The sequence below is a fragment of the Vidua macroura genome, chromosome 14 (assembly GCF_024509145.1).
Source record: "Vidua macroura isolate BioBank_ID:100142 chromosome 14, ASM2450914v1, whole genome shotgun sequence".
In the NCBI taxonomy this organism is placed as follows: Eukaryota; Metazoa; Chordata; class Aves; order Passeriformes; family Viduidae; genus Vidua; species Vidua macroura.
Window position 1 is genome coordinate 1,754,807 of NC_071584.1, and position 102,121 is coordinate 1,856,927.

Sequence of the window (102,121 nt, forward strand, 5' to 3'; positions counted from 1 at the left end):
AGTGGTGATGATTAATTACTAATGATAATTAACCTACAGCAACAGTGGCACTCAGAAACTAGAGCAAAGGCACACATCCCATCATGTGCAGCTCTGAATGAAAACAGAGCCTCTGCCCCAAGGGATTTCTTTTTAAAAATGCCTAGAAATGGTGAGTGACATAACTGGAGCTTTTCCTCTTCGGAGCGCTCCCCAGGGCGGGTGCAGAGCCCTGTGCAGGTACCACCACTCTCCCTGCCCATGCTGCTGCCTGTGGCTTGTGGAGGGGCTCTGCTGCTTCAGCAGGCACCTCCGAAGGCGTTCTTGGGTTTCCTGTGCTCCAAGCCTGCCCAAACCCAGGTGCTCCATCCCCAGTCCCATCTGGAGTCCATCCCATCGCCCTGCAGAAGTAATACCGACACTGCCCAGAGTGCTGCCACTTAGCCCAACAGAGAAGCAGGGCCATGGAGCTTGAAATCAGCCCCCTTTGGGTCCCTAAAGTGATGCTAAGGGCCCTCAAGCTAGAGGAGAGAAAAAAAAAAAGCATCTGCCACATTCTTGATTTCATCTCGCAAGCTGTGAGATCCCACCCCTCTCACTGCCTACCCCTGCTGACAGCCGTGCTTCCTACAGAGCAAATGGGCTTGGAACTCCGTGATCAAAGTCATTTGCATTGACTCCCATGGCCTGGTTTCCCTGCCTGGATTCCTGTCCCTGGAGCTGCTGTGCCCCTGTGAAGCAGGAGCTCTGGTTTGTTGCCTCTTTGGGGCTTTGCTGTGTTTCCTCCCCAGGGGAAGGAGCCCGCTCTTGGTGCTGGTGCCAGCGTTCACCTGCAGGGTCAGCAGCACGAGCACTCCGAGCTTTGCTTTGTCCCAGGCTCCTGGCAGACGTGGATGTTTCCCCACACAATTTCCCAGGTTTCTCCTCTCTGCTCTCTCCCAGGTGACACTGGCAGCTCACCCATCCCCGTGTCCCACCAGACAGGACTCACTCCAGCAGCCCCTGCTCGTGCCCCCGTGGAATGTCTCAGACAAAGAGCTCAGCCCCCAGTGGGTGGCAGCTGGTGTCCCCAGCCCAGTCACTCCCCACAGGGCTGCCTCTGCTCTCTGTCCTGCTCACAAAAGGGCTGGAGCAGCATCTTGCACTCTGGGAGGAAAGGAGGTCTCCATGGCAGCTAGCACGACAGGAAGACTGTGCAAGAAACTTGATTTTTTTTTTTTTTCCCCCTTACAGAAAATGCTTCTATTTTTGACAAAAGGCCTTTTTGAGGTACGAAACCTCTTATGAAACTTCTCCCACATCAGTGCTTTGCATAAACTATTTTGCTGTAGTTGTGTTATTCATTGCACACATTTTACACCAGCATGAACCAGTTTTTCTCCACAGAGTGGAAAGGAGAGCCTGGCTTTGGGGCAGGGCACCCTGGAAGCCACATCCTCTGCAGGTCTCCTCATCCAAGCCATGCCCATCACAAACAGCATTTCTGCCCGCTGTGACTCCTCCAAAGAAGGCAGACGGAGGAGAAAAGGGTCTCACAGCATGAACAACAACTTCAGCCACGTGTTAACGAGTGGAACAGAGTGTTAATGGGCCAGGAACATCCCACAGGGGCACAGAGTCACAGCCCCTGCCAAGGTGAGTGGCACTGACAGGGTCCCAAAGAGCCCGTGGCCTCATAAGGATTTACAGGGGGAGCAGTCCGTTCACTGCACTGGACTCTCAAATAGTTATTTTATTTTCCTCTGAGCTGAGATGTCAGGGCTGATAGCAGACAGTTTGTTTCACAGCAAATGTACAGTGATAGGTCAGGGGAACAAGTGAAAATGCCACCTTTGAGGGGGATCAGATCATTAAAATGTCACAGTAGTGTCTTGGGAAGCCAACTGGAGATTCCAGCTACAGTTTCTTGTTCCCTCTGCTAGGAAAAATAAATAACACCTGCCAAGCGAGACCAGGCCTTGGTTTTACAGAGATTACTGTTTTTTGAGTCACCATTGTTTCACACCAGTCTGCCAGCGAGAAAGTAATGATCTCGTTTTACATTGACACCAAAGTCTGATTTTGAGGAGGTAAAAGCTTTTCTCCAAACCTGGCCTACAGAATAAACAGAGTGCTCTGGGAACAGTAGCACAGAAGGGAAACCTATGGACCACTCAGCCTCCCAGCACATCTAATAAACATTAAATTAATGACAGTGACTTGACTCTGTGGGTTTTTCTGTTCTCCCCTTCCATGCTGCTATTTCTTGCCATCCAGGTGCCCTAGAGATTTTCAGCCTCTCATCCCATCGTGAGCAGCAGCATTTTCCATTCAGAAATATCGTGGTCTAGGGCTGTTTGCAGCTCTGAACTGTCTTGATTGGAGCCTGCGGGGGATTTCTCAGTGCTCAGCTCCCCAGCCGTGTAATGGAAGGAATAATCCTCATCTCCAGCATGTGCCCTTAGCACCAAGGAACTCTGCACTGCTCTCGTCAGCCATTGTCCTCCTCAGAAATTTCCTTCCCAAGAAAATAAGGCAGGAGGGCTGCACAGGAACAGCACGTTTTGGAAGAGGCCACGGCAGGTAAAGCCAGGTTCTTGCTGTGCCTCTTCTCCCATCTTCCCAGAGGAGATGCTAAGGGAAGGGGCAGGTGCCTGGACACTTCCTCCCTTTCCAGAACCCTCCGTGGTTCAGTCAGCTCTCACGATTTACTCTTGTCCTCTGGCTATTTGCTTTCCAGGCTCTCACTCCCCCCTCTCCCTTGGCAGGGCTGGGATTTGCTTCCCACGGCAGCTCAGGATGGAGAAGTGGAGCCAAAAAAGCCTTTGCTGTCAGGTTCCCTTATCTGGGCAGCCAGTGACAGGACAGCTGATGGCAGCAGCCACCACCACTGCTGGCTTTCTGCAGCTCTCTCCTTCCTCTCCTGAGGACCTGCTGCCTCACCAGCCAAACCTCCCCAAAACCCAGAGCCCTGGAAGGAGAGACCCCTCAGCTCTCCCCTGCACTGTGCCTCGCTGCCTGATTGTTCTAATAGTTTTTCAAACCCTTAATTTATCTTCTGCCACCACTCAGCTCTTTGTCCCACGGGAATAAAGCAGGGCAAGGACAGCGAGAGGAGCGGGCATCGAGGGGCAGGTGACAGCCTCCCCTGCCCGTGCACACACGGAAAATCAAAGCTACGTGGGCTTTTGTTTGTCAACACCAATCTGGTCCAGGCAAGATAATAACCACAAATGCACAGGGCTGGGGTGCACAGGATGAGGAGGGAGCAGCTATTGTGGCTGCCTGAATGGTTTGACTGCTAGCAGAGCAGAGCCTTTTGTCCACTGATTTTTCTTCCTCGCACATTTACTTTACTGGCCATCTTTTGTGTTTTTCCCTCAACATCAAATTACTGTGTTTGGAGGATATTTCCAGAACTTCAGGCAAGGCCAGGAAGGTGCAATTCCAAGCGAGGGCTTTGCTGATCCGAACCCCCACTACTAAAGGGGACGTGAACCCTGCACTGGGCCCTGACTGCGTTGGTTCAATTCTCCCTGGCAAATTTTTAGCTCTTTGCCTGATACTTTTGACGAGCCATTTTCAGCGCGTCAGGCACAAATTAACCATAGGGTTCATCTGCCTCCAAAGTGATCTCTGTGCCACAGAGTGAGCCAGGCAAGCCCCAGCCAGACCTTTGCTGTCTTGGATCGGATGATGGGATGATTTTTTAATCAGCAGAATCGCAGATGGCAAATAAATGAAAAGCTTCCAAAAAAACCCTGAATTAATATTTATTTATGCTAAAAATCACCGTCCCTTTTGTTTACAGCATATTCATGCATCAGGAGGGTTGTGATTGTTTTGATTTTCCCTGACCAGCTCTAGCCTTGAGCACAGGAAATAAGCCAGGAAGATTTGGAGTCACGCCACACGAGCAGGTTCAAGGCAGGGAGACACCTGAGAACCAGAATATCTTCACAACTGGGGCTTTGATCGTCTAATCCTCCCGGTGCTCACATGCAGGGGAGAGAGGGATTGTTTAACTTTGAAACTCCAAAATGGCCTTGGTGTCCATAAAGGTTTTAGAGAGAGCTTGCAACACAGCAGGAGCCAGGGATTAAGCTCTAAATCCATGTTTTGTCCCTGAAAAGCTGTGCTGATCACTAATAAAATGAACTCTGCTCTCAAGAAATATTTATGTACATCTTCAGAACCCCCTGCACGGGAGCTGGGCATGACTGGCAGGCAGCAGTTGGGAGCAGGACAATGGAAGTCCTTCAGCTTGAGCTGGGAGAGCCCCAGCTGAGCAGAGCAAGGGCAAAGAGAGTGGGGAAAAGCCTCATCACAACTGTGACAGCACCAGCAGCAGCCCCAGCAGAGCTGGGGAGGGGGCTCAGGGCAGAGGGACAGCACCTCCAGGCACTGCCACTGCCCCGTGGAGCTCTCATCTGCCCCCCACTTACAGACACCTCGCTCTGTCCTGTGGCAATTCCCTTCCAGCAGGCTCCTACAAAGCACAGAGCTGCCCAAACCCAGCTCCGATCTCCTGTAGCTCTTTCAGGAGGTGAGGAAGCCCTCGAGTGCAGCAGGCTGTGGCTCTGCAGCCTGTCAGACCCAGCGAGGGGTGAGCTCTCAGAGCTGGGGCTGCACCCAGCTCCTGCCATGGGGATTTTGGCTGGGAGGCCTCTGTGCAGAGCCCTTGGCTCCCTCAGCCCCCATGACCGAGATATTTAAGTTGGGATAACTCCTGGTCTAGTAGAAGGTGTCCCTGCCCACAGGGATTGAAATTAGATCATCTTTCAGGTTCCTTCCAACCAAAACCATTCTGTGATTCTTTAAAATAGTGCATAAAATCCAAGTGTGTTACTGTGTGAGGCAGGCACTGGATGGACACAGACCAAGGGTTTAACTTCTCTTCTAATGAAAGCATGCAAGGAGACATCAAATGGAAGGGAAAACCAGAGCCCACAAACCTAAATAAAGTGGGGGTTTTATACCACAATTAAAACAAGAAACTCCTTTCTGTGGTCACAGATGAGTTCAAGACCAAATCATAGAACAGCCCATCAAGAGTTATAATAATCAGAGATTTCCAGTCCAAAGGGACCAACAATGATCCTTTAGTCCAACTCCATGATCACTTCAAGGCTGGCCAAAAGTGAAAATACTTATGAAGGGCATTGTCCAAACAGCTCTCAAACACCGACAGGCTTGAGGCATCCACCAGCTCTCCAGGAAGGCTGCTCCAGTGTTTGACCACTCCCTCTGGAAAGAAATGCTTCCTCATGTCCACTCTGAGCCTCCCTTAGAACAGCTTGGAGGCACTTCACCACATCACAGCACTGGGTCCCAGGGAGAGGAGCTCAGCTCCTCCCTGCCTGCCTCCCCTCCTCAGGAAGATGCAGAGAGCACTGGGGGCCCCCTCAGCCTCCCTAACAGAAGGGGAACAAAATTAAACACCAGGATGTGGCTCCCACAGGCAGGTCCCTGCACCACAGATCACTGGGGGCTGGGAGAGAGCTCTGGTGAGGATCTGTGAGATGCATGAGAGTGACAGAGAGCCCAGGATCTGCAGCATCTGCTGTTTGAGTGCTGTCAGAAATCAGACACTCTCTAGATAAGGCTTTGGGCTCTCCCAGTTTAGTGCCTGCAGACTGGGAGCCCAGCAAACACTTGCACTGGCATTGGGTTAATTTTAGGAATACCTGCCTTTTCTCCTTTGAATAGGAGGACAATATGTTTTCAGCAAATGACAGATTTCCTTTAAATAAAGGCAACTTCTAGGCCCCCAAAGTGGTGCAAAAAATCAGTTCAAATTCCCCGAATAGCTTCTGCCACCAAAAGAAGCAATAACTGCTCTGAAGGTTTGAGAAAATCACATGGAGAAGGGTTGGAGCCATTCAAACCCCCTCCTTTCCTGCTTTTTCCAAAATGTTCCTATTTCAGGCACTTCCTCTGCACACCAGGGACAGGCTCCTCATGAGCCCAAGAAGCCCAGCCCCAGTTTGCTGCTCTGCCCTGGCCTTACAGCCCCCAGAGCTCCCTCCCCATCACCACACTCCATCCTGCTGGGGGAATTCCCAGGAAGGGCTTTGAGCATCCCTGGGCTGGAGCAGGGTCCTGAACCAGCCCAGAACAGTCCCAGCCCCGCAGGAGCAGCAATCCTCTCCCAGATACCCCTGTGCTTGAGCCACGTCCTAAACATTCCCCACCTGGAGCCTCTGCCTCCCACAGCAGCTGTGGGGCTCAACAAGCTGTGCCAGGGCTGGGATTTCTGCAGACCCACCTGGCTTTCATAAAGTCACAGAATCACAGGATGGTTTGGGCTGGAGGGGACCTCAGAGACCATCTAGTTCCATCAGGACTGCCTTCCACCACACCAGGTTGCTCCAAGCCCTGTCCAAAAGGACTTTGAACACTTAATTTCCTCTCATTATCCCCCTCCCTTCCCAAACCACCAGTTGCAGCTGAGCTTAAACAGTTTGTCTTGCCACCTGCCTTGAAGAAAATGACATTTTCTATGCAATGGTTTAAGTGCCAGGGGATTGTTTGAGCTTTGGAGAGAAGTTCCCCCAGGTGGCCAACCTGCTCCAAGCAAAGGAAGAGACTTGAGGGGAATATATAAATTATGGAAGGGGAGACACTGAAAGGGGAAGGACGAGGAAGAGACACTTGAGGGGAATATATAAATTATGCTGAAGAGGGTTTGGATAAAGGCTGTAACCCAGATCCTGGTAACAGCAATGCACCAGCTTCTCCTCTCACACCATAATTGTGAACTCACAGACCTTGGATGTCTCCTTGGAGAACATTTTGGGGGCTACAGAACCAAAGGCTCCAACACCAGAGCACTGGCTGGATCCTGATGCCAAATGCTGAGCGTTGCCTTCCGTGGGATGCCTTTGGGTGCAGGCTGACTTTCACTTGGAGAGGAAATCAGCTCTGTACAGCTTTGGCTGATTTTACACAGCCTCTCCAAACTGGGAACCTTTCTTCAGAAGCCCAGGGCTTCCTAGCTGGAAATACCCCCCTACAAGCCCAGCTCAGACTAACTTGTATCCAGAGGGGATCATCATTCCCCTTTGATTTCCAGAGAAGCCACAAGCACTCATAATCCCAGCTCCAAACAAGCATGTTGATACCCAGCTCTGAATGAATATCTCGGCTTCCAGAGTGTTTTGACTAATATAGTACACATTGACCCAAATTTTGGGAACAAAGAGGCTCATTGATTCAGACTAGGTAGAACACAGCACGCTTGTGGGGGATGCATTTGAAACTGATTAGAAATTGCTCCCATCAGAGCAGCTTCTGTCCCTCTTCATTACCTCCCCCAGCACAAAAGCTGCCTTGCTGGACCAGCCCTGAGAGCCACTGGACACTGTCACCTCACAGGGAAAGGATCACTTCTCTCCAGGGCTGGGTTTGGGGAACAAAGCAGCATTAGCACATTCTGCTTGTGTTTAACTCCCATTATTTTGTAGGGTGCTTCATGAAACCTTAATTTTTTCCTAAAAGTATTTTTCTGCAACTAATTTCCCCTCCATTTTCTTCAGGCAATAAATGAATTTTGTTTACAAAGTACTTCAACAAGGCTGGAAATTTCATTTATGGAAAATGGTCCAAGGCATTTGAAACCATGCTGAAATATGGCAATTTCAAGCACTTACCTGTCCCTTCCTGCAAGCCTCCAAATCAAAAGTTACCATGACGACGAAGCCCACTCTCAGTCCAGCAGAATGAATTGGTTTTACATGACGTCATTATTAGCCAGGACCCGAAAAAATTACGCAAATGAGGTGCCCAGGCAGCAGGACTGTGAAAAGCCCAAACAAGCAGCACAACAATTACTCTCTAAACTTAGCAAGCGAAGGAAAATGTCACCCAAGTCCCCAGCAATAATTCTGTAAAAGCCACCAAACGTGCTGACCTCCTCTCTGGGTCCCTTGAAGGAAATCTGCCCTGTTACAACTGCACTTGATTTCCACCCTGAATTTTCCACCCAGTTGCCTGCTCATCCCAGCAGACAGGCACGGGTGTTCCCAGTGGGATGCTGACCCCCAGGAAGTTGGTTTGCACTACACAGCCTGCATGGCAAACCCAAAGGGGAGAGGAGTGGCTGCTGTGGGTGAAATGCAACTTCTGGCCACCCTGAGCTCCCCATGGCCAGCACGATGTGCCCTGGAGCATCCTTACCTGTCTTGGTTTGGAGAGCCAGGTGTCTGCTAAGGAAGGCAGGAGCCGCCCCTGAAATGGAAAAAATGTAAATCCCCTTCCTCCGAATTGTTATAAATTTGAAATTAAGGGGGGTTCTCAGACAAAAATATGGGAGCAGGAATAACAGTTCTTTATTAGGGAAGAAAATAAAAAGATAAAATAAACAATGCAGTGAACCAAAACAACACTGACAGAGTCAGAATACAGCCTGACACCCTGTTAGTCAGGGGGTTGGCCACAGTCCAATGGGAATTGTGGCTGCAGCCCTCCTGGAGTGTCAGGTGTGCTTCTGTTGGAGCAGTGATCCTGTAGGAAAGGGTGTAATCTTCCTTTGAAGACCCAGTGGAAGAGGCAGCTGTTCCTCTGGGAAATCCAGTGCAGGAAAAGCCGTGCTGGTGTTCCAGAAACTCAAGATTATACCCAGGTAGGAATGCTTGGCTCCTCCCTCTGGGCAGAGCATCTCGCAGTGGGATGTTCCAGTTCTTATCAGTCCTGCAGTGACATTCAATAGCCCATTATCAGCAGATGTCTCCCCTGAGAGAGGATGGGCTGTGGAAGAGATAAGGAAAACTGCCCACTTACCAGAAGACAGCTGCCATTCAGATGGCAAATGGAAACATCTTGCCTTTCAGTCTGGGACATTACCCAGGCAGGGAACTCTGCACATCTCTGCTCCTTACCTGGGATATCTGTGGTGACAGACCCCCACCTCAGGGCTTTTTCACCTCTAAATCAATCTCTTCATCTCTGGGACAGGGAAAGTTGCTTAGAGATGCTTCCCTTTGTATCACTGCCATCCCTGGAAGTGTCCAAGGCCAGGCTGGATGGAGCTCTGAGCACCCTGCACCAGTGGAAGGTGTTCCTGCCCGTGGTGGGGGGATGGAATGGGATCCTTAAGGTCCCTTCCAACCCAGAGCATTCTGTGATTCTGCGATAACCACAGTGAGGTGAACACAACCCTCTCCCCACAAGGGGGATGTGGCTGAGGCTCCCCAGTCCCAGCTGATTGAGTGTTCACACTTGACAAGGACTGTATTCTGGCAGCAGCTGCTCCCAGAGGAGGGAGGGGGAGTCACTCAGCAATGAGTGGTTATAGATGGTTATTCAAGCATAATAAATCCTCCTTATCAATCCTGTCTCACCACCCCTCCTGATTTATGCTGGGTGTAATAAAGCAGTAAGAAGGTGAAGGCTAGTTTTACAGCCAAACAGGGGATTACAATCAGCCATAGATACTGAAAAATTCACTGTAGCACAGAGAAATCATAAGAGGAGCCTACGCAGCTTCCTTTGGATGCTGGGAGATGGGCTGGTGAGTTGTGGTCATTTCCAGCACAGGTCTGGGCTGATGTATGGCTGGGCTGGGGTCAGACCATAGACTGACTGCTTCTTAGGCAAGTGCACAGCCTGCATATGCTGAGAAAATTGTGTGTTGGCTTCAGAGGATTTTCTATATTATACTGATTTCTGTATCTTTTTAAAATCCCGATCACTGCCTGTTTTTTGGGTTTTGTTTTTGGATTTGTTTTTTTTTTTCCTGGATAAACTCAGCAATACTATTTTGTCTCCTATTCTTCACAAAATCCCAAGAAGCACCTTTCTCCTTTCAAGCAAGTTGCCACTCTGCTGGGAGCTGGGAGCCTTTTCCTTCTGATTGCCTCACGAACAGACTTTCCCTGGGCCATTTCTCAGCTCCAAGCCTGGAGTTTACAGCACCACATCCCAAGGAGAGTTTATAGACCGGAAAGCCTGGCTTCTTTTCCCCAGCTGTGCTATCTGTGTAATAAACAAAATACTGCTTTTTCCTACCAGCCTGTCGTCCCTGACGTCCTTGGACTATCCCTGCTGCAGTCCTGCTTCTCTCAAACCACTGCTGCCACTGCCTCCACTGCTATTTACGGGGCATCCCAAAGCGCTTTCATGAAGCACCTAATGCTCAGCCAGCTCCTGCCCTCTCCCCTTTGGCAGAAAATCCCCCAGGGGCTGTTTTTCAGAGAGATTTTCTCTCTGCCTGCCAGATGTGCTGGTGATGGGGGTGGCACAGCCCTGTTGGCTCAGGGTCCCTGCTGTTCCCAGGCTGGCTGAGTCCCCTGTCCCACCTGAGTGTCCTGTGGCTGTGCCAGCCAAATCCCCGCTGCAGGAGCCCTCTGTAGCCCTGGGGTGAGGTGCAGGGGAGGCCTGAACCCCACCTGGACCCTTCCCCTGCAGCAGGGCTCACAGCAGCACACGGGGTAAACACCAGCTTTGCTGGAAATGCTGCAGAGCTGTCCAAGGAGGAGACCTGAGGAACTTCCCACTCCTTTTCCCTGGGCTCAGAGCAGGGCTGGAGCAGCTCCTGCTTCCCCTGAAGCCCTGCCCACGGGGGCACTCCCTGTGGCTGTGGGTGAAGGGTTTTGCCGTGGCTGACACCCACCCCCCCAGTGCAGGCTCATCGGGTGCCCTGCACACCCTGCTGTGGCTTTGGGGGGGACGAGGGGACATCTCCCTGCCCGTGAAGGACACGGAGGCTCTGCCGAGGGAGCTGTTGGATCAAGCCCCTTTCTGACCCAGAGATGGGGCAGCTGAGAGGAGTTTTAAAAACTTTTATTCTATTTTTAGTCTCATGAGAAGGGTGAGACAATACAGATGTTATAATTGACACCATCACAATCAGAAGCCAACTATTTCCTAATTACAATGCACTGTGTTTCTTGGCCTATCAGCTTTAGCCACACCATGCTGTAAATGCCTTAAAGCCAATCATTTAAAATGAACCCTCGTGGGTCCCACTACAATGCATCTTTCACAGTTCTATTTCTCCAAAGTATCCAGTCTTATTTGCAAGGCCACCTTTAGAAACTTGTTTCTAGCTCCATTTCTCTCCCAGCAATGTCTGTCCTAGTCCATGGCATTTGTAAATCAGCATTTTGCATAGGGATGCACACTGTGTGAGCCTTCTGTCAGGCTTTGAGAATTCCCTACAGAATCCATTTCCCACAGGGGCTGAGCACACCCGTGCTGGGAAGCAGCCCCTGGCCGCACTGGCTGCTGCTCTCACTTCACCCACCCGAGGGTGAAAGGGGACGTGGTGGGGCACAGGAAAGCCACGGGAGCTGTTCCCACCTGCAGCCGTGTGAGGATGTCCCGAGGGGGACAGAATGGATCCCGGGAATACACAATCCTTCCCTGTGCACAAAGTCTGCAGCCGTGTTTTCCTGCTGTTTGCCTGGCTGCTGATGGATGCGTCGGGTCAGCAGGAACTGAGCAATAAAGAAGTGTTTGCTCACAGGGCAGCCAGCACAGCCACGGCGATGCCTGAAAGCACCTCGAAATAGAACAACGTGCTTTAGAGATTTTATTAATACAGGAGGTAATATAAATTATGGTCTTTATTGGAGGCTTCCAAGGGCAGATATGGAAAATATCCACAAAATGCCCACCCCAACCCCCACGGGGTGAATACAGTTTTATAAGTTTAGCAAATTAGCATATTTGACAAAAATCACCAATTAGAGATATACGAGGTGAGGTAATTTCCCCCTCTCAAAATCCTCCCCTCTCAGATGAAAACTAAACTTTATTTATAAAAGTATATCTCAAAGAGCTGTTTTGCAGCCTTGGAATGTGGTTTGTCTTTTTGCCTGTCAGGGTAGCATAAAGGTAGGGAAAACCAGCTACGAATAACAGGCTACAGATATATGTGTAAGGAATAGAGAGAATAATCAAAAGAAAAAACAGCAAAAGTCGTTCAGCATCAATAGTTCTGGGAAGAGCCCTGCAGATGGGAGTCCTGCAGTGTTGGACCCACCTGTGTTAGAGGGGGAAGGAAGCAGAGAAGAGAGCTCCTTCTGCAGGAGGAGCCCAGCCTTGGTGCTGGGATTTTTGATCATACCACCTCAAATGATGCCTTTATGGGGCTACCTAAAAACAGAGGCCAGGCAAAATTAAGAGAACAAAAAGCAGTTCTATTTATTGAAGGGCCTTCAGGTCCATTTCAGGCAGACAAAGCCCCCCCAAGGGCTACACCCTAAAATGGACTCATGGGGTTTCATACTTTTCAAACTTACACTTTTATCAGTTTGGTCCGTTTGCAATTGGGGTTTATCTTCCAATTACAGCTTCAGGTAATGAAGTCATTTACCCCCAGTTTGCTGCCCCCAACTCACTTTTGTTTGCATTTCTCAGGGCCTGAGGCAGTGAGGTGTCCTTGATTGCCAGGTCTGGAGAGGAATTGCTGTGTCTGCCCCAAATGGGAAAGCAGCAGCTCACACTGTACATGGAGTTTGGAGTTACACACTAAAGAACTGCAGGGTTACAAATAGATGAAAATATAAAAGCCAAAATCCTAAGGCATCATGAATGTGTGAGGGCTGGCTTTGGGGACCTTGCCCCACCTCACAAGGGCCTGGTTTGAAGAAGTTTCTGAAACAGCAGCGCTTTGAAGGCAGAAGGGAGCCACTGTGCCTCAGAGGGGATCCTTTCCTTTGCTGTGGGGCTGTGGGGCTGTGGGGCTGAGCCATCCCCACTGGCCTGTTTGGGGGAGGGATTAGCTGCTCCCCAGCTGCTGGCAGGCACCTCAGGAGCCACACGTGAGCAGCTCTGCCCTCCCCTCACCCCGAGCACTTCTGTGTTATGAGCACCTAATAATAAAAGCCAGCTATGGCATTCCTGAGACACCTGTCAGCCTGAGCACTAAGTGCTGGGGTAATAAATACTTGTTCAGCTCTGCCTCTTCTCTGCCAATTCTCCCGGCTCTGTCTGTTTTCATTACTATTTCTTTTCTGTGGACACTGCAATTACATTCTGTTCCTCTTCAGGGTCCTTGTTCTAGGTTCAAATAGAGAAGTGATAATGCAAGGAAGCATTTCACATCGCTGTTTATTTTTGTCTTCTGAGTCAGGAAGATCTTTTCAGGCTGGGACCAGCCCTGTGCAGTCTTGATTAGGGAAGGACTCAGGCAGGGGGGCTGGCAGAGTGGTGGGGAAAGGGGGGAAAACTTCAGGTTCGAGTTTTTATGGTTTCAGACAGTGGTGGGCTGCTCTTGCCGAGGCCACAAGCCCTGCTCCTCCCTCAGGAAGACATAAGTATGCAGGCTGTGCTGCTCAGGCCCATGATAACACTCCATCTGCCACAGCAGCTGCGAGCCCCAGCTCTCCCAAGCCTCCTCTGCCATCCGAGTCTCGGAGGAAGAGGGAGGATTCAGCTGAATGCAGCAAATTCAAATGCATAACTTTTTTGTTTTTGTTTTTGTCCAAGGTTGCAATATGTTTGGAGATATTGTCCCGCCAGCAAGTCCCGGGTGCAGCATACAGATGGTGCTCAGGGAATCCGGGGAAGGCGTTTCCTTCCCTCTCCAGGCCTGCAAAACAACTGATGCTGTCACTGGAGTTATTTTCTTCTCCTGCTACTTCCCAGTGGTAGCTGGGGGGGAGGGAGAAGTCCTCGTTTAATATGTTGGATTTGGGTAAATCAGCAACATTTAGACTAAAAATGCAGAAAAGGGTCCATGGAAACACTGAAAGTTTTAAGCTGAACGCAATAGGATGAAATTACAGCATTTCTTGCAGGTGATTCGCCCTCTGCTTTTGCATTTGGAGAGATTTACTTAATTTCTGCACGGGGAGAAAAATCCTTCTTTCCATTAGTTGCTAAATATAACATCTCATGGCTCCAAAGGGATGCAGTGGAGTGTCCAAATGAAGCCCCCACACCCTGAACTTCTCTTTCAGCAGACCACACACAGAACATGTCACACACTGCCTGGGGGACACGGCGTGTGTAAATCTAATATCCACAGGGGAGCCACAATCAAAACTCCTGCAGGAAAGGTGTCTGATCCATGGTCAATTTGGGTTGAAAGGGACCTGAAAGTCTGCCCAGTGCCACCTCCAGCCATGGCAGGGACACCTTCCACTGTCCCAGGCTGCTCCCAGCCCTGCCCAGCCTGGCCTTGGGCACTGCCAGGGATCCAGGGGCAGCCCCAGCTGCTCTGGGCACCCTGTGCCAGGGTCTTACCACTCACACAGGAAAGAATTCCTCCCAGTATCCCATTTAACCCTGCCCTCTGGCAGTTTAGGTCCTGGCCAAGTCTCTTCTTCTTGTCCCTAGAGAAGCAGAACGTTTGATTCATGTTGTACACAGAGAAATGCCCGAAAGCTCCCTGGAGCAGCAGTGTCTGAGCACGGGTCACCCACTGGGAGGGCAAAGCACCTCACACTCCTCTCCCACCACTCACATCACCACCACCCTGCCCTCCAGTTGGTCCCCAGCCAGTCTGACTTAACAAACATGGTGCTCTCCAGTCCCCTGTCGTTGGAAGGGAAAGCGTTTTAAACGTGACACTATGGGCACCAGGAAATATTCTCAAGCTTTTACTTCCCCCCAGGATATTTTTATGAATGGGTGGCTTGTTTGCTTGTCAGCGGGACAAACTCCTCAAATGGGCAGGTGGTCCAAAGCCCAGAGGATTTGGCTTTGAGAAACAGACCTGGGGAAAATAACCGATGACAAAAATCGGATTTTTTTTTAAAATATGAATTTTTATTTGTTTTGATCGGAGTTCGAGAGAGTGGGTAGAGTGGAACAGCAGAGTGATTTAATTCAGTGAAGAGGTCTAGTCCCACCTTGTGTACTACATCAGGAGGTTAGTAGGTGTCACAAGAGTCCTCCTCCACTCAGCTTGCTGATCTTACTCATGTACTTCTTGTTTCTGACATTTTCTAATCTCTCCTCAGAACTTCACTGTAATTTTTTGAGGCATTTTTCTGTTGCTTTAACTTACTGAAAAAGCTAAAAGCTGAAAAAAATGGCAGGACTAAAAATCCTGCCAATTGGAATGGGCCTTTTTTTTTCTTTTTTTCCAGCAAAGGTTGAAAAATACAATTCAAAAATACAAACAGGCATTGAACATTGCACCAAAAAGCATTTGAAACACAGAAAAAAATCTCAGAAAGAAAGAGAGAGAGAGAGAAAGAGAGAGAAATAGAGAGAATAAAGGTCACAGTTTCCATGAGAAATCCCTTAAGAAAGTGGCTATCAGCTACATAGTAATGAAAAAAAAGTCAACAAAAATTTTTAAAAATGCTTTTTTTTCCCCCCTAGATGTTATTTATTTACAGCTGTAATAACAGGATTGTCATGCATTAAACTGCTGCCAGCTAGATCCTTTCTCATAGTGGAGTAAAGAGAGTCTCACAAGATGGAAAACAAAGCTGAGGACGTGCTGGGACACGGACTGGGCCCGAGGCAGTGACAATGGCCATGCTCTCTGATTTGCTGGGTGTGCTCTTTTGCAGGATGGGCTGCCCTGGCATGGTGCCAGTGCCATTCTGTACCTAAGGGAGCAGCTGGTGCCCTCACCTTCAGGTAGGACATTTGCCTGCAGCTCTCCCCAAGTCAGTTGACAGTGACAATGTGGTTGATGAAGGGATGCTCGAGGCCACCTGACTGGATTGGGGGGGCTGAGAAACTCCCTGGTGACAGCAGGGAGGAACCCTTCCACTCTAATTGCAGCCTGGCAAAGGCAGTGTGGCAGAGACTCAGGTTTCCCAGCTCTGCCCCTACTTTCTGTGCTTGCAAAAATCAAATCATTTGACGTGTGACTTCTGTTACATTTGCTGGGTGCCTTGCAGAAAGACAGGAGGCACCGACAGACTTTTCAGGGGAGACAGAGTGCAGCTCACAGTGCAGCACGAGCCAATGGTCTGATCGAGCTGACAGGGCCTTCAAGCAGCACTGAAGAGAAGAGCCAAGAGCCTTCAAAGACTGTGGGGGCACCCTGGCTTGTGCAGCAAACATGAAACCAGGCTTCCCTCTCTCGGCAGATGGGACTGTGAGGGTTTGGTACAGGAGAGATCTGCCCTGGTGGGGAACGGGACAGGGAGGGACAGGACAGGGCAGGACAGGACAGGGCAGGGCAGGGCAGAACAGGGCAGGAGAGAACAGAACAGAACAGAACAGGACAGGGCAGAACAGGACAGGGCAGAACAGGACAGGACAGGGCAGAACAGGGCAGGGCAGGGCAGGACAGGGCAGAACAGGGCAGGGCAGGGCAGGACAGGGCAGAACAGGGCAGGGCAGGGCAGGACAGGACAGGGCAGAACAGGACAGGGCAGGACAGGGCAGGACAGGACAGGGCAGAACAGGGCAGGGCAGGGCAGGGCAGGGCAGGGCAGGGCAGGACAGGACAGGGCAGGGCAGGGCAGGACAGGGCAGGGCAGGGCAGGACAGGGCAGAACAGGGCAGGAGAGAACAGAACAGGACAGGGCAGAACAGGACAGGACAGGACAGGACAGGGCAGGACAGGACAGGACAGGGCAGGACAGGACAGGACAGGGCAGGACAGGGCAGGGCAGGGCAGGACAGGACAGGACAGAACAGGACAGGACAGGGCAGGGCAGAACAGGGCAGGACAGGGCAGAACAGGGCAGGACAGGGCAGGACAGGGCAGGGCAGAACAGAACAGAACAGAACAGGACAGAATAGCCAGAACCTGTTTTGTCCTAGAGCTTCACGAGCAAAAACCAGCATCACCCACTCGTGGTGAAGGATGACAGGCTCAGTGCTGGGACCAACACAAACCCAAGGCTGTGAAGCAGCACAGATTCCTGTGGTGGGAGGCAGGCACGCACCCAGGACAAGAATTGGTGACATCCTTCATTCTCCTGGCTGGAACCCCTCAAGGTCCTCGCTGCTGACTGCCACAGGCCCTCTCCAGCAGCAGAGGAGGGAACAGAGGAGCTACAAGTGCAATTGCAGGTTCACTGGATGCTTCTTCTGAGTCAGGGGAGAGGCGGGGCTGATGCTGAGGGAGGTGCTGGGTGCCTCTGTGAGGGGCTGCTCACCACGGCCCCCCTGCTCACAGACCACCCCACATCTGTGTGTGGTCCTGCTCGTGCTGAGATCGGGAGAGCAGCAGCAGCTCCCGCTGACACCTCCCACAAGGCTCACACCATCAGGTATCCCTGCATCCCACCTGCACCAGCAGCGAGCAGAGGCCAGCACTCCCCTGAGCTAGGCAGGAGAGGCCAGGGTGCTCCTCTGGCCAGGGACAGCTGCAGTGGATCCCACCAGGTTTTGTGCTCCCCCCTGAAGCAGACTGAGGGTGGAGACCTCACCCTGCACATTCCCTGGTTGTGCAATGGGGTGAAGAGCAATTGCTGTGTAGCACTCAGCTGTTCAAAAAGCATCTCAGGAACATCCCCGTGTCCAGGGCAGGACAAGGGCTGTGTTGGGGCAGCTGGGACACTGAGGACAAGTTTTCCTGAAAGATACTGGGCAGCACTGCCAGCAGGGCCCTTGCTCCATGCAACAAGCCTGCACTGAGCCCCTGGAGTGGGAGGAGAGAAGATTCAGCAAAGAGAATGAGAGGGAAGTAAAATAATTAAAAGTGGCCATTCTGCCTTTCAAAGACAAAGAGGTTTGACATTTAGATGTAAAGAGTTTGTGAGCATAAATATACACACACATGCATGTATATATATATATAAATATATATATATATATATAAATATGTAAAAACCTTTGGCTGATGGAACAATAACAAGGTCAAACAGTAAATATTTATACCTGGAAGCCATCAATCTCATCTGTGCTGTGGCCTCTTGCCAAGACTACTTTCAGAAGTGGTTTAGCTTGCTATGGGGAGGATTAGTGAGTTGCTTGGGTGGTTTTTTCTTCCTACTTTAATATTCATAGAGCATTTGTATTTCCATCAATGTGTCCTTTGCCCTGGCTGAGCCCTCCCCAACCTCAGCAGGAACTGTGGAAATGTTTCTCTGCACTCTGCAAAGGTGTCTGATCGGCTGGGCTGAAGTGTGGCCCCAGGGAGGGATAAAATTTGGGGAGGAGGGCCTAGAGTGGGGGCTGGCCTGACACTGTGTGCTGGGACAGCCCCATCCCAGCTCTCCACCACTCCCAGGACCAAGAACGTGGAAAGGGGGCACCAGCACATCCCTGCCAAACCCTTCCCAAGGAAAACCTGCTGGGAGGGCACCCTCTGTGCTGCAGAGCTCTGCTGGATCCCCTGGCAGAGGCAGCAGCCCCGGGCTTCTGAAGGTCTCAGAGAGGTTCTCAGCAGAGCAGAGGCTCTTCCTAGCAGAGGTGATCTGCAGCAGGAGAAACTCTTTGCTGGGATGGGATGGGATGGGATGGGATCCTCCCCAGGGACTGCTGAAAGGAATCCAAGACACGGACAGAAGAAATCAAGGATGAGAAATGGATGCAGTGGTGTCCCCAGGATGGGCCAGCAGGGACAGGCTGGGGACAATCTTGTGCCTGGGAACAGCAAGCCTGGGGTCTGCTCGCACAGGGATGTCCTGCAGCAAACCAAGCAGGACCCTGCCAGTGCCACTGAGCTGGCAGGGATCAGGACAGGGGCACTGTGCTGGCTGTGGCGCAGCCAGCCGTGCTGAGGCTGAGCTGGGTGCCCAGAGGAGAGCAGGGAAGCTCTGTCTTGAGTGTCACAGCCCTGCTGGGTGATGTTTGAGAAGCTTTCAAGATGTTCTGTGGGGGTAAATTCACCAGACCCTTGGGAGAACAGGTGGCACTGAGGGACCACCTCTCCTGTCACCCCACAGGGATGTTCTCCACGCTGACACCAAAGTGGAGCTCTCAGTGACCACATGCTGCTGTCCCTGCCTGCTGAGGACCCCAGAGGAGCTGTCCCTGCCCTCCCCAGGCTGAGCTCTCTGCTGCCCATGTGCAGTTTCAGAGGAGGGAAGGGGCGAGCTGTCAGTGCCAAAATGTCCCTCTGACATTTCCAGCAGGAATGAAGCTGCAGGCTGGGACTGCACCGTGTGTTTTCCACGTGGTGTGAGCTGCAAAACAAGAGTGCAGACCAGCAGCTCATTTTTAGCACCCTAAAAGATTTCTAACTCCTGCCTGGGAGAGTCTCTTCAAGTCAGCGAAATTTGGGCCTTGCCAGAAGAAAAGAAATTCTGGAGTCTTGAGGTTCACAGTGCCCACTCTCTGCACAACTGTGGGTTAGATTATCAGAGGTCATATACAGATGAATTTCTCTACAGATCAGCCACAAAAATGGAACCTTTATGTGCTATCACAGCAAGCCTAAAACTCCAGTAATTGATGCTGGATTAGCTCTGGCCTGGCAAGCACTTAGAAGAAGCCCCCATCAACAGCCTCGTGTTAACTGGGAGGGAAAAGTCCTAATTTGAGTCACTGACAGTTTTATAAAAAAGAACATTATCTTCTCTGTGATGTCTGCTGGCAGGAGATGTTAAACCACTTATTTATAACTATCTTCCCGAAATGCTTTCCTGCTTGGAAGCCAAACTAGAAATCCTGTTTGGTTTGTTGTCTTTAACCAAAGGATGCCGGTATTTCTGCTTCCAGCTGGCACAGAGACTCAGAGCCCCTGCCAGGCTTTGCTTGGGAATAGACTTGGCTTTCGAGGCGTGCTCACACAGCACAGGAAGGCAGCCTTTACCAGGCACCGTTTTTGGAAGAGCCGGCAGATGGGTGTCACGGGCAAGCCAGATCAGTGGGCAGGGCGCGGGGCAGGGACAGAGGGGAGGGACAGGCAGGAATTCACCCGACATCAGCGACAGGGATTGGATCACTGCAGGGAGGAGGGAGGCAGGGAGGGAGCTCAGGAGCTGCCCCACTGCTGTGTCCAGCACTTCAGGGAGAGCCAGCCCCTCTCCTGGGCATCACCCCACAGCACTGAGCCCTCCTGGCCTGGGCAGGCAGCAAAGGCAGCCCCAGGGTGCTTGGGCTGCTCAGGAGCCCATGGTAAGAGCTGACACCTCACTGAGCCCAGTTTGGGAAGGACGTTGAGAGTCCTGAATGTGTCCAGAGGAGGCAACGAGGCTGGAGAGGGGCTGGGAACACAAACCCTGTGAGGAACCACTGAGGGAGCTGGGGGTGCTCAGCCTGGGGAAAAGGAGACTCAGGGGTGACCTCAGCACTCTCTGCAGCTCCTGAGAGGTGGCTGTGGCAAGGTGAGGTTGGGCTCTTCTCCAGGCAACAACTGACACAACCGGAGGACACAGCCTCAAGCTGCACCAGTGGAAGTTTAGGTTAGATGTTGGAGAGAAATTCTTTGCTGAAAGAGTGATTTGGTGCTGGAATCATCTGCTTGGGGAGGTGGTGGAGCTACAGTCCCTGGACATTTAAAAAAAATCCTGGACGTGGAACTCAGTGCCATGGTTTATTGATGAGGAGTTCTTAGGTCATTGGTTGGACTAGATGATCCTAAAGGTCTTTTCCAACCCAATTAATTCTATGATTCTGTGACAGTTTATGGAGAGCTCTACAAAGCAGGCACTGACAGACAGTGACATGGCTCTTGGGGGTAAAAGGATTTTGGGGAATTCCCAGGCTAGCAGAGGAAACCACCTCTGCAGCAGGGCCAGCTAAGTCATTGGATGCAGCATTTAAACTTGCTGTAATTCCATTTGCAAACACAACACACTCTTTGTGACCATTTTATTGTGTTGGTTCTGCTTGTTGTAGGGTTTCTATTCCATTCACTTAGGCCTAAGTATTATAGTGACATGAATGTTTTATGAGATGCTCTGCATCTAGCTTATTTAAGAAAATGTTTCCAAACCCTCCCCACTGCAGAGCCCAGGGAGCAGAAGGGTGGCAGGAAGGGAACTCACTGCTGGAGGGAGTGTGGGGGATGCCTCGGGGACGAGGGGCTTGGGGACACGTCCAGGCAGGGATGGGGCAGCTGGGGTGTCATAGTGGGGTGGCTGCAGCAGCAGCAGGAGGCCCAACAGGCAGAGCCAGGTGCCAAAGAAGCCAGATGTCCTCCCTGCCCAGCAGAAGGGCTGGGGATGCTGCACCCTCCCCTCTTCTCCTCCACCCTGGTGCTGCAGGCAGAGTGGGAGAGCTCCTGGGTGTTCCCACCCACCAGGGAGCCCCTGGGGATGAAAGGCACTGTCGAAATGACATGGTTTGGGGTGCAGATGCTGTGAGAGAGGATGTGGACAGAGCTGGTTTCCTTAGCAGCAGTCTGTGTGTGTGTGGGGGGGGTGGTTCTGGTTCCTCCTTCCTGATGCTGCCAGCCACGTGGATGTGTCTGTGGGCTCAACACCCTGGGGCTGGGCTAAACATCTCCAAACTCCTCTCCAAACCTCAGCTGTGGGCAGGGGGAGTGACTGCACTGCTGTTGAGCCAGTGAGGTTGGTAGAGGACAGGCAGGACGTGCACCAGTGCCACCCACGCTGCAGGACAAAGTGCCCTGGCCTTCCTCTCTCCATCCTGATGCCCCCAGGGATATTCCAGGTGGGGCAAATCCTGTGCCTTGTGCTCAGCCCTGTTCCGGCACGGGCAGGGGGAAGCTAAGGCTGGCACAGGGGCTCAAAGGAACGCTGAAGGCATCACCCTGGGCATCCTGGGGCCTTGGCTTGGCTGCATGAGCCCAAAACGTGCTGGGGGCAGCTCTGGGGGTCAGAGGGTGGCCTAAGAAAGAGGGGTGCACCCCTCTGTGGCAGCAGGACTGTGCTACCCCAAGGAATCATCAGGCACAGGATGTCCCTCCTTGTTGGAGGACAGTGTGCCCATGGATCCAGGGACAGATGGCTTGGATGTCACCACTTTGTAGTGCTGGGAAAGGGACAAACACCAGTTTGGGTGCACTGTGGTGGTCAGGAAGGGAGAAAAAGCCTCTCTCCGAGGCACCGGAGGGCTTTCCTTGGAAGAGTGTGCAGTGTTAGACTGGGCCTTACCTCAGGTGCTTTGTGGGATGGCACCTGGCTGACGTGGCTCTGTGGGACAGCAGTGGCACCCTGCTCTTCCAAAGAGCCCCTTGTGCTGTTTTCCCGTGGTGCTGAGGATGCACCAGTTCACCAGGGGCAGGGAGAGTCTTGGGGACACCTGTGCCCGGCCTCATCCCCGTGGCAGGTCCCACAGAGAACATCCTGCACTGGAGCAGGGATTTACCATGAGCTGGACTTCCCCAGGCTGGGCTCCTCCCCATCAGCGTGCCTGAGCCAGGAGGAGGGAGCTTCCCTGCCTAAATCCACCTGTGAGCACTGAGACACCAAGGAGGGCTGCTGAGCAGCCAGAGGAAGATGAAGGGGAAGCTGGAAGAAGGGGCTGGGACAGAGAGATCTGCTGAGAAGGATAAGTGGATGGGGCCATAAGAGAAAGTGACAGGCCATCCCCCTGGACTGCAGCTCCGTGGTTTGCAGTCCTGAAGCTCGTGCTGCAGCCTCACAGCTGCCATCTCCTGCAAGGCCTGGAAAAGCTCCTGCCTGGACTTCCTGACTGATGCTGAGGCAAATGATTTCTCTGGTAGGAACCACACTTCCTGCTAACATGGATTGCCCCAAGAGTGGGGGATGCCAGCCAGCCAGGACCTCTCTGGTCTGGAGAGACCAAACCAGCTGGGCTTGGTGAAGACAGAGAGGAGGGAGACCTGCAATACCTGCAAGATGCTGCCACCCCTGCAATGGCTCCGGGGACCACAGCAGTGGTAGGATTGCCCCAGCAGGCACTGGCCCACAAGCTGGCCCGTGCCAGGCTGCTCCCCTGCCCAGGTGCAGGACCCAGCAGGAAGTGCCAGGCACTGAAGAGGAGCCTGGCTGAGTGACTGACACCCCCTGCAGCCAGGTGTCCCAGAGCATCCCCCATGCCAGGGCAGCCCATCACAGAGGAGGAGGAGCCCCACAGCAGCAGCCCACGGGGACAGCGTGAAATGGCAGAGGCATGAAGACCACGGGGACCACAGGAGGTGGCAGAGGAGAGATGGCAGCGCAGGGTGACTTGGTCAGATGGGTGACAGCAGATTTAAGATGTTAGAGGCACAACTTGTTATGATCCCTTATTATTTTTTTTTCTTTAGCTTTCATCATCAAAGTAAACAAACCCAAGGTATAGATGGGATTAAATTAAAATCGCAGTTCTGTTTACATTATAAAAGAGTGACATAATAATAATAATAATAATAATAATAATAATAATAATAATATCAAATGAACAATAATAATTAAACAAAACAAGAAAAGAAGAAAGCCCTGGAGAATTCCTGCTGGGATGATGCTCACTGATGGAAGGTTTGTGTGACCTGTTTTATTGTTTGGGGATCATTCCCTTGATAGCTGACTCCCGGTTCACATAGGTGGCCCAGTAAACCAAGTTGAAAATGGCAAAGAGGACCGGGAAGACGATGCGGGACATCTTGTCTACCTTGCTGACGCTGTTGTAGGTCTTCTTGCTCTCGGGGAGCTTCTCCTCCAGGCGGGGCATCTTGGGGGGCACGCTGGTGGCAGTGGCAGCGGCAGCAGCGCTCTTGGAGATGGTGGGCAGGCCGGGCTCCTTGGAGATGTTCAGGGCGTAGGTGGTGCCAACGATGTTGTAGGTGTTGTTGGTTTTCTTGGCCAGCGCCACCGGCTCCTTTTTCTAGGGGAGGTGGAAGGGGAAAAAAAACAAACAACAAACAAACAGAGCTGAAGGGGCAGAGAATGGCACGGAGAACGTTTTGTGCTCTGAGTTTACCTGCTCGTCCGGGTGAGAAGGTGGAGAAAGGCGTGAGGAGCAGAGGCCAGGAAGGGAGGAATGTACCTTGTGAAAGAAGAATGGCAAAAAGGAATGACACCCCGTGCGGCCATCCTTGGGGAAGAACTGGATTTTCTGCTTGGCTGGCTGCTTCCTGGGTCAGGTGAGAGGAGGACACAGCACACAGGATTACAGCTTGATTTTATTTTTTGGTGGCCAAAAGCCATATTAAGATATGGGCAACAGCATTGCAGCATTGCAATGTATTTCATTGTGTTTCATTGTATTTCAATGCCCTGAGTTCCTCACAGGAACACCTTACGATTTAACACAATGATCAAATTGTTTCTGGAACCCTTTAGAGCACCTCATGATCCACCCAGGTCAGATACAGAACAGATGGAAGGCATTTGCACCAACCAGGATTTGTGGGATGCTCAACACAGCACTACAGGGCAGAGGGAAGCCTTTCCTCCTGCCTTCCTACCCAAGGGATGCTGAAAATCACGGGAGGTGAGGGAATCCCTCCCACAGGGCTCTGGGGGACAGCATTTGTGCTGCAGTGAGGACAAACTGCAGAGAGAATGGCACACAGAGAGAGGCCCCTGTGTGTCAGATGTGATGCACTGGAGGATGAGGGTGAATGCTGGGGACAGACAGCCCAGGTGTTCATGAGGAAGGGTGGGCAGGAAGATGGACCAAAGGGGTCATGACAGGTGTTGCCCCTACTCTGGGGATCTTCCTGCTGCTGCCAGGGGCCCGAGACCAGCTGCACTGGGTTGTATAAAGCAACCCGAGGCTACAAGGAGAAGGCCACTGAATGAAATCTGCGCTCAGGGGCCCCACGGGTGCCCCCTGCTACACCAAGAGCCAGCACCAGACACAGCAGTGCCTCATGGTGGGACTCTGGTCTCTAAACTCAGAACAAGGTCTGCCTTTGGGAGACTTTTTTTTCTGCTCAAAAGCAACTGAAACAAGGTGAGGCTCATCCAGGCGTTTCCCAGGGCTGCTGGGCATGGTCATGGATGTTCCTCTGAGGGAAGCACTTCAGGAGGAGAGAGGGCAGCCAGCAGGACCTGTCCCTGCCCTCACACTGCCCTGGGAACTGGGCAGCACTGGGAGCTGGAAGGGCCAGATCTGCCCAGCCTCTGCTCCGCAGAGACTGTCCCAGGGCTTTGGCTTTCAGTGCTGCACTTCCATTTTAAATGTGTCTACAGTCACCATGGATATTCCTGGTTACCTTAGGAAATGAATTTTCCACAAGGATTTTCAGAGCCACTAAAAGCAGACATCTGTGCAATCTTTAAACCCCTCTCCAATAACACCACAGCCAGGCAGCCTTGTAATAATGTCAGCAATTACAGAAATTAACTTTTTAGGAGGAGGTCTAGATATCTTCAGGCTCCAGACCAGACTAAGCCACCGTTTGGACCATATTCACAGTATTTGATGGTCTTTAACAATTAACTGAGTCTGGTTCTGCAGTCATTAGAGCCATGTTAACACATTCCCTCTGCACAGCAGGTGAACTTTTCTGCTAAAGAACTGACAAAAAGCAAGCGAAGGGCTAAAGATGCTTCACCTATTAAAACACTTAAATATGCTTAAGTAAGATTCCTTATTAACACAGCTACAAGAGGCAATAAAATAATTAAAAATCAGTAATGAAATGAAAAACAGATTGCTGTTCGCAGAAGGTGATTGGCAGTGCACTGTGATTATCTTAGCATTAATCAGCCATGTTATTCATTAGAGGAATAAGATGAATACATGACATTTTCAACCCGGACAGCTTTCCTGCCCCAGAGTTTGGAAAGTGGATCCACATGAAAACAGCTGGAATGGAGTAAAGTCAGGCAAATTGTGGGTGGTGACAGCGACCTGCTGCTCCCAGTAGTGTGATCCAGAGACCCCAAGCATTAATTTGGGCTTCCCTGGACCTCAGATCAGGATGCTCAGGTAGAGCAGACACTTGAGAACCTTCAGCCAGGGCCTTTTCCCAGCTGCCCACGGAGTCCTCACCCTGGTCAGAGCTGGGACCACCCAGAACACCCACGCTGCCTACCCCACGGCACACGTGTGCCCTCCATGTGTCCTGCCCCTGAGGTGTCAGAGAAACGGTTCAGCCTGTTTGCTGGGCTTTATAAACAAGTTTTTCAGGCAAGATTTTGACAATCAAACAAAGCAAAATGTGCTTGTTGCTGACTGCAACTGCAAAGTAGCTCCCAGGCTTCACCCTGCACCTTCATCTGTGAGGAATTCCACATCCTCCTGAAATAGAAGGAAAGAGTGGATAAACAGGAGGAACCCCCACATTTGCTTTGAAAACTTGTCCTATTTAAAACATCTGTTTTGCAAAGCAATTCCTGCACTTACGGCCCCATTGAGGCTCGGGAAGACTGAATTGCTGCACAAGATGTCCTTGTGCTGGTCTCCTGAGGGAAAAGCTGTAGAATCTGGTGTAGAGATAAATCTGTTCCCTCGATAGTGCAGTCTGACAAGTTGTTCAACAACACACACACTGGAAAATAATAGTATTTTTTGTTAAATATTCTTGTCTTCGAGCCTCTCTGCTGAGGAACTAACAACAGAGCACCTCAATTATGGGAACTACTGCTTCTGCCTATGATTTTCTCGAGATTTACTTCTCTGTACCTGCTCCTTGGCAGGAGCAAATTCACACTGGAAGCACTATGCCTCTGACAGGCAAGCCTGAAAGTCACCAGTATCTGCAGAACTTGGGAAATCCAAGTATTTGCCACTTGTCATTCTAGAGAAAAGTCTCTTTAATGACCCCCAAGCAGCTCCAGTCTCTGACATACCTGTATCCCATAACTCAAAGCCCAGCAGCTGCAGTTGCTGTTGCAGCAAAGGTATCATTCCTTCCCCACACCAAGCCAAAATTCCTCCTGCAGCCTGCCAGAGACTTGATCATTCAGATTATAGGGGACTGGTCTCAATGATCTTATGCTCCCTGGATCACCAGACAAAGAGTTTGGATGGTTGGACGGATTAAATGATCAGCCCAACAGACCACAGTGATGAGAGAAAAGAGCGTGAAGTGCTGCTGAAGAATTATTCATGGACTGTACTGAAGGTGCTGAGGACATAAATCACTGGCAGTGTTATCACAGAATCCATTAGGTTGGAAAAGACCTCTGGGATCCTCATGGAAATCATGGAGATTGCAAGTGCAAAGAACAAAGGACACATGGGCTGCAGAGCATGACCAGCAGGGAAAATCCCACCAAAACCATATTGACCATAGTGAGGCAGACAAAAAACAGAAGGGTCTGAACCATCCCAAGCCCTGAAGACTTCAACCTGGTTGAAAATGGTGGCCTGTCAAGGTTGGTTCTAATTCCTCTAGGATTGGAACAAAGACACCACAAATGGAAAGAAACAAAGGAAAAAGGAAAATGATTCCCAAGGGAGCTGCATCAAAGGGCAAAGTTGAGAATTGCTGAAGAGTGAGTTGCACAAAAAGCCAGGCTTTACCCGGACAGTAGAAAAGGCACCTCATGCATGTTTTTCTTAGTAAAAAGTACATTAAAAGCCTGGACCTAACCTCACCGTGCACTGAAGAACTATTGTCTTACGACAAAAATAGAGATCCAGGATTATTGCTCTATCCAAAGCATGTTCTGTTCTTACGTATCTGACAGCAGATGCTCGTACTGGTTTTGTTGCTTCTTGACACCCAGAATTTCAGGGCAACGTCATTCAGGCACGGATACAGAGCTAGATCATGTTTTATGCACAGACATGGCATTGCAGGCAGAAGTGGGTTTAAGTGTCTTCCAAGAATCCAAAGCATCTTCCATCCTGAGGAGCAGACAACGCTTTTTGTGGTAAACTCACTGGTAAATGTCATCCTTGCAGTTGCCCAGCAGCAAAGTCACCGTTGCTTGCTCTCTCTTTGGATCCTCACTGTCACAGCCACTCCAGAAATTCCCTTGAGGTGGCCATGCTTGGGGCTGGGATGGTGGATGGATCTCTCTCTCTGTCCAGACACAGCCCTGCTGTCCTGAAGCAGATCTTTTTTACGAGGTATTTTGAGGATGATGGAGGTCGGGAGCTTTGCTGGCTACTGAACCCACTCATCTTTCAATCTCTTTGGCCTCTCACTCATCTCACACCTCTCTGCAACCTCACACCTTCCTCCTGATGATGTTTTATTTTTAAAAATCACCTTTCCTTTCCTAACAAGTTTTCCTCTCTGGACCCAAATACCTCTCTTCAATTTGATCTGCACCTCTAGGCTGGCTGCAGCCACTTTACCATACAAAATGAAAATAAACTTTTCAATTAGCAACTAGCAATTACTGATGGAAGGCTGGAAAGGCTTGAAAAATCTTTGGGTCCAAGAAACATTATTAAAACCTTATCAGAGTGCAGGCTAAAGGGAATTTTTAGTGACATCTAAGGTGATATCTGCCTGCTTTTCATTGGAGAACTGCAGAGAATGTGCAGAGTAGCTCCCAGCTAGAATCAACTGTGGCTACAGCCAGAACACCGTCATCATTTATGATGCAGAGACCAGCAATTCATCAAGATCAGCCCAGCATTTTAGATTCTACCTGAAAAAAACCCAGGCTTTCCCATCTAAACAAATGGTTTGGCTGAGGGGGAGAAAAAAAAGAATAAACACACTGGGGGTGCCTGTCAGCAACCAGCAGCTTTTCCATGGTATGATTTCGTCCAAGTGGGATGGGAAGCATTGCTGCTGCCTACAGTGATTTTTTTTTTTTTTTTTTTTTTTTGATGTTCATGCAATCAAACCTGGAGTGAGGATCCTTGCCATCACACCAATAAAGAACATTGCTTTTGGCTGGGGAGAAGGATCTCCAGAGACCAGGGCTCAGCCTGGGCTTTCCACTGGCAGTTTTACCCTTGATACAAAAACTTTAAAATGCCAACAGTTATTCTTCTGCTTCTTCTTCCTTTTGTGGTTTCAACCACCTGGCTTGTCAATTGTTTCAAGAAGAGCTAATTAAAGGCTGAAACTGAGCCAGTGAGGCACCTCCATTGTGTAGCAAATTCACTGCTTGGAAACACTCATTGGAATAAAGATGAAAAGCAAATATGTTGACACATCGTATTCCTAACTCCCTGAAAGCCCATCACTCTTCAGGGAGCTCTCTTGAGCTGCAGAGACTGGGAGTGAGTTTGCTTCTTCAGTAAAGATCAGCGATAGCTTGAAAAAGCATCCTCAAATTTGGAGCCCTTCCTGATTCTCCAGGCTGATACCGATTGCAGCAAAGGCATGGAGAGCTCCCCCTCTGAAACATTCCTGGTCCTGCTTTGTTTTCTTGTTTGATTATCATGTGCAGGAACATTCTGTGTGCTCTTACCCTATTGTTTCAGCACTGTTAGTCTTGCGGTGCTGGGTCAGTGAATAAATTGAGGAACACGCTGCTTCTAAGATAAACTGCAGCTTTTGAGCCTTTACTGCTTTTTCCACCCAGTTCACATAATTGCCCAAGGCTGTGTGAATCCTGACTTTGTGCTGATTTGCCCATGCCTGAAAGGGACACCACGGCTTTGAGGACCTGTCCTGACTCTTCACTCATGCCAGTGACTCAGGAAAGGCTTCTCTCATCTCTAGAGGCCAGGTTAGCTTCTCTGTTCATGGTGGAAGTGGAAGGCCATCCCCTGACCCTCTGCTATGAGGGGGATCTTTTCTCCTATGTGTCTGTTGCTCAGACCACAGCTGCAAAAGCAAACAGATAGACAGAGTCCAAGGAAGACAAGAGAGAGGCATCCAACACCCAGTGATGCCTCTGTTCACCTTCTTTGACCTCCACACCAGAGAGATGACTGGCTGCTGTCTTCCCAAAAGTTGCTGCAGTTCTGTCAGGTGTTTAACATACAGCCCCACAACAATTTCCAACAACACATTAAAATGCAAAGGAGAAAAATATAAAGGCTCCAGAACCAAGAACAAGGACAAAGCTGATTTTCAAATTGATTCAATAAATATAAACAAGGAGCAGCATGCTACAGTAAGCGATTTCTCTGCACAGCCAAGATTAAATCAGTTCAGAGGGAGGGGGGCACGAGCAGGGGTAGCAGAGCCTGTCAGGATGAAGCTGCCAGAGAGGCTGATCCCGAGCTGGGGGTGAGGGGGGGGAAACGGGGGTGATGCCAGGCATTAATCTGCTGCCAGTTGGCATTTGGGATTGCTGGCTTCCCACCCACCCTCTGTGCCCAGCTCACAGAGCAGCAGCTGCTGGCAGCTGTGGGCAATGGCACCGGTGTCAGAGCTGGCCAGGGGACACGGCTCAGTGGGTGTCCCGGGGCATGTTTGGTTTTTTTGGCATGCTAGCAACAAGGAATGGGGTTGGAGGGCTGGGTTGGGTTGGGTCATTGGTTTGGGAGGGTTGGGTTGGGGTTTGGGTTTGGGTTGGAAGGAAAAGGAAGGAGACACAAGACCACCAGCGATGCAAACCCAAAGCACCCCTGGCAAACGGGCGTAGAGGGGGCAGAGGGAAGAGCCAGCAGCCATGCCTGGGTGCTCCCCCCCAGCTCAGCACACTGACCAGCCCCAGGCCATTCCTCCCCGCCCCTCAAGAACCGCTGCAGTCAGGACCTGGGCTGGGCACTCAGTGAGTAGCATCCAGCCTCCCGAGTGCTGCGGGGCTGCACGCTACCCACTGCTGTGCCTGGCACGGCTCCCTCGCGCAGCGTTTCTTCCCCACCCCTTCCAGCCTTGGCTGACCTTCATCTCCTGGGCCTCCAGCACCTTCTTGCCATCCCAGGCCCAGCTGCGCTTGGTGAAGTAGTTGACGGTGGCGAACTCGATCAGCGCCGAAAACACAAAGGCATAACAGACGGCTATGAACCAGTCCATGGCCGTCGCGTACGCCACTTTGGGTAAGGAGTTTCTGGCGCTGATGCTTAGTGTGGTCATGGTGAGCACCGTGGTGACACCTGTGGGGGCACAGCAGCACGCAGGCGTGGGGTGAGATCGTGCACTCGTTCCTGTCCCTCTCAAAACTGCTGCCACTCCCTTCACGGGAAAGCAGGAGCCACCTCCTGAGCCACATTCCTGCTGCAGTTAAGGGAGGCTCGCCCAGGACTAGTCCTTGGTGCAACTCGCAGAATAACTGAGCAGGAGGTCAGCTTCATAGAGCCATAAAACCACAGGATGGCCTGGGCTGCAAAGCACCTTAGAGACCATCTGGTTCCACCCCCCGCCACACTTTTCACTGTCCCAGGTTGCTCAAAGTTCCCTCCAGCCTGGCCTCGAACACTTCCAGGGATGGGGCAGCCACAGCTGCTCTGGGCAACAGCTTGTCCAACCCCTGCTCAAACCAGGGCCAACTTCGGGTTGCTCAGGGAATTATTCTGCTTCAGTTTTGAGTACAGTCAATGGCAAACATCTTCACCAGGATGAGATTAACCTTCCCCAAACTCCAGTGACTAGACCTCTGCTCTCCATAGGAGTCCTGGCTCACAGGGAGGCACCTGCACCGCATTCCTCTCCTGTTGGCGGGGTAAGGTGCATGATGCTACACCCAGCTCGTGTAGAATATGTCATGGAGAAGCCTCTAGTTGCTTTTGCAACAAAATAAAAATATTAAAATAACACTGAAAAGAACAGCTAGATGGTTGTGAGCCTCGGGGAGGATCAGAAACTGGCCACTCATCCAACACAGCTCTCAGGGTTTTAGAAATACTGTCTTGTGACCTGGGATCCTGGGTCCTGCTGTCAGTGGCCCAAGCTGCCGGAATAAATGTCACATTGATTTATCTTAAACAAATGATCTGTTGCAAAATGTCTTTTAAAGCTTTTTTCATTAAAGCAAGCAACCATTACCATCCATTTTCCCCAATAATGTGCTTTTCAATTAAAAATGCATTAAAAACATTATAAAAATATTGACTAATTTTCAGTTCCCTTAAGCTATACTCCTGGTAATTTAAGAGTTTCAATTCAATATTGTTGACAATACTTTCTGAGGGGCAGAAAAAAAAAAAGGAATAAACAATTTGAGTTCTCATTATTTTCTTAATAGGAAAGCAAGGCAATTTGGGAGCAAAGACATTTGTCACACAGGTAGGTTTTAATTTTTCAGTCAGCTCTTGCCTGCTCAGTCTGAGCTGCTGCTTGAGGAAACTTATTTCACTGCAATTCTCAGGATAACACAGGAGGGAATTACATATGATACCACATATCCACTCTCTGCTTGGGGACTTTTGTCCAATATCCTCTCTGTTAAATGGAATCTGCTGGGCAGTGTTACTTCCAGGATATACAATCCTGCAGCATCACACCTGCTCTGGGAGCGTGCCTGTGTAGATCCTGAACTAAAGGTCTTGACGGCAAATCACAAAGCAATTCTGTTATTAAATGCTTGTAAAAGCTATTAATATATGTGCAGTGCCAGCCTGGCACTTTGCTTGGGTGAGAGGATCTGAAAGCAGCTGAAGGAAATAATAACACTCTATTCACCATGCAGTTATGCTGCCTCAGCCCAGGAACGTGTTATGTGGAGCTGTGACCAGGGGCACATTACCAATTTCAAAAGCAGGGCTTTAAATGCCTCCCCGTGTACCTGTGCTCTGCTCTGCTCCAAAGCCAGCACAGATAAGCAGACACAGCCAAATGCATATAATTAGATGATCAATACCTTGATTACTGTTAATATTTATGGCTTGGCTTGTAGCAGAGACATGGCCAGGAGTATTTTCGCAGTGATTTGGGGGGAGCAGGCTCACTGGGAAGACACTGAAAGCTATCCTGGGGAGTGGCCAGCAGCTTAGAAATGCTGGTCAGGGCCTGGCACAGAGCTGCTCTGATGCTCAGTGATTGCCCTTCCTGTTTCCCTTTCTGCCCATGCTGAGAGGAAGCCCGGTGCTCCCAGCCTCACCGAAAACCGTGCGGGCAGGGACGGACTCCCTGTTGAGCCAGAAGGAGACCTGGGACAGGATGACAGTCATGATGCAGGGCAGGTAGGTCTGGATCACAAAGTACCCGATCTTCCTCTTGAGGTGGAAGTGCGTGGTCATGACGACGTATTCCCCTGCAGAGAGAGCCGGGAGGGATGCTGGGCCACCGAGCTCCGCAGCCCGGGGCCCGCTGGCCACTGCACACATCCACCCTGCACAGCTCCCACTTGGCAGGGGGATCTGCAGGGCTGCAGCAGGCACACACATGCCAGGTGTGTGCCCCAGCACAGCCCAGGGGGCTTTCACATCACATCACATCCTTTCAAAACACTTCTCTGAGTCTTCTTTAATTCCCTACGAAACGGGTGTGGGGCAAAGGCAAGCCAGTGTCAACAACTGGGCAATAAAATCTTTCACTGGTTTGCCCCAGGCACAAGGGGCCCCTGGGGGTCTCTCCTGACCCTGCTCCCATCCCAGGGAGCCACACTGTGGGTAAGATCCCTTAAGCCTGGGGACACCCTCACAGTGCTTTAATAGGATTGCAGGACACAGGATTTGATTTTCTCTGACAATCCTGAAAATATCCCACCTTCTCTCACTGTAACCATCTCAAAAATCCAGGCAAGTTCGGTTGTTAAAGGCCCCACCTGTGAACTGAAGAGGAAGCTGTCCCTATTTTCCCTTAACATCCTATTCCTCCCCCCAAAAGCTTTGGGTATTTTGTTGGATTACTGTGCCTTTATGTTGTGAGCGTGGCTCTGCTAAATCATTACACACAGGAGCCTTTAGCAGCTTTCTCACCACTCCAGGTTATTCATCTGTACATTTTACTACAACTTAAGTAGAGAGATGGGCCAGATATTATGACATTTAGTTCCCTGGGCTCCCCACATTTCCCCAAGGGAGGTGAAATGAGTTGTTACAGACAGACACTATTAAAATCAAGTGCACCAGAGAGGAAATATCCTCAAATGAGAGAACTACTGGTGCATACAGAGGGAAAAAATAAAAGGGAAAAAAGAAGAATTATGAGAGACACACATGAGGTAACAGAAGCTATCAGTACCTGGATTCAGAGGGGAAGGGAGGAGCAGCAGATGGGAGAGAAAGATGATTAATATTGGTCATTAATCAGAGGAAACATTTGTTTGGGATAATCTTCTATTAGTTATGATAATATTTGTGCAAGCAGATGCAGTGAAAATCACACTGAACAGTAGTTGCCTTCGCCTCCCCTGCCTGCAGTGCTTTCCTGAGGGGTTGGAAAGGAATCCAAGACAAATGAACCCTCGGCACCACAAACCAGCTGGACAATGTGGGGCAAATTTTCCACTCAGCAGATCATTTTTAGATGCTTGAGATCAGTTCTCCTAAAGACTGTGGGCAATAAAACTCTTTCAGTGGAAAGCACTAAAAAACAACCTCTTTATGCCTCTTGGTGGCTGCTGAAGATGTCACCAGCCGTATCCTCCTGGCTTAGGAAGTGCTGGGGTCCTGGACTGCCTCTCTGATTATTCCCAATTGTGGCATTCCAAGCCCATCTGATGCCAGGAGGAGCTGAGCCCATGGTGGTCCCACAAATACCTGTGCTGGATCGAACCATCTCTGTCCCAACCACATGGCCCAGCAGGTCATACTGGTTCAGGCGAGATCCACCCTTGGCTACTTCCACAGATTTATCCTTCCCCAGGGTCCAGGTGTAGATCACCTCTGTCTTTGTGTAGGCATCTGCAGAGGAGGGAGAAGAACGAGGTCTGTGCTTCTGCCTGACCTAAAATACACCAAAATTAGCCTGTAGCCAAATGAATCTTTGCTGTGCATCTCTCAGAGCCACACGGCTGAGCACAGCCAAGCATGGCCAGAGACCAAGGCAGATCAACAACTGTTAAATCAAATGAGCAGGAGCGAGCTGGGGTTTTGGAAGGGAGCTGCAGAGGGGCAGGGCTCTGTCACTGAGAGACAGGCTGTCCCTGTGACACTGTGCTGACTCTGCAAGGGCTGGCTCCAACAGGGACAGCACAGGATGGCATCCAGGAGGGCAGCACAGCACAGCCCTGCCATGCCAGGGACAGGGAAAGTCCTGCTGGCAGCAGCTGGCAGCAAAGGCTGAATGCAAATGGGGCTAAATTTTAGGTTCAAAAGTTAAAAGTCTTTACCCTCACTCAAAGGCAACCCTCTCCAAGACTCTCAGATTTGGAGGTGGTGTCCTCTCACACCTAAATGCTTTTTCCTGTTGCATCAATAAGCAGCCAGGACTCAGTTTCTTCATGCAGGAAAAGCCCCTTCTTTAGTCACATAACTCATTTTTATATAGTCTTTACAGACCTCGTGTTCAGCTCTAATTGGCTAGTAGTTTTCTTGCCACTCAGTTCATTGGTTGATAACTGGCATTTAAGCTTTCCATCAAATCTCTCTATTCTTGGGTTGTTTACACATTTTCTCCACTGTTCTCATGGGACAGATTTATTGGTTATGCAGTGCAAACTTATTTTTCTTACTAGAGTAGGTTGTTGTGTTAACTGCCTTTATTCTTATGATTTTTCCTTATGGGAACTCACAAGCTACTGCTAGCTTAGCCCGACTAGCAGGGCCTAAACCATATTTTCTAAGGCCTTTTTTTTAATAATATCTCTACCTGTCTGCAACATTTTCCCTGTGTTTGTGACCGAGCCCCTGCTCTGTCCCCACTGCCAGCCCCCCTCTCAAGAGTGCTCTTGGCTTTTCCAGTCCTATGGTTATCCAAAACTTGAGTCTCTCCAGACTGCTCGGAGCTATTTCTCCCCATAATGCCCAAAATTTCTGTCCATACCAAGTTTGCACCAGCTTTTTAAGGAAGATCAAAGTTCACTAAGCGAAGCCTTCAGTTCAGTTTTACCCACCACCTTCTCCTGGTGAAGAGCTGAAGGAATTCTTTGGCTGGGGTCAGGTCAGGCAATGTGTCAGGTCTAGTGGAGAGATGTCTCAGCTCCTGCTCTGTGCAAGACTGTGTCCTGAGAAAACCACATTTCTGTGATCTTTCTAAAACAGCCACTGTTATTGCTGCACTGTGGGTTTTGGCAAACCTGTTCCACGTTAAGCAGGGGCTGTGCAAAGCCTTGGGAGGGGTTTTGGTGATCAGCCAAGGTTTCTTAGCAGGCCAGAGTGCTGCCCAAGCTCTTCTGATGCAGGCTGGCACCTCCCACCCCATGTGCAACACTCTGCTCTTCCAACCCCTCCTTCCAGCCCTCCACATGCTTCTGGAGCCCTCCATCCTCCTTCAGAGCTTTGTACAGCTCTGCCACTGCTCTGGCACCTGATGGGCAACACCTCCTGCTCAACAGTGCCAGTCCAGCCACCGCTGCTCTCAGCCTACAAAAGGAACTTGCCCACAGTTTCACGGCCATCCTTCCTGATAATTCAGTTGTCTGGGATAATTCAGTTGTCTATCTGGTTGTCTGGGACAGAAGGGTATCTGATGTCACACAGGCATGGCATGGATGCTTGGAACACGTTAAATGCCAGGCAGCTGCTTTGGTTCAGCTCAATGCCTCGTTTGCAATGCAAAATCCAATCCAAACAGGGACAGCTCGTGGACATTTAGAGGAGCTGGTAAATTCAGCAGCATCTCCTGCTCCCCTGGTCAAGGAGAGCTGCTGTACAACTGTCCTGTGATGGCTTAGGAACAGCTCTCTGCAGTGCACATTTATCCTCCAGGGAGCAGGGGGACAGGCAGAGCCATCCCATCACCGCACTTGGCCCGAGGGATGATGCAGGTGGGCAGCTGAAGCTCTCTGGAACGCCTGATGCCCTTAATTCTCCTGCAAATTCTCTGCCTTGCCCCCTCGGGGGGCTGCTGTGGTGGCCCAGGGACAGAAGGGCACTGCTGAGTCACTTGTGGGGATCAGCAGAAAATGGTCTGTGAGGCACACACAGCCTCGTTGGAGCAGCGTGGGTCTGGCACTGCCATTGTCCTTCTAATTGCACATCTGACCCGCTTTAGGCTTCTTGAAAATGAGCAGCTTCCAGCTGTCAGTGGCTTTTTGGTGAAAACACTGGTTTAATCCCACTCCAACACAGGAGAGGTGAGCTCTAATGCTCTGTGAGTGCTTTAGAAAAAGTCACATTAATGTTAACCAGGGGCAGCTTTCTGAGCTCCTTGTCTCAAAACTCGCATCATTCAGAGGTCAAATCAGTAAAAAAAGAAGCCCAAAGGGTGTTCCAGCAGAAATACACACATTAATCTCTTTTCCTCACCAAGAAACATTATAAGCAATTAGATGTGCAGTAATCTGCCTTCCTGCAAGTCTTGTAATAATCCCAGAGTTTAGGCCTGAGGTATGAGATTTGATATCCCTCCTCACAAGGTCAATTAACATTAATAATTCATCCTTTTCTAAGGCTTGCTGTTTTACTGGCCTTAGTGATGTCTTGTGGCAATGAGTTCTACATTTAATTAGGTGCTGCCTAAGAAATAGCTGTATTTTAGTAGTTCTGAATAATCCACTTTCACGGGTACAGTTTGTCATGAGGCAGAAGAGCAGATGCACATGATAAATATGATTTTCTCTCCTGCCAATCAAACTTTTCAACTTTGTCCTCAGTTAGCTCCCAAATGGCTACAGGAAGGAAGTGTCATTTTGGGAAGGTTGGGGTTTCTCTGGGGGTTACTGGTGTGGGCTCATTCTTTAGCTGGAGGTGGGAAACTCTCTCACCTAACACAAATACAGACTAAAAGTGGTGCTCAGTTTGTTGGACCTGGGAAAGACACCGGGCAGAGCCAGACGAGGATGTTTATTTTCACATCGTGGTGAGCCAGGGTCTTGGGGTTTGGCTGCCACTCACTTTAGGAACAAAACCAAATGAAATTTAACTTGCACATGGGAGAGATACGGGAATTCTATGGGGAGCCCAAGCAGCTGAGCAGCTGCAAGTCTGGGAGTCTGGGAGCAGCTTTCAACTCACCAGCAGCCTGCAAAGCTTCCCTAAACCAGGGCCCTTGGCTGCTGGGACTGACATTCCCAGAGCTTCCAAGCCTTTCACTTGAGAGCAGCCTGCCTGACAGACTGAAGAGGGGCGAGGGCTGGTGAGCTCCACTGGAGCACGGAGCCAGAGGAACCAGGAATCCAGGCCCTCCACAGACTGGCAGGATGGGACACCCGGCAGCAGCCAGCACTGCTGTCCCAAACCTGGCTTCCCAGCATCCCCTTGTGATGAAGGAAAAGCACAACTCAGATTTATAACCACAGAATCATTCATGTTAGAAAAGACCTCTCAGCGACCACTAACCCAGCACTGCCAAGCCAGTGTCCCCAAGTGCCCAAAATATACATTTTTTGAACACTTTGAGGGATGGTGACTCCACCACCTCCCTGAGCTGCTGTTCCAATGCTTGACCACCCTTAGAGCGAAGAAATTTTTCCTAATAACCAATCTAAACATCCCTTGGCACAACTTGAGGTCATTTCCTCTCATGCTGTCACTTGTTACCTGGGAGAAGAGACCAATTCCAAGCTGGCTACTTTCTAAATAATTTACAGCAAGACCATGGGTGTCTAACCCGTCCTGTCAGCCTGAATTGAGCACAGACTCGCTCAGTCATGGATTGCATGTATAAAACACTAGAAAACAAAAATTCATTCAAAACATTATCATCAGCAGAAATGAATATTACCCTTACTAAATCCTGTGTGACACCAGGCACACAAAGGACTGCTCTCCAGCCCTGTACCACCTCCTGGCAGAGGCTGCTGGGGGTACTTACAGCTCCCAAATTTCAGGGGGCAGGCGTGCACGTCCATTGGGAAGTCCTCCAGGTGCATGGGGCACTCGGCGTGGATGGTCAGCCTGCAGGACAGAGCACAGGGGCTGCTCAGGGGCAGGCTGGCCCTTCTGGCACAGCCCCCTGCAGCCAGCAGCACTGGCAAAGGCCTCCAGGTGCCCACCAGCCTGGGCAGAAAGCCCCCAGCTGTGGAGAGGACAGAAGGACACACATCTGGCAGCCTTTTCCACGGTGTAAACTCAACCCTACTCACTGAGCTCATCTTCACCCACTCAGAGCAGTGGGGAAATCTGCCAGAGCCCAGGACTCCTGTGTGCTTATGTGTCGCCCTGGTTATCAAGAGTTTTCTGAAGCCTTCTGAGTTTACATTCTTGTAGAGAACTTTCCCACACAACTTTCTGTAAACAACCTGTTGTTTTGCATTCTTTCATAGAGGCAGAGAAATTTGATGTACAGGTAGTTTGTCCAGTGTCGTTGGAGAGGTGGCACGTTCACCCTCCAATCCACTGGCACCTTTTGAGAACTATGAAAGATTGAAGTCAGAGAAAATAAATGAGTCTCTTCATCGTGACCAAGGCTGTGGTGCATTGTTTTTGCTTGTGTCATCTGGTGACACTTATGGGCTGTGAGCAGAGCTCCTGGGGCCAGGTGACACCTCATGGACCACGCTGGCAGGCAGAGGAGAAAGGCTTCAGGGGCTCCCAGGAACAGACCTGGTGGTCTGGAAGGAGCTGAGGGCTGACATGTTGCCCTGATTTTTAAAAGTGTTAAGTTTTCTTTTATATCTCTTTTGAAAATGTTAAAGTTCTCATAAAACTTCTTCAGCTTTCTGATCATGTTTACATATTTGAGAGTCAGAGTTCCCACACAATTTCATGTATAAATAGAATAGGTTACATATTTCTCTGTGGGTAGAGAAAAATTATTGATTAACCTTTAGACCAGTGTGGTTGGAGAAGTGGTAATTCCATCCTCCAATCCACAGTCACCTTTAAAATTCTAGAAATATCAGATGTTAGAATAAAACTTTCTCTCCTTTAAACTTATCAAACTTCTGTATACTCATTTCCTATCCAATAACAAGTGACAGATGGTTCAAAGTGCAGATCCATGAAGCCACCAGGGCACAACACCCTGTCCATGTGGGACACCTCATCCCACCTCCCTGGCTCCCGCCTCGCTGGCAGCACTGCAGAGGATGCTGCAGGCAGGTGAAGAACTGGAACATCCTGGGGCTGTCTGGGGGCGTGCAGGACAACCTGTGCTTTCCAAATCCCCCAAATCCCCGTAGGATAGCTCGTCAGGAAGCAGCTTTGTGAGGGAGGCACAGCCATAAAAGCAGTGTGCTGCAGAATATGGGGCCAGGCATAAAAATACCCATTATAAAGGGCTCTAAAAAAGGGAGCTCGTGTTCCTTCCTGGAGTACTGCAAAGTGTGCAGCCAGGGAGAGGGAGCCAGGAGAGACAGCTTCCCTGGAGATGTCTAAAACAATCTTCTCTGAAGGAACCATTTGTAGAAAAAAAAAAAAACAAAACAACCCAACAGACTCACTTCTGATGGCTCAGCAAAACAGCAAACAAACCATGGCAGGAGCAACATGTGGATGCAAAGGGCAACTGCACAGACTGAAGGTGACTTGTGCAAAATTCAGGTCGAGAAGCTTCTATTGAGATATTTTCCTTTGGCTAGAAAAATGTTCAGCTAAGTTATTCTTCACAGAAAGTACTGAGGCTTAGTCAAACGCAAAATAAACCCTGAAAAAATAAAGGCTTTAGGGTTTGTTTGCTAAAAGCAAAGAATATTTTTTTAAAGGAAATAAAATAAAAATAAAGGTTATTTCTTTTCGGCAGACAAACCTTAAATGCTTCTATTAAAAAAAAAAAAAAAAAAAAAAAAAAAAGAGGACTTTTTATAAAATTTGACATAATAAAATTCAGTGGACAAAACCAAACCCTCACAAATTGCTGTAAAAACCCCCGTGGAGGAAAGGAAGCAGAACGGCTGTGAGGTGGCAGGGGTGGCACAGCTGCAGTGACAGTGGCACGTGGCAGCTGGTGCTGTGAGAGGGGACACCCACACACAGGGCCCACGGCAGCAAACCCTGCCCAGCCGCTGCACTGGAGCCTCCCCATCGCCTGTGACTTCTGCTGTGCCAGGTGAGGAAAGGAGCCCTGGCATTTCAGACCCACACCCAGCCTCACCTGCAGCGCCCGGAGGGCTCAGGGGAGCTGGCACCCCACGAGAGAGAGCAGAGGAGTCGCATCAAGAAGCAGAGCAGGAGAGCTGCCGTAACTCTGGCGGGGCACAGCTGGTGGCCCAAACTCTCTGGAGGCCCTGCAGCACTCAGAGCAGGACATCAAGGCTCAGTTCTGCAGGTCTTTGGGAACATCTGGCACTTCCAGAGACCAAGGGCCGGGCCTGCAGTGAGGCATGGCCATGGAGACCCCGTGTCCCTGACAAAGAGGGGATGGGGGGATGCTGGCTGTCCTGCTGCTTCACAGCTGGCTCCAGCCTGGCTTTCCCAGCCTAAGCAAGAACCACTGTGTGCCCAAAGCAACTTGCTGGAGACAAATCACTGCCTCTGACTCGGTGATCTGTGCTTCATCACTGCACTGAATGCACCAGTTTTACATGAAAGAGAAGGAGACCTGACCTTTAGACTTCAGTCAGGGCTCACTGAGGACTGACGGTGATTTTCACAAGGCTACAAGCACAGCGTTGTAATTATTTTCTCCAGGACACTCAAAGGCCACCATGAACAAATTGCTCATTTGCTCTGATGCCTCTCTTTTCCACTATGGATTTCAAGAAGCAGGTATAAAAACCTGGCAGCTTGGTGTGGACTTGACTGCCCTGCTCTTCCTGTTCTGTTGCTTTTGTGATGTTCTCTTCAGCCAGCTCAAAATCCACTTGGGGAGCTCTTGGCTGGCAAGCTTGTCAAGCATATTCTCACAGATCTTAGTCTTCAATCCTTTCTGTGTCTTTTCCAACTGCAATGGACTTTTTGCTTCTCATTTTGTCACTGTCACTTGTGTCAGGGAAATGTTGAGACATTTCCCCTGTCTCCCTCAGCAGCCCACACCAGAATTTTCCTTTTTACCTTCCTGTTTTTTTTTTTCATCTGCTTCACTCATTGCTTTATTATTTCCAGAGGCTCTTAACTGGCAGTTCCCAAAGTTGGCTTTTCCAAAGGACCTCATCTCTGACCAGTGCCCTCCTTCTGATGCATCCTGAACCCACCCAAAAAAACCCCAGGAAAGTCTTCTCCTTCCACTGTACTGCCTGCAGGCGTTGGCTGTGATCATCAGCCACTCTGAACAAGGCTGAATGACCCCAAGGACTGCAGATTGGGGGTCTGGTGGGTTTGTGCCATTTAGAGCAGCCAGGAAGAGCCTCAGAGGGGACCAGGACAGCAGCAGAGACCGGCCTTGGCCAAACCCTCCTGCCCTCTCCAGGCCATGGCCAACAAGAGCAAGTGCTGTCAAGGGAGGAGACAATTCTAGATGGATCTGGATGACTCCCTCGATGTGTGGGAATGCAGCAGTTGCATTTTAAATCTAAAGGCTGTTTTATTAGCTGAGCCAGCAAGCAATAAAACAAGAAATCCATCAACAAACCACTGGAAAAGCAACCTGATCTGCCACTTCTCCCCCTACAACTGAAGGAGATTTTAAGTTTCCCGAAATTAAATAGAAAAAAAAGAAAAAGTCGCATCGTTCCAGCGAGATGAGTCTGGTTCAGCAGCTTCAGGTCAGCAGGTTCACAGGTAACACATGAAATGTCAAACTGTCAGAGCACCAGGAATGTCTCTCCCTTCCCAGACAATTACCACAGCCTCTGCAGCACTTGGATGAAAGGGTTTATTGCAGAAATTCTCATCTCTGCCCCTTACCCTGTGCAAGGGAGCTGATGGCCAGAGAGCCACTGCGTTTTGCTTCATTGCTCTGATGGGCTATTCACATCCAGGAGCCCTGAGAAGCCCTTAGAAAGCCTGAAGAACATAAAAAAAAAATAGCCAAGCTGCCAGAAATCACTTCAGCCAGCAGTCGTAGCCTTTGGCTCATCAGTCCCAGGCACCTGCAGTAACTTATGCAGCACTGTCTTGAAGCCAAACCCCAAACCCCTGGTGTTTTCTCTTCACTTTGCTGGCACTATGGCACCGAAAGTGGAACACCCAGGACAGAACCCGTGCTTTTTTCCTCTTTTAAAGTCACGGGAAGTGCTTTGAACTGCGCCAACACAATGGCAAGAAGCGTGAATCAGGCTAAACATACCTCTGCCAGGGCTGACGGGATAACAAACCTCTTCAGCTGGTTCTCATGGTTACCAGGAGCTTAGCAAAGCCTTTGATGTGTCATTAGAGCCCCTGTCGTTACCTGCGTGCAGCTGCAGGATGAGCCAGGATCTCAGCCCAGTTTCTGGGACGCAAATGTAATAATCCCTCGGTGTGTGAGTGCTACAAAAACATGACAGCCCCCTGCACGGCAGGGCTGGCTTTGTTTATGCCAGGGATACTGCTGGAGTTTTGTCCTGATTTCTTCTCCAGGAGGTTCATTAATAACCACAGTCAGGCCGAGCAGTGTTTATGGTTTGGGCTGTGGGAGAATCTAGGTTAGGTTTAATTGAGGGGCTTGAGCTTGAAAGCCAAATTGCTTCTAGGATCCTTGTGCTGGATCTGGAAGCACTGATTTCACTTTCCATCCTCCCCCAGCCCCTGGAGATTTCAGCCCATGATGGCAGAAATGCAGTCAGATAAGGTGTTCTCTGAAGATTTCTCCCTCCTGGGACAGTTTCCTTAAAAAAGTCTGTCTGCACAAAGCCAAGCCTGGAAAACAGATCATTTTTCTCTTTGGATCTGCTCTGGCAGGGAAAAGTTGGAGCAAATCTCATCTTGTTGCCTGCTTGTGTTTTGATCAGCCAGCCAAGCTCTGCTCTGCTTGGATCTGTCTGTGATGTTTTCTGGGATCAGCCCTGGTGTGGGAACAGACAAACAGCTGCCAGCCCATACAGCCAGGAGAGCTGGGCTGGGCTGGGCTGTCCCAGCTGCTGCTCCTGCAGCGAGGCTGCACCTCCATCGTGGGGAGGGTGCTGCAGAGCCTGGGGGCTAAAAAACCCCCAGCCAGTGAAGACACCCCAAAAAGCCTTTGCTGAGGGAGAGACGCTGCAAAGCTCTGTGATTTCCAAAGGCAGCGTGGGAAGCCCAAACCCCAGGGCGTGGCACACCAGGTAGAGGATGTGCTCTGGGATTCCACAGCCCCTGTAGGTCTGCACGTGTCCTGGGCCCAGCTTCCCCTCCTGCTCTGCCTCTGCCTCACCTGAGGGTTCACAGACCCTCCTCCCAAGGACTGCACGTTGTCTTCAGCAGCACAGGCTCTTGAGGCAGAGCCTTTGGGCATGCAGTGACTGTGTCAGCCTGACAGGTAAAGAAAACATCCTCCAAGTGCATAACTTGAGCACATATTGTCTGGGAACCACTCTGACAACAACCACAAAGCCTCAACACGCCATTCTGACAGGCCCTGTTGAGAGCAGAAGAGCTTTTTAAAGCCTTGATTCACAAAGCTGAATGCCATCAGCACAGCATTAAACTTTCACTGTTTTTCTATGCTTCAAGGCTGGGGAGAGCCAGAGCATTATCTGTGTGCCCCACAATCTGAGCCAGAGAGTAAACCCAGAGATGGCTGCCTTGGCTGCTTGTGCCTCTTCCTTATGTAAATCCAAGCACCATTCCCAGGTTGTTGCTGCACTCGGGTCTGACAGCAGAGTTTAGAGACCATAGCTGGGCTTGTGTGAACTACTTGGACCGTGCAGGAGCTCCACAAGAAGAGACTGCAGAGGCAGGGCTACATAATAAAACTGCATCCCTGTGCTCTCTGAGGCAGCTGGAGGAGCAGGGAAGGTGCAGAGGGATCAGTAATCCTGGGGAGTAGAGAAATGCAGCTCAGTGCAGTGGTCACAGAGGTTGTTTTGTGGCCTGTCAGTGGTTGTCGGAGTCAGGACATCCCTCTGGCTGCCCTGGCTGGCTCGAGACCCTGGCAGGGAGCTCAGAGACCTTAGCACCAAGTCAAAAACACCTGTGGCTTCCATTTTAGCCCGTAGGAAAGGTTGCCAACTCTGTATGAGGAATTACAAGCCACAAGAGTTTGAGTAGTGTAATAGCTGAATTGACACAGGATGAAAAAGTAGAATTTTGGGATTTTTAGAATGTGATTCAGGGGTACAAGATGGAGGAATTTGGGCGTATCCTAGCCTTCTTCTCCTTCTTCTTGTCCTCCATGTCTTGGTGTGATGGTGACACTTTTCTATTGGTTTAAGGTAGAGACACACTGTCCAACATAGATGATAGGTATTGGCACAACATTGTAAACAGACTATATGTAACTTTTGGTATAAAATGTAAACACTGCCCCAGAGGGCAGGCAGGTTGCCATGGCCTCCTTACTAGACAGAGCTCAGCAAGGCAGAGAAAGAATGTTACAGATAAGGAAAAATAAACAACCTTGAGAAGTCGATCCTACGCATTTCAGACTCCTTCTTTAGCTGCACAGGCTAAGAAACAAGGAGTTTTACAATCTTAGGGTCATTCCAGCATCGCAGACCCCAAGAAGTGGTCAGGGGTGTGCACTGTGACACTGCACTGATCCATGTTTGCCATGACTGAAGGAAATCTCTGGATGCTCGGCTACAGCTGCTGTGCAGCTCCTGGGAGCTCTGGTCAGTGATAAAGAGGCTCTCTCCAGGAGCTATAAATATTGTCACACAGGTGTCATTTTGCTGGATGCATGTGTCAGACTTGCTGTTCCACCAGAGCAAGTTCATCTATAACTGTAAGCCTTGACTAAGAGAAGTTGGCTTTCCCAGCAGGATAAATAGCAAGAGACGTGCCTCTAATTGCACATCAGCAGAGCTGATCCCTCAAGGATATTGCCTGGTACAAGGGAAAGGAGCAGGATATTCTCAGCAGTCAAACTGCATGGCCAGGTGTTACCCTGATTTTTAAAAGTGTTAAGTTTTCTTTTATAGTTCTTTTGAAAGTGTTAAAGTTCTCATAAAACTTCTTTAGCCTTCTGATCATGTTTACATATTTGAGAGTCAGAGTTCCCCCACGATTTCATGTATAAATAGAATAGTTTACATATTTCTCTGTAGGTAGAGAGAAATGATTGATTGATTTTTAGATCAGTGTGGTTGGAGAGGTGGTAATTCCATCCTCCAATCCACAGTCACCTTTAGAATTCTATAAATACCAGATGCTTGAATAAAACTGGCTCTTTTTCTCTTTTGAACTTCCCAAGCCTCTGTGTACTCATTTTGTGTCCAATAACAACAGCCAGGTATCAATCTAGGCTGAGCCTCCAAGGGATCACCTGGGCAGTGCTGCCAGGCCGCTGGAAATCTGGTGGAAGCCCAAACTCTCTCCCCAGTCAGCAGGGCACCCCTTTGGTATTTGCACTTTGCTGGATGTCAGCTGTGTGAGTTTGGCTTCAAGGTCCTGCTCCTTCCTTTAAGGACGCACATGAACATCCCTGGGCATGGGGGAGGACAGCAAAGGCATCACTTGGACAGAAAGCAAGAGGCTCCCTCCAGCCCTTCCCTGGGAGAGGTTTCAGAGCAGCTAACAGGGGAGGGTGATACCACCATCATCGTTTGACAGGGGAATTGAGGTGGGAGTGCCTTGGGAATGGCAAAGCCAGGTAGGTTTTGGTGGCTGAGCCTGAGGCTTGGTCCTGGCCCTGCAGCCTGTGCCCTTGCATCTTCCTTTCTGACACCCCACTCAAAAGAGACCCTGGTGGTCCTGAGCAGCACCAAGAGGAAGAAAGGGAATCATCAGATGCTCCAGGACAGAGATCCCCTCCTGGATGTGTTTAATTGCAATGCCAGAGGAGTCCTGCTTTGGCCAGCAGGCTGTGCTCATCTGGGCAGCTCTAACCACTCCAGAGCCTCCCCTGGGCAGTAAAGAAAAGACCTCTGTGCACAAGAGCTCCTGGCTCTGTGCAATTCAAAACATGACAAAAAGTCTCATATCCAACCCTCAGCCTCGGAGTGGGCTCCTCACCTCTGCCAAAGCCTTCGGGATGTATTTAAGGGGGACAGGAGCACCTGTAAGAGGAGGTCCTTCATTCCCCAGTTCTTCAGCAGACAGCTAAACTGAAGGATGGTTTGAGTTTATTTTAAAAAATCCCAAGACTCTCTTTTCTTCCAGAAGCTCATTCCCAAGAGTCTCATGATGCTACTGCCATCCTGGCACCTGCCCAGACCTGAATGGAAAAATAAATCCAATACTTTTTTAGTCACACAAAACTTGCTGAGGCTAATGGCTGTTTGCTGAATAAAGAAGTAGTGAAATGATTTAAAAGCTCTGAAATTGAGTCTTTTTTTTTTTTTTTTTTTTTTTTTTGCTGCTTGGTGCCAGCTGCTCCTGTAATACTTCACAGACAATGGTACAAAGTGTGGGGAGTGCGAGTTGTCTACTTGCAGGCCAGGGAGCCAGGAGCAGAACAGAGCCCTTAAGTCAAGTTGGGCTTTTCCCTTCATTTACCCCATCTGCCTTAATGTGAGATCACTGATGTGTGGAGACCTAAACCCCCAGGGCACTGGCAGGATTAGCTCCTATTTGAGAACTGCTGCACAACAGCAAGGCATTGTTTATCAATGTAGGCTGTAAAACTTGCTGACACCGTGTAGATTCACAGCCAGTGAAATTCTGCCTGGTCCTCAAAACCAGAGGTGAAAGTGCAGCATCTCAGCACACAGACTCCACAATGAAGCCTGTTATTGGTTAGGATTGGCTTGGAGACGGAGACAGAGAAAACAATTTTTTGAAACAAAGATTTACACCTTGCCAAAACCAACTCAATACCTTTCGTGTGCATTTATCAGCAGCTTGTTGTTTCATTTACAACCTATGACTTCTGCAACTCTGGCTTCTCCAAATCACAGTTTTTAATTAGCTGTTTGTTGGGTTTTTTTTCTCTAATGATGTGCATCGATCACATGGATTTGGATTTTTTTTTATTCCACGAAGTGGGAAAAAACAACCCCATTGTTGTCACAAGAAAGGTTGGTCTCATTAGATGTGTGAAATGGTTCTGCTCTAACATGCTGAACAAATTTAGATCTGTTCTCAAGCTGCTGGAGAATAACAAATTCTCCCAGCCTAATGTTCCCATACCAACATTGGAAACCTGATTCATATCCCATCACAGGTCAGGAAGAAAATTAGTCCAGGTGGCACATCCACCTCACAAACTATAGATCCCAACACATCTACCTCAGCACATAAAAGCAAAAAATCAATGTGAATGATGAGGGAAAATCTACCTGTAAAAATGTGCCAAGCTGAGGATCAGTGATGGTCCATAGGTAGGAAACAAGGAGAGCATGGAAAGCAGCAGGGTAGGACTCAAGTGTGCTAACAAGAGTGAGTGGAAGTCGGCATAAACCCTGCTGTGAGGCACCCTGGGGACCTGTATGTGCAGAAGGACCTGGGATTCCCTGGGAGGAGAGCCAGACTCACCTCATGGTGTACAGCAGGGTGCCGTTGTCCACCAGGCGCAGCAGCTTGTTGGGGGTTGTCATGTTGTGGGCAACAGATTTCTTCCCGTTGTGGAAGAAAGTGTCAGGAGTCCAGATCTTACTGGCCAGCAGGTTGTTCAGGGGAAGGATTTTCATGGGACCGTCAAACTTCAGCCTTTCATCTCTCCAGGACTGCCGGAAAAAGACATCAATGGTGTATTCCTTTGGGGAGAGAGCAGAGAAAAATAAGTTTTGTTTTGCTCAGCTCAAGAGGTGCTGTCTTCAGTCATAGAGCAAACTGGGTTTTGGCACACCTTGGGTGACACGAAGTGTGGTGCAACAAGCAGAAGGGGTTGAAACATAAACTTTAAGAGATTTAGAGATTCTAGAGGAGATAAGATTTTAGTTAGAGATAAGCCTTACTGGAGTTAATTAAAATAAAGGGATTCTGTAAGTAGGCCTTGATGAAGTTAAGAGTTAGTAGCTAACTAATAATTGATTGCTTGTCAACACAATGTTTAGTTAGCTGGGTTTATAATGAGGAATATAGAAACTGACAAACAGCTTTTAGGAACATAAGACAATTGTGGGCCTCCTCTGTTCTGAAACCAATTGAAGACAGGGAATGGGAGTTCTACCAAGGTTCATTTGTCATATTTGCATTGAAAAGGCAGAAAGGTCAGAATGAGGAAGACTTCATTTACTTCCTCATTTTGGGACCCCTCCCCATGAAAGGGACCACCGACCCATTTCAAGGAACAAACTGCGCATGCTTAATAGCTTTGGGAATGATTAGCATAGGAAGCGAGGAATGGGATGTACTAAATGATGAATGTGTATTTGTATTTTGGGTATTCAATTCTGGTGTGGATAAAAGGACTCTGTAATCATTGGAAAGGCGCAGTGTGTATTTGGGAGCTGTCCCGCACGCTGCCCGGCGCCGCAATGAACATACACTTTCTAACTTTAAACTGTCAGAGAGTTTTTGTCCGTCACAGTTGGATATCGGTGCTAGATCAATATCCATATTTCTTTAATAAATCAGGGTTAACAGCAGTGCAGGATAGATGGGATTCAGCACATTTTGGGTAATGGCTTACCTAGGACGTCAAAATGTGCGTGTCAGTGTTTCTGAGCACTGCAGAGAAGCTGCAGCACAGCCTACAGTGGCCAGAGCTGGGCTAGCCCTGCTGCACCACCACCTCTATCCAGAGGTTTCAGGGGAGAAAGGCCATTATGTGCAGCTACACAGGTATTTTAGAAGGCAAAAATAAAGATCTTGGAGATGGAATCTGGCCAGGATGCTGGTAATTATATCCCTGCCCATTAAAAAAAAAAAAAAAAAAAAAAAATAGAAAAAAAAAAAGAAAGAAAAAAATAGAAAGAAATAAACTTGCATGACATTGTCTTAATGTTATTTTGTTCCCCAGGCCACCTTTAGAAACTCATTGAATCGAAGACTTCTCAAACTTGCATTACAAGATCCTGTGACTTTCTTTTGTCTTCTTTTTATTATTTCCCTTTCCTTTTTGTTTGTTTTTTTTTTTTTTTCCTTCTTTCTGCCAGGGTAGAGACACATTTCCCAGGCCAAATTCCAGCTGGGGCAGTTAAAAGTCGCCTCTTTGAAGCCCTGCAGCCAAGCCAGCTCCTCTCTCAGTGAATGCAGATTCAGAAATCACTTTTAGAGACAGAGGGGTCTTTGGAAATCCAGTCTGTCCCAACTGTTTTTCCTCCCCCTGCTGCTGCAGACTCGTAATCTTTATTTACACATTCCTGGAGGCCGCAGGACCAACCAAACTTATCATTGTGAGTGATTTCTTTCCTGCAGCACTTCTCAGCAGCACTTAAAAACTGCTGTGCATCACTTTCCTATAGGACAGAGAAATTCCTACAGGTTTTGCAGCAGATGGCAGCTGAATGGAGGCATCTCTGTAAATAAATCCATCCCTGCTCCCTGGCCATGGAGACACCCCTGCTCAAATAGGAACCTTCTGGATCTCGGCTGGGGAAGGAAAGAGAAATTCTACATTCTCTGTCTTGTACAAGGTATTTTGTCCCTTCATGGAAGTGATCTCTAATTCATTATTTCTTGGGATAAACCCAAGGAAATGAGCCTGTGTGCAGTCCCGGGAGGTTTGGGAAAAGTCCTTATCAGGAGAAGAGCTCTCTCGTTCCCTGTTTCTATTTAAAAAGTGCCAGACAAAGAAGCAAAACATTTTTAATCACTTCCAAGGCCCTGTTTATCTTCTTTAATGCTTAGGAATCATTCCTGAAGAAAAGAGAAATCATGTTCAGGATCTTCCCCTCTTTTCTATGCTTCTTTCCATAAAAGCATTATTCCCAACTCACCCCTTCCAAGGAGCACCCTCTGTTCTGTGCTATGCTCTTCTCTACAGAAGTGACTGAAAACATCAAGACTGACTATCCTCAGAGTCCATCCACGAAACAAAAAAATCCCCTTCCATTTTTCTTTTCCTTCAAATAATTTCCCTGGGACTGAGGCAAAGTTGCAAGAGCTCCGTCCCGAGGGCTGGGGCGCGCCTCAGGTGCGATCAGGCTCTGCTCTCCAAACCAAGAGAGAGATTGGGAGTCCCTTGGAGCACCTCAGTGAAAAGTTCTCCACGTCCTCCTCCTCCTCCACGCCGGGTAAGCAGCTGCTCTCCTCACTCCCCAGGGCAGCTTTACCTGCCTCTCCTCCATCACCCTAATTCCGTCGTTCCAGGCACCGCGGGAGCGGCTGCGGGAGGGGGAGCACGGCACCGGGCAGGTGCCAGCGGGAAGGAGGGACTTCCCCGCTCCCGAGATGAAAGGAAGCCCCAGAGCAGGCTCTCCCCACGCTTCCCGAGGACATGGGGCTCCTCTCCCTTACTTTTAGCAGCAGAGCTAAAACACATTCGCTATGCATTTGTAAAATACACGGAACGAAAGCGTGCGGAGGGGAAATAATTTATTATTCCTTAACTGTCTTCCTAATTTTAAATTCATTTTGTCAAATCACCTTCCTCTTTTCAATACCTCATATTTTTTTCCTTCACAGTTCATTATACACACTCCCTTAATCAAATATGCTCCACCTTGGAAGTAATTATCAGATACTCCCCAAGGGCTACGATTGCTGAATATATTATGGGTCTCTGCTGTGGTATGAAAGCAGGAGAGAGAGAGGGAGAACTCAGATGAGGTTCATAATCTTGATTACACTGACATCAACTTAACTTCTTACCCTGGAGGGAGTGGTCTTCCCAAAGCAACACGGGTTAGAGTGATGGAGTGAGCAACTCCACGAAATACAGAGATGTTATTCTCCCCCAGCTCCTCTGCTTGCCAGCACAGGATTGCTGTGGGACAGCTGAAGAGATGTTCAGGCCATGCCAGCCCAGAAAATCCAAGCCTTGCAGCTCTGGAGGGGCTGTGAGAGCCCCAGGACAGTGCTCCAGCCTGGCCTAGCCACTGCTCCCTGCCCCAGAACGGGCTCCCTCCATGGCATGGACTGCTCACCACTGGCCTGGGCTATGCCAGCACCAGGGCACCTCAGGGGCTGGACATGCAGGAGGGGCTCAGCCCTGAATGCACAGCTGTCCTCACGTGGCATCCTGGAACTCTTGAGCAAGCACCCACAGCCAGCCCTTCTCGGGGTGCGTGTGGAATACGAGCTGCTGTTGAGAAACCTCACTATTAATTATGCTCCACAGACCTCTTTTAATTAGAAGACAAACTGTTGTGGGAATACAAGCCTAAATTCAGACCTCAGGCCTTTTCATTAATAATTTTCCCTGAACATGTCAAAATAGCACAATCAGTTCATGCTTTTTCTGTTTTCTTTTTTTGCCTCCCTCCAGTTCTGGCACTAAGAATGGTTTGATGGTGAATTACCACCATTGTCTCTGTCACTGCCACCAAACCAGAGCAGATTCTGGCATCCTCCCCTCTTCCCAAGGAGCACCTTCGTTCCTCCAGTTATCAACTGGTTTCCAAAAGCCCTAGCACACCTGGGAAACAACTCCTGTCTGCCCCTGGAACTGAGATACCACCAGCTCTTGTCACTTAGAAAAATCCCACTTTTACCCATATTGTCCTGGGATGATGGGGGGCACACATCCACAGCAGCTGAGGAGAAGCCACCCCTCCCCGTGAGACACCTACCATGTCTGTGTCCGAGACAGGGCCGAAACTCGTCACGTAAATGTCTGTCTTGACTTCAGTTACACTGTCTGGGACAAAAAGAGAAAAAAAAAAAGGGAAAAAAGAGCAATTAGAGAGCTGAATTTCCTTGTGCAGGCAAATGTTTGAGGTTTGTTATATGGTGTTTATTCCTGCTCTGCTGAACCCTCCGCACCGTGCTCTGTGCCCCAAACAACGGCTGATTTTATCACTCGTAATTGGGCACATTCATCTCCAGTGCAGCTCTGCTGCTTCCCACGCTCACACTGAGGACAAATCTGTCCCACACGGCCAGACAATGTGTATTTACAGAATCTGTGTGGCTGCACGATCCACACCCTGCTACAGATCCACATGTTTTCAATCCAGAGGTAAGCCCTGATGCTTTGAAACTTCTTTTTAATCTGAAATCCCTTTGTGTCTCCCAGCCAGATAAACAGCCTAGCAATGTTCCAGCAGTTTTAGGGTTTGTTACAGCCCCAGGCTTATCTGTATGTAAAAAGAATCAATATTCTGATTGCCTTTTACTGCCATCGTGCTTGCTGTTCTCCTAAGTGCCTCGCTCTCACAAAGCTGCTGCTCGCCCACATCACGTGCTGGCCCTGCATCCCGGGCTGAGATTCCCTCATGGATGCTGAGCAGCAGCTTCACTGCCCCTGCAAAGCCACAGGGCCCCACTGCCTGCCCAGCTGCTGAAACCAGGGGCAATTTTAACCATGTGCCTTCAGACAAGCTGGAATGCTGAACACAGCCAGCAGCACGTGCACACAGAGCTCTCCTGCCCGACTTCCTTGGATTTTGGCGTGTTTCCTAATCGACCCCTCTGCTGCCACCCCGCTTTGCAGGGAAATCAAGGCACAGTGATTTCCCAGATTTACAGTCCTATGCTCTGCCCACTGCGTTGTGCTCGAAACATGATGGATGAGCTGCCTTGAGTTCAGCACTCAGTTCCCATAAATCCTCCCCACTTTAGGGATAGATCGTGCTGTTGTTGTGTGGCATTAGCTGGCTCAGAGCTGCTCTGCTCTCCTAATGAAACAGCCAATTTAAAGCTGCAAAGCAGAGTTCATGTTTTATGCACAGGTCCCAATTTTGGCCATCACAGCAGCCTTGCAAGTAGCCTGGATGGCCCATTGTTTAATTTAGTTATGGAAATCCTTCTGTCCCCTGAGAGTTATCTTGCAGTACTATGAAGCTTATGTTTGTGCTTCAAAGTTTTACATCCCAAAATAAGATAATACATTCTGGCAGGGTTTTCTCCTTAATGGCTAAAATATATGTATACATGTCTTTAGTTATTATGGCTGAGAAGCTTTGGATGCAGCCTGTGGCTGATATTATTTTGCTATATAAGTAACCCTTGATCTCGTCTCGATGCGATAAAAAGAAGGTTAAAGAGAAATATGTATGTGGTACACTTTGTGAAACACCCAGAAATCTAAACAAAATGAGCCCCTCTGTGAGGCTGAAACACTCTGGGTATTCTGAGTCTCCCTCCAAACAAGTCCCCAGATGAGGCACACAGCAGAGAACATTCAGTGGTGCGAGGCTCTTTCTGCTACCCCATGCGGCGAGAGAAAGCTCATTATGTCTTGGAGAAAACACAGATCTCTCTCCCTCCCCTCCCCTCGCTGGCATTCATCCTGCAGCCATGGATGGCAGATCAGGAGCTGTGGCCACCCATGGCCAGGGAAGGCAGTCCCGGGGAGGTGCAGGATGAGCTGTGCCCTGCTCAGAGGGATGGGGGTCACAGAAGGGTCTGTGCTTTCCAGTGTGCTCTGCGGGGTCCAAGCACAGGGGGAGGGATTCAGGAAGCCAGGAGGAGACAAAAAGGCAGAACTCGTTTTGGACACCTTTTGATATGATCCTGCAATCCTTAAATGAGCTTTTCTGTCCTCATCATGCTGTAACCTGGCTGACACAGAGCTCCAGAGACCCCTTCCTGACCTTTCAATCTACTGGTAAATCCAGTCAAAGATAATGGCATTAGGAAACTTCAATAATCTATTAATAACTTATTAATATTAATAACTAATTACAACCCATGTCTGAAGAGAACCTCTCATTTCCAGACTGCAGATTTACCCCCTGGCAAGGCCATGCAGCACCCAGAGAAGGGACAAGCTGGGGCTTCACCACTGGCTCAGTGATGTCCCTCAGCTCTGGGAAAAATGAACTTCCTGCACCTCTCATGGCAAAAGCCAGACTGAACCCTCCCTGTTAATATGTGCTCCGAGGGGCAGGATTTGGCTGGGATCCGGAGGGATTTCTGAAATTAAATCATTGCTACGCAGGGAGGGATTTCAGCAGAGCTGGGGAATCCAGAGATAAGTAAAACAGCAGCAGAACAGAGCAAGCTCCAGCCTCAGAGATTCACTTCCCTTGTGATCCCACAGCCCAAGAGCACCTGCACTGCTCCCAGCTCTGTGACTGTGAGACCTCCACCTGCAGAGAAATCAGGAGCTGCCCCAGCAGCCTCCCCTCCTTACCCTCACACTGACCCACCCAGAGCCTGAATGAGATGAAACTGCATCTGCTTTTTCAGCAAGAGAAAGCTGAGAGAAAAGCATCTCCTGCCTCTGCTTAGAGACATGGAAGGGAAATTCTTGTTTTCTGCTCAAGCCATAGATGTGCTCACACTGTAGCTTGGCTGTCTTGAGCAGTTCTCCCCAAAGATTTAACAGTTAAGGACAGTATAGGGGGTAGGCACTTTCCCTGGAACTGCTGCAGAACACAAAATGGCATTTTTCATTTCCTAGCAGCATCCTTGCCTCTAATTCAATTTTTTTACAGGCACAAGTCGAACCTTCAAGGCTGCTGGAGTGGCAGGTGGATGCTGCCAGCCCTGTTTATAACCAGGGAAACAAAAATGCAGGGGCTGGGTTCAGATAGGAAGCTGGAGCAGAGCAAGGACCAGAGCCCAGGTCTGGCTGCCCTAAGGATTGGCACAACAGTGCCCAACAGAGCCCTTGGTGGGCTGCCCAAGCCCCTTCCAGCACCCTGCTGAGCTGCTGCACCAGGAAAGCAAAAAAAAACACCCCGGAGCCAACACGAAACTGGAAGAGCAAGAGATTTCAGTGTTTGAACTGAATTTAGAGATCCAAGTGGCATGCCATGTTCCCAAGACGTTTGTTTGAGGATGATTCCCTTGTCTGGGGGCTTTGCCCATTTATAGGCTCAGCTTATTCCCAAGCCGCAGCACAACCATGTTCCTAGGAACAATTTGGAGCAAGTGTGAGAGCAGAACAAGGTGCTGCCGGTCAGCCAGGGCTGCCCCTTCCCCTTGGGGTACAGAGCCTGCTCCTGCCTTCCTCCCAGCTGTAGAAATGCCCCAGAGCTGGGAAGATCTGCAATGCAAATGGCAAACCAAACAACCCTTCCCACAGTGTTACCATGGCACTTACTACACCTGCCTGCTTTCTGAGAGCTACCCCTCTCCTCCAGGAATCTGCTACCCCACATCTGGCTGCTTGTGTACGCCACAATGCCCCGTCCCAGCCCTGAGGGGAGGGCCAGCTCCAGCCCCCGCAGCCGCACACCGGCAGGGTCTGTCACTTCCCCGGGTGTGCACAAGGTGTAAACCAGCAGCAGCTGTCGCTGAGGCGCTTCGGGCTTCCCGTTTCCCCTGTGCCCCCATCCCAGCCCTCCCCATCTTCCTGCCCCTGGCCCAAGGCGGACACCCCCCTTTCTCCTGCAATTCCCCCGTTTAAGTGCTCGTGACTCCCCGGACCCGGGAGGAGATAGCTATTATTTACAAAATGACGGAGTGCTATTTTTACTTGCTTCTTGGAAGTACGGGGAGCAGCGGCGGAGCTGGAACACAAATTACACCGCCTCGCTGCCTCTCCCCTCCCCGGCTGCAGGGCTACGAGTGATCCTGGGAGGGGGGCACGGGAGGCTGAGCAGTGTTAAACCTCCCCCTGCACTCACCGAGTGCTGTTTATTCAAGAATCACCCCTGATACCCCGGCTCGGCCGGCTGTGTGTCAGCTGCGGGGGTTTGGGGCAGCGCCGAGCGCGGGTTGGCAGGCGGGGGTTCCCGGAGGCTGTGCAGGCAGCCGGGATGCTGTAACTGCAGCCGGGATGCTGTACCCACAGCCGGGATGCTGTGCAGGCAGCCGGGATGCTGTGCCTGCAGCCGGGATGCTGTGCCTGCAGCCGTGCAGCCGGGATGCTGTGCAGGCAGCCGGGATGCTGTGCCTGCAGCCGGGATGCTGTGCCTGCAGCCGTGCAGCCGGGATGCTGTGCCTGCAGCCGGGATGCTGTGCCTGCAGCCGTGCAGCCGGGATGCTGTGCAGGCAGCCGGGATGCTGTGCCTGCAGCCGGGATGCTGTGCCTGCAGCCGTGCAGCCGGGATGCTGTGCAGGCAGCCGGGATGCTGTGCCTGCAGCCGTGCAGCCGGGCGCTGGGGGCTCCCGAGTGATGCGTGCTGCGAAAACCAGGGGCGAAGCCGCAGCGGCTCCGTGCAGGGGATTCCTGGATGCTGCGCTGACGTCAGGGAGGCTGCACAGCCCCGGCGCGGAGGAACGGGATGAGCCGGGGGATGGGGAGCTCCTCCAGGCAGCTCCAGGGCTGTGCGGGGACCTGAGGGAGCTCGGAGGTGACAAACCCGTCTGCACTGGTGTTTCTGTGCACGGTGGTGTAAGAGACGGTCCGAAGTTCCCCTCATTTTTGCCTCACGATCGTCACAATGGCAGAGACTGAGATCCTGAAGACCCTGATTGGAGTGCTGGCCTGGCTGAGGTGGATGCTCACCCAGTGACTGTTTGCAGGTGTGTGCTGTGCTGCCACGCTGCTCTGCTTCTGGCAGGGCCTGGCAAGGAGCGGTTTGCTCCATACCCTTACACCTGCTTCACGATACCCAAACCCATGAATTTCCCCACCTCTCGGCCAAATGAACTTTCTGGGGTAACTCTGGTGATCTCCCACGGGAGATCCCTCACCTGCCTCACGACCACCGTGACGGACGGAGATTGAAGCTCCCTCCCAAGGACTGAGACCCCTATAATCATAGCACAGGGGAGCTGGCCTGACTGAAGCAGGATGTTTGCCAACTGGTGCCTGCAGGTGTGTTCGCTGGACCAAGAAAACAATGGAAAACTATTTCACTGCTGAAATTGACTTGCCCTGCTTCAGAACAGGGACTGTCTGTACCCGTTTTTCAATAGACTAATTTCTCCATTACCTGTTCCCCCCACTCTGCAGAGGACTATAAAAGACCCCTGAGTTAACAAAGATTTTGGTGAACCCCCACGGATGACGGTGACCATCGAGGATTTCACCTCTCTGTTTGGTAGCTATATCCTCCTTCTCCTCTCTCTCTCTCTCTCTCTATCCTTTATTTCCTTTCTGTCCCCTCTATCACATTTGCTGTTGGCACTCAATAAAGGTGCATTTGTTGTGATTAAACTGATGGTCCCCTGCTGTTGGCCTTTTGCACTTTTGGGATCGGTTATCGAACCGTCACGAGTCCCCTTGTCCTGGCAGACTGTGACAGGTGGTGTGGCTGAGAATAGAAGGGTTCAGGATTTTCTGCACCCAGGGGTACAAACCATCGATCCACTCCAAGTCAGCTCCTGGAGGGAGGTGTTTCTGCTCAGGGCTCCAATATCTCATCTCCAGCTGTGGTCACAACCTAAGAAGGGCAGTAACAAGCTGATGGTGCCCCTGAACTCCCTCCTAGACAAACCCATTTATCCTCAGCTCAGGAATGTCTGAGGTCCCCTTATTCAGTGTCCCCTTATTCTGTGTACCCTAAAAACCACACAAAACCCTTGGGGAAGGATTCCCACCAGCCTGTGCTGAGAGCAGTGGCAACATGAAGAGAGGGGATACAGCCTTGCTCTCACACAACCCAAAGTGTCACCAGGGTGACACCCAAAAACACCAGGGTGGTGTTTTCCAGCTAATTCAGCAGCTCTGGGAAGGGAAACACAAGAAGTCAGCTGGTACTACTGACTTCCACCTCATAGCTTCCCCCAACTCCTTGCCATAGTAATTAATGAGCAGCAGAAGGTAATTTTTGCAGGTGCACACAGAAGCTCTTTGTGTGTTTCACTCTTTGCCTTCTCAGCCTCCCACTGCGGGGATTTAATTTTCCTTCCACTTTTAGCCTCTGGAACAAAAGAGGTTTCCATGACCTTTGCTACTAGCTCCATGAGCCCACTGGAGCTGAGCTGAACCACAGCCCTGGGCAGCCCTTACCTTCAGAGGTGTCACTACAGCCCCAGCCAGACACTCCACCCTTGGGTCCTCCTCTCCCTTTGACCCCCATCACACCAGGGCTGCCTTTCCCAGCCCCTACCTGTGGTTTTTCAGGTGGTTTTTAACCTGTGGTGGTGCCTTCTTTTGGGAAGTGGGAGCTGAATGGTGTCTCCTTGCAGGGTGAGAGGCACTGAAGAAGGGAGGGACATCTCTGAGTGGTGTGGCACGTGGCACCTTCTCTATGACCTGGCACTTGGGAATGCCAGGCCAGTGCTGGGAGAGGACAGGGAGGCACAAGCAGAGGGGTAGGTGCCCAAGAGGAGAGGGTGACCCCTCTCCACAACCTCAAGCTGCAGAAATGGAGACATCTACATCACCAAGCACACACCAGGAAGCCCTGATGTGGCCTTCACAGCTGCTCTCCTGCTGTGGGGGCAGTAAGACTCCCCCACGTACATCAGAGTTGCTTTTCTTGCAATTTTTTTTTTTTTTTTCTGAGGGAGCTCAGAAATAGCAGCAGAGAAGGAAATATTTCAGTGAACATGCAGTGCTGTTGATGCCTCCTGGGCTTGTCCAGCCCAGCCATGGGATAAAGCTGACTCCAAGGACATTGACAGAGCTCCTGCCACACAAAAGGCCACAAAGCAGTGTGAGCTATTGCTAATGTCACGACCACAAACACCCCTGCTGTGCCTGGAGTGCTGCCACATCAGGTATCCTGGGAGCAGAGGCTCTGCTGGGGTCAGGAGGGAAAGGCTGGGGAATGGAGAGGGCAAAAAGCCACGAGAATCTCCTGGCATTCCCTGCAGCCTCTGGGAAAGGGAGAGCAGAGCTGGGGAGCAGAGGTGCAGGTCTCACCACAAGCCCTTCTCTCTCCTCAGCTTGATGGACCTCAGACAACACAGACAGAGGTGTCTGTTGAGGTGTCAGGACCAACCTCTTCAAACTCCCAGTCCCAAAGTAAAAATACATATTTTCAGACACTGCTTGGCTGTTACAGCACCCCAGCAACCTTGAATATGAAATTACTTGCTCAGAAGCGAAAGCCAAGTCTCCCATCACAGACATTCACCCCTGTCTGGCAGCTCAGCCCGGGCACCTTTCCCAAAAGTGGACTGCAGCGTGTACATGTTCTTCTTCTGAGAAGCAGCAAGAACATACACAGAATGTCTCGGTCCTGTCAGTGCCAAGTGGCAGCCAGCAGGGCCAGGAGTGTCACCAGGGGGCTGGCAGGTGGCCCAGCCCTTCTGAGGCCAGACAGAGCTAACAGCAACACTTAATTCATCGGACTACCTGGAACACCCACATCTCCAGGAAAGGTCACTTGGGCAGAAGCATCAGACACGGCCGAGAGCCCCCTGGCCCCACAGGTAGTTCTGCCCACCCAGACCTCACCACCCCTGAGGGCACCTGCCTCTCAGAGGGAGCACAGAGATGAGGATGAGCAGGGTCCATGGATGAAGGCTGGTGACCTGGGACAGAATGGTTAAAGATGAGAGGATGCTCCTCTACTGCAGAGTGGGGTCAGCCAAGGACAGAGCACTGGGAAATCTGTACTCTGCAGAATAAACCACATAGTAAGGGAAGAAACAATATAAATGTCTGAAACAAATGTCTTATCTCAGCAAAAGCAGGGGTGAGTAAGAGCCTGCAGGGGATTGCCAACAAGACCTTTGGGTTGGATCTTATCTAGCTCTGCCATGTCACCAACGATTTGTCTCACGCAGTTTTGCCCAGCGATTTGCTTGATTCCAGAGTAACTGGGTCTGTGTAACAGCTCTGACACCCTCAGTTATGCTGCCAGTGACTTCTGCAGGGCTGTGATCAAAAGGACATCACATTTAGATGGGCAACAAGGCTATCTGCTGCTCGCCAGGAAAGCATCAAGACTGTTTCCCCAGGCCTGGGGTGCCCAGGTTTTTTTTCACCCACTGCTGCTGCTGCAATCCCCTGGCACTGCCAGCATTTGCTGTACAGCCAGTTCCCAAGTTGCTGCTCTGTGAGCCATGGTGATTAATTACTACCTTCTCTCTGGTGTGATGGCACATCAGTGTCTACAATTGCGTGTCCTCCAGCCAGACTGGAGAGAAATCATCCGATCTGTAAACACAGCTACGCATGTGGTGTCACTTCCAGCTGTGCTTCTCTCCTTTCTCCCCTCAACCTGGATATTTCAGGGAGAACGAGGAATTCAAAAGAATTCCAGGGGCTGTCTCAAGAGACAGCCAGCAACGAAGCCGCTCACACGTGATGAGAGAGATCAGCATGGTCTGCAATTACATGTGCTCAATTCTTCAGCAGAGATGAAGTGAGATGATGCCTGTCAAAGCCTCAGAAAGACAGCCCGCCCTGGCTCCCTTTCTTAGCAGGGCCCTTTCTCTCTCAGGGAGAGCTGAGGCAGGGAATAGATTTATTCCCTGTCTCACACCACATGCTGCAGATGCAGAGTTCTCACATGGCTGCAACCAATGTCCTCTGCAGGAAGGAGCTGCAGGACCATGAAGTGACCCAGTTACCACCTGAGTGTGGCTTGTCTGGGATTTGTGGCACACTCTCAGGCAAAGATGGATGTCTAATTCCTGGGCACAAACTCCTTGGGTTGCGTAGGGAAGATCAGCTCAGTTTTTTGGAAGAGAAATCCCTCAGGAGCCTGCAAATGTGCTGTACATGTGCCCGTGGCTCTGACCCAGGTCTGAGCTCTCTCCACACCTACACAACTCCATAACCAACAGAGCTGGGATCAAGGCACAACTATTGCTTGAAGCAAGCACTCAGACAAACTTTGCTCCTCAGCACAGTGCTCAGAGGCACAGAGGGCATCTGCTGGTCCCTTTTGGGTGAGTAACTGCACTCCCCCCCCAGCCCTTCCGCGGGGTAACAGCACAGGTAGCCCAGCTTTCTGCTCTGACCTCGCTGCACTGCCCCTTTGTCTCAACACACACTGGCTAAGGGGACTCCAGGCATACCTGGCAGCCCAGGTGTTGCTGTAGAAGGTGCTACAGGGATTTCACACCCTCCCATGCTGCTGAAAGGCATTTTCTCACACTTGTCAAGAGTGTGGGGTGCAGGTTACAGCTCTATCCAGCAGAGCAGCCTAGGAGAGATGCTGCTTTACCAGCAGAGGAGCCAACAAACCCTGCTTCCCTCAGATCAGCTTTTCCTCCCTGTTTTTCTGATGCCTAACACCAGTTGATCCCAATTAGTTACCTCTCTCAGCTTTGGGTCTTTTTCCACTCAGCTTCATAATTCCACAAATCTTGGAGGGACTCCAGATCTCGGAGTTATCCACCTTTTCTGTCAGGCTTTGCTCAGAGCAGCCAGCAGGCTCTAAAGCTTATGGAAGACAAAAGGCAGCAAGATGGGTGTGATAAGCCTTACACCATTAGAAGCCCTGGCTAAAACCCTACCACAAGGCTCCACAGAATGTGATTTAATTTAGCTTGCCCCCCATTTATCCACGTGCACGTATTCTTATCACCACACTGAGATACACATCCAGGGGTTAGACTCAGGATGTGGTGCAAGTTACTGATAAACACCCAGCCCAGCAGGGACAGAAGGAAGAGTCAGAAGCAGCGACTGCTGGAGGGTGTGCAGCCATGAAGGCTTTATACACACCCCTCATTCTCACACATACAGACTACAAACAGAGCCTACAAATTAGCTGTGCTATTTTTTGCCACAGACAGAACTAAGACAGAATGAACAAAGCTACTGTCGTTACTATTTTAAGGGCTCAGGACACCCTCAGATGGCAGGAAGACAGAGGAGGAATATGTATGTATGAGCATGCTTTTAGAGGTTCTGCAGTGCTCCCAGAGCCTGTGGTAATGGAAGGGGGATGCTACAGAAACATGTTTGTTATATATTATAAATACAATGGGAAAATGTGTGAATATAAATTAGCATGCATAATTTAACATCCTCAGTATTAAAGCCTGGCCTTGATGGCTAAGCCAGAGGCACTTGGAAAAGGGAATCCCTGCTGGTCCCAGTGGACAGGGGAAGAGCAGTCAGGCAAGGCCATGGTGCCAGCTGGTACATCCAGCTGTGCCCTGAGGGAAAAAAGCCAGGAGAATTCTGCTGCAGGAGCAGTAACGTGAGGGCAAAAATGCCAGTCTGCTACCTCAGCATTGGGCAAACCCACTCCATGTTACCTGCAAACCACCTGTGCTCTGGTTTGGGCCTGCCTTGATGACCTTATTCAGTTAATTCTCCCCTTCAGGCATCAGTGACAGTGTTCTTGCTGGCCATGTCAAAGGATCTGGGTGAACAGAGCCCTCAGGGAAAGACTGCAGCAGGTTCTGCACCTCAGTGCTGTGGCTGAAGCTGCAAGCACAGGAGAGAAGAGGCACCAAAACAAAGCACTGCTGTATCCCTCCACACATGAGCAACCCAGCTGGGAAAACCACTTATTAGACCAGGCTTATCCATAACCTACATGAACCCTGTGTGCCTCTGAAGCTTCCTCCTCAGGCAGACTGGCAGGTTTTTGCTTACCCCCTTTCCTAAAAACACTGAGCCTTGAGGTAACTCGTTCTCAGCAAGTCTTTCTTTAACAGAAATCACCACCTCCCAACAGGCCACAGTTGCTTTGAGAGGAGTTACAAAACCTTCAGATCAGTACCAGTAACATCCTTGGAGTTTGTAAAGCAATTACCAAGCTCTGCAATTCATCAGGCAGATCCCCGGGAAAAAGATAAGCACGAAGGTGCAATACAAAACTGCTGTTGCCAACCTGATAATCGTTGATAGACGACAGAGAAAACAGCTACGAAGATTGGGAAGCAAGGGAGCAAACAGGGGAATGCAAGAAAAATCAGAGAATCATTAAGGTTGGAAAAGACCTCTAAGATTAAGCCCAACCATCAACCCAGCACCACGACCATGTCCCCAAGTGCCACATCCCCATGTTTTTTGAATACTTCCAGGAAAGGTGATTCTAGCACCTCACTGGGCAGCGTTGTAGCAGGCTTTGACAGCCCTTGAAGTAAAGAATTTTTCCCTAATATCCAACCTGAACCTCCCTTGACTCGAGGCCATTTCCTCTCACCCTGACACTGGTTGCCTGGGAGAAGAGATTGATGCCCACCTGTCTGCCCCCTCCTGCCAGGGAGCTGTGGAGAGCAATAGGATCTCCCCTGAGTGTCCTTTTCTCCAGGCTGAGCGCCCCCCTGCCACTCCTGGTGCTCCAGACTCTTCCCCAGCTCCATTCCCTTCCCTGGACGCGCTCCAGCCCCTCAATCTCCCTCTTGTCATGAGTGAGGGCCCCCAAACCAGTCTCACTCGAACCAGCTCTGCATTAAATGTGTGTCCTTGCAGAGGGAGAAGGAAGAAAAGGGATGTCTCAGCCATGTTCATGAGGTTTGCAGGCTGAGCTCTGGGCTGCAGCCCCGCCGCTGCTGCTCTGCGCCGTGGCTCTGAGCATGCACTGAAGGCAGCTCTGCTGTGCCTCAGTCTCCCCATCTGCCTTCCAGCCCCGGTGCTGCCTGCCCGTGCCTCTGGCTGTGTCTCATTCCAGGCTGCTCTGCAGGCTGAGCATTGCCAGAACACGTGACGGGCTGTAGTGGGCAAAAAATGGAAATGAAAAAAATAGAAGAAGAAAGTGACTCCTGGGGGTTGCTGTACAGCTCAGAGGAAGGGCCCATTTAATTTTCAAGCCTGTCCCCTGAGGCCATCACCAGGTACTGAGACAAGATACAAGAGTACCATAGCAGGGAGCAAAGCTGTAATTTGCACTCTGGTTCCCTTATCCATTAGCTCCTGGCTGGCATTTCCTTCAGCAGAGAACTCAATCAGCTCCTCAGACAGTGTGCCTAAGGTGATGCTTCTGGCATGCTTCACCTCCACTCCCAGGGCACTGCAGACAAATGTTTTCCCTTCTTCATGCACCTCAGCGTGGTCTGTGTGGCAGAGCCCAGCTCTGCACCGAGCTGTCCGTCCCCTGTCACGCACGGGTCACTGGGCTGCACAGCCAGTGCTTATTTATTTCAGCAATGCCAATACAGTGTGCAAATAAACTCATTTAATTCACACTGCCCTGCACTGGTCAATTTAGCATTTCCCCTGGGCTCACCCTGTGCCACATCTGCCACACACCGAGAAAGGCACTGGGAAAGAAAGAAAAATGAAAGAAAGAATCACACTGACTGCCAGGTGCAAATAACTCCTTCTGGCTTTGCTGCCCCAGACTTGCACGGGAAAACAGAGGCTCCAAAGCACAAGATAAACCCCCAAACACTCACGGTGCTCCTCCAGGACATCCCCTCTCACCTGCCTTCCCCCTGGCTGCCAAATGGGGCCAGCAAGCTCCGGCAGCAGTGGGTTCATGCCCACGTGGCAACATGGGCTTATTTGTGCATTCAGGCTGTTGTTTTATCCCCAGGTGAGCAAAACAATTTCAGAGGAAATTCCATTTTGGCTCCAAATCTCCCCCCTCCCCAGCACTGCTCAGACACCAGCATTGCCTGTCCCAAGGACAAGAAGGCTTTTTTATCAGAGTTACTCACAAAAATTCAACAACTGATAGGGAATTGTCAGTCCTGCCCACTACATGAATTATGATATGCTGCATGGTACTCTGATACTCCCATCAGAGACAGGCAGAGGGCAGATGCCTCCAGATGTATGTAATTTTTAATTTCCTTTGCTGGGGAAAATGTTTTCTTGTTTTAGTGATGTATGTTCAAAGCGTTCCAGTTCCCATGGCAACTCTCTGCTTCCACTGGAGATGTCATTTTTCATGCCATCCCTTCAGAATTCGACATCTCCTCACAGAAGTTTTGAAGAAATGTCTCTCTTAAATATATATTTATTAGAGACAGTGCCCGAGAGTGTGTTTTATTGACACGTTTCTTAGGTGACTCAGCCTACAGAGGAGAAAGCTGTCTCCAGAAATATGCTGCCTGCCAATCTGCCTTTCCTCAGCTTCTGTTTTCAACCACAACTCTCCCTCTCTTTTTCTGCCATGCAGTTATTTGCCAGCACCTGCTCCCTTTTATTTTTTTTTAATTCCTTTCTGTTCCCATCACTCTTGTCCATGCCCAGCATCTGCTCCCCCCTTTTTTTTTTTCTCCTTAATTCCTTTCTGTTCCCATCACTCATGTCCATGCCCTGCTCCCCAGCAAAGCAAGCACAGCAGGGCAGTGCCCAACTGTGTCAGAAGTGCTTGTGCCTATTCCCTGCTGCCACATTTGCATGTAGAGAAAACCCCAAAGTACTGCAGAACAGAGACTCCATGAGCCTCTTCGTGCTGGAGGTGCAGCAGCAGGAGCACCTGCAGCTCCCTGCCCCTGGATGCTCTCTGTGCCATCTGGCTGGAGCTCTTTGGGTGCCATGTGCCCCTTGGGAAGGGCTGAGGGCATCGAGGTGCTCACCCTGCTCGCCCGTGCAGGACCCTGGGCATGGGGCTGCCATGCTGGCTGGGGGGAGGATTCGTGCCCCAGGTGTTGTTTATCTGGTGCCCCTTGGGCAGCAGTTTCAGTGGCTCGTGGAATTGTGGTGCCTCTCTGTGCCCCACAGGTGTGGGGCTGAGGGGTGCTGAGATGGAACCACCTCCTGCCCCACCCCAGCCTTCCCTGGCCCACCAAGGCACGCTGCCTGCCCCTAACCATCACCCCAAAAAACCCTGCACCCCTGGCTCTGCAAACCCCTGCAGAGAACAGGAGATGTAACATCCCTCCCACAGCAGCTTCCAGAGGTTTTTCACCACACCCCAGCCGAGTGTTTCCATTCCGGGCTGCAAGGAGCCCCCAGCTCTGTTGCCCTCTGGGACAGGGGAGCCCCCAGGACCTGCAGGGGTGCTCAGGTCCCCTCAGTGAGCAGGATCCCATCCCAGGAGCCCTCACTTGCCCCACGATCAGCGTCTCCCTGCAGAAATGCCAATAAAATGCCTCGGAAAGAGGCGGCAGCAGCGCCACGAGGATCCCGGCGGGACAGCGCGCTGGAGATCCTTAATAGAGCTGTAACGTTACAGCTCCAAATTGCCTTCCTCCAGGAGACAAATCCGAGCGAGGAAATTGGTAGGAGCCGAGCAGATCTGGAGGCTGATGGAGCTAATCCCAGGCATGTTTAAACGCAAAGGCCCAGGGAGCCTCACTCAAAGCCGACGCGAACGCCGGAGCTCGCTGCTGGGCTTAATTCTCAGGTGCAGCCTGCTCCCAGGGGTGGGAAAAGCAGGGAAAAGCAGGGAGAATCAGAACACTGGGAGCAAACATCACATGCCAGCTTCAAGGTCAGGACCTCAGCAAAACCACGCACCAGCCAAAGAGCAGCTCCCGTTCACCCCCTTTTAGCAACCACATGGATGAACGTTGCTGTGGTCCCTTGGAGGAGTTGAGAAACATTTTCTTAGCCCAGCCTCCAGCAGGGACACACAGGCTCAGGGGACACTTCTTGCTGACTCCAGACTTCACATTAATTGTCCCGTCCCACCAGCCATTAATCAAACGTCTTCCACTTGCATTTTTATTGAAAATCAATTTAATAAAGTAGGTGGGAGTCCGCACGCTTCCATAACATCAGATAAATATTCATGGGCGCTTACACTGCTTTAGCTAAATGAGTTTTTTAAATTTAACTGGTGCAATTTCCTTGTTCCTTAATATATGGCTTGGCTTGCCCTTGTTCAGGAGCAGAGATGAGGTGGGACTGGCTCACTCACAGGCGCACCAAGGAAAGCTCCTCTGCTCTGGGGCCAGCACCTTTGGGCAAGGATTATGTCATCACTAATTGGAAATACCAGCGCTGGGGTCAGCGTCACCCAGAGCAACTCCCCAGAGCTGAGGTGGAATTCCAAAGGGCCACTTGGAGTTGAAAACTCATTTTGCACCACTGAGAGCATGGGCCCCATTTTTCCCTCGGCAGGTGTGCCCTTTGATTTCCACTTTTGCCTCCCTGTTTAAGCAGCCATTGTGCTCCAGCAGCTGAAGCTAATGAAAATCCTCGGCAAATGCACCCCCCTGATGGTTACTGAAGGAGGTTAAAAGGCTTCCAGCTACCAAAACACACCACGCACCAGGGAAAGAACAGAAACACACCCACTCAGGATTTGAGAGTCCTTGGAGAAGGGATGAGCACCACGATCAGCATCACTCAGACAATCTCCACCTGCAGCCCTGGGGAGGGCAGGTTAACCCCAAGCAAGGCTCCTTGCTGCAGCCCTCCTTCCCAGAGGCACATGGAAAAAAGAGAAAGCCTGACACATTGATCAAATTTAGGAGACAGGCAGGACTCAGGCAGTCCCTATCAGTGAGAGATTTTACAGCATCTAACAGCTCTTTGTTAACTGGAGCAGTGAGGAGCTGCAGCTCCCAAAAAAGCAGCAATGCAGGGCAATTCAGCCACTGCCAGGATTCTCGTCGTGTTATCCCAGTGATATCCTTCTCTTGAAAGGCAGTGCTTTAGAAATCCAGCGCACCATCACTTCGCCTTTGTTATTCATGCAAACTGACTTGTTTTCATCGTTACAGCCCCGACCTAATTCCCCGTGCACACGCTCCCTACAGCAGCTCAGAGCCCCGGACAGGATTTGCTTTCTCTGTGCTTTGGTGACATGAAGGTTGTGACTGGCCCTGCAGACAGGCACAGAGAGCCTGAGCCCTGGGACAGGGCACGGAGAGCCCTGCCCGAGTCGCATTTCCCGTGCTCCAGCTCTAGGGCGTGCGTGGTGTGAACACAAACGGGATCAAGTGCCACCATCATCGTTTTCCCTTTATCCCCAGCAGCTACAGATGCAGCAGAGGTGGGCAATCCTCACTTTGTGATGTCACCAGAGGCTCGTGGCTCGGTTCCTCCCAAAACGCAGCAGGGCCAGCTCTCCTGCAAACCTCCCAGCGCTGATTTCCCTGCTATTAAGACAGCAGCCCTGCCCTGGAGAGATCAGCCTCGCTGGAGACAAACTGCCTGTCAGCAAACAGCACTAAATACAGGGTATCATACTCCACAGATGGTGGCAGGCTTTTAGTGTTTTCTCTCTTGGATGCAGGTCACACCACTAATGTCATCTCCAAACACCGAAATCCTACATGTGAAAAGGTAAAGCTTAATTGCCTTGAACAGCAACTCTTGTATTGACTCCAACATAAGGCCCATAAATATTAATACAGCTATATTTAGCCCCTTTCAATTATACATACAAAATTGAACATCTTTCTGGGAACAAATCAGTCCAGATAGGGCTTGGATTTTTTTCCTTTTCCCTTTTTAATGCGTTCTGCATCAAAATAATAATAATTCTGATAGAGCAAAAGCTTTAAAAAAAACCCAAAACAACAGAACTGGTGGATGGAGGTAAAGTCTTAAAGATATTTTTCTGGCTCAACCAACTTGCTGGGCAGGTGTTCAGGGGTACTTGCATACTCCTAACCTCAGCCCTGCCCCACCTGGTTCCCATTTATTTGTTGACAGAGTCCTTTTGCTGGAAGGCAGCAAATGGGCCCCAGAGAAGATGTGTCAGACGGGGGAGCTGCCGGGACGGGGATGCTCGAGGGAGGTCCCATCCAAGCATGGCCGTGCCCACACAAAGCCTTCTGCAGTTAAAGACCTTCTCCTTTGTATAAAAATCACATCCACGTTACTGATTTGCAGATTAATTATACATCGCTTCCCTTGCCAAAGTGGACTTAATGGTATTGACATTGCATGACAAAGAGGAGCTATCAGAAAGCTTCTCTCATTACGATGGCTAGATTGATCAGGGAAGAAGAAAGGAGATTTCATGCTTTTGTTTTTTGACCCTTCCTCATGAAAGCAGACAAAGCCCTTTTCTAGGGAAAGGTGTTTTCAAACTCAGGCAAGACCAGGTGCCTCTCTCCAAAGGAAAGAGCTCTCATCTTTCATGAGAGCCTGGAATTCAATTCCCACATGTGCACAGACCCTTCACAGAAAACACACCTTGGGGGGGAAAAAACCCCTACAGAGTTTGCACCTTCGTTTTTTTGCAGGATAGTGGCCACAGCTGGCTAAAGTGACATAAAGTGACATGATGAGATAAGAACTCAGATGAATAATTATGAATGTAGGACAGCAAAAAAAAAACAAAAAAAAACCAAAAAAAACCAAAAAAACCCCAAAAAAAACGCAAAACAAACAAACAAAAAAAAATCCCCCAAAAAACCCCAAAACAAACAAACAAACAAACAAAAGAAACCCTGATCTGGCCTGTATGAACACAGAACTTCCTCAAAAAGAGCTCTGAAGGATGCAGCAAGGCCTGTGCAGAGCCTCTGGCACCGTGCACAGTCAATGGCTGTGCTTTGGGGGGGTTTGTTATGGTCCTCAGACCCTTTCCTCAGCAAAGTTTCTCGTACCATAACTGATCTTTCCAAACCAGAGCTGTCTGAAATGGCTTTTGCGATGCTGAAACAGCATCTTGGCTTTTCAGACACAATTTATTTCGCTCCAGTCATGAGTTGTTCCATCCACTGATTCAGCCTGAACTTTGTCATCAATAGGATTTTCCAGCAGGTTGGGAGAGGGGGGGAAAAAAAAAATCATATGCTTCTTCTGTGCCTGTTATTCTCAACACTTTGGTTCAAATTACATCCTTCCAGAAGGTAAAGAGAACGGGGTGTCCTTTCCTCACAATGCAAATTGCAGATTAAAATCCCTCTCTAGGCTATACTCTATGCCTATAATTGTCAGTACTCCAGAAGAACTCTTTTTTTTTCTTTTTAATAAACATTAGCTGCACATCCTTCAGAGGCACATTTTTAAGGTTCAGTTACAAGTTAGTAGACAAAGAAATATTACAGGAAATTCCTGCCCCACCAGGTGAGAGTTTTGCCACTTACTGCAACAGGGTATTTCCCTCTGACTTTTAACAGTCTTTGTTTAAGGGACCCTGCACAGTTCAGCCTCGCAGTCTTGCAGCCCTCCCCAAAGCCCCACGCATCTTCCACCCTGACAAACACTGCAGTATTTTTATTTAATCAAACAATAACCTTTAAATAAATGGAACGGCATTAAGAAGCTAACAGGTCTGAAGCAGCAGCATTAATCCCCCCTCCACAGGGGGCTCAGATAGATGTGATTTGATTGCTTCTTCCAGATGGATCAGGGCTGAAATTCACCACCAACATGATCAATGACTTTGCCTCATCAGACATAAACAATACCTCTATATTACTACATGAACTGCTGCAAACATTTTGTCCTCTAGCTCAACAAATAAAATAGCTGCTGTTTCCTCAGTATTTGACCAGTTGTTTCACCAGCAGCTTCCCAGAACAAACCAATTAAAGTTGTTTTTAAACTCCATAACACCCAATAAAAAAATCTTATTTCTCAATCCATATCAAAGCCACATTATAAATCCTTTACATGGGGCTGAATAAATGGAAATTCTAATAAAGGAGAAGCTGCCATAGTCCAACAGATCAATAAAGACATCCTCACAAGCAGTTTATAGCCATCTACGACATCATCTACTGATGTTCTTAAACCCATCTAACACATGTTCAACATGCTGAAACATCAGCTATCGCCTTCCAGAGTCATTATAAACAAACACCATCATCCCATCTCTGACACATCCACAGCTCCCCCTCGGGCAGGGAGCAGCTGCCCGACGTTCAACTGCTTCACTGCAGGTGTTTGAGCCAGCACTGGAGCCCTGAGATGTTACTCCAGTACACATTACTGGGGCAAAAAATCCCCTCCAAGTGGCTTTCCTTTCCTGGAAATATTTCTTGCCCCTTGGGGAAAATCTTCTTGCCTACATGTGTGGGTGCAGGGCAGGGTCAGCAGCTCCTCCCTGGAAACCCGCAGGGAAGGCGCCAGCTAAAAAAAGGCACCCACAGGAGCAGGAGAAACACTTCTCCTCCTGACAAATCACAAGCCCACAGCCTAGGGGCAGGGTTGGGTTGCTCTGGAGAGCCCTGGAGCGTGCACACAAGGACAGCTGGTGATGGACTTTGGCCACATGACCCTTTCTGAGGTGGCTGGGCACAGAGCCGGCGTGGTGACCCCCTCACAGCTCTGCAGTGGCAGCTGCCAGATGCCCCCGAAGCACCAGTGCTGAGCCAAAGCCAGGTGTTTCACACCAAAAGCAATCAATCTCCTTTCACAATGGATTCCCCACCCCTCCCTGGTTCTTGTGGCATCCCTGAAGCTTTGATACAGGCTTGTTGCCCTCAGCACATTCATAACTTATTTAAGAGAAGACTTCCACCCTTAGGCACAGCTGTCAGGGCCGTGCTCCTCGCCTGCCTCCTGATGTGTGCAAGGCTTTTCACACACAGCTGTGCACCAGGGGCTTAAACAGCAGCACCACCGGGAATTCTGTGCCAGAGAGGAGAGCACCAGGGCTCTGCAAATCCACAGCAAAGCTGCCTTTGGAGAGCTGCCCCCGAGGGGAAGACGACCTTTCTTTAATTTGCTCACAGACAGATCTTGACTTCAGAAGTTTGACGAGCAGAGCAGGGTCCCCATTGCCCAGAAAGGTAAACAGAAGGAAATGCTGTTCAGGCAATGCCTCAGCTTCAAATTAAAACTCATCAAGGAAGCTCAGACAGAGACAAAAATCTGAGATAAGACATGGTTTTGTTGTTTGTTTTTTTTTTTTTTTTCCTAGGAAAAGATCAAATTCCTCCCTGGAGTAATCAATACAAAGCACGAAGTCGGATCAGAGAGAAGAGATGAGAAGTTGGGAAAAGTGGAACATTAAGACAGAAAAACAGATTAAACACAGGCTTGAAACCCTAGAAATCATAATAAACAACAGAGGACAACTCTGTTTGTCATCTCATGTTTCTCTGTCATCTCATGTTTGTGTTTCACACAAACACTAGGTCTAGATAATGTTTATGAGGCAGTTTTATCACACACAGGTGAAAAACCCATCCACAAGTGAAAAGGACAATTTCAACATTTCATCCAGATTTTAGGAAATAAAAGTTCCATAAACTTCCATCTGGACAATTTAACAATTTTTGCCACTGTTATAGGTTAATTTCACTACAAACAGATTTCTTCTTGGATCCTGCCAGGCAGATAAGGTCTTGCTGTTTCACTTTGGGGAGCACTGTACTTTCAAGAGAAGGCAGTTCTGTAATTTAATTATTCTGACTATTTCAGCCCCTCTGCCTTAATGCTCCCACAGTAACAGACAGGTCCTTACCTGCAGGAGGTCAGGCCAAAATGACAGATACACTGAGGTGTAGCACACCAAGCATCTCCTGGGAATGTCTCAACCTAAAGGGAGCCGCTCTGAACCCAAATCCAAAAGCTGTTGGCCATCAGCACTTGAATTAGTGAAATACAGGTGGCCAGGCAGGGATACAGGTGTTCCTCAGGAGCCATCCTGCCAAACCACCCCATCATGGAAAGGGCAGGAAGAAACATTGCACCGCAGAAAGAGGAAACGAGAGAAACTCCAGCTGAGGTGCACTTTGCTGACAAAATAATCATGGAAATACAACAGCAGGATAAATATTAACAGGTACAGATCAAAACCATTGGCAAGACAGAGCTGACACAGTAAGGACAGAGAAAAGGCACCACAGGCCAGGTGGGCACCCTGATCTGAGTGCTGGTGTGGGCAGCAGGCCCTGACTGCACCAAGTCCTGCTCGAGCCCAGCGTGGGCTGGGAGGTGCTGACACCAAAGAACAGCACAGTGGAGAAGAGGAAGAGGAGCCTGGGTTGCTTTCACCCTCTGGATAGACCCAGTTGGGAGGGTAAAAACTGGGCTTCCCCTCTGCCTGGATGGGACCACGCCAGGGACGAGGAATGGGTGCCACACCCTGTCCCCAGGGAAGAAGGAACCCAAGGGGTGAAGGGCCTTGCTCTGCTCAGGAACTGTGCCTGTGTTTGCTGGTCCTGCTAAACCCCATGGACACTTCAGGAGGCTCCCAAAGCTCAGCTGTCCAGAAGCCCCTGGTGCAGAGCTGGCCTGGCAGGATGCCCAGCAGCCCCTCAGCAGGGCTGGGCTGGTCAGGGACTCCAGAGATGCTGTAGAGGCTTCAGAGGAACAGCACGAGTTCCCTTGTCAGTCATGCTGCATCCAGGAGGGATAACACTCATCGATCCCAGCCTGGCCTAACATGGTACAAATTGCTTTTTAATTGCAATTGGAGAAACTGGCTTATCTAGGATGTTTACAACTCATCTTTTAGAAAACCGAGCAGCCTACTCTCTTCTCCTCTTCCTTGGGGCAAAATCTTTCCCTCCTGGCATGCCCTGGAAAAGCCCAGCAGTTTTCTGGAATTCTTCCCAATCCCTCAATACAGAGAGTTTGCCCAGATGCCCTCTGGGTTTCTCACCCTTACCCCAGTGTACCTCAGGCACACTCCTGGCCCTGTGGAACAGCCAGTCTCTGGCTGAGCTGGAAGAAACCCCTGCCTTGCTTTGCAAACAGCTGTGGAAAGGTCCCACGTGCCTCCTCCTGCAGCACTAATAGCCCTACGTTGCCAAAGCACATTTAAAGTGTTCTCGAGGCTGTAAGGAAGGAAAATGTCCCCTCCTGGCCGTGCCCAGGCATTCCCAGGATGGCTCTGTTTCAGCAGCAGCACAGTGGGCCCGAATGCCATCGATTAGGACTCATCAGAGGAGGTTCAGCTGTCCAGGGAGCACCACTGACCCTCAAACCCCCAACCTCTGCCTTCTCCCTCATGGTCACTGTGCTGGACATCACACTGGCCCTGTAAGGACTGCAAGGACACACGGGCTAGTTTTGTACATCTGTCATTCATGAAGAACCACTTGTGGTCCCTTCATCTGCATCCCACTACTTGAGCATCTCCTTTTTGGGCACAGGAGACATCTCACCCTTGGTCAGCCAGTTCCACCTCCTTCTCCTGGCCACATCTCCTCTCTCCTGCTCTTGTGAGCTCCAGGTGAGCTCCAGGTGCATAAATGAGGCTCTGCAGGGAGCCCCAGCAAGGAGAACCTGAGCGCTCCAGACAGACACTTCCCACCTCAGCCCCTCCAGGCTGGGCAGAGGATCTGTGTGACTTCAGAGCTCCAGACCAGGAGCAGAGGCCCGTGCTGCCCACAGAAGCTCTCTGAGGACATTTGGTGATCCTGCAAGGTTGGCCATGACAGCAGATGTCTCCATTCCCTCGGGGTCCATCGCTGTTTCTCTCCTGACTTAATATCCAATCTGCCCCGTGTTCTCCCAGGGGAAACACAGGTTTTCTGCTGGCAGCTCCTTCTCCTCCTGCCCTGCTCTGAGTCCTGGAAGATCTTCTGTTTATGCAGCAACCCCTTCCCCGATCCCAGACTGTCTTTCTGTGGTCATGAGGCCAAAGAAAAGACTCTGCTCTGTTCCTAAGAAGAATCCAGCCCTGGCTCAGCAGGCAGAGCCAGGGAGAAACCTCCTGCCAGACACTGTGACACAAATGGTCGTGTCCCCAGTGCTGCAGGGTGTTACTGCAGAAGAAGGGGTCTGACAGCCACCTTCCCCTGCCTTTCTTCTTCTGAGTCAGCCCAAACTGCGCTCACAAATCTCCCCCTTGCCTCAGGACAGCACAGGCTCCTGGCTGGACTGGATGTCTCCTTCTGGGGCAGGAGCAGCAGCCAGGCCCGGGGCCAGACCCTCACCTGGAGCGTGGCTCTGCAGCAGCAGGCACTCCTGAGCAGCCTCAGCACGGGCTTGCTTCAGCTCCTGTCTGCAGCATCCTGGCAGGAAGAGGAGCTCTGGCATGGCAGCTATTAGAGTGGGTGGCAGCAGATGGTGAAAGCAGAGGGGATAAGAAAATAAATACAAAGAGGCTATCTTGAGGGGAGAAGTCACCACACTAACACTCTGTTGCTTACACAGTGTCTTCTCCCAAAGTCTAAACAAACACTGCTCGGCTCCTGGCGCACGGGAAGCTGAAGGAGGGGACAGGGCTGAGCACACACAGCACTGCAGAGCCCTGAGAGGTGCTGCAGCCCCAAACCCTGCTCAGCCCTCCATGTCCCAAATGTCTGCAGGGCCATCTCATCCAGAACAGGAAATCCAGCCAGGCAAAGAGCCTGCATGCCCTGCTTCACACAGGTTACACACAATTTAGGGAACTCCATCCTTCCACCAGCCTGGTGTGGACACGAGATCACCACATCTGCCCTTTCCGGGGACTGCAGGGCATGGATGCCTGACATCTTCAGAAAAGCAATGGAAGACATTCCCAAGGGAAATGGGGAGACTACAGGGACTGCCCAGTGCTGTCTTACAGGAAAACCAATGTTCCTTGTCCATGGCCCAGTCCCACTGCAGCACAGCTGCTCATGGGGATCAAGGCCATCCCCTTCCCAGCCCTCACACAGCCTTGGCCAGCAGGAGCCCACCTCTTGCTGACTGCCACCCCAGGCTCTTCCATTAACCCCAAACTCTGGAGCCTGCAGCAGGACCATTTCTGCTTCTCTGGCCACCAGCAGCAGTGGGAGAGGTTTTTCCCTCTAATTCTCCTGCTGAGAGACCTCCAAGGCTTCAGCCTTGGGAAAAACAACCGAAACTGGGGAGAGCCTGGCTCACCAGGCTGCTCCATGCACAGAGGACAACTCACTGCCAGTCAAGAGCCCCCAAAACCTGCAGCCCTCATCAACACCTCCCACCTGGGTCTGCCAGAGTGCCTCAGCAGGGGAACTCAGAGGTGAAAGCAGTCTTTAAACACGCAAGGGCTGGCTCAGGCACAGGCAATTTATTATGTTAAACACGGCATTAAAGGATCTAAAGCAACAGAGCAAAGATGTTCCAAGAAAGGTTTGAACTTCCCCAGCAAGGGGCTCTTGGGACTCCTCTTGTTAATACTTAGCAGGCTTGTCTGCAGCTGAGCCTACAGTGAGCATAAATGCCCCCTCAGTCCCCGTGCAGAACTCGTTTCAGTTAAATCAATACAGCCGTTGGGGAGACTTGAGGAAGCAAAGCTATTAGTGGGACCACAGTTAATTCTGGGGGAAAGAAACAAGCAACAAAAGCAATAAAACTGACTGATTACTTATGCAGACACTGTAACCCTTTCCTGTCTGGGTCCTGCAGCACAGCAGAGGTGAGGATGCTGGCTGGAAAAGCCCTTCCTCCCCGGGTTTGGCATGGTCTCAAAGGGCAGCTGCAGGGCAGAGGGCTGTGGCACAGAGCTGGACACGGGGCTGGGAGGAGGCAGGGCTGCTCTGGGGAAGGAAAGTGACATTCCAGGAGATCCCATCAGCATGCGAGAGCTCGGGAAAGCAGCTCTTGGCAGCAGGACCTTCAGGAAATGGGACAGCACGTGGTGACTCCAGCTCAGGGTGGAAAGCACACCTCTGGTGAGCAGGAGAGCTCAGAGCAGTGCAGGGACATCCCCTCAGCAGCCCCAGGGACACACAGCTGTCAGCACCTGAGAGGGGCCAGCTCTGCCACAGCAGCAGCACACCAGGAAACCACCCTGGCCCAATCTCCCTAATCTCACATCTGTCTCCCCCACACATCTCCCTGTTTCTTCTGCCCCCTGAGATCATGCTGACTGAAGCTGTAGGCATTCGGTGGGAAGGTGACTGCCATGGTTTTTCCTTCTGAAGCACCTCAGACAAGCGTAGGAGCTTGCAGAGAAGCTCTGCAGCAGCAGCAATGTTGGCAGCAGCGTCGAAGGCAGCTCAGGAGGCAGCAGGGCCTGGGTGAGTGCCCGGTGCCCAGAGCAGCACGGGGGGAGAGCTTGCCAGGTGACAGCTGCATAGGAAATAACTGAGAAGATGTGGAGATAGAGGCTCTGTAGCAAAGCAAACTGACTAAAAAGCAACATCAACATGAGCTGAAGGTTCTGCAAACTGGTGCTATAGAGCCACAGAATCGTTCAGCTTGGAAAAGGTCATCAAGTTCCACTGTGCAGCCAGCACCACCACCATGTTCAGCACTAAGCCATGTCCTCAAGTGCCACACCAACACTTTCAGGGATACCATTTCCCAGAGAACCTTTTCCAGTGCTTTACAACCCTTTCTGTGAAAAGTTTTTCCTTACATCTAATCTAAACCTCCCCTGGTGCAACTTAAGGCCATCTCCTCTTGTCCTGTCATTTGTTTCCTTGGAGAACAGAGTGACCCACACCTGGCTCCAACCTTCTTTCAGGGAGCTGGAGAAAGTGAGAACATCTCCCCATTTCTCCAGGCTGAGCTCCCCCAGCTGCTCCTCATCAGAGTTGTGCTCCAGATCTCTTCTCTGGACACACTCCGGCCCCTCAATGAACGTATCAGCATTTCTTTTGAAAGGGAATTGCTTTTCCTGCCTCTAAAATAGCAGGAATGGGTTCACCCACAGCTGCTCCATCTGCAGGCCTGTCCTTGCCCTGTCACAGGCCACCCTGGGGCTCGCAGCTCTCAGCCCACGAGATACCCAACAGCCAAAGAGCCTCAAAACAGGCAAACAGCCTCAAACTGAGCCTGGCACCGAGCAGCCTCCCCTCCTGAGCAGAGCAGCAGAGCTGTTCAAAAGCCACCCGTGCTGCGTGTCCCTGCTAAAGCCACGCAGCTGCAGGCAGCTCCCACTGACCTCCCAGCCCCGGCCGCAGGCGGTTGTCGTAGCCGTCCAGGAGCCTGTCCAGGATGCGAGTGAAAATGGTGATGTTGTCCTTGCTGTCATCCACGACGTCTGAGACGTGCTTCTGAGAGAGCCTGGCACGGGGAGCGAGGGAAAAAAACAGGAGAGAGGTTAGAAGGGAAATCTACAGCGTGCATGCTGCCAGAGCTACAGGGAGGGAGGGGCCTGAAGTGCAGGATGGGACTCGGATTTTGATAAAGTCACCACAGGGCATTTCTGATCAACTCCCCTCTGTCCTCACAGAGCTCCCCACTGTCCCCTCCCCATCGCTCAGAGCCTGCAGCACCACGGTGTCGCCCTGGTTATCAAGAGTTTTGTAAAGCCTTCTGAGTTTACATTCTTGTAGAGAACTTTCCCACACAACTTTCTGTAAACAACCTATTGTTTTGCATTCTTTCATAGAGGCGGAGAAATTTGATGTACAGGTGGTTTGTCCAGTGTCGTTGGAGAGGTGGCACGTTCACCCTCCAATCCACTGGCACCTTTTGAGAACTATAAACGATTGGAATCAGAGGAAATAAATTAGTCTCTTCATTGTGACCAAGGCTGTGGTGCGTCGTTTTTCCTTGTGTCATCTGGTGACACCACGGGGAGTGCTTTAGGAGCCCTATTTTAACAGGAATGCCCCAGTATCCCTTGCCTGCCCCTAAAAACGGGCATTTTCTGAGCAGAGGCTGTGGGAAGCTCAGTTATTGAAGTGCCACTATCTCCTTACAGGCAGCATGGAAGAGGTGACACCAGGTATTTGGCAGATTGAGGCATTTCAAAGATCTCTGCCCCAGGGAAGAGGGAAGACAGAAAAGTAAGGATTCAGTAAACAGGCTTAAAGCCCCATCATTAAAACACTTAGTGAACCATCTCTGCATTCTGCTGAACTTTCCCTGTTTATAAAAACAAATGAGTTTCCACATTCCCATCTCTGCTCAACACAAGAAGCCTACAAGCCCCCAAACAAGATGATTTCTTCAGAACACATTCTGCCCCAGGTGGAATAAAACAAGGAGTAAATTCCTCTAAAAAAGCACATCTCACTGAAGAAAATCTTCAATGCAGTTTTGCAAACACAAGGGGCTCAAGTAATACATTTGCATTTTGTGTCTCCCTTTCAATCAAGAGAAAAGGAGGTTGTGAGTCCTTCTGGAACCACCTGCCTCTAAAAGAGATTTCAGATGACACAGAGCAGCAGTGCTGTGGCTTCAAGCACAGCTTTCCCCAGCAGAAATAGCTGTTAGGACCAAAACAAATGGAAAGGCAGAAGATTAAGTAACGGAAAACAAAAAGAAAAATCTATAGAGATGAAGAGTTTTCAAGGAAGATGGAAGAGGAAATAACAGAGAGACAAATGAGGCAAAAAAAAAAAAAAAAAAAAAAAAAAAAAAAAAAAAAAAAAAAAAGAAAAGATTAAGAGGCATAAACAGGCAACAAGGTGGCTGAGGAAGCCCAGCCAGGCAGGGGAAAAAAGGCTGCTGAAGCAGAGGGCTGCTCAGCAGCAGCCACAGGAGCCCCCTGGGAGCAGGGAAGCTCTGACTGGCAAATTGGCACTAAATGGAGAGGTGAATAACTGGGGAGCACTGGCCAGAGGAAGACCATGAATGCCACATACCAGAGCTGGTGGACATGCAAGTCATGGTTCCAATTACCAAGGGCAGCACCTATGACCATCAGAAATGTAATCCTGGGGGAAGAAAAGCCCCTAAATTGTCATTTTCTAACATTTCTGCCCCTTTCCTTCCCATCCCAGCCTTATGTCCTTTGATGTGTAGCAGCCACTGCTTTCAGCATGCATCATGAAGTAACAGGGGGAAAAAAATAATAAAACCAACAAAAAACTACAGAAAAATGAATATTATTTAAGGACTTCAAAGCTTAATCCTACTGCATCCCATCTGGTCAGACTGGCTACCCCTGACACTGCTGGTGCACCTGTAAATACACTGTCAAGTGTCAGTAAGGTGACAAGTACCAGAGCTGGCTTGGAGCTCTCTATCAAAGTGTTCACCCAACAGAAAACCCAGATTCTGCAAGATAAAAGAAGGGCAAAGAGTATTTCCTAGCAAAAGAGAAAAAATTGAGAGCAGGGCATGGGTACTTTTAGAGTCAGGCTGAATCAATACTATTTGGAATGCTGCAGTTAATTGAAATATTCCCTTTTGGGCAATTCTGACATTAATTTTCATTGGCTTCATTGACCAAACAATCTGGGAAATTTCCTTTCAAGTGCCTGAGGTCTGCTTCTACAGGGGCACATCCCACCTCTCACAGGACCACTTGGCCTCTGTTTTTTAGCAAAGCAGCACCTGGAGGAGTGGTCAAGCCAAGAAGCTGAGCCTCCAGGAACACAAGAAGGATAACACAGTGCTGAAATCCCAGTTCCCATAGGGTGAAGCATGGTTGGGATAACACCTGACCCAGCCCTAATGCAACCTGCCAGACCCAAACCTCAAAACAAGTCTGACACTACAAACTGCATCACCTCCAAGACTTCCAGCTGAATCCAAATGCTGGTTTTGGCTTTTCATCTGGACTTGTACTCCCTGCAGGTAAGAAGAGTTTTGAGAAATTTAACAAATGCCTGCAGTAATTAGTGGGGTTTCAATTGTACCAGCTTTCAATAGATGTCATGGTTAAAAGCAATCTGTCCCAGTGTCTGCTGATGAGTATATAACCATCTATAACTTATGAATAGCTAGCATGCTCATGAAAAGCTCATTCATTAATGTTTTATAAGCTATCTTTAAAAATTACCCATAATATAAAGAGCTAGAGGACGGATTTTTGTGAAGGAACTCCTGGTGGAGGCTCAGCCGTGATGGGAAAAATGAGTTTACAAATTTCAAAGCTGTTTTACTTAGCCTGACATTTGAGGGTTTGACTTCAATGTGAGCAGTGTGGGATTCGCTCGGGAGGTGCTGGGGGAAGAGGGCGTAGGCAGGACGAGGGAAGGTGCAGGCAGGGGAGAGCCAGCAGCACCTCTGCCTGGCACCTGATTTGGGCTAATAATTCCTTTCCCAGGAAAGCTCTGAGCTGCCTCACCTCACCTCAACATAAAGTTAAAGCTGCTCTTTAGCAAGGCATAAAGGAACTGCAAAGAGATGTGCGGGATCAAGGTTTTAAAATAATTAAAATCCTCTAGGCAGGAAGGACAGAGGTTTACAGCAAATTTAATTAGGATAGGCTTGAGGAAAAGTCATTGCCTTGCCACCTGTGCACAGGCTCTCTGGGGAGCTGTGCCACATCAGCACAGGGGTCCCCTCGCACACAATTTGGGAAGCAAATCCTCCTGGGGAGCAGTACTGTGAGCGATCCCTGCGTGGCAGGAGGCGAGGGAGCAGCGGCTCCGGTGAGTGCAGGGTGGGGAGGAAGAGGCAGCAGTGAGGAAGGCAGAGCTGCAGGCACAGGGCATGGGCACACCACGGGGTGAGAGGCCAGGGCTGACCGTGCCCGTGCAGCAGGGCAGGGTCAGCACTCACAGGGCAAGGCAAGCTGCAAAGTCAAATCCAAGCAGACAAAGCAGAACAGGGCGGGAGGGGCAGCACCGACATCTTTTCATGCACGAAGATCCTTGATCCTTTCTGGACTTGTAACTCAGCAGACAGCATTTCAGTGTCCATATCTGGCACTCTAAGGGCTTTTCTAAATGTTTTACAGAAGTCATGTGTTATTTGCCTTTCTCTCCCTCTGTGCAGAGCTCCTCCCTCCCCACATCTCTGTCCTCCTTCCTCGAAGGGCTCCCCGAGCTCACCCAGCAAAGGCTCTGGCGGGATGCAGTCATGGACTAACAGGCTTTCATCTCCTCCAGACAGCTTCCAGAGGCTGGGAAGGGGAGGCTGGCAGCAGCATTCTCCTTGCCAGGACAGCCAGAGCCTGCACACCCAGGCACAGGAGAGCAGCAAGCCCAGCCAGGGTGGCAGAGAACCCTGGTGCTGCAGCAGGTCAGGTGTGCTGCCCGTGGGTCATTACACCATTAACAGCCAAACAGATGAAGCAGATTGATTTTCTGTTCTTTAAAATACTATTAAAATATTAAATGGGGTGGGGGGAATCTCTCTTCCAGGTTAAAACTGAGGCAAAGCAGAGTCTTTGCCCAGAATGAATTGTACAGAGGCCAAATCTGAAAATAGGTTTGGTTGCAAGAAACGCTGACAACTGATCTCAGTGAGAGCACCTCAAATAATGCCAGTGTCAGCCACGTTAGGGACTGAACAGCCCCTGGGTGAAAGGCATGGGGATGGGGACAAGGGGAGGGTCAAACACAGCAGAGACCCTTTAGTGCTTTGCCCTGGACCGCTTCATACACATACTGACCCCGGGATATTTAAGTTCAGTAAGAGGACTGCAGCCTTGGCCAACAGCTCAGCACTCACCACCTTACCCAGCAACAGCAGGGAGAGCCAGAAGCAGGACCAGGACTCCAAGGCTGAGGAGGGAGAAGGGCCCCATTCCCGGGAGCCTCGGCGCCATGGTGTCAGCGTGCAGCCACTGCAAAACAAGCCTCCAAACCTGCCAGGGAGGGACAGAGGGGAATGACAGGAGAGAAAAGAGATTTCAGTTACTAGGGGAAAGCAAACAGTTCCATTTTTCATGTTGAGCAGCCATCAGCATGTCTGGGGTCCTGCATTTGAAATCTCAGCATCCTGGCCTGGAGCACTGCTGGCCCTGGGCAAGCTGCATCACAGCAGAGCCAAGCAGGTACACACACAAAACTCTCACCCCACCCTCACAGCAGACCCTGCAGCTCCCCAGGTGCTTCAGCAGCAAATGCAAAGCTCACTTCCCAAAGTAACCACACTGGCTCTTCCTCCACCTCACCCTGCAGGCTCAGTCACAACCTGCCCCTTGCAGCAGTCCCCAGCTCACCTGGCACCTCTGCTACCTCAGTAACATCCACACAGCAGAACCATTTGTGAAGTCTCAAGACCGATTTTTTTTTTTTTCCCAACATCTTTTTCTAGACAGTTAAACCCTCATTTAATTCTGGTAATGACACTGCCAGAAATTATTATGAAGTTTGACCACCGAGGCCCAAGGTGGTGGGAGCACTCGACGATACGACACTTGGTGTGCTCAGAGTTTTCATTAATGCTCAGTTTTACTTTTATTGTGATGTTATTGCACATTTAACTGCCTTCTCCTTTTATGTATCTCATTATGTTGATGCACCTTGGAGCAGCACTGCCAAGCAGCAGCCTGGATAAATACAGCTTGTCGTGACATCTCCCCCTCGCAACGCTCCCTGTCTGGCACCCAGGGGGTTCAGCCAGCCCCACTCTGAGCCCCCAGAGCCAGCAGTGAAGGCTCCAGTCAATCACAGCAGGCAGAAACCAGGGCAAGATGCTGGTGCCAGCCAAATGTGACCCCTGGATTTCTCCACTCAAGGCTGCAGAGCCTCGGGCAGCTCCCCCCAGCACTGAAGGAGCTGCACAGCCAAACCTCAGCAGCTGGGTGGCAATTCTGGCCCAGGATGAAAGGGGCAGGGGAACTATCTGCAGGGAGCAGGGGTTTCTGCACAGGGATGTGGGAGAGGAGAACTCCCAGCAGAAATCCCGTGCAGAGGGCTCAGCCCAGCAGCATGGAAACACCAGGAGATCACACATGTCCTCAGCGTGCACCTGGCTACCCCTGCCCCTGCAGGAGGAGAGCACAAGGCCAGGCTGGGCCGTGGGTTTTATCACGATTCTGCATTTGCTGGTCTCCCCACAGCAATGGGGCCCTAGAGTCTCCCTGGAGGCTGTGCCTGATCCTTGTTTTCTAGCTCCAGGCAGGCAGAAGGTAAGAGCCAGACACCGCCAGCCCTTACCACCCACCTCAGCTTTTGTTCTGGCAAGATACTCACTAACAGCAGGTACAAGGGGGGAAAAAAACAAACAAACCAACAAACCAACCAACCAACCCAGCATTTGGCCCTAGCTACCTTTACCTTCCTCCCCATCAGTCACATAAAGTCCTTGCAGAAATTAGTGCATTAATTAATTAATTGGTGGATTAATTTAGGCCCAGCGTGCTCAGGCTTTGTGAATCAGGATTGCACCTGAATGCCCCGTAGGGAAGCTCATGCTCACACCCAAGGAGGTGCAGGAGCCTCTGGCATGGACACACCCATGGCCCTGGTGAGAAAAGCTCTGATTTGGGATACCTCCTCTGGCTCTCCCCACTTTCCAGCTCAGAAGGGACACACAGTCTTGGAAATTCAAGTATTTGCTGATGAAGCACAAATTAAGTGGCTGAACATCTGCTCTGTGGGAAATTCCAATGTTTCAGGGAGACTTCGTTCCAAATCACAACAAGGACAGATAAAATGTTGATTTTTCTTACAAGGCAAATCCAGAACTTCTTCAATAAGCAGCTTCTCAACAGATTTCCTTTCAACTTTTCCCTTTCATTTCATTTCAACTTGCATATTATAGAATAGTATTTAATTGATTTTTTTCCCCTAAGGCAATTTCAAATACTAGCCAAAAGCAAAAAAAAAGCAAAAAAAAAAAAAAAAAAAAAAAAAAAAAAAAAAAAAAAAAAAATTGTTGCTATCTATCCTCTCCTCTCCCCAAAACACCACTGAAAATCTTCATTGAAATAAACATTTTCCCATTTTACTGCTGATTTCAAAAAATGCTTTGTTTGGGCAGAATTTGCACAGCCAGCAGACTTTGACCAGGGATCCCCACACAAATGAGGACACTCTGGATTTGCAGCAGGTGCCTCCTGGCTCTGCAGGAACTGCTGTGGCTCCTGTAGAACATTTGGGACCATCTTTATCAGATTTGGTGAAACCATGGGTGGGGCAGATTATGCACCAACAGTGGAAAAGTGAAGCTAAAAAAGAATGAGCACTAGAAAATGGAGGAACAAGGTAATTTGGAGGGTCAGGAACAGTGACAAAACCCAGAACACCTTCCACGTGGGTGTGTCCTGTCTGTGCCAAGAACAACTGCATTTTCACCAAACCTAGATCATAGAGTTTTCCTTCAAGATTATACAGAGATGAAGGTTAATCTCCTACTTTGGATACTTCTGATGAGGAAGATGCTAGCCAAGGACAACAGGGGTGCTCGAATTAAGTCAAATTTGTGCTTAAGTCTCATCTGAAGCATCAGAACCAGCTCTACATACCTGCACTGGGGGCAACATCTGTTTTCACTACTTGCCCAAGCAGACATTTTGCCAGTCACGTCTCAGTTTGTTCACACTGAGAGCATCCCCAAAATGGGGCTTTGCTATGGCTGCACTCAGGGACTCGGGGAGCACAACACAGCATGGAAAACAGCTTGGCACTGTTTCCTACCACTTCCCTTTGGTTCATGCATTGTGTTTTTCTTGGGGAGCTGGACAGAAGAGTCTGCAGGGCGTTTTCCTCATTCTGTGGCTACTTCACACTCGGAGATGGATTGAGAAGCAGAGCCAGTCCTGCTCATCACCCTGCTGCCAAGCAGGAAACGTGCTGGAAAATACGAGGAGGCTTTTGCAGAGGAGATTTCACCATTCAGACAGTCTGGGGGATCACCCAAAGCTCCCCAGAGCCAGATCCTAGTGTGGTTCCCGTGGCACAGCAGCTCTCAGCATCACTTCTCCCCTTTCCTGGGGCTCTTGCAAGCCCAGCCACAGGCACACACAAGAACCAACTGCTGCAAGTGCTTCAGAAGCCCAACAGCTTCTACTGGCCACACAGCCTCCCTAATAAAATCAGTTTGTGAAACAACTCTCAAGGTTTCAACAGCCCAGTAACTGAGCTCCTCAGATTTTAGCACACAAGAGAAACTCTTGGAGAGGGTGCTGATGGCAGAGCAGGCGAAGGGGTCCCTCGGTGCACAGGGAAGGGATGGGAACACCCACGAGAGTGCCTCAGGAAACGCAGCACTGGAGCTCCTCCAGCCGTGCTGGGGCTGTCCTCGTGCTAGGCTATTCAGCTGTCACTTCCCACTCAGGAAAGCTCTGAATCAGCCAACGCCTTGATCTGAATACCTGCAGGGATCCCTGATCCTCGGGAAGGGGAGGGAGGATGCAGGCAACGTGCGTTTAACTGCATGTAACCAAGCGAGGCTTTAGGAATGTTAATTGGCTGTTACCAGCCTCAAAGAAGGGAAAAAAGCCAAATCTCTTACTAGGACTTGCTGAAGGGAAAACTGAACCGTGTCCATGAAGAAAGAAGTGCAGAATGCCAACATTTTCAAGCACAGAAAAGAGTGGTACAACTCTTCAGACCGACCCCTCTTCCATGTAAGTTAAAGAACATCTTCCCCAGAGCTTCTGGCTCTCCTCTGTGTCTGAGCAAGATGGAGTCTGGAGGGATGGTGTGTGTTCAGAGCAGCCCTGCACTTCTTCCTTCCTCCATCTGTCCACGGCTCACTCCTTAATGGCACAGTTAGCAAATGCACTCAGCACTAATTGTGCAGTTGCTGGTAACCTCCACAGCTGAATCCAATGCAGATTTCCTAAGGAGCCCTGCTGACATCCTGCAGCTGGGATCCAGTGATACTTGAAGTTCACAACACATGGAATTTGGCAGGTGTCTTTATAAGCACACACCTAAGGGCTTCACAAACATTCCCACTCCTCTCCAAGACAATCTGTCCAATCTCCAGAGCATCGTAGCACAACAGCACTCCAGGGAAATACAGTCTTCCTGTTGGACGTGCTGTGAACAAGGAATTGGAAAAGCTTCCTTCCTTCCTTTCCTCATGACAGTGACATGCTCCAGCCCCTGCTCCCACTGAAGTGGGTTTGGGAACCAAAAAAAGTGCTGGAAACTTCCAAATCAGCGAGGTACTCTAGTAGCTATGCCAACATTGGGTATCTCCTGACTTGGCACGCTGAGCCTGATCTTCCCAGAAAACCTTTTTCTAGAAACCATTAAATATTCTGAAGTGCCTTCCTAGGAAAGAGTGATTAGCACAGGCTTACTGCTGACAAGGGAGAGACACAGAACTTTGGAGGTGGAAACTGAAAGATAAAATTGCAAAAAACGTGAGAGAACGGCCAGAGAGGGGAATACTGCAAGCACCAGAAAAGAAAAGAAGGCAGAAGAGGCCCATAAGCCCACCTGGGCACGTTTGTGAGAGTCACATGAGTATCTCACCCGAATTACTGCCTCCTGGGAAGATGCACAGCCAGGGGAACCATCTGATTCACTCAGCAATAGTCTCACCATGCAGACAGCATTCAGAAACCAGCCCAAAGGACAAATTTGCCCCAGCACTGCACCCAGAGATGCTGTCCACCTGTGGTGTGATTGGATCAGCATCCCCCCCTGCCATTCATGGACACCAGTGGCATCAGCTGGAGGGGTGCAGAGCACTGACAGCTCCCACTCAGCCCCCAGGACCTGCAGCAGCTGCACATCTTTTGTCAAGTCAGGTATCTCAGGGAGGGCTGTGCAGTGAGGAGCTGATGCTGGGAGCCAGCTGGAAATCAGACTGGGAAGGAGAGGCAGCCTCAGCCCAAAAGCCCAGATCAAAGCACTTCTGTGCAGGAAGAAGAGGGTGATCCAGACCCTGGTGGTGTCAAGCACCATCTGCCCACCTGCACGGCAGCACAGCCAAGCACAGCGCTCTAGGTGACCTCACAACACCTGCATATTTACCCCCAAATTCAGGAGCACTTGCACAGCACAAGAAGCTCATTAAAGCCCTTCCTCATTGCACTGGAGGCTCTCCAAAACAGGTCCCAGGCAGCAGGAGAGGTTCTTCAACACCCCTCAAGGACTGCGGAATCATCCAGCCTGCACGGGCTGGGCTCTGTTCAGCTGTCCCTGACCCTGTGAGAGCACACCAGGCTTCTGGTGACCACTGCTGTGCCTCTCTAATGCTTCTTTGAGCAAAGCTCCAAGCTCTCTCTGCAGAGACAGCAGCCAGCAAGTGCTCAGTGCAGCAGCAATAAACACAGGCGAGGCACACGCTGCCCTGTGTCCCTGCTGGGGAGGGTTTTCTACAGTTCTCAATCACTCCAGCTAAAAAGGAGGGTCCCTTGGAACAAAAACATCTTTTCATTTGAGGGCAGGGGCAGCAATGAGCAGCCACAGTTCATCTGGAAGCCCGGAAACAGCTGAGCAAGGCGCTGTGGTCTTTCACAAGACCCCTGTCTCGCATCCCTTCGCTTCCCAGGTTGTTTGCATCCCTTTGTTCTGAACTGAGCTCGCTGGGACGCCCGTGTGCTGACACCCAGTCCAGCAGCCCAGCCCTGCCAGCTCCCAGCTCTACCTGCAGCAGCCAGCACAGGGCCAGGCTGCCTTTGGGAGCCTGGATCCAGCCCAGTGCTCTGCTTCCATCACCTGAGGTCGCCCGGATTTCTCCAGCTTGCCTCTAGTTCAGCGCTGTCTGGTGCTGTACAGATGCTGCTGAGGGCCAGAAGCTGCTACAGCGTTTTAGAGAAATCAGAGGCCAAGAAACAGGCAGCAGCACCTCCATCCACCTGAATCCAACTTGCTGTTTGCCACCTACGTAGAGAAACAGCCCTGGCTCGCAGCGAGGGACGTGTGGCAGAGGAACCACACAGTCCTCGACTCCTGACCATGGAAATGTTTGTGCTCACCTACCCGAGAGGCACACACTGGCTTGTCCCTGCAAACACACAGGCACTGTAGGAGCCATAAACAACCTTCCCGTGAATCTGCCACACACAGAAGGTACGAGGCACACGTGATGGTTATCAAATGTGTTGTCTGCAGCTCTGCAAGGGACGCCAGCAGAAGAAGACACCCGGAGGCAGACGCACCAGGCAAAGAAATTAAAGGTTTAGATCAACATGTAAATCTTGGGAGCAAGCCTTAAAGTGGATTTCTTCTGTAAGTTGTTCTGCTGGTAACGAAGGAATAAGGTCTGTGCCCAACTCCCAGCCCAGCTTTAATTTTCCAAAATGAGAAGCCGCTTGACAGTTTCTCCTCATCAAAACAAAATTAATCCAAGTATTGCATCTCTCTACTCAAAAACACATCCAGAGGGACTGTAGAGTGATTCACACCCACAACTGCTATGGGAAACCGTTTGCACTCATAGTGTAACAAGCCAACACTGATTCACCCACATAATTACAGGCAGACACTGATTCACAGCTACTGCAACTGCAGACAGACTGACTCACAATCAAAGCAACTGCAGACAGACTCAGGCTCACAATCACAACTGGAAACACAACTGTGCTGACAATATTCACAGTTCTGTGTATCTGCAATTCCATGTACCCACCAACCTCTGCAAAACTGGCCAGCCGTGCAAATGCCACACACCAAGCCCCGCGTTTTTTTGCTGGCGCTTTTGACCTTCGCCCCAGAGCCATCTTGCCCTCGCCGATGGAACAATCCCCACACCTCAGCAGCCTCCCTGCCCTGGCAGCCCCCCAGGAGCCCAGCACGACTGTCAAAGCCCGGCCCCAGGAGCAGACAGAGACACACGATGCACACAGGCACGGGGAGTGTGCATGGTGCAAGGCATCCCTGTACATCCTGTACCTCCCTGTACATCCACTCTGATGCCACACACGGCTGCGCTGACTCCGTGCTTCCAGAACATGAGTGAATGCAAGCCAAGTATAATACATTTAGCCCATGGGCAGAGGAGATGGCAAAAGACTCACCACTGGGCAAAAGCCTGAAAAGCTGGATTATTTACTACACTCTCTGGCTGGGTATGTAATTATGTCAGTGTTCAGCCTGGGTATTGTGCTACTTTTTGTAAACAGTTGGCAGGAATACTCGGACTGAGATGAGGGGCTGGGCTCTGTCTCCAGTGTGGAGAGAAGCAGGCTGAAGAGGACATGGTCTACTTAGACAAAAAAAACTGAGGTGGAAGAACACATTAAGCAGGAAAAGGCAAAGGAGAAGCTGAGAGTGAAGTGGGACAGGTGGCAGTCTACAGACAAAGGGAGAAGAAAGAAGAAAGAACAGAAGGAGAAAAGCTCCATGATGCAGACTTGTGACAGGAAGCTCCAAAGCGAGGAAAAGCAGCAGTCCCCCTGTGCCGAGGGTGTCTCGCAGCAGTGCAGACAATGCATCTGTGCCTCCCCACGCGCCGGGCTCGGCTGCACGCTGAGAGCCAGGAGGAGATTCCAGGGGAAAGGACACAGCAGCCTGTGCCGAGCGTGTGCCGAGGGCCCAGGTGCAGCCGCAATCCCTCCAGCTGCTCGGAGCTCTCTCGGAAAGGAGCAGCAGGGTCAGGCTCCAGCACTCCTGCCTCTGTGCACTGCGGGGCACCCGGGCACCGCGGGCACAGGCTGAAGGGCAGGCTGGCCAAACTCCACCGAAACAGCATCACCTCAAAACCCCTCAAAAGCCTGGGCATCCTCCAGGGCAAGGAAAAAGTTAAGAGGCAGACTAGAGAAAGGAGAAGACTTGCCTGAACCACAAGTAGCATCTTCTAGTTGTGGGCTGGTCCTGCCTCAGCACCTGCTGGTTTTCTTCTTTGCGCTCCCCAGAAGGGCACTAAGGGGATGGAGAGGTGAGGGAGCAAACCTGCTCTGCTGTTGCCATCAGAACAACTCGGGTGAGCAGCCACTGGGAGCTGCTCTTGCCAGCCCACGGCAGCGGGAATCTCACCAGAGGGTCCTGGTTCTCTGTTGCTGTCTGGGGATGCTGCTGCATTTGCAGCCAGTCAGCAGCAGATTCGAGGGAGACACTACAGATGCAATTGGCCAGGGAAATGAACTATTCGTTCAATTGTACTTCTCTTGTCCAGGAGAGAACCATTCTGGCAGAAAGCAGAGTGAGGAACAATGGCTAAGTGTTGCAGTGGGGACCGTCTGCCACTTAATTGCATTAGGCTATTCCTTTTTAATGATCCCTATCTCAGTCCTAGTAACTCTGGGAGAAGGAGAAAAGACCTAGACCTCCTTTCCCCTCTCCCCTCATACCAGCCTCAGAAACTGCAGCCCCCAAAACTCCTTTCTCTCCCCAGCCCAACACAGCATCTGTGCCCATTAGGCCTGGCTGCGGGATTCAGGGGGAAATTTGACTTTGCTTTACTACACCCTTCTCCCCGCTCAGCCCTTCCCCTGCATTCCCCGTCCGGCTCCAGCCAGGGGGGCTCAGGATTGTCCTCCTCCCGGCATTTCTCCCCGCAGCCGCTCTCCCCGGTCTCCAGCCAGCAGTGCCAGCCGGGCGGGCTGGATGCCCGGCGGGGAGCACCGGGGCACGGCTCCGCTCCGGACCGACACGCGCGGGAGTTGCCGCGGGAGCAGGGATGCTCCGAGCCCGCGGCCGCCCGGCCGAGCCCCCCCTTCCCTCGTCGCTCCGCCTATTGTCCGCGACCCCCAGACAATACCGGGGGGCCGGCGCGGTCCCCGGCAGCCCCATCCCATCCCATCCCGTCCCCGGCCCGGCTCCGCGCTGCCCCCCGCGTCCGTCCCCGCCGGGGATGCGCGGGGAGCCCCGGGGGAGCGGGGCCGCGCCCGCCGCCCACCCGCCCGCACTCACCGGCGCTCCGGCTGCCCCGGCGGGGGGCTCGGGGGGCGGCCGGAGCCCGCCGGGCTCCGCAGCGCTGCGCAGGGCTCCGCGCCCCAGCCCGCCGTGCCGCCCGGCCGGGGCTGCCAGTGCCGCCTGCGCGCTGCTCCGGCCGCGGCGAGCGAGGCAGACAGCGAGGGAGGGAGGGAGGGAGGGAGGGGAGCAACATCCCCCCGCCTTCCTCCTCCTCCTCCTCCTCCTCCTTCTCCCCGCGCCCCGGAGGAGGGTTTACCCACCCGCTTTGTGCCGAGCCGCCCGCCCCGCAGCGTAGGCAGCGGGGATGGGTCGCCGTCTCTTGCCCCGGTTTGGGGCCCCCTCCCCGAGCGATGGATGCTGCGGGGTCCTCCGCCCAGCCCCGGCCTCAGAGCACCGCCATCCCTTCGGCGCAGGAGGATGTGCAGAGCAGGGCTGGCTGCTCCCTACCTGTTGAAGGGGGGAGCTCCTCGAGGCGCTGATGCTCCTACGAGGAGGTGGGCAGCACCCCAAGCTGCCTCCACGCTGCCAGGCCTGGTCGAATCCCGGGTCTCCCGCCGGGACAGGGAAGTTTGGCCCACAAATTGGGATCGCCGAGGCTTATATCGCAATAAAACGATAGGCAGAGGAGAGAAAGGCGGGGAAGAGGAGAGGAGGAAGAGAGGTTAAAATGCAGCAAGGAGTAGGCAGCAAAGGCAAGGGCAGAAGCGGTGTGGAAATGCAGGGATCCCAGAGGAAGGGCTGGCCAGAGCCGGCTGGGCTCGGGGAGGTTTTGCAGAGCCACACGGCAGCGAAGCTGGGAAGGCAAAAGCTGACAGTGAGGCACACTCAAAATATATTGTCCCTGCAGAGCTCTCCCTGCTCAGCACGCAGCGCAAGGCTCAGCCGCAGTTGACTCCAAGGTACAGAACCAGCCCTCCACCTCTGAGGCTGTGGGGTGGGTGAACGGAGCATCACTGCAGGCACTGCTGACCACCCCAGAGCTCCTCTGGAAAAGACTCTTGGTTCTGAATACTTAAAATAACACGGAAACATACTTCAGGACAAGGGCCCTCAAGGCATGGGTGATTAAATCCAATTTAACTGTCAGTTCTCTGCACTGAGGTATTAGAAAATGACCCAGTTCTTGCTTCCAGGAGAAGGTTAGGGGCAGTCGTGGTTCTACCTCATCCCCGCAGAACACAGCCATCCTGCCTTTGGTGAGATAGCAGTATTTATCATGACATCCCTGGATAGTAGGAAGAGAACCTCATCTCTCTTTCAAAGCCAAATTTCATCTCCCTGTGGTCTGAGGATGGTCTTTACTAATCCATGTATCCAGAGGTATCTGTAAGCAGCAGGTTAAATGCCCATAGAGTTCTGCTTTCCTCTGCTGGGCAGGGTCCACCGGCAAGACCAGAGGAGCTCACAAGACCAACATCTTGAACAAAAACTGGTCACTGCCCCCACAGTCAAAGCTGCCATGTCTTAGACCAGAGCAAGAAACATCTTTAGTGTTACTGCAACGCTTGGCTCACTTACAGGAACTCTGAACCATCGCAAACCCTAATCAAGATAAGTTTCTCCAGCCCTCAACATCACATCCAGCCCCAGACAATGGAGATTAAATACTCACAGGACAATTTTGCAGTAGCAGCAAGACCTTCAAGTTGTTATTTTCTGTCCTCTGAAAAATATTTTGTCTGAGCAGCAGAGTCCTAAGTTGAGAGATCTCGTGTGGACAGCCAACATTTTAATTGTCCTTAGGCTGTTCACACATGAATGACAGCACCCAGTACATGGTGTAGGGCTGCTGCCATTTAAAAAAAGTCTGTTTCTGCATTGAATTCCTCCTGCCATAATATAAAGCATCACTCAAGAAGACAGCTGTGTGTGCACGCCAGCAGAGGAGCTTTCTGCTGGTCTCCAAAACTAGGACGAATCATAGGATCATAGGAAAACTCGAATTGGAAGAGATTTCAGGACACCAGCAGCTAATCCAGCATCCTGCTCAGGGCATGGTCAGCTAAGGAAGAGCCCTGCGAGCAACACAATTTGGCCATAGTTCTTCACACGGAATTCCTGCTTACATCCACGATTCCTCCAAGCCACGTCTTCAGTTCCTCATTTATATGCTTGTGAACGAAAGACTGTTGGCAAGGGAACAGGGAAGAGCCCAGAGGGAGTCCCAAGGCACAGCCATTCCCTCAGCTAAGAGCCCCAAGGGTCTGGCCCACCATCTTCCCACTGGGAGGTGGTGCTCCACTGGAGAATACACCAGGATGACCACGCTCAGACAGGGGACCTGGCCTACTCAAGGACATTGATGGCCTTGAGGCTGAGAGCAGAAATCGTCCTAATACTTGTTCTTCCTCTTTTCCAAACTGATTCAGCTGCTGGCATGAGCTGCCTTGGATTTGAGAAGAGGCATGAAACAGAATCAGCGAGACAGGCACATCCGGAGACAGAAGTGACTCAGGATTTTAAATGGTTCGTATTGAAGAACATTCCAAGATTTACACATTTAAGTACTGCTAACAACAGTCAGAGGCAATGAAAACCATGCTTCTCTTGAGGCCTCTTCTTCCATGAGCAACAGTCATACACAGTTCCCCAGGAGCAACATCTCTTAATCTGCCCTGAGATGCCTTCACCAAACGCTGCCTCCTGTGCTCAGAAGTCTCTGACACTGCCAGCAGCTTGAACAAGTCTTGGGCGTATGGCCCTTCATTGGAAGAGCTTTTCCAAGAATCTAAAAATCCAGTTGAATCACTCCCCTTGCAGCCACAGCACATGCCAGGCTCTTAAAAAGGTGGGGAAGAGACTAATTGGAGTCAGACAGAAAAGAGAGCACCACATGAACAGTGAGTTGCTGAGAGCAGAGCAAGAGGTGCAGCACCTAAGAAAGGCACACTTCCCAAATCGGGAGGTCTGTGGATGTACATTTTGTAACCCTTTCTGCCCCTCCAGATGTGCTGATCCACACCATAATCAGCTCATGCAAGTTCTTGGCAGAGCAGGCACCTGTGCACCACAGCAAGGTCTGCTTCCAGCTGCCAAACCATTAATCAAAATACCCACCAGTCAAAGCCCTCTTGGCGTAGAGAGGCTGTGCCAGTGATCCCAAAAATCTTCATGCCCCTCATGATTTGCTCACCCCACCTGTTAGCCCTGCAGAGACATCAAGGGAGGCTGTGGAAACCTTCCATTATCCCAGCCAGTGCTGAAAAACAACTGACCCATAAGGGAAGTGAGTGCTCCCACCATCTGGACAGTGCATGATGATGGAATTAAAGACATAAGGGCTATCCAGCAGTAGCACAGGAGGGGTTTGGACAACAGGGGATGCTGTCAGGATGGAAAGAAGAGGTGTTGGCCAGGGAAGCAGGCATTAGGTAGCTTAAGAAGTCCAATTTTAGACAACCTTTTCTCTGGGGGGTATGGGTAGTGTTATCAATAGCTAGTTGTAATTGCTTTGATCTCTGCTCTATTCAGAAGTAAAGGTAACCCTCCATTAAGAGTATCAGTCTCTGTGGATATATTCATCAATTTAAGAGGCATAAAAACATCTTGTGAAACCTGTAAGCAATTATCTTTTAATGCATCTCTCCATCATAAGGCTTTTAATTTCTTTTTTAAACTATCTAACCTCCCTGCCTCTGCCTTTACCTGCTGGAACACCTCCCTGAACTCTGGCACAGTCCAGGAGCTCATGGCTTTGAAGCAAAACCTTTCTTATGGTGATCAAGGTTAAAATGTGGCTGTCACCATATTATTGAAGAGTAATCTCTCCAAATGGAAGTACAGCAGCCTGGGAATACCTTGCTAATAATTAGCAAAGCCTTTCCCTCCCATCAGCCTGCTCAACAAGCCAGAATAAAAGTCTGCTTGCTTTTAGGTCCATGCTGCAATGCCCTTGAACAGAATGGAATTGCAGATTTGAGCCCTTCAACAGCCAAGCAGGAGGGTCCATTCTGCAGGTGGAGGTTGGAGAAAGAGCTTGGGGATGTGCAGCAACCTCCAGCACACACAGCTCTTGGGGGCGAGTCCAGGCCACCCCCATTCTTCCCAGCCTCCACCCAAAGCCAGCATCCGAGGAAGCTGGCTGTTCTCTGCAGGGAAGGGCTGAGCCAGGGCACAGCTGACCTTCCCTGGCACTGAGAGGCAGGAGGGCAGCGTGCTGGGAGGGACAAGTCCCAGCAACACCTCCCACAGGGCCACTGGGAGGCACAGAGCCGCTCCAAGGACGAAAGATCGCCAGCACAGGGAGGGCGCTGCAGTTACAAACGTCCTGCTGGGGTTCAGGCACTCGCCTTGGCATGGAGCAGCTGGCGTGTGGAGAAAACAGGAGCCAGTGCTGGGCACAGCGGAGTCCTTTGTGCCAGTCCTGTGTGAGGGGGTCCCTGCAAGCTGACATCCACTTCGGAGCCCTCTCCTGCTGCCAGGGAAAGCGGCCAGCCTGCACACAGGTGGCCAGAACAAAGATACTCTGCCTTTCCCTGGAAGCTGCTGGTCACTCACCGCCAAGGAGCACCGTGATGATGTCCTGCTTCCCAAAGAGCTGGGAGAGGAGGGCTCTTTTCCTCTACTCTTAAAGCACCCGGGGACAGCTCGACGGCTTTACAGACCAAACTCTTGTCCCACTCTCCTGGGTGTCACCTTCTGTCTCTCCATCCCCACATGGCAGCCGCCCTTTCTCCCCACCCGCCCGCTCTTTGCAACCGGAGCAGCGTCAGAGCCGCTGCTGCGGTGCTTTATTAGCCCATCTCCATGGCAACTCGCCTCCAGCTCCACTCGGAGAGACCCCCGGCTCCTCTGTGCCATAAATCAGCCACCGCCTCCCTCCTCGGTCGGACGCGGGGTCACGGCTCGCCCTGGTGCCACTGTCCCAGCCTCCCAGCTGGGGCTGCTGTTTGCCTTCTGTGGCACCACACTCTCACCCCTCAAGCAAAGTCGAACATCCATCCGAAGAGGCAGCATCCGAAAGCTGGTGGTTTGGAGCCACCCATACGAACCGGCACGGAGCTGGAGCTCTGCTGCCTTTGGGCAGGGAGCAGAGAGCAGGGACAACCCCCACGATAGCCCTGGGCTGAGGGAGAAAGGCACTGCGTCCTTCCCCTTGGGAAGGCAGCTGCTGCCCCTCCATGTCCATGGTGAAGCCCTCAAAGCCTGCCCTGAGGGGACAAAAGCCACCTAAAATGCTGTGCTCTCTCAAGAGCTGCTTGAGCCCAGCACAGCTCAAAGCAGGTGACTACAATCTGCCGGTCCTCACAAGAACTGACTTTTCCCCCACACCTTTTCCTCGTGGGAAGGGGCTACAGGGCATGCTCCTTTCACCCTCTCAAACACACAGCAAAAGCTGTTCTTGCTGCTGTAACTCCCCCTCTAAAGCTCAGAAAACGGAGAGAGCTTTTGCTTTGCATCCCACATGTTATGCAGATTGTCACTTCATCCATAAATTCCACGCACCTGATAATGCTGGGACTAAATCCTGACAAGACAAAGACGAAGGTGGCTCCTGCCACCAGAAGTTCAGGTAACTGAAGAAGCAGCCTGGCAAAGTGAGAGAGAAAAATGGTCATTTTCAGAAGCAGCTGGGGCACTGCAGGGCTGTGCGGGTGGGAAGGTGATGGGCTTAAGGCACAGCCATCCAATGAAGTCACTCACAATCCACAACCAAACATGCACAGTGGAAAAGATATTTTTTCCTCACCTTTCCACATTCCCTGAGAGGAACTGATCAATGTATCTACTGATATATAATCCTGAGAGATGCTTGCAGTGTTTCTACACAAGATCACAATCTTTGTTGCCTTAGATGAGGGTTTACCAATAGCTTAGACATGCCCAAGGAAACCCAGCAATGACCATTAGGATGGCTGTAAATCCTCATTTCACACAGATGGTCAACATGCATACCCAGACAACACCTCACAGAGCTAAAAATCCCTTCCTGCGAGGCACTGCAGAGCTCAAGGGCTGTGTCTAGGCAGATCCTGGTAAAGCAGAGAGCTGGAGTCTCGTTTCTATGACAAAACATGCCATCCAAATCTCCAGAAGCCAGGTCCAACTCCGTGCAGAAGTACCAGAGCTCTTCTAGCAGGGGGAGCAGTCTCGAAATTCAAAAGCTGTGTGCTGGCAGTGGAACAAATTCATAAAAGCTAATGGGCCTGAAAGAGACTGTATTTGTCCTGCAGTCCCTTGGCAAGAGCAAAAATAAACCTGGAGAGAAAGACCTGTTCACATACTCCCTGTTTTCTGTTCTGCAGCTACAACAGCAGCATCAGTTCAAAGATCCCCCTGTGGAGTCATAAGGTTTTCGATGCCTCAGCATTTCTATTTCTAACGTTGCACATGCTTGTCAACTCCAAATATTCTTCAACAATTTAGATACCTAACACCTAAATCAAGTGCTTACGAAGGCTGGCTTTGAGAGTCCCTGTTTGTGCTTGGTTTTTTTTCTGATCCAGGGTCCTTCTGAGTTTTTCTCTGCACTCAAAAAGCTGTGAACTCAATTTTTATTCAGAAGGAATCGAGTGGCAGGGAGCCAAAACCTAGAACTTGAAACAAGGCCAGATATCAGGAGGTTCACACTAAAAATTGCTGGGGTTGACAACGCCAGCTGAAGCGTTTGGAAAATGCCCTCTGTTCATGTTTCATGCAATATGTGATACCAGGTCTTCGTTCCAAATACTCTCCTCAGCTCTCTTTGGCAACTCAGAGGAGACCCTGGTCTCATCACAGCTTGATAAACTGAGCTCAGTTTACATCAGCAGCCTTCTGGCACAGAGATGCTGCTGAGCTTGGGGTGCAAAGGCCTTTAGGATAATAAATCCCCAGGGAGGAGTGAACTCTGGTGCACTCAGAGCACATCTGGACTCGGAGGGTATTTCTGTCAAAACAGCCATCTCAGGCTCCTCTCCATCAAGCAGGAGAGTCACCCGTGCAGTGTGGCTGTGGATAGAGCCTGTCAGCAGCAGAGCAGAAGATTCCCAAAGACCTCAGCTGAACCTGCTCCTTTAACAAGAGCTCTAAATGTCACCACGCTGCCTGTGCCGTGGTCCCTGGAAGGATTCAGGTGTTGTCACGCTTGGTGAAGGGAGCACAGGAAGGCTGAGGCAGTGCCTAACAGTGAGTGGGTTTTATCAGCTCTAATTAGCTGAAGAAAACCAGCAGAGACACAGGTAATAAGAGCCTTTCATGGTATTAAGGTGCTTCAAGGGCCAGGCACCAAGCCCTGGCTGCTGGAGCCACCCTCACGGAAGCTGAGGCTGACCCAGCAGCTCAGTGGTTAATGAAAGGAGGAACTTCTTGGTGCCTGGAGTGGCTACCCAGAGCAGAGGCCAGACAGAGGTAAAAAAATAAAGTGGGTATTTATTAAAGGCCTTTAACAGGTTCACCTTGGGCAGTGCAGGAGCCTGGCAGAGGCTACACCCAAGATGCACGGTGGTCAGGAGATTTTTGGGCAGATATAAGTTTGGTCTATTTGCACATCAGAGGTTCATTTTCCAATTACAGCTTCAGGTAATGAAGTCACATTGCCTCAGTTTGCTTCCCCCCAATTTACTTTTGTTGCTACTTCTCAGGCCTGAGGCTGTGACGGTGGCCTTGGCTCTCAGGATTGTTTTGTCTGACCAAACTGTGAAGAGAGCTTCCCAACACTCTGTGTGGAGTTCAGAGCTTCACACTAATGCAGTACAGGACCTGAAAAACATAAAAGCTAAAGCTTAAGGCATCACTCTCAGAAATGGTTTGTGTGTTAGCCTTGTGCTGGCAGAAAGGCAGGAAAAAGGAGCAGTTGAGAGCCCCAGGACTCTCCTGTTATGCCCACAGCTCCTCATGCTGCTCCATCTGCACAGCTGGGGCTGTGGCTGGGGGGCTGGCTTAGCCATCAGTCCAGCTCCTGGCCTTCCCTAACCTCCCCAAGGGCAGTGGAGACCCCAGCCTCTGGAGCACACTCAGTCACGGGCATTGGACACCCCAGCAGCAGTTTGCTGCCAGAACTGGGCCAGCACCGAGGCAGGCACGAGGCTCTGGTGCCAGGGCGGGCGGCTGGAGCTGCTCCCTGGCACAGAGCTTGGGAGGCTCCAGCTGGGGCTGTGACTACACTTGTCCAGCCGATTGTCAGCCTCTCCCAGGGCCTGCCTGCTTCGGGAGGGGTGTTTGGTGTAACCAGGTCACGGGCAAACAGCCAGGGAGTTGTGCTTTTGGTGACAGGAAGGCTCACAGAAGAGCAGAACAGCTCTGCACGGGAGGAAGCGCCACAGGGCACGGACACAGGCAGATGTTCTGCTGCTCTCAGTGCCTGGCAGCGGGACGTGGAGCCTCTGGAAATGCAGCCTGCCTCAGCCAAGGTGGAAATCACAGACCCAGGGACGCTCAAAGTGAGAAAAGAGGGGCTGTAACTTCCCCCAAACCAGCAATACTCACAAGAGGCCAAGCTGTGTGATCCAGAACAGCCCTACACAGCAGGAAGCCCTGAAGCTGATTGGGCTGTGTGGTTTCCACTCCACATCCCAAAGCCCACCAGAATTCAGTGCTGGGAAACTTAAACCAGCAGCTTTTCCTCTGTCTTCTCCCTCCCACACCAGCTGAGAACAGTTTGAATAAGACAACGTTGGCCAAAAGCTAGCAAAGATTCGGGTGAGCTGTTTCCTTCATGTGAGGTGCTGGGCTGTTCTGGTGACTCCACAGCAGCAGCCAGAATGAGGGGGGGTCCTGGCTCCGAGTGAGCCCCAGTGCTGACAGAATTCATCTGCATTCATTATGCAGAATTCACCTGCCTTCACCTGCTGGACTTGGGCCCAGCAGGCTGCAGCATCTGAGCACCCAACTTTGCAGGATTTACCAGAGTGAGCTTCACTTTGTTCCAGCTGATAGGAGGGGAGAGGGTAATAATGGCCAGGATCCTTTCTGCTTGCCCCAGTCCAGCCAGCCCCACCATTAGGGAGGAGAGCTCCTCCTGCCTGGGAGCCGATGCACACACCACCCTCTTGATTTGTAATTAGTGGAATAAGAATGCTCAGTCAGCTGGGAAATCTGCCTGAGTGAATGACATCCTCAAGTGCTTTCTAATCCAAGGAAGGCAGCCTCTCACTTCACTGAGCTAATGGGCTGCAGTGGGGGGCACCAAAATTTTTCCCGTGGACCCACATGCACCAGGAAGACTTCTTTAGCTAATTCTCCATGCCAGCAGCCCCAGCTGGTCACCTGGGAGCAGCTGCTAGGTCCTGCCAAGAGTTTGTGTCAGTAATTAATCTGCCTGGGCCTCACAGCACTTGCTCCCTCCCCAAGGCACAAACTGTTTAAGGAATGGTCCAGGCAGAAAGGACTCTTGGGTCAGGGAATTTGGGAGCTCCAGAAAGCCCAGAGGCAGGCTCAAGGGCAGCTGCAGTGCTATTTCTGGGGGACAGGACTTGAGAAGTGAAAGAACAGAGGTTATGAGTCAAGGCAGAAGCTGCACAACACCTGGCAAGTCACACACTGGAATATTAACTAAAATAACCCTTTGCCTCATCTCTTTTAAATTCAGGTGCACAGGGAATCCATCAAGGTAATTTATGGTGTGTAGCTCCTGAAATGCCAATCAAAGGAAGCCCAGAGTAACAAGTGTGTTAAAAGGGACCTCATTGATCACTATCTCCACAAACATGGGCTTAATTCCGTCAATCCCAGTTAATCAGGCTACTTTGTTGCTTTTCTTACACAAAGGATCAGTGGGAAGCATTAGGCATTAGCTGTGCAACCCCCAGAAAGCTTCCCTGGTCTGGAGGAGGCGGTGGAGGCGGTGTTTGGTGATGTGGAACATCTCCAAGGTCCTCAAAGGGCCCCAGACAGAGCTTGTCAGTAGGACAGGGGGGTTTTTTCCACCTCTTCCATAAGTGGAAATTTCTCTGCACGCAAACTGCCAAGATTTGATGAAAACCTGACAATTAGCAGATGCAGAGATGATAATTAGGAAGGCAGAGAGAAAAGAAAGAGCTCTGCTGAATTCCAGGAGCCCACAGTCCCGTTCCACAGGGGGAGCAGCTCACGTGTTCTGCCAGGAGCAGCAGAAGGGACCTTGCTCTGTGGATTTGCAAATCTGGATCCATCCAATGTGTCAGGAGCTGTGGCAGGAAAAAGAAACACTCCAGCAGCTTCTCTTTCCACCTTCTGTTTAACAACACAAGCTGGGTTTCCCTAGGTCTGATTTTTTTTTTTTTGCTCTTTTTTTTTGCCAAGGAAGACCCTCTGACCTTTTTGCATGGACTGATGTGCTGCTGCATTGCTGTGAGCTGTAACATCCTGGCAAGCTGGAAAGGGTTGGGATAGCAGGAGGTATTGCACAGATCAGGACTAGATCTGGTCTTATTAAATATAATAATTACCGATCTGGAAGAGGGAATAAGCAGCACATTAATTAAGTTTGAAGAGGATCTGAAACAGAGGAGCTGCCAACAACAAAATTGAAAAAAAATTATATAAAGAGGAGGGCAAAAAAAAAATCAAGTGGGAAGAAAGCAGAACCTATGAAAAGAAAAGACACTGAAGAGAAGCTGTGGGGGAAGGAGGAGGTTTGGCTCTACTTCACCCCAACAGCCCCAGAAGTCTTCTGCTTATTTCTACCTTTTTTCCACAAAGCCAAAGCAACCCCCAGGCAGAAAAGGCTTTGGCAGACCATTGCAGGAAGAGAAGCCCTCCCGTGTTTTTCACTTCGATGCTATTAGGAAGGAATGGTGGAGGCTTTGTTCCCATATGAGAAAGCTCTTACCAAAGGGCCATTTTGTCAACCTGCAAAGATTCATCCAAATCCGAGCTTTTTTCTACAGGGCATGGCAATAAAGTTCGGCGAGGCAGCCCTGCATTCGGCCCAACACAATATAACTGGTTTTTTGAGGGTGTAGGGCTTTAGTAAAGCAGTCTCCAGATGCCAAAGAAGCCAGGGAGGGGCATGCTGCAGGGGAGCTTCTGCTGAGCAGCAGGGTACCCTGATGAAGCTACCACTTCTCCAGGATTCAGGAAGTCCAAGCCATCATCCTCAGACAGGCACAGACTCACGCTCCTCGGTCAAACTGCAAAACAAAAGGGCAAACTCCCTCTGCCTGCCCTGACAGGGGCAGCATTTTCAGCTTCCCTG

At 50.6% G+C, this 102,121-nt stretch overlaps 1 protein-coding gene across 2 annotated transcripts; it reads right to left on the reverse strand.

Moving 5' to 3' along the window:
* Positions 1–22,973: 22,973 nt before the first annotated feature.
* Positions 22,974–91,306, reverse strand: GABRA3 (gamma-aminobutyric acid type A receptor subunit alpha3). Of its 2 annotated transcripts, none has more exons than XM_053990268.1 (10): positions 91,287–91,306; positions 82,000–82,127; positions 77,580–77,701; positions 51,915–51,982; positions 47,773–47,993; positions 38,237–38,319; positions 34,081–34,224; positions 32,478–32,630; positions 30,323–30,534; positions 22,974–23,505 (listed from the first exon to the last, which is right to left on the reverse strand). In XM_053990268.1, exons 2-10 carry the CDS (start codon positions 82,086–82,088, stop codon positions 23,176–23,178), a joined length of 1,422 nt encoding a protein of 473 aa, XP_053846243.1. In that variant the 5' UTR covers positions 82,089–82,127; positions 91,287–91,306; the 3' UTR covers positions 22,974–23,175. The 2 variants fall into 2 exon arrangements, with proteins under 2 accessions (XP_053846243.1, XP_053846242.1); XM_053990267.1 differs by lacking the exon at positions 91,287–91,306 and adding an exon at positions 91,024–91,097.
* Between the last annotated feature and the right edge of the window lie 10,815 nt (positions 91,307–102,121).

Coding starts and splice junctions, on each gene's coding strand:
- GABRA3 (XM_053990268.1), bottom strand. CDS start 82,088: ATGGCGCCGAGGCTCCCGGGAATGGGGCCCTTCTCCCTCCTCAGCCTT. Junction 51,983..77,579: donor CCTGCGGCCGGGGCTGGGAG/GTCAGTGGGAGC, acceptor TTTTTGTCCCAG/ACAGTGTAACTGAAGTCAAG. Junction 38,320..47,772: donor ACCCTGCTGTACACCATGAG/GTGAGTCTGGCT, acceptor TCTGTCCTGCAG/GCTGACCATCCACGCCGAGT.